Here is a 144,179-nt window from a genome sequence, read left to right as displayed (position 1 = left end):
ATGTGTATATATATGTGTGTGTGTATATATATCTATATCTATATATATATGTATAGAGATATATAGATATAACCTATATCAGATTACCTGTTGTCTAGGGGAGGGGGGAGGGAGGGGTGGGAGGGAGAAAAATCTGAAATTGTAAAGCATGTATAAACAAAAGTTGAGAACTATCTTTACATGTAATGGAAAAAATAAAATACCTCATACATTAAAAAAAAAAGATTGGAAAAAAAAGAAATATAATACCCATTATACATATGGAATCATGCAAAGTATATTTAGGTATTGCCCAAGTTCTATGGAGGATGGTAGCAAGAATAATAAATAAAGGAAAATATATGCTTCAATCTGCACTCTGAGTTCATCAGTTGTCAATTTAGAGATATATAAGAATTTTCTTCATGAGTCTTTTTTACGTGTAGTGGCTCACTGCCTTGATCAAGTACTAAATCTAAAAGGTGTTTTTTTTGTTTGTTTTTTATAAAAAAATTGATAGCATTAATGATGGAGGAAAGAAGCAAGGATGTTGACTGAACTATTTCCAGTTTCCCTAAGGAAAATTTGTTGAATCAAACTTCTAAAAGAATTCTTGAGTGATAGAATCCACAAAAAGATGGAGTGAAACAATATTCCAGCCCAAGATAACTTTGAAAGACTTCAAGAAAGGTCTGTCTCATTTGGGTAAAAGGGGACCACAGTTCAGTTCGTGCAGTGTCCTGGCAAGACAGGGGGAGGCTCTTAGCTAAATCATAGATCAGCAACTGAGGCCCCATAGTCCTGATTCAGCAGCCCAGTGATATGTCAGGCCAGCTATGAGGCCTGCAACCCAGTGTAACAGGAAAACCACTAGTCCAGAACCCAGGCCACAAGAGATGCAATTAGACCTGGCCACAATACTGCAGTGGGTAATCTTCTAGCCTGAAAGGCCATGATGCAGAAAGCCTATGACCAGGCCACTGGTCCCCAGTGCAAGAAGCTTGGGACAGTGGCCCCTGTACCACCAAAACAGAGTTCAACTTTTAAAATATGAGCAAAAAAATGTAAAATACATTTTCCCATAGAAAACTACTTTGGTGACAGGCAAGATTGAAACACAAACTCAGAAGAGGACAATAACGTCAAAATACCCACATGCAAAGACACAAAGCAGAATATGAATTGGTCTCAAGCCCAAAACATCGTCTTAGAAGAGCTCAAACAGGATTAAAAAATCAAGTAAGTGAGGTAGAAGAAAAATTGGGAAAAGAAATGAGAATTATGCTAGCAAATTATGAAAAAAGTCAGGAGCTTTATAAAGGAAGAACAATAATAGACTGAAGGAAAAATTTTTAAAAATAGAATGGTCCAAATTGAAAAAGGAAATTCACTGAAGAAAACAACTGCTTAAAAAGTAGAATTGGCCCAAAGGAAAAGGGGGTAGAAAATCAAACTGAGGAAAATAATTACTTAAAGATTGTAATTGAGCAAATGGAAGTTAATAACTCAGAGATATCAAGAATCAGTCAAATTAAATCAAAAGAAATGAAACATAGATACAGGGGGTGGGGTGGGATTTAAGAATAATTGTACTACCTGAAAGCCATAATAAAAAAAAGCTTAGTTAACATTTTAAAAGAAATTATCAAGGAAAACTGCCCTAATATCCTAGAACCAGGTGGTAAAAGAGTAATTGAAAGAATCCACCAATCATCTCCTGAAAAAGATCCCAAAATGAAAACCCCAAGGAATATTGTAGCTAAATGCCAGAACTCTTATGTCAAAGAGAAAATACAGTAAACACCCAGAAAGAAACCATTCATATATCAAGGAGCCACATTAATAATTACACAGGACTTAGCAGATTCTACATTAAAGTATCAATGGGCTCAGAATATAATATTCCACATGGGAAAAAGGCTTGGAATACAATTAAGAATCAACTACAAAGCAATAGTGACCATTATCTTTCAGGAGGAAAGATGGATATTCAATGAAATAGGAGACTTTCAGACTTTCTTGATGAAAAGACCAGAGCTTAACAGAAAATTTGATCTTCAAACAAAAGACTCAAGTGAGGCAAAAAGATAAACAGGAAGGAAAAAAAAAAGACACATGTTATTCAATAAGGTTGGATTGTGTACATCCATACATGGGAAAATGATACTTGTAAATCTTAAGAACTGTATCTCTATTAGGGCAGTTAAAGGAGTATACTTAGAGGTTGTGGGTATAAGTTGACTTTGATATGTTAATAAAATGAATAATTAAGCCATAAAACATATTATACTTTGAGAAGGCAAATTGGGGAGGCAAAATATATTAAATTCTATCATATGAAGAGGCAAGAAAGACCTATGACAGTAGAAGAAAGAAAAGTTGGGGTGAGCACTGTTTGAACTTATTCTCATTGGATTTAGCTAAAAAGGGAATGCAATACACTCATTTGTGTAAAGAAATTTATATTACCTGATAGGGAAGGGGAAGGAAAAGGGGAAAAGAAAGGGAAGGGAAGTGGTAGAAGGGAGGACAAGTTGAAAGAGGTGTTGGTCAGAGGTAAAAGACTGGTGAGGAGGAATAAGGTAAGAGGAGAGAGAAAAGTATAAACAGGGGGAAATAGGATGGAGGGAAATACATAGTTAATAATCATAATTATGTATATGAATTGGATGGAGTCTCCCATAAAATGGAAACAAATAGCAGAGTGGATCAAAAACCAGGATCCTACAATATGTTATTTACAAGAAACACATCTGAAGCAGAGAGATACGCACAGTGTAAAGGTAAAAGGCTGGAGAAGAATATATTATGCTTCAGTTGAAGTATAACAAACAAACAAACAAAACAGGGTAGTGATCCTCATTTCAGACAAAGCAAAAGCAAAAATAGATCTAATTAAAAGAGATAAGGAAGAAAACTACATCTTACTAAAAGGTATAATGGACAATTAAGAAACATATATGCACCAAGTTGCATAGCATCCAGATTCTTCCAGAAAAGTTAAGTGGGTTACAGAAAGAAATAGATAGAAAATTATAATAGTGGGGGACCTTAATCTCCCCCTCTCAGGGCTTGATAAATTTAATTACAAAATAAACAAAAAAAGAAGTTAAGGAGGTGAATATAAATTTAGAGGTTAGAAATGATAGACCTCTGGAAAAAATTAAATGGGGCTAGAAAGGAATATACCCTTTTCTCTATGGTACAAGGCAAATTGAGCATGTATTAGGAAATAACTCACAGTCAAATGCAGAAAAGTAGAAATAATAATTATGTCCTTTTAAGATCATGATGCAATAAAAATTACATGTAATAAAGGACCATTGAAAAATAGACTAAAGATGGATGACTTTAATTGAAAGATAGACTAAAAATTAATTGGAAACTAAATAATATCATCTTATGATTATTTTTTTTTATTTTTTATTTTTTTTAGTGAGGCAATTGGGGTTAAGTGACTTGCCCAGGGTCACACAGCTAGTAAATGTTAAGTGTCTGAGGCCGGATTTGAACTCAGGTACTCCTGACTCCAGGGCCAGTGCTCTATCCACTGCGCCATCTAGCTGCCCCAATAATATCATCTTAAACAATGATTGGGTCAAACAAACAATCATAGAAACAATCACTAGTTTCATAAAAAAAGAATGACAATTAAGAAACATATAGACAAGTTTAAGGGGATGCAGCCAAAGGAGTTCTTAAGGGAAATTTCATATTTCTAAATGGTTACATGACTAAAAGAGAAAGAGAAGATCAATTAATTGGGCATGTAATTTAAAACAACAGTTATAAAAAGAATAAATTAAATATCTCTAATTAAATACCAAAGTAGAAATTCTGAAAGTCAAAGGAAAATGAATAATTTGAAAGTAAGAGAACTATTGAATTAATAAATATACTAGGAACTTGTTTTATGAAAAAAATAAGCAAAAAATATTGGTAAGGCATCGTTTAATTTTATTTTTTTAAAAGAAGAAAACCAAATTACCAAAATTATAAAAAATTAAAATTCTGAATTAACCACCAATGAAGAGAAAATTAAAGTAATAATGAGGAGTTTGGGTTTTCTTTTTTTCCCCAAACTGTGTGCCAATATATTCAATAAGCTAAGTAAGTGGTTGACTATTTTAAGTAATAGAAATTGTCCAGATTAACAGAAGAAATTAAATACTTAAATAAGCCTATTTTATGAAAAGAAATTGAATAAGCCATTAATGAACTCCCTGAGTAAAAATCTACAGAGCCACAGAGTTTACATGTGAATTCTACCAAATATTTAAAGAACAGTTAATTCCAATGCCATATCAACAATTTTGAAAGATAGCTAGAGTCCTACTAAATTCCTTTTATGACAAAAATATAGTGCTGATACCTAAACCAGGAAGAGTTAAAACACAGAAAGAAATTATAGACCAATTTCCCTAAGGAATATTGATGCAAAAAGTTAAAATAAAATATTATCAAATAGATTATAACAATCTATCACCAAGATGATAGACTATATTAAGAAAACTACCAGCATAACTGACCACATCAAAAGTTAAAATAAAATATTATCAAATAGATTATAACAATCTATCACCAAGATGATAGACTATATTAAGAAAACTGCAAACATAATTGATCGCATCAAAAATAAAAATAACTGAAATCATATGATTATCTAGATGCAGAAAATGCCTTTAACAAAATACAACCAATATCTATTAAAACACTAGAGCATAAGAATAAATGAAGCTTACCTTAAAATAAGGAGCAGTATCTATCTAAAACTATCAGTAAGCATTATCTGTAATGGGAATAAACAAGAAGTCTTTCCAAGAAAATAAGGGGTGAAACAACAATATCCATTATCACCCATATAATTCAACATTGTACTAGAAATTTTATCTTTAGTAATAAGAGAAGAAATTAGAAGAGGAAATGAGAAAACAAAAAAAAACTATCATTTTTTTGTAGATGACATGATGATATACTTAGAGAAAGCTAGAGAATTAATCAAAAAACTATTTGAAACAATGAACAACTCTAGTCAATTTGCAGGACATAAAATAAACCCACATAAATTATCAGCATTTCTATATGTTTCCAATAAAGTTCAGCAGCACAAAAAAAGAAAAATAAATTCCATTTAAAATAATTGTAGACAATATAAAATATTTGGGAATGTACCTGCCAAAACAAACAGAGTAACTATGAACACAATTATAAAACACTTTTCACACAAATAAAGTCAGACCTAGATAACTGGAAAAGTAATAATTGCTCATTGAATGGCTGAAGTAATATATTAAAAATGACAATTCTACCTACGTTAATTTACTACTTCGGTGCCATACCAAACTACCAAAAAATGTAGTATTTTTTCCAATAACATACAAAGATAGTTTTCAACATTTATTTTTGTAAAATTTTGAGTTCCAAATTTTTCTCCCTCCCTCCATTCCTTTCCCTCTCCCCAACATAGCAACCTAGCTGATATAGATTATACATTACAGTCCTCTTAAACCTATTTCCACATTACTCATGTTGTGAGAGGAGAATAAAAATGAAAGGGGAAAACCAAAAGAAAGAAGAAACAATTAAAAAAAAAAACACAAGAAAGTGAATATAATAAGCTTCAATCAGCATTCAAGTGCCCATAGTTCTGGAATAGGAACTTAGTGTTTGAGAAAAATGGTGGGGAAAACTGAAAGATAGTATGGCAGAAACTAGGCAAAGACCAACATCTTACACTTTATACCAAAATAAGGTCAAAATGGGTACAAGATTTAGACATAAATGGTGATTCCATAAAGAAATTAGGAAAGAAAGGAGTAATTTACCTCTCAGATCTATGGAGAGGAAAACAATTTATGTCCAAACAAGAGATAGAGAATATTATGAAATACAAGATGGATGACTTTAATTACATTAAATTAAAAAGGTTTTATACACACAGAAGAAATGCAGCCAAAATTAGAAGGGAGGCAGAAAGATGGGGAATTATTTTTACAGCCAGCATTTCTGATAAAGGCATCCATTCTATAATATATAGGGGACTAAATCAAATTTATCTTTTTGTTTGTTTTGTTTGCTTTTTTTTTGTGAGGCAATTGGGGTTAAGTGACTTGCCCAGGGTCACACAGTTAGTAATTGTTAAGTGTCTGAGGCCGAATTTGAACTCAGGTCCTCCTGAATCCAGGGCCAGTGCTCTATCCACTGTGCTACCTAGCTGCCCCTAAATCAAATTTATAAGAATGTAAGTCATTCTCCAATTAAGAAATGGTCAAATGATATGAACAGGCAGTTTTCAGGTTAAGAAATCAAAGCTATCTATTTGCCATGTGGAAAATGATCTAAATCACTATTAATTAGAGAAATGCAAATTAAAACAACTCTGAGGTACCACCAGACACTTATCAAATTGGCTAATATGACGAAAAAGGAAAATAATAAATGTTGGAGGAGCTGTGGGAAAATTGGAACACTAATGCATTGTTGGTGGAGCTATGAACTGATCCAACCCCTCTGGAGATCAATTTGGAACTATGCCCAAAATGCTATGGGACTGTTCATAGCCTTTGACCCAGTGGTACCACTGCTAGGCCTATATCCCAAAAAGGGAAAAGGATCCACATGTACAAAACATATTTATAGCAGCTCTCTTTGTGGTGGCAAAGAATTGGTGATTGAAGGAATGCTCAGCAATTGGGGAATGTCTAAACAAGCTGTGGTATATGATTGTGTTGCAGTGTTATTATCCTATAAGAAATCATAAGCAGGATGATTTCAGAAAAACCTGGAAAGACTTACACGAACTGATATATAGTGAAGTAAACAGAATCAGGAGAAAATTGTACACAGTGACAACAATATTGTTTGATGAATTACTGTGAATGACTTAGCTATTCTCAGCAATACAATGATTGAAGACAATTCCAAATGACTAATGATGGAGCATACTTTCTGTCTCCAGGGCGGGGGGCAGGGGAGACCTTGTTATCACTTGAATATAGAGTGAAGAGTGCTGTTATTCACTTTCTTTCATTCTTTTTTTCTTTTATTTGAGTATTCTTATAAAATAATGACTAATATAGAAATGTTTTCCTTCATTCTATATATATAACCTATATCCAATTTCTTACCATCTCAGAGAGGGGAAGGTGAGGTAGGGAGGTAGGGATAGAAATTAAAAGGTGGAACATTTTTTAATAAAAATTGTTTTTAACATTACATAAAATATTTTTTAAAATAATACAATTCATTTTCCAATTAATAAATGGTTAAAGAATATGAACAGGAAGTTTTTTGATGAAGAAATTAAAGCTCTATGTATTCATCTGAAAAATGCTCTCAATTACTATTGATTAGAGAAATGCAATTTAACATAACAGAAACCACCTCACACCTATAAGATTGGCTAATTTGACAGTAAAAAAATGATAGATGTTGGAAAAGATGTGGGAAAATTGGAATACGAATGCATTGTTGGGGGATTTGTGAACTGATGCAACAATTCTGGAGAGCAATTTGAAGCTATGCCCAAAGGACAATCAAACAGTGCATACCCTTTGACCCAACAATAACACTACTAGATCTGTATCCCAAAGAGATCATCAAGAAGGGAAAAGGACATACACATATAAAAATATTTAAAACACCTCTTTTTGCAGTGGAAAATAATTGGAAATTGAGGAAATGCCTATCAGTTGGGAAATGGATAACTTGTTAGTTGTGGCATATGAATGTAATGGAATACCAATGTGCTATAAAAAATGATGAGCAGGTGAATTTCAGAAAAACCTGGAAAGACTTATATGAACTGATGCTGAGTGAAGTAAGCAGAGCTAGGAAAACATTGTACATAGTAACAGCAATATTGTGTGATGATCAACTATGATAGACTTAGCTCTTCTCAGCTATACCATGATTCAAGAAAATTCCAAAAGACTCATGATGGAAAATGTTAACCACGTCCAGAGAAAGAACTATCTGAATGCAAATTGAAGCATACAAGTTTCACTTTTTTGGTGGCTTTTCACTTTTGTTCTGTTTATTTTTTCACAGCATGACTAATGTGGAAATATGTTTACATTATTGTACATGTATAACATATATGTTTACATGAAATATGTTTACATTGGAGGGGCCAAATTTTAATTGGGAAATGTTAGTTAGGCAGCTTGCCACAATATTGGGGCAATGAAGGAGATTAACAGCCCCTTTCAACAACAGAACAGGGTTTATTAACAAGAACGAACTTAAAAACACAAGTAAGATTAATAGAATTAAGGGAAAGGAAAAAAAAGAAATGAGGGAAGGAAAACAATACGACATGACTCATACCACTGCCTGGGGATCAGCAGAACACACGGCTGAGTTCTGTCCCTCTCCAGCTCCAATGCCAGAATGGCTAATCTCCTCCATTCACCTCACCAGCAACCCCCTGGGCTCCCAGGAAACAAGGCTGACAGACACACAGCCTGAAGCTAATTGGCTGGCAGCCCTGATTCACAGAATTAACAGACACTTGTAGAATGGCCAGCCTCCCAGCTTCTATATGCCAAAGGTCACCTGAGTGCCCTTACCTGGCTTCCCATCATTATAATTTGGCCAGGCCCATGTAGGCATTGGTGTGAGGTGGGTGGAGCATGCAGCACTTGAGTCCTGGCCAGGGCGCACACTGGGGCTTCTAAATCATGACTATTTCTTTACAACATGATTGTTCGTATAAAACATATATCAGATTGCTTACTGTTTCAGAGAGGGGAGAAAGGAGTAAAGGAGAAAAATTTGGATCTCAAAATTTAAAAAAAAAAATCATATTGAATATCTTTAAATGTAATTGGAAAAAATAAAATACTACTTATAAAAATAATAAATCCTGAGGAACAGAGGTCAAGTGACTTTCAAATTTCATAAAGGGGATGAGTAGCAGAGCTCAAAACTGGAGAATCAATTGGGGAAATAAAAGACAATTTTAAAAAAACAACAACCTTCAGAGGAGCCCATTTAATTATACACATTCCTGAACAAGTATCCAACTGTACTTTGGTATCTCACTAATTGTTAGGAATGTTATCTTATGTACAGGTGAAAATGACTTTGATGTTTACCCAATGTGCATACTATAGTTCTGTACTTTGGGGTCAAGCAGAGCAATTAAATATTTTTCGACATGGCAGCTTTCAAAAATTTCAAGTATTTTCAAATATTTATATATTATTATCTTCTGTCTACTCTTCTTCCATTTTCAAAGTCCAAGTCTGTTTAGTTTGTCCTCATGAGGGATGTTGTCTTGGTGCTTGAGGATTTTAGTAACCTTTCTCAGGATGACCTATAGAAGGTAAAGGTAATACTTTTTTCATAGCACTTCCCACCCTTACCACTGCGCAGCTATGAAGATCAGTCAGGTTTGGGCAACAGAATGGCAGAATAAGAAAGGATGTTTGTACTAAGCAATGTGACTTGAATAATAATAACAATAATAACAACAACATCCACATATCATTTACTATATGTCAGTAACTATGCTAAGTGCTCTAAAAATAATATTTCATTTGATCCTTGTAACAACCCGGGGAAGTAGGTGCTATTATTTTGTTTTAGAGATAAGGAAACTCAGACAAACAGAAGCTAAAAAATGTGCTCAGGGTCAAACAGCCAGAAAATGTATGAGGTCAGATTTAAACTGAGGTCTTCCTTACTCCAGGTACTATACACTTTCTACTGTGCCACCTAGACCTGACAATGATAGAGATACTACAGAAAAGATCACTGAACCCAGAGGGAATGAGATGTGACACAGTTCTCTTCCAATTGAAACAAAAGGTAAAATTATAAAGGTCAGATGGAGATTCAGGTATATGAGAAGTACTATTATTTGTTAAGTTCTACCACTGACTTCATTTTACTTGTTCAGTTATGGGCCAACTATGGAGATTCTTGCCAGCAATAGGAGACTGAAGAGAATGAACTTAGAATTCAGGAGTCTAGGTTCATACAAGATCCTAAACTTTAGCACACTTCACACTCCACAAGACTTCAATAATCTTTAATCCTTCATCAAATAAAGTCAGCTAATGGGAAAAAGTACACCCATCAAGAGAGAATAGTGTAAATGAGACCATCCCAATGGAGCAGCCTTGAGAGTGGCTTATGCCAGTGGAATGACTTGCAAGAAATCATGTTTTGACTAGGGACCATGAGAAATATTGGAGAATACTCATTAGAAGAAATTGTGATAAGTTGATAAACAGTATTATGTGATGTTATTTGAGATTTGACTATTTCAGAATATATTTGCCATTTTTTTTGTTTTCTATTAATGAAACCAGAATTTCTCTCAATGAAAATGTAGTTTCTATTCTTGTTTTCTATTCTTTCTCCATATCTCAGTAGGGAATGGGGAAGAGATATAGGGGAGAGAAAGAAAGGGAAAATGATTTGAATAGACTGTATTGTACATGAAATTCTAGCCCCACTAAAGTAAATATAAAATTATAGGAACATTGTGTAACAGATACTTCTGACCATGGAATCCAGAGAAAGGAGATTAATCAGTTTCTTTCATCCCCTGAGTCTTAAATCCCATAAATGAACAGAAAACATGGCTTCTATATATTGAAAAAGATTGAAGATCTTGAAACTATAGCACTTTTTGTTTGTTTTCAGATACATAAGATTATTCTGATCCTATGATGAAAATGAAGTCAGAAACAACGTTCTTGAAATAAGTGAATAGGACCAGAGCCTTGATTAGAAGAGCCTGGACATTTGTTGTTTTTTTGTTTAGGTTTTTGTTTTGTTTTGTTTTGTTTTGTTTTGTTTTGTTTTGTTTTGTTTTGTTTTGGTGAGGCAATTGGGGTTAAGTGACTTGCCCAGTATCACACAGCTAGTAAGTGTTAAGTGTCTGAGGCTGGATTTGAAATCAGGTCCTCCTGAATCCAGGGCCAGTGTTCTATCCACAGTGGATAGAGCCCTGGAGCCAATGCAAAGTCTCATGTTACCTGTAAGGAGACTGAAGAATATTACTAACAGAGAAGTGGCAATAATTAACTGAAATTTCACACTGAACCCATGAAATTGTCAAAGACAATTTTTAAAAAAGACAATACCATTGTGTTAGCACAGTTATTGAAAAAATGGTACACTTTTGTGTAGCTTTGATTGAATTCAAACTTTTTGGAGAGTACTATGAATTTACACAAAAATCAATTACATATATCTCTGTGTGCACATATATATGTGTGTGTATAAGTATATATATATATATATATATATATAATCCTGCTTTTGTTATTATTGATTCAAAGTGTATGTATGCATGCATGCATGTATATGTGTGTATATATATGTATATGTGTGTATATACACATACCTAATACACTTTGACCCAATAATAACAACAGCAGGATTATATATTAAAGCTATTACTGAAAAGGGAAAATATTAATTTGTAGGGAAATATTCTAAACAGCAATAATTGTAATAGCAGAAAACCAGAAACAAAACAACACATGTCCAGTGATTAAGGAATGGACAAATTATGATGTTTAAAATAACAAAATATTATTTACTATGAAGAAAGACTAAAGTGAAAACTTTAATAAATTATTGTTATAAGATGAAACAGAATGAAGAAAATAAAATTGAAAAAATGTACCTATTGATATCAATCATGTAAACAGAATGGTCCATGATTTAGACAAAAAGGATGATACCACAGGTAAATTTGGAGAAGGAATAGTTTACCTGACAGATATATGCTGAGGAGAAGAATTCATTACCAAACACGATATAGAGAACATTTCATATATAGCATTTTTCCCACCTCATGTACATGAACAGATGTGGCATGGCTACTAGCTGAGTCTTTCTGTTGGGTTGTTTTCCTGAAGGTACCTCCTAAAAAAATCATTCCTTATTCTTTGACATATCAAAACTATACTGGTTATAAAAGGTCACCTGGATTCTGACTCCTAGGTCCCTGTACTGCATGCTTCCAATCTTTGAAACACATTTCACCTAGAATGAAAAAGAACAAATAAAAAGTCAAAGGATAAGGTATTTTACTTAGGGCTTTGTTGCTGTGGTGATACCATGAAGGTTCTCACCAGACATGATCAAGAAAAGAATCCTCAAGTTTTCTCAGATGTAGATACAGAAAAGAGGGAGTTAAAATTGGCAAGTCTTTTTCAGTTGCTCTAATTTCAATTAAAGATTCTTACATGGCTAGCCCACCAGAAACAAACAAAAATATCTATGCATGCTCCAAAGCTTTTCCAATACATTTCCCTTACATAACAACATAATTCTCCTGAAAGAAATCATTCCACATTCCTCTTTGGAAAGTTCACATCAGCCAAGAAAAATACAAGATTCTGCATCTGTGCCAAACTCCCATTATAGAACTATTTTCTGGAAGTGGGAAAAAAAAGATATTTTTAAGCAACACTAACCAACAGAGAGATAGTTCCCCCTGCAAATTTTCTGAGAGGTATGAGAAAATAATGGGTTTGGGGATTTCCAGAGCCCCCCCGCCCCAGCTTAAGGGGATTATATTAAGATTGATTGGATTGACTTTGCTGATTGACTCACTTGGAGTTACTTTGATTGGAACCACACCTACCTGAAGGCCTGTCCCTCAGGAGGTGTGTTCTCTGTACTCTGACCTCAGCACATTCTGCTCATGGATCATCCTCAAATTCAGTAAACCAATAGACTTGAAGGATGCTGGGCAATTAACTTGGAGTGGTGTGTAGGGACCGCCTCTCATCCAGACCTGCAGGAAGCTTTAATAAATGCTTAATGCCCAATACTAATGCTAAACCTTCTAAATTATAAGTAAAAAATATATTAGAAATCCAAGCTAATTTTCCCTAACTTTGGACAGAAATAGTGTGCTATAAGAAATGATGAGCAGGCAGAATTAAGAAACGCTGGAGGGGCAGCTAGATGGCGCAGTGGTTAAAGCACTGGCCCTGGATTCAGGAGTACCTGAGTTCAAATCCGGCCTCGGACACTTGACACTTACTAGCTGTGTGACTCTGGGCAAGTCACTTAACCCCCATTGCCTAAAAAAAATAAAAAAAAAAAATAAGAAACGCTGGAAAGATTTAAATGTATTGATGCTGAGTGAATTGAGCAGAACCAGGAGAATATCATACACATTAAGAGAAATATTATGTGATGATCAACTGTCATAAACTTAGCTCTTCTAAGTAATATAATGGTCTAAGATAATTCCAAAGGACTCATGATGGAAAATGCTCAACTCATCCAGAAAAGAAAATGTGGGATACAAATGAAGATTGAACCATACTTTTTTTTTTTTACTTTGTGTGTTTCTTTTCTTTTTTCAGGTCTTTCACTTTTGTTCTGATTCTTATTTCACAACATGATTAATGTAGAAATGTATTAAATATGACTGTGCATACATAACCTATATCAGAGTGCTTTCTGTCTTGAGGAGGGGAGAAGGAACGGAGGAAGGGAAAAACATTGGAACTCAAAATCTTATAAAAATGAATGCTGAAAACTATCTTTACATGTAACTGGAAAAATAAAATACTACTAAGCCAAAAAATCAAGTTCCAAATTCCCTCCTTCCTCCCTACCCACCCACATCCTCATTGAGAAGACAAGCAATTCAATATAGGCTATACATGTGTAGTCATGCAAACATTTTCTTATTAGTCATGCTATGAAATAAAAGTCAAAAGAATAAAAGAAGGATGTTTTAAAAAATGTTTCAACCTGTATTCAGACACTACGAGTACCACCACCCCCACTTCTGGGAATAGATAGCATTTTTCATCATAAGTCCTTCAGAGTTCTCTTGGATCATTGTATTGCTTGAGAACAGCTGTCATTCACAGCTGATCATCTTACAATATTTCTATTACTTTGTACACAATACATTCCACTTAGCACTAGCTCAGGGAAGTCTTTCCAAGTTTTCCTGAGATCATTCTGCTCATCAATTCATATAATTCTTATATATACACTACTAGTCTATCATAATCACATAATACAATTTGTTCAACCATTCCCCAATGACATCCCTTCAATTTTCAATTCTTTGCCACCAGAAAAGAGCTACTATAAATATTTTTGTACCTATAGGTTATTTCCCTTTTTGTTTTTCATGTGTTTTTGGATACAGACCTAAAAGTTATATTGCTAGTTCAAGATGCATGTGTCCTTTCGGCATAGTTCTAAATTGATCTACAAAATGGTTGCATCAGTTTATAACTCCACCAACTGTGCATTAATGTCTTATTTTCCCCATATCTCTTCCAATATATATCATTTTTCTCTTCTATCCTGTTAGCCAATCTAACAGATATGAGGTAGTAGCCAAGAAATGTTTTGATTTTTATGTCTCTAATCAATAGTGAGTTAGAGCACTTTTATCATATGGCTTTGATTACTTCATCTGAAAACTGTTCATATCTCTTGATCATTTATTATTTGGGGAATGGGTCTTTTTTTATAAATTTGACTCAGTTCTCTATATGTTTGACAAATGAGTTCATCAGAGAAACTTGCTTAATTTTTTTTTCACATTTACTATATTTCCCTCCTTCCTATCCCCTCAATTCTTCTATTTTCTCTCTCCTTTAATCCTATCCTTCCTCAAAAATATTTTGCTTCTGACTACCCCTTTCTCCAATCTGCCCTCCATTATGACATTACCACATTCTTTTATCTCCTGCCCTTCCTAATTTCCTGCAAGGTAAGATAGACATCTATACTCAAATTGAGTTTGTATGTTATTCCCTCTTTGAGCTAATTATGAGGAGAGTAAAGTTTCATCACTTCCCCTCACCTCTCCCATCTTCTCCTACATTGTCATTTTTTGCCTTGCTTCTTTTATTGGAGATAATTTACACCATTCTTCCTTTCCCTTTCCCTTTCTCCAAGTACATTCTCCTCTCACACCTTAATTTTATTGTTGAGATAAAACCCCTTCATATTCAACTTAAACCTGTGCCTCTGTCTACATATACTTCTAAATGTCATAATAATAAGAATGTTCTTAGGAGTTATAAGTATTATAGTCCCATTTAGGAATGTAAACTTTAAACTCCTCATGATTTCCTTTTCCTGTTTATGTTTTTATTTTTCTCTTGAGTCTTGTCTTAAAAAGCAAAATTTTCTATTCAGGTCTGGGTTTTTCATCAAGAATGACTGAAAGTCCTCTCTTTTATTGAATGCCCATTTTTGTCCCCTGAAGGACCATGCCCAGCTTTGTTGGACTGGTGATTCATGGTGGCAATCCCAGTTCCTTTTACCTTCCTGAATATCATTGTGATGGTTAAAAAATCTAACTGTGATGTCTAAAAATCTAATGAATGGTAACCTTAAATTAGATTCTCATAGCACCAACCTTTGGACATTAAGTATTTATTAAAATATATTAGGGGTTAGTATGGAGAACACATGGAGAAAGTAAAGAGCCTAGCTGACTGTACCTCCTGCTCCTACCGTGACCTCCAACTGAAAAGCTGACCCCCGTTTTCTCAAGCGGAAGCCCCCTGCAGGCCTGCCTAGGCACAGTCACTACACACACAGCTCCAAGCTAATTGGCTGGTCCACTGATTGGCAAGACTTACAGGCAGTCTATGCATAGATGTAACTTCCAGATGCCAGGCAGTTTATGTATACTGATCATATGCTTTCTACTCAGGGTGCATCTACCCTGGTTCTCACAATGTCTTTCTTAGCAGGGGGGGTGGCACCCTGATTCTCACATCATATTCCAAGCCCTCCAATGATTTAAGGTAAAGGGTGCTGAATCTTGTGTTATTCTGACTGTGGCTCCATGGATACTTGAATTGTTTCTTTTTGACTGTTTGCAATATCTCCTCTTTGACTAAGGAGTTCTGTAATTTGGCTATAATATTCCTGAAAGTTTTCATTTTGGAATCTCTTTTAGAAGGTAATTGGTGGAATCATTCAATTTCTATTTAAACTGGTTCAGGAATATCAGGCCAGTATTCCTTGATTATTTCTGGAAAAGATGATATCTAGGCTTTTTTTTTTTTTTTTGAACATGGCTTTCAGGTAGTCCAAAAAGTTTTAAATTATCTCTCCTGGATCTTTTTTCCAGGTCAGATATATTTTCCAATGAGATGATATTTCGCATTTTCTTCTAGTTTTTTCATTCTTGATTTTGTTTTATTATGTTTGTATTTCTCATAGTCATTAGCTTCCATTAGCTCAATTCTAATTTTTAAGGAATTATTTTATTCAGTGAACTTTTGTATCTCCTTTTCTATTTAGCCAATTCTACTTTTTAAGCAGTATTTTCTTTTCAATGAATTTTTGTGCCTCTTTGTCTATCTAGTTAATTCTGCTTTCCAAGGCATTCTTCTATCCTTTGGCTTTTTCTCCCTCTTTTACCAGTTACCATAATCTGATTTTTATGGTTTAATTTTCTTAAGTTTTTTTGTGTGTTTTTTTTCTTTTCATAAAATGTTTTATTATTTTCCAATTCATGAAAAGATAGTTTTCTTTTCCTTTCTTTCTTTCTTTCTTTCTTTCTTTCTTTCTTTCTTTCTTTCTTTCTTTCTTTCTTTCTTTCTTTCTTTTTTGTTAGGCAATGAGGGTTAAGTGACTTGCCCAGGATCATACAGTTAATGTCAAGTGTCTGAGGCTGGATTTGATATCAGGTCGTCCTGAATCCAGGGCCAGTGCTTTATCCACTTTGCCACCTAGCTGCCACAAAACGATAGTTTTCAACATTTGTTTTCACAGGAATTTTGGTTCTATAACAATTGGAGTGATGCCACCTGCTGGAGAGTTACTGTAGGAAAGCTCTACCATGAGGAGAAGATGTCTGGGGGCAAGCCATGTGGCTTGGAAGGTCAGTTCCTTGGCGTCAGTAAGTGATGCTTGCTCATGGGTACTGTCTATCAAAGCTATTAGCCAATTAGTTTGGAGCTGTGGTAAAAATTATCAGAATTTAGCTGATTCATTTGGGAGGGGCCACACCTGGGCCACCCTGAAGTTATGTATGCTACTGAGGTCAGAAGGAGAACTCTCCATAGGCAGTTTTTGAAGGACCTCCCCTTTTTGGGGAGGAAGATTGAATACTCCCTCAGGGGAGGCTGAGAAAAAGCCAGTCCACTTTAAAGGGCAACATGTCTGAATATTTTTTCTTCCTCACACTTTTCCTCAGTGTAGCCTTTTGGGACAACTTAACATCCAGATTCAATCAGATGGCTTACTCAGTCTTTTCTCATTGACTTATGGGCTTTTTCCTCATCTATGTAGGATGACAACTTTGGCATAATGGAGTGGGATAGTCTGTTTCCCTCACCGGGCATATGTTTAATGTTACTGAGAGTATTATAGCTAAATTTGAATTTTGCCATGAAAACATAATCGTAGCTCTAATGATTATCCTCTTTATTTGCAATATTGTGATGTGGTATTTTTTCATAATAAAGGGGAAAGAGAAAAAAGGATATGACCATGTTAGACCACACGGTGAGAGAGACACTAGGACAGATCCCTCTCCTGGAGATGACCCGAGTTCAGAAACACATCTTGACCAATCTTTAGAATCAGATCAGCAGAAACTCAGGGCAGTTCAGAGGGGAGGGAGCTTTGAACCTAGTTTCCAATTATTTTTCAGTCTACCTTTCCATGGCTCTTTATTACATGTAACTTTTATTGCATCACAATCTGAGAAGGATGCATTCACTATTTTTGCCTTTCTACATTTGACCATGAGGTTTTTGTGCCCTAATACTTGGTCAATTTTTGAGTATGTGCCATGTACTGACAAAAAGTTATATTCCTTTCTATCCTCCTTCAATTTTCTCCAGATATCTCTCTTATCTAACTTTTCTAATCTAGTCACCTCTATATCTTCTTTCTTATTTATTTTGTGGTTATATTTGTCTAATTCTGAGAAGAGGATGCTCAGATGCCCCACCTATAGTTTTGCTGTCTTTTTCCTCTTGAAACACATTTAACTTCTCTAAAAATTTCGATGCCATACCACTTGGTGCATATATATTTAGTATTGATCTATCATAACTTTTTGCTAAAAGTATTTTCCTTCCTTATCTCTTTTAATTCATTCCATTTTTCCTTTTGCTTTGTCTTAAATAAGGATTACTACCCATGCTTTTTGACATCAGCTGAAGCATAATATATTCTGCTCAAAACACCTTCACTCTGTGTATCTCTGCTTCAAATGTGTTTCTTGGAAATTGTAGGATTATGATTTTTAATGCACTCTGTATTGGCTTACATTTTATTGGAGACTTCATCCATTTACATTCACAGTTAAGATTATTAACTTTTAATTTCCCTCCATCCTCTTTTCCCTATTGTTCACTTTTTTCTTCTTTCACCCTATTCCTTCTCACCTGTATTATGCTTCTGACCACTAACTCCCTTAATCTGCCCTCCCTTTTATCAGTTGCCCTTCCTTTTCTTTCCCTCTTTCCCTCTGCTTCTGCTGTCCATTCTTTTAGTACCACCCTTTCCCCTTACACTTTTACTTCCTTAAAGAGTAAGCTATGTTTCTTTATACAAATGAATGTAATATTTTATTCTCTCCTAGAAACAAATCTGATGAGAGTAAGGTTGAAAAAATGATTAACACTCCCTTCTTTTCTTCTACTGTAAAATACTTTTTTGTGCCTTTTAAGATGATGTAATTAATTCCATTCTACCTCTGCCTCTATTTCCTCCCCCTATTCTTTTATTCTGCCCCTTAATTTCTTTATATCATCACATAAAAGTCAGTTTAATAACAATTCCCTAATAGAGATACAAATCTCAAGAGTTAAAAGTATTATCCTTCCTCATATGGATATAAACAGTTTAATCTCATTGTACAACCTTTTCCTTCCCTGTTTACCTTTAATATTTCTCATGAGTCTTGTATTTGAAAGTCAGATTTTCCCTTCAGTTCTGGTCTTTTCTTCAGGAAATCTTAGAAGTCCCCTATTTTACTGAATATCCATCTTTTCCCCTGAAATGGAATGATCAGTTTTGCTGGGTGGTTGCTCCTTAGCCTTCCTAATATCATACTCCATTCCTTGCAGTCCTTTAATGTTGATGCTGCTAGGTCCTGTGTAATCTTAACTGTGGCTCCATGATATTTTTTTTTTCTTTCTGGCTTCTTGGAATAATTTCTCCTTCACCTGATAATTCTGGAATTTGGCTACAATATTCCTTGCAGTTTCCCTTTTGGAGTCTCTTTCAGGAGGTGATAGATGTATTATTTCTATGATGATTTTATCCTCAGATTCTACAATATCAGCGCAGTTCTCCTTGATAATTTCCTGGAATATGGTGTCTAGACTCTTTTCTTGATTATGGCTTTCAGGTAGTCCAATAATTCTTAAATTTTCTCTCCTGCATCTATTTTCCAGGTCAGTTGTCTTTCCAATGAGGTATTTCACTTTTTCTTATATTTTTTTCAGTCTTTTGATTCTGTTTAACAGATTATTGGTGTCTCGTAGTCATTAGCTTCCATCTGCCCAATTTTAATTTTTTAAGGCATTATTTTCCTCAGAATGCTTTTAGACTTCCTTTTCCATTTGCCCCATCTTTTCTCCCATTTGACTAATTGTATTTTTTAAGGAATTGTTTTCTTCAGTCACTTTTTGTACTACTTTTTCCAGCATAACTCTCATTTCTTTCATTTCTTTTCCATTTTTTCTTCTACCTCTCTCTTTTGATTTTTAAAAGTTTTTTTTGAGCCCTTCCAAAAAGCCTTTTTAGTATTGGGACAATATCATCTTCCCACTTGAGACTTCAGTTGTAGTCATTTTGACAAACTCATCTGAGTTTGTGTTTTGGTCTTCCCTTTCCCCATAGAAGCTTTCAGTGGTAGGGGTCCTTTTTTGTTTCTTCCTCATATTGTAGCCTATTTTTAAACTTATAAAATTGCTGTCTGCTCCTGGGCCACAGGGGTCACTCTTGCAAGCTTCTAATGCTGTTGGATAGTGGCCAGGTCACTGGCTTTCTCTTCTGAGGACTCTGTTTCTTTTGGATTCCTCACCAACCTGGGCTTGTGCCCTGTATTGGTATGGCTTGGCTAAATCACACCTGTCCTTTGGGTGATTCTCTAGCTCACAGTTTGGCCTCCCAGCCAGGGATGGTGGCTCTCACAAATGGCCTGTTGTGCCACCAGCCTTCTGACTCTAGACCAAGAGGCCTCAGTGACTTATTTATGCTGTGTCCAGGAGCCTCCTGCCAACTTGCCTTGACCCCCTCCACAAGGTGCTGCTCTCAGCTGGGCTGAGTTATGCTGTGGTGAGCTATGCTTTGTTGAGCTGTGCTGAGCCACCCTCCCCTTTTGCCTAATTGAGAAAGACCTTTCTTGAAGTCTTCTAAATTTTGTCAAGTAAGAAGATTGTGTCTCTCTGCCTTTTGTAGGTTCTGTAGTTCCAAAATCCATTTAGAGGCCTGATTTAATGTTATTTTTGAGGGAAACTCGGGAGAACGCAGGCAACTTCCTGGCTTCGATCTTTCTCCAGAACCTCCTTTATGTGTGTGTGTGTGTGTGTGTGTGTTTTACCAACCTGTTGACTTTTTCATGATTTTCTTGCATTTTTCGCATTGCTCTTCCCAATTTTTCTCTACCTCTCTTAATTCCAACTTATTTTTGAGATATTCTATAGCCTGAGACCAATTAATATTTTTCTAGGAGGCTTTATAGGAGCTTTGACTTTATTTTCTTCTGCTAAGTTTGGGTTTTGATCTTCCTTTTCATCACAGTTACTTTCTGTGGTGAGAATTGTTTTGTTTTATGCTTGTTTTCTGGCTTATTTCTTGACTTTTAACTCTTCATTAAGTGGGGCTCTGCTACAAGGTGGAGGTTGCACAGTTCCAGGCTTCAGGGGTTTTATGGAGTTGTTTTCAGAGATACTTCTAGTTTCCTGTAAGTTTTCAGTTCTTGCAAAGTGGTATGATCTAATGAGAGGTGTGTTTACTACTCGCCTGACCTGTGCTCTGATCTATGAGCAACCACAAGCAATCTTTTTGCTTTGGAACTGTGAGAAGTGTCCCCAGTCCACTGACTGCTGCAAGCTCTGTTGTTCTAGGGCTCCTCCCTGCCTTGGGATTGCCACCTAGATCTGCAAAGCAACAGAATTCTCCTGCTGTCAGTGAAGAGACCCCTATAATCTCCTTTTGACCAGTTTTTTGACTACCATACAATTTATATGCTGAGAGTTCCAGAAGCAGTCATTGTTGCTGCTGATTCAATGGCTCCCAAGGCCTGATCCTATTTTGCAGGGGCCCAGTCTGTCTAGTACAGCCTACATTGGACTGTATGGATATAACAAACCTTACCTGATGACATTCTAAGTTGTCTTTGGCTGGGAAATTATTTTACCCTGTCCCTTTGTAGGTTCTGTTGCTCTAGGAATTGTCTTATGGTATTGTTTAAATGCATTTGGAGAAATTTTGGGGAGAGTTCAGGTGAGTTACTGCCTTTCCTTAGCCATCTTGGCTCCACCTCTGGAATTTTTTTTTTATTAAAGAAATCAGGCATGAAAAGTTTTAAGGAGAAAACTCAAATATTTCTTCTGTACCAAGCCTTATTACATTCCCTATAATTAGGATCATGATTCTTATTCATTACTATTTCTTCATTCTCTGAGCAATTAATGCTTAGTTGAGGAAGGTAGAAAAGATGGGAAAAGATGGGAAGGAAAAAAAAAGAGAATAAGTCAGAAACAAGGGGAAGAAATATTCTTATTTCTGAAAGGTTTACAAGTATGAATCTACCAAGAGAACAGGAACTGAGCTCATTCCCAATTCAAATATTAGCCTAGGGTCCCTTAAACATTTTGTTTGTCATGAACCCTTTGGTACTCTATTAAAAACTATGGACCTCCAAAATAAATATTTTTAAAAAGCTATGGACCCCTTGTCAAAGTAATGCTTTTTTATTACACAAATAAAATATATAAGATTAGAAAAGAAACCAATTATATCAAAATGCAATTGCCAAAATCAATCTATCTACCATCTATTTATCTATCTAATCTATTAAAAAGATGACAGCCCCAAATTTAAGAACCTCTTGGGAAAAAAAAAACGTCATCTGATACCCTCACAGTTCAACAATGGATGAGATGAGACATGTGCAAACTTTGTGAAATTATTAGAGTAATGATCACAGGGAAAAACCATAAGAAATGAAACTAAAGAAGTGTTAAATAGTCGCATACCCTATACAACATTTCAGTGTACCAGCCTGCAGGCTATTTCAAAAATTAATAAACTTTTGAATTTATATTAAATTAAGAAATGAGAGAATATGACTTTACACAAGACAGATGAGGGTAATGTCTATGAACATAATAGCATTTATTGCAATGTATTTCCCCCTGCACCTTCTCTATATTAAAATATAGATTTACTTTGTCATCAAAATTACTACACACAATAGAAACAATAAAGATTGGTTCAGCTATTAGGAGAATTTCTTCTCATTGCTCTTGTGTTTGAGGTTGATGAAATTTTAGGGAACATGGTGAACAACTTTGTGATTTTTTCTGATGATATAAGGGAACAAAATGGTAAAATTATTAAAGCTTGTCCTACATGCTCCCAGCCTCAATAATTTTTAAACAGGGAAATGATGGTTAAGTGACTTGCTCAGGGTCTAAAGCAGGAATTGAACTCAGGTCTTCCTGAATCCAGGGCCTGTGCTTTATTCACTGTACCACCTAGCTGTCCCCAACCCCCCCAGCCTCAATACTCCAAATGACTTTCTCTCCTTTATGTCCTTCTCTACATTCCTTTTATTCTCTTAGTGTTCTCTACACTATCAGAGTTTCTGTTAGAATATTATTATGGAAGTCACTAATATCTTAGTATGAACTTGAATCTCCATGACTTTTTTTTTTCAGGAGCAACCCACTTTAACTTTTTTTTTTTTTCAGGAGCAACCCACTTTTAATAGTCTCTCTCTCTCTCTCTCTCTCTCTCTCTCTCTCTCTCTCTCTCTCTCTCTCTCTCTCTCTCCTCTTTTTACCTTTCTTTGTTTCTACTTTCTTTTTTCTTTCCTTCTTTTCTTTAGTCTGTATCTTCCTAATATATACATGTTATATTCTCAAATAAATGTAAACTCCTTAAGGACAACAAATGTTTAATTTCTGTGTTTTTTTTTTTAATTTTCAACTCCTAGAATGGAACATAGTAGCTACTTAATAAGCCTTTGTTGATTAATTGATCAAATTTTAGCCCAGTCTCCTACTTTTTTTTTTTTTTGCAATTTATACTTGTACCTTTTGATAGGAAGGCTTATTGGCTAAAAAAAGAAAAAAATAGTTGAAGAAAAAGAGAGAAGATAAGAAAGGAAATTGACACCCAATATACCCATATCTCATTCCCTCCCAAGACAGTGGATGGTTTATTTTAAATTAGATATCATCATAAATCCTACTAATTGTTAACTAATTTACTCTGTATCCATCCCAGATAACAAAATCAAAACTTTCAAAGACATTGGGGTTAGAGAACATAAAAATAAGGAGAAACCATTTTTGTAAAAAAGATCTTTGGGGCCCTCATTGGCAGTTGCCAACACCTTTGTATGATTAAAATGGATTTTAAAAGCCCTGAGGCCTGGGTAAAATATATTTATTCTCCGACACCTCTTTCATGGTTTCTAAGTACATTTTAATAATACAAAGGAGATAGAGGCATGGAAGGTCAACAAACATGATTTTTTTTTTTTTTTTGCGGGGCAATGAGGGTTAAGTGACTTGCCCAGGGTCACACAGCTAGGAAGTGTCAAGTGTCTGAGGACGGTTTTGAACTCAGGTACTCCTGAATCCAGGGCCGGGCCTTTATCCACTGAACCACCTAGCTGCCCCCAACAAACATGATTAAATAACTTTTCCATTTACTCAGAAAATAAATATGAAGTTCAGGTCCAGCAGGGGAAAGAAAGGGAATATGAAGGCCTTGATTGTTCTTCCCTCTGTAGAAACACATCTTGGTGAGATTGTGAGAAGGTAAATTGGGTTGATTGAGGTCTTTTACATAGAGGAATGGCCTATGTTGTAAAGAATAAGAGAACCTACTTTCAAACCTCACCAAATGAGTATTTCTTTGGCAGTTCTGAATCTCTATATCTATTTTTTCATAATTTGTGAAGTTTTTTGGAATATATCAGCAGGTGTACAAAGCCTTAGTAAACCATAGCAATTCATCTCTCACATACTGATTGATCTAATTCAGTGGCCTTGCTTTCTAGCAGGGAGAGGCCCTAAATGACAAAAAGTTATTAGTCATACAAGGTCCTAATGATTTTCTATAATAAGTATACATTTAAATTTCTGTGCCTGAAGGTTTTATATGAGAATTTGGATGATTTGAGGAGGCAGGAGGTGGATAGTAGAAATTTCTTGGCTTTTGAAAGTGATAAAATATATGTTCTAAAAATAAAGCCCCTGGGGATCATTTATTTATTTCAAAACAAAACAAAACAAAAAAACTCTTGTTAACCAGAATTGTTCTGTCTCTTTTTCTATCTCTGTCCCTGTCACTGACTAGGTCTATAAGTCTGTCTATATCTCTCTATGGGGGAGAAGGGGAGTGGTAGATCCAAGATTGTGAAGGAAATGCAGTGACTTGCCTGAGCACTCCCCAAGACCCCTCCAGATACCTTCAAGTTATGCCATAAGACAATTGCTGGTGCAGCAGAACCCATAACAAGACAGGGTGAAATACTTTTCCAGCCAAACTTAGGTGGTCAGCAAGAGAGGTCTGTTGTACCAGGGTGAGAGTGGAGCACAGTCCAGGACAATCCAACTTAGGCTTGGCCAGCTCAGTCCCAGTCTCAACAAACCAAAAACATGTCTCAGGAACCTACAAATCAGCAGCAGCAGCAACTGCTTCTGGAACTCAGACCATAGACAGTAAGGGGATCAGAAGGAGATTATAGGGGTCTCTTTGCTAGTTCCAAGGCAGGACTCTGTTGTTTTTTGCCCATACTCAGATTCAGGTCACAGCCTCGGGTGAAAGTCCAGGCAGGGAAGGAGCACAAGCACACCGGAGCTTGCAGGCACAGTGGAGCAGGACTCTGTTCATAGCTCCAGGGCAGAAAAGTAGGCCTGTGGTTTCCTACAGATCAGAGCAAAGGCCAGGAGAATAGTAAACATACCTCTCGTTAAACCACCTTGGAAGAACTAAAAACTTGCAAATTCCTAAAAGTCTCTCTGAAAACAGTTGCAAAAACCCCTGTGAATCTTGGAACAATGCAACCTCCATTCTGAAAGCAGTGCCCCACTTTTTAATTTTTTTAATTTAAAATTTTATTTTTTCCTAAATTATATGAGCTAAATCTGATGAGAGTAAGATTCACTCACTCCCCACCACCTTCCCATCTTCCCCTCCACTGTATAAGCTTGTTCTTATTTCTTTTATGTGAAGTACTTTACCCCACTTTACCTCTCCCTTTTCCTTTCTCCCAGTTAAATCCTGTTACCCCTTAATTTTATTTTAAGGATGTAATCATGGGACAGCTAGGTGACACAATAAACAAAGCACCCACCCTGGACCCAAGAGGACCTGAACCCAAATCCAACCTCAACACAAAACACTCACCAGCTGCCTGACCCTGGGCACACCACCCCACCCTCACTGCCCCCCCCCAAAAGAAATGCTTTACAGATATCATCCATTCATAATCAATTCCCACCTGTGGCCTCTTTCTAAATTTATTCCTTTCAGCTGCCCTAATATGGAGAAAGTTCTTATGAGTTATAAGTAACATCTTCCCATGTAGGAATGTAAACAGTATAACCTTTTAACCTCCCTCACCATTTCTTTTTTCCTGTTTACCTTTTCATGCTTCTCTAGTGTCTTGGATTTGAAAGTCAAGTTTTCTATTCAGTTCATGTCTTTTCATCACAAATGCCTAAAAGTCTTTTTCATTGAAGTCCCATTTTTCCCCTGAAGGATTAGATTCAATTTTGCTAAGTAGGTGATTTTTGGTTGTAATGCTGATTTCTTTGCCATTTGGAATATCATATTTCATGACCTCCTATCCTTTAATGTAGAAGCTGATAGATCTTGTGTTATCCTGACTGTTGCTCTATAGTACTTGACTTGTTTATTTATGGCTGCTTGCAATATTTTCTCCTTAACTTGGGAGATCTGAAATTTGGCTACAATGTTCCTGGCAGTTTTCCTTTTGGGATCTCTTTCAGGAGGTGATCAATGGATTCTTTCAATTTCTATTTTAACTTCTGCTTTTAGAATATCAGGGAAATTTTCCCTGACAATCTCTTGGATGATGATTTCTAAGCTCTTTTTTTATCATAGTTTTCAGGTAGTCCAAAACTTTTCAAATTATCTCTCCTGAATCTATTTTCCAGGTAAGCTCTTTTTCCAAGAAGATATTTCACATTGCCCTCTATATTTTCATTCATTTTGAATTGCTTTATTGTGTCTTGATTTCTCATAAAGTTATTAGCTTCCATTTGTTCAATCCTAATTTTTAAGCAATTCTTTTATTCAGAGAATTTTTCTATCTGACTTTTCAAGCTTTTGACTTTTTTTTTCATGATTTCCCTACATCATTCTCATTTCTCTTTCCATATTTCCCTCTACTTCTCTTACTTTATCTTCAAAGTCTTTTTGAGTTCTTCTCTGGCCAGAGACCAATTCATATTTTTCTTGGAAGTTTTAAATGTAGGAGCTTTGATTTTGGTATTTTCTTCTTATAGTATATTTTGATCTTCCTTGTCACCAAATAAATTTTCTATTGTCCACATTTGTTTCTGTCTATTGATTTTCCTAGCCTATTTCTTGACTTTTAAGTCCTTCTTAAACGAGGGTACTGCTTCTAGGACACTCTGTTCCAAGCTTCAGGGGGTCCCAGGTAATACCATTTAAGGAGAGGCAGGTTCTCAAGTCGCCTGGCCTGTGTCCTGCTCTGTAAATAACCCCAGGCCAACTTGATCTTTAACCCAGAAACAAAATTCTGTTTCATTATGGCTGCTAGCTCTAGTGAGTCTGCATCCCTACCCGACCTGGGCCAGCCACTCAAGACTGCTTCCTGGTTCTTAACATGGGTAAAACAAATGTGTTCTGCCTCAACTCCAGCAAAGATCCCTGTAATCTACCCTGGCAACCATTTAGCCTTCTCACCAGACTGTGAACTGAATTCCAGAAGAAGTTGCTACTGTGGCCAAGTCAGAGGCTCTGGAGGTCTCTTTCTCTGGCATGGCCTGCCTGGGGCTGCATCTGTGTTAATGCAGCCATGGGGTTGTGTTCCACTGCCACCCCAGTACACCAGACATTTTCTGCTGACTTTCTAAGTCATCTTTGGCTGGAAAAAATCTCACCCTGTCCTTTTGTGGGTTCTGCTGCTTCGGGAATTGTCTTATGGCATTATTTGGAGGTTTTTGATGTGATTGTGTGGGGATTTCCAAGAGATTACTGCCTTTTCTCAGCCATCTTGGCTCTGCCCCTTGAACTTTCTTATTATTAGGGCAGCTGGATGGATTATATTTAGACAGAGGGCACAGGTGTGAGTTCAATATGAAAGGATGATATCTTAAAAAATAAAATTAAGGGGTGAGAGAGGAATGCACTGGAAGAAACTGAAAGGGAGAGGTAGAATGGAGTAAAGTATCTCACATAAAAGTAGCAAGTAAAAGCTTATACAGTGCAGGGGCAGATGGGGAGGTGCTGGTGAGTAAGTGAACCTTATTGACATCTGATTTGGCTCAAAGAGGGAATAATATACATACTCAATTGGTTCTCTCTCTCTCCCTTTCTCTCCATTTATGAAATGAGGAAAGAAAGCATTCCAGGCATTTAAGGAATAGGGTAGAGACAGTAAATATGCCCAGGACCGAACAATTCAGTGCCTTGTATGAGGAATAAGGATTTCAGTATTTCTGGATAGTAGTGTATATGCATGCACGTGTGTGTGTGTGTGTGTGAGTGTGTGTGTGTGTGTGTGTGGTTGTTGAGTGTGTTTGTAAAGTGTAAGAAAACCAGAAATGTAAGAGGGGGACAGGAGACAAAGAGCCTTGAATATCAAATAAATTGTTATATTTTATCCTGGGGGTGACATGGAGCCACTAGAGTATACTGAATAATATGGTCATTTACAGGTAGCATGGTTAGACTTGAGCTTTCAGAAGATCAATTGACAGTGGAGTGAAGAACATGATGGCATAGAGGGGTACTTGAGACAGGGAGAACAGCCAGCAAGCCACTTCAGTAGTATACATCTGAGTTAATAAGGGTTTGCTCCAGAATATTAGCAGTGTCAAATAAGAAAATGGACCTTATAAAAGTGTTTTAAAGATAGAAATGATAAGAGTTGGCAGTGATTGGTTATGTTGGATGAAAAAAAGAGTAAGGAGTTAAGAAAGATATCTAGGTTGTGAGCCCAGGTGCCTGGGAGGATGGTGGTACCTTCCATATTAATAAGGAAGTTGGGAAGAGGGAAGACATTTGGAGGGAAACTGATGAGTTCTGGGATATGGGGATGTTTTGTATATTTACTAAACTTTCAGCACAAGATATCCAAAGGACAGTTAGAGTTTTGACACTGGAGATCAAGAGATCTTAGGGCAAGTTAAGCAAATCTGGAATGATATGCCTAAAAATATAAATTAAGATCATGTTAGCTGAGAAATAGTTAGATTTTGAAGATGGCGGAGGAGAGGCTGTGACTCCCACAAGCTCCAGATAAACCCATCCATGCACGCCCAAATAATGTGGCAAAAATCAAAACCCAGAACAGCCTAATGCACATAAGAACAGAGTGAGACTACTTCTCTGCAAAAGAGGGCAATTCTGATCACCTATTGATCAGGCTGAGCAACGCAGCTCAGTCTGGACCCAGCCAGGGACACTGCTTCCAGCACATGTCAGAGTCTTCAGCACCAGCAGCTTCTGAGGCTTCAATCACGGACTGGTGAGGGGGTTCGGTGCTAGGACAGGGTGAAGTGGAGGCAGTATCTACTGAAGTGGGGGCAAAGCGCCCTGGGTCTGAACCAGTGGGCTGAATCGAGTGGTGGTGGCCCAGTGGGGGAGGGGTAAAAGCACGCCAAGCTTCCGACCATAGAGAATCAGAGTACAATCAGACTTCTGTTTCCGGGTCAAAGAGAAAGCGGCTGTGGTTACTCACAAGCCAGGCAGGCTGAGGAGAAGCCCAATCATCCCCTGGGCCAAGCTGTAGCACAAACAGTGTGTCCTGGAGGCAGCGCTATACTTTAAGAAGGAGTAAAAAGCCAAGAAATAGTAAGCCAGGATGAGTAGGCAGAGAAAGCAGAAGACCATCGAAAACTTCTTTGGGGGAAAGGTAGACCACAATACATCTTCAGAAGAAGAAGATAATAATAGGGTCAAAGCTCCAACATTCAAAGCTTCCAAGAAAAATATGAACTGGTTTTAGGCAATGGAAGCTCTCAAAAGGGACTTTGAAGAGAAAGTAGGAGAGATAGAATGAAGATGTAGAGAAAGAGAGGAAGGAATGGAAAGAGAAATGAGAGCAATGCAGGAGAGTCATGAGAAAAAAGTCAACAGTTTGAAAAGCCAAATGGAAAAGGAGATTAAAAAACTGTCTGATGAAAATAATTGCCTAAGAATTAGGACTGACCAAATGGAAGCTAGTGACCTTATGAGAAACCAAGACACAGTACAGCAAATCCAATTGAATGAAAAAATACAGGGCAATATGAAATATCTCCTTGGAAAAACAGCTGACCTAGAAAATAAATCTAGAAGAGATAATTTGAAAATCATTGGACTACCTGAAAACTATGACCAAAACAAGACCTTAGACACCATCCTCCAAGAGATTGAGGGAAAATTGCCCAGATGTTCTAGAAGCAGAAGCTAAAATAGAAATTGAAAGAATATGCTGATCACCTCCTGAAAGAGATCCCAAATGGAAAACCTCCAGGAATATTATAGCCAAATTCCAGAACTCCCAGATCAAGGAGAAAATATTGCAAGCAGCTAGAAAAAAAGGAATTTAAATACTGTGGAGCTCCAATAAGGATAAAGCAAGATCTAGCAGCTTCTACATTAAAGGACCAGAGGACATAGAATATGATATTCCAGAGGGCAAAGGAACTAGGACTACAGCCAAAAATCACGTACACAGCAAAACTAAGCATCATCTTTCAGAGGCAAACATGGAATTTCAATGAGAAAGAAGACTTTCAAGTATTTGTTATGAAAAGACCTGAACTGAATAGAAAATTTGACTTTCAAATACAAGACGCTGGAGAAGCATAAAAAGATAAACAGGAAAAAGACTTCATGAGGGATATTAAAAGATCAAACTATTTATATTCCTACATGGGAGGATAATACTTCAAACGCATAAGAACTATCTCAGTAAGAAATTAACAGAGGACACAGGTCTGAATTGAATATGAAGGGATGTTATGTTTTGTTCTTTGTGGGGTGTCTTATGTCTGGGGCCGGATTTGGGCTTGGGGTCTCCTGGGTCCAGGACTGGTGCATTGTCCACTGTGCCACCTAACTAACCCATAATGACATCTTTAAAATAGGGTTGAGGTGTACAAGAAATAGACTGGGGAGGGGGCAGGGGAGAGGTTGTTCACATGAAGGAAACAAGAAAAAAAGCTTATGGAAGGGAGGGGAGGAGGGGGAAGGAATTGGGGAATGAGTGAACCTTAATATCATCAGAATTGACTAAAAGAAGGACTAACATACATACTCAAGTGGGTATAGTAATATATTTTTGCCCTGAGGGAGGGGAGGGATATAAGGGGGGGAGGGGAAGGAGGGAAGGGCAGATTGGGGGAGAGAGCAGTAAAAAGCAAAATACTTTTGAGGAAGGTAAAGATGTTCTGCATAACGGCACAAGTATGACATTGAATTGCTTGATTTCATAGGGAGGGTTGAGGAGAGAGGGAGGAAGAAAATTTGGAACATAGAATTAGCTCAAAGACCTTAAACTCATCAGAGTTGGCTCATGGGGGGAATAACATTCACACCCAGTTGGGAGGAGTAATCTATTTAACCCTACAGGAAAGTATGAGGGGAAGAGGATAAGGAAGGAAGGGTGAAAAAAAAAAAAGGAGTGCAGAGTAGAGGAGGGGACAGTCAGAAGTAAAACACTTTTGAGGAGGAATCGTTTAAAAGAGGATAGAAAATAGAGTAAATATCATGGTAAGGGAATAGGATGGAGGGAAATAGTTATGATAATTGAATATAATGGCAAAACATATGGTACCTATTTTGCTGGGATAATATGAAGAAAATTCTTTGTCAAGTTTAAGGTATTTTATTTAGGTTATGATGAACAGGATATTATCAGAAAAATGTGGAAAGACCTACATGAACTGAAGCAGAGTGAAATGTACTGTATGCAAAATAACAGCAATAGTGTAAGATGATCTGCTGGGAAGCATGTGGTTATTTTCAGCAAGGCAATGGTCCAATATAACCCTGAAGGACTTATGAAAATGACAACCCATCTACAGAGAAAGAAGTGATAGTATCTGAAAATAGTTGGAAACACATCTTTTTTCTTTTCTTTCCTTTCTTTCTTTCTTTTTTTTTTTTTTTTTGGTGAGGCAGTTGGGGTTGGGTTGGCTTGCCCAGGGTCACACAGTAGGTGAGTGTTGGGTGTCTGGAGCTGGATATGGGCTCGGGTGCTCCTGGTTCCAGGGCCAGTGCTCTGTCCACTGCGCCACCTAGATGTTCCTGGAAATTAAAAAAACATTTTTTTTTCCTCTTTGACAATTCCTCAGTCTGAAGTTTTGGGAGTTTTTTGACTATTTTCTCTCACAACCTAGCTAATGTGGGAATGTTTTCCATGAATACCCATGTATTACTTATTTTGAAATGCTTGAGTTCTAGTGGGTGGGGGGTGGGAATGGAGGAGGAAGAGAAGTTGGAACACAATTTTTTTTTAAATTGATGTTAAAATTTGTTTTTACATATATTTTGGAAAATAAAATTCTATTAAAAAATAAAAAAAGAAAAAAAATTTTAAAAAGATCATGTTAGCTGATGAAACTGGGAATTGAAATAATATAAAGGGGGGGAAAGGTCTCAAGAATCAACTTTGGGGGAAACCCTTATTTAATAGGCACAACCTAAAGGAAGATACAAGAAAAAATATAGAAAAGGAATGGTCAGACTGGAGGGAAGAAAATTATGAGAGAATACTGTCACCAAAAACTATAGCAAAGTAGCTGATAAACAATATTAAATCACTAAAAAAAAAAAAAAAAACAACAATAAAAACTCATTGGGGGGGCAGCTAGGTGGCTCAGTGGATAGAGCACCGGCCCTGGAGTGAGGAGGACCTGAGTTCAAATCCAGCCTCAGACATTTAACACTTACTAGTTGTGTAATCCTAGGCAAGTCACTTAACCCCAACTGCCTCACCAAAAAAATAAAATAAAATAAAATAAAATAAAATAAAATAATGGGGAAGACAATGTGCAAATACATATATGCATACATATGTTCATACACACATGCACATATTCATGTATGTGTACACACAGAAATAGGCTACATACAGGATAAAAAAAAATAATTAAAATAATTAAGAGGTTCTGAGAAAGGCTTCCTGTAGATGAGATTTTACTTGAAATTTAAAGCAAACAAAACCAGTCAGTAGTCAGAGATGAGCATGGAGAGCATTTCAGGAATGGGACAGAGCCAGAGAACACACTCAGAGTTGAGAGACAGTCTTGTTCTTGGATGAGCAAGGAGACCAGTGTAACTGGATTTAAAGGGATATAGCAGGAAGTACAAAAATAATAAAACTGGAAATAGAGGAGAGTGATAGGTTTCAAATGGTTTAGAAGGGCAAGCACAGGACTTTGTATTTGATCCTGGAGGTGAATAGGCATTGCAATTTATTGAATAAGGGGGTGACACAGTGGGACCTAAACTTTAAGGACATCATCTTGGTGGATGAATGGAGGATGGATTGAAGTGGGAGAGACTTGAAGTAGGCAGACCCATAAGCGGACTATGATTATTATGCAAGTATGAGTTGAAAAAAATCTGCCCCAGACTGGTGGCCATGTAAAAGAAGAGAAAGTAGAATATCTGAAAGATGTTGCAAAGTGATATCAATAGGCCTTCGCAACAAATTGGATATGAAGAGTGAAAGATAGTGAGTAGTTGAGAATGTCTCTTTATTTGTGAGCCTGAGGGGTTAAGAGGATGGCATTGGCTTTGACAGTAACAGAGAAGGTAGGAGATAAAGAGGGTTTAGGGGGAAAGATAATGAGCTTGGTTTAGAGTATGTAGAATTTTAGAGGTTTACCGGACATCCAGTTAGAGAAGTGCATTTGGAGGTCAAAAGAGTTTGAGGATGAATAAATAGGTAGATGTGAGAGTCATCCTCATAGAGATTAAACTCATTGGAACTGATGAGATCACCAAATGAAGTAGTATAGAAAAAGAGGAAAGGACTCAGATCAGACCACTGTGAGACACAAGGCTAGACGCCATAAACTGAAAGAAGATCCAGTAATGGAAAATGAGAAGGATAAGTCAAATAAGAAGGAGATATTCAAGAGAAATTACTACCCCAAAAATCTATTTAGAAGAAAGGATCAAGAAGGACATGGTAATCAAAGTACCAAAGACTATAGAGAGGCAGAAGAGAATGAGAACTGAAAAACAGGCCACTAGACTTGGCATCTAAGAGAAATCATTAGTAAATTAGGAAAGTGCTTTAAGTGGAATGATGAATATATAAACCAGATTGTAAGGGGGAAAGAGGGAGGAAAGAAAAAGATTTAGAAGAGCCACTGTAGAGAGTGGGACAATGAGTTGATAAGACAGGAAGGTATAATAAGATTGTTTAGCAGCAGTTAGGGTCAAAATGAGGTTATGTAACATAAATTTGTATTTCAGCCTGAAATTGTTACTTGATTTTCTCCACCTTCATTCAGTAGCATGTATGTTGGAGCAGAGTTACCTTATGATGAGATTAATCTAAGACTGAAGCTTAAGAGTGAGACAGGCACTGAATTCACTGAGAAAAAGAGAGTGTTCTAGGAGTTATTAGAAAATAGTCCAGGAAGGGCAGCTAGATGGCTCAGTGGATAAAGCACCAGCCCTGGATTCAGGAGGACCTGAATTCAAATCCAGCCTCTGACACTTACTAGCTGTGTGACCCTGGGCAAGTCACTTAACCCTCATTGCCTCACTTCCCCCAAAAAAAACAACAACAAAAAAGAAGATAGCCCAGGAGTATTGATTGGGTGATAAATAAGTGTTGAATAAATCTTCAAGGAGGAGATGTTACTGATTGGTGATGGTGAAGGGAGAACCTTGAAATGACAATTGGGAGAAACTCATAATTCAACTCCCCCATCACTATCAATATGCCAGATATATAAAAAAAGAAAAAAATATATGCCAGGTATGTGAATGAAAATACAAAAGTGCTGGAAAGAGTGGCTAGGGAGACTACACCATCAGAAAGGACCCAGATCCCAGTAAATAAAAGAAGATAGAAGGAGTAAGCAAGGTAGAGGTTTATGATGAATGCTAGTGGACAGGTTTGGTAACTTTAGAGTAGGATGTTGTTAGGGTTAGATTACAGGAGACAGAAATAAAGAAATGAGCAGGGGATGACAGAGTATGAGTTTTAAACAATGACATCACTGAAACAGGGAGGGTATGACCAGGGAAGAGTATGTTAATCATTGAGTCATTAGTTCCAGTAGGTTATAATTTTGGTTCAAAATGGAAGTGATCCAAGAACATCAGGCTACAATATGTAGCTGAAAAGATGGAGGGAGGGAAGGGTACCCAGGCACAGGCTAGTGTACTGCTATGGTGTTTGAGTGGCCAAAACAGATTAAATATTTTTTAAAATTGTACATATTTTTACAATCAGCAAAAATCAGACTTCTCACCCCGCCACACCACCCTCCGAACCTGAGAAGTAAAGAAAAAGAAACCCTGATAAAAACATGTATAATTAAACAAAACATATTTCCACATAGGCCATGTCCAAAAAAAAATCTAATGCACCGCAAGTGCTTCACTGCTCTAACCAGGATGTAGGTATCATCTTTCATTATTCCTCTGAAATCATGGCCAGTTATTATGCATATGAGTCCTTAGTTATTTCAAAGTTGTTGCATTTTCCATATTGTTGTCATTGAATATATTGTTATCCTAATTGACTATTCAAAATCAGATCATACATGTCTTCCCAGGTGTCTCAGGACCTATTCCTTTCATCATTTCTCATAGAATAATCATATTCCTTCACATTCACACTATACATTTTTCATCCATTCTCCAGTTTATAGGAAAGCCTTCAGATTCCTATTCTTTGCCACCTCATAAAAGCTACACATATATTTTTACATCCTTAGAGTTTCCCTCCCTTAACCCCCTCCCTCTAATGCTCCCACCCCTTCTCATTTCCCTCTTATTTCCCTGTTGAGTAAAATATATTTTTGTACCCATCTGTGTTTGTATTTTTCTTTCTTTTCACTAGTTCAGATAAGAAAGAAGTTGGAATACAGGCATCTCCCCATCATCCCCTCATCCTTGTTTGTATAAATGTCTACTTTAACATCCTTAATAAAAGAGATAATTTTCCCTAACCTTCCATCCTTTCCCCAGATCTTCCATTGGTGAGTGTATTTCTCTTCCTTTCCTCTTTTCATTCTTTTCTTAAGATCATCAAGATTAAAAGAACCCATCCCCAGGCCTTACATAATTGTAATCCCTCTATAAACTTTGTTGATGATAGGGCTTAGAGGGGACAGATATATGACCTCCATATATTTGAATGTAAGCAGTTTATCCTTTAGTATTTTATCATTGTTCATTTATTTTGCCTTTTTATTTTCCTTAAAGCACCAGCCCTGGATTCAGGAGTACCTGAGTTCAAATCCAGCCTCACACACTTGACACTCACTAGCTGTGTGACCCTGGGCTACTCACTTAACCCCCATTGTCAAACACACACAAAAATAAAAAGAACAATAAGAGGAAAGCTCAAACTATCAGGGAATACTCCTCAGGATAGACATGTCCTCCATGGCAAAAACAATGTGAGATAGCTAGTAAAGATATAAGTAATGACACTAAAACATTACAAAAGTATTTAGTTGGGGGGCAGCTAGATAGCACAGTGGATAGAGCACCGGCCCTGGAGTCAGGAGTACCTGAGTTCAAATACAGCCTCAGATACTTAACACTTACTAGCTGTGTGACCCTGGGCAAGTCACTTAACCCCAATTGCCTCACTAAAAAAAAAAAGTATTTAGTTAATATGTGCAGTAGAAATCATGAATATGAGAACTAAATACAGAAAAGAACATAAAAATTCTAGGATCTAGAATTTTAAATTGAAATAAAAATTCAAAAGGGTAATGTAATACAACTAACCAAGGCAGAATAATAACAAAATAAATAATTTATGATCAGTCAAAAACTTTACTACATAGGTAAGAAAAATAAAGGAAAAAGAGAAGAGAAAAAATAACTAAAAGAAAATGAGAAAAATAAATTGTCATCTATGTTGGTTATATGTTGTCATTGCTGTTGTTGTTGATGATGATGATGTTTGTTTACTCTTGAAGAGGACCATGACAGTGGGAGGTGATGTCATGACTTGCTGTAAATTGGATTTAAGTGATAGAGGTCTTTGTAAAGTGAAAAACCTCACTCTGTCCTCCAGAGCCATTTGGGTCCAGTGGCAAGATTTACATCAGGGCAACTGGAGATGGCCCAGCATGCAGTGGGAGGCCTTGGACTTTTTAAGCTAATGGTTTTTTTTCCAAGTTTCAATTTGCCCTAGGCAAAACCCATTCAGTAAGTAAGGTTCTTTTAAGAAATGATGCAAAGACTGGCCTCCTTTACCTAGTAAAATTAAGTAGATAGATAGATAGATAGATAGATAGATAGATAGATAGATAGATAGATAGATGATAGATAGATAGATTGATAGACAGATAGATGGAGAGAAAAGAAAGAAAGAAGAAAGGAAGGAAAGAGAAAGAAAAAGAAAGAGAAAGAAATTAAAAGAAAGAAAGAAGGAAAGAAAAGAAAAGAAAAGAAAGAAAGAAAGAAAGAAAGAAAGAAAGAAAGAAAGAAAGAAAGAAAGAAAGAAAGAAAGAAAGAAAGAAAGAAAGAAAGAAAGAAAGAAAGAAAGAAAGAAAGAAAGAAAGAAAAGATAGTCAGGGAGGGGATTAATAGCTCAGAGTGTAAATTGCAATAGGTTATACAATTAAAATTTGAATCACCAAGAATGTGTACCAATGTCAGAACAGTTAAATGAAAGGAAATTAATGAAACTAGTTGTTTTTTTTTAAATAACAACAACAACAAACTAGATTTCATTAAGATCAAGTAAAACCAAAGCATCAGCTCAAATGCTTCACAGTAGCATATGAATTTTAAGCAAAACATTTGTCAGCCTCCTCACAGACACAAGTTTGATTCTACCTTTCTTGAAAATGGCATCACATATTTACAAAAAAGGACAATGCTAATGATATCTTTTAATTAAAAAATATTTACATGATTATGTGAGGGCCAAATTTAATATATGGAGAGTTAATTGAGTGGTTCACTGTAATATTGGAGTCCCCAAAATAATGAGGGACCTCTAGGTACAAAGCTCCCTCCCCTCTGAACTGCCTTTTTAGATATTTCTCCCAGGTCACTAAGAAAGGAGGCTAACAGCCTCTTTTCCACAAATGAATCAGGATTTATTAATGGGAATAAAATAAACCGCAAAGGTGAAATTAATAAAATCAAAGACAAGGGAATAGGGAAAAAGAAATACAGACAATCCTCCTAACTCTAACCTAAGTCTATACAATCCCCAAACTCCCTTACAGTTCAGCTAATTCAAAAGAACAGGACTTTTATGTTAACTCACCATCTGGGGCTCATAGCTTCAATGGAAAATAGGCAGGGCCTGCAGGACAAAAAATTGCTCCTGCTGCTGCTCAAGTCACCAGGAAGAAAAGTGACTCTGGAAGAGATCAAACTCCCCTCAGCAAGTATTTAATCTTCCTCCCCAAAAAGGGGAGGTCCTTCAAAACTGCCTGTGGAGAGTGGTTTCTCTTTCTGACATCAGCAGCATATGTCACTTCAGGGCAGGCCAGGTGTGGCTCATCCAATCTGACAGTCAAATTTCAATAATCTTACCACAATTAAGTACTAGACTTCATTATTATCTAACATTATATATTTTTAAATGTATAGAGTGGGACAGCTAGGTGGTGCAGTGGATAAAGCACTGGCCTTGGATTCAGGAGGACCTGAGTTCAAATCCAACCCCAGACACTTGACACTTACTAGCTGTGTGACCCTGGGCAAGTCACTTAACCCTCATTGCCCTGCCAAAAAAATGTATAGAGTGTATATATATTCATAGCTCATATTATTTTAAAACATCAGTAACACAAAAGCAATCACAAGAAAATATTAATCAAAGTGCAACCAGGATATATCCTCCAATACTAGGTGGATAAAGAATAACTTATCATTGATTCAGTAATTAATTAACATTCTGCTTGAAAACATTCTGCCTTTTTTGATTATCACAAAGTATTGACTCATTCCATACACTGGGCTTATTCATGCATTACAGATGTACAAAATACACCTAAGTATTGGGAATCCTAGAGTACTTGATGTTCACATGAAAAACCAGTTTGTTTTTTATTTAAAACACAATACAATATAATGTGAATTACAGTGTTTTATTTTTCAAGGAGACATTTAAATTTATTAAGGGTTTGCATAGATGTGAATCTATTATGTCTTTTAAATAAAACTCAAGATTTTCAACTTAAAGAAGAAATCAATCCAAAATATCTGATTAATCACTTGACATACATGAATGATATCACACTATGTAGTTCCATTGAAAAATGCATTAAGTAGCTGTTCATTTCATGGAATCTTTCTCCAATAAAATCAAAATGTCACTTTGTCTCAAGTGAAAATTCATTACTGTGTGCCAATGAAAGAAAAGACTGAAAGCTACTTGCTTCATTCTAAAGGAAAAATTAAAACAATGGCTGATGGCAATATTTACAAATAGCTTGGTCTCTTCCAGACCAGACATATGGATCATAGAGCTGTGAAGAAAAATGTTGTGACTAAATACAACAAGAAACTTACTGGAATTTTGAAATCAAAATACTGTGGGGAAAATCATGTTTAATGCAAATAACATTTGTTCAACACAAGCCTTAATTTAACTTTGTGTACCTGTTAAATGAACCACACCATATTTGAAAAATATCCTACAAAAAACTGGATAATATTAAGAAAATATGAAGCCTCTCCTATTACATTAAAAGAACTATTGAATGATTAAAACTTCCTCAAAAAGAGAGAGAGCAGAGCACTGATAAACAGGTCAGGACATGTCAGGAACCTATAGAAATATATCTGGTATAAATAAACATTCCTTCACCAAACAATAACAAAGGTTGGATTTGCTGGTATTTACAAAGTACTTGTCTACAACATATATATATAATTTCATTTGAACCTCTCAACAACACTGAAAAGTAGATTCTATTATTCCTATTTTATAAAAAAGAGATTGGAAAAACTTGCCAAGACCACATATCTAATAAGTGTTGAACTCTGATCCTAATACTTTATCAATTATGCTATAATCTCTTTTTAGACATAAATTTGATTGTTTTTTCAAGATAAAGAAGTGACAAAAATATTTCATTTGTAAGATATTTTGGGGCAGCTAGGTGGCACAGTGGAGGGGCAGCTAGGTAGCACAGTGGAGGGGCAGCTAGATGGCGCAGTGGATAGAGCACCGGCCCTGGAGTCAGGAGTACCTGAGTTCAAATCCGGCCTCAGACACTTAACACATACTAGCTGTGTGACCCCAGGCAAGTCACTTAACCCCAGTTGCCTCACTAAAAAACAAAACAAAACAAAACAAAAAAAGATATTTTGACAACATAATTAAGTAACATGCATGTAACTTTAGAGGAACAACAATTAAAAAAAATTCTCAAAGGAAAATAGTAGGAATAGAGGCCTGCTCTTTAGAAGTAACCAATTAGATTGAGCTGTGTGTTCTATGTAGTTAAACAATGGACATTTTTTTTTTCTTAAATCACTGCTACAGATCATTTTTTTCTTTTGCTGGAGCCCACATAATTCAATTATTACAATAGAAATGTTTGTACCATAGTGATGGCCATAAATAGGACATGTTAAAAATATAACAGCAGGGGTTATTTTAATATTTTGAATTGATTTCACAGGGCGTTGAAATAGCTGAGACGTGTATTTTCAAGGACAGTGTTCTGTTTTTAAGCATTTCATCTACAGTATTTGACAGAGCCTATAAACTTCATTTATGCACTGTGAAGTTAGTTAGGAGAAAGACATAAATATCAATGGGAATAACATAAAGCTTCTATTTGATGAATGGCAGAGTCATGCAAAACTAACCTATTTAAACATATTCTGAGTCCTTTATCTCATTCAATGGAAGAGATATTGAAACTTCTTTTTTCAGAATAATGTTCCTTTGATGGTCTATATAGGAATAAGAGGAACTGAGGTCTGTTATCAAAACAGAAAAGGGGATGAATCAGTGTTCACAAAATGCATTACTGTGAGTCATGTACCATACAGGAAGTGTACATGTTTAACCTTTGCAAAGAGCATTCTGAGCAAAAGCTTCTCTTTCCTATGCTTAATAAACCATTGAAAATGAAGCTTTCCAAAAGGTAATTGATTCCAGTAATATTGCTGAACTAAAGAGTGACAAATTTATAAGATTATACCAAGGGGAACAGTAGATTCCGAGTTAGGCTATGGATTTTTGTCATAACCATATAACTGTGTAAAGTAAGGTTAAAAATCCTTATAGGATATTGGATGAAACTAAATTAATATGAACACATTTACTGTGTTTCAGCTAAGAGACTCAATTTTGAACCCAAAGGGAGTATTTCTAAGAGACAATGATCTGCTGATTAAAAACAATAAACTGTGAGTGTCAAGTAAAGTGTTTGAAGGGCTTCTTGTAGACAGATGGTCTATAAGTGGACTCTCAGCATTTGGGATGATCTGTGTAACTAAAGCTTGTTTTTCAAAAGATCAAATGGATTGAAAAGTGAAAAATGCGATGAATTGCCTTTATGGATCCAAACAGATTTTTTTTTTCATTTTTATTGACTACTTTTTCTTTTCCTTTTTGTATTATACACCAAGAATCTACCAGTATGCAACCATATCAAGAAAAGAAATTAAAGGGAAATGACAGAATATTATTCTGTGTCATATGAATATTATACATCTAAGTGGCACTGTAGAGCACTGGAGCTAGTCAGCATGACCTGATACAATTCAGACACCTGCTAGCTGTGTGACCCTGGGAAAATTATTTAATCTGTGTCTGCCCCAGGTTCCTCAACTGAAAAATGGGAATAATAAAATCTAGCTAACAGGTTTATTATGAGGATCAAATGAGAGAATATTTGTAAAGCACTTTGTAAAACTTAAAGTTTTACATAAACGCTAGGCAGAATTTTTTTGTTATTGTTGGAATTATTCTATCTATGCAGTAACAAATGGTGAATGAGAGGAATATAGAGAAAAAAATCCCTAGAAATGTGTGAATCAATGCAGTACAGAATTAACAAAACTAGCAGAGTAAACAATAACTACAAATATAAAAATTTGAAAAGTGGTTAAAGCAAGTTAATGCTGCATTAAAAGTATATATTTGATTCAAAGAGCAGAAGAAAAAATATATGTCTTCCCCTTTTTGCGGGGGTGTGGGGGGAAGAAAATACTGTATAGATAGCAGATGCTTTCACTGCAATGATAACACATCAACTTCATTTGGCAGCATAAATAATACATGAAATTACCCCAACTCTGCAAAGAAGAGAGGGAAGTGTATTTTTTCAACTCTTTTCCAACTCCAAACTTGACCATTATAATTATTCAAGATTTTACATTTCCAATTAAGGCAGCTAAGTAAGTGTTTTGGACTTGGAGACAGGAAGATCTGAGTTCAAATTCAGGTATATATCAGCAAATTGAGTATAACTAGCCCCTACATCTCAGGATTGCTATGAATATCAAATGAGGTAATATATGTTCAACAATTTCCAAAGCACTTCAAAGTACTATACAAATTGTAGGTATTAATATCATTATAATCATTGTGGATATTGTTTTCCTGTTTTCTTTATGTCATTAATTCACGTATGTCTCTTAATCTTTTCAATAAAAACTATGAAACTGCTTAGGAACTTTATAATTAAGAACTATGAGTTTCAAAATTAATATGGATTTGACATCATTATATTTTTACTTTTTATTTATGATTTTCCCAGTCAGTCTATGAATATATGGTGATTCAATTCTGAAATACAGCACAGATGACTAAATCTTTCAGTCTCATAAATATAGCTGCTTCATAAAAATACTGAAGTGAGTTATGTATTCTGCCTCATACATTATATGTATGATCTCCCTCACCCTTAAAAAAAAAATGTGCTAAAACCTTTGGGGAGGATAATATATCACTAATTGTTCTGCTAAAGAAGAAATAAATGGTAAATGAGTCAAATGAAAATACTACATGGAAAGATTTCTATTTTGTTAGTAAGCAAATTGAGCAATTATTCCTGGATGGGGCCTGGGCTGGGGCCTATTATTTATTTGATTTTTTAACCTTTAAGACTTTTACTAAATTATTGAATTTTTGCTCCATGCTAAAAAAGCTATTTCTGGACCCCAGCTCTTTAAATAGAGGAAGGAAAAAGGGAATGAACAAAGAAATAAAACCAAAGAGACCAAAAAAGCATCTAAAATGGTGAAGGCACTGTCAATGCTTGAATACACAAAAGAATGCATTTTTCCATAATATGCATCTTTTGAATCTATTCCTTCACCATCTCAGATCACAACCCTGGTGAGGCTTAACTGTACAGAGAAATCTCTGGGGTTTGTTAGCAGAACTTAGAGGTAAATTTGTCAGGATTCAAACTTCCAATGAATGTCAGAAGCAAAATTTGAACTTGTGTATTTCTGACTTTAAGCCCAGTACTCTTCTCTAAATGATTTGAAGACTTCTTGGGGGTTCTGTAGGATAGTTCTGCCTTTAGCAGTAATTTCCAATTATGTTACAAATACATTTATTTTTCTGTTACAATAAGCATGTATTGTAAAGAATTAATTGTTATTTGAGGTTTTTATGCCTCAGCATGCACTGCCATGGCAACAGCTACAGCCAGTGGGTGGAGCACCATGCAGTTTGCGGAGCCCCAGGACAGTGCGCAATTAATTCTTTACAGTATACATATTTGAAGTATTATAGATTTGTTTCTACAATGGTCAAAACTGTCATGGTGATGCACACAAGAATTTTGGTGTTCGTACAGAAATTATATCAAACTTTAATCACTTTTGATGGAGAATTGCTACACTATGTGAAACTTCTCTTATTGTTAATATATTTTTTGTTTGTTTTATAGTTTAGTTTTTTAAATTACTAGGTATTCCCTATATCAATGAACTCATTAATCCCAAGCAAAAAAGGTAGGGGGAGGAACTCATTGTTTCTCCCCTACCCAGAAGTCTTTTTTTGGTGGGGCAATGGGGGTTGACTTGCCCAGGGTCACACAGCTAGTGTCAAGTGCCTAAAGCCAGCTTTGAACTCAGGTCTTCCTGAATCCAGTGCTTTATCCACTATGCCACCTAGCTGCCTCCTGCCCAGAGGTCTTTTTGATGAGAGTGGCAGAAAAATATAATTGCATTGGATATATCCAGTGCACCTTTTTTTATTTGTTACAAAATAAGTTTTTATATATAGAAGAGAGGTAAGGGAAGGGTATTGTGTTCAGACAGGTGGTCCAGAATCAGGTGCATGATTAGAGAATATACAGGTTGGGGAGCATACTGCCATGTTGGAACTTGGAGGTATAATGTTATTGGATGCGAGGGCATGGTGAAGATGTAAGTGTACATTCAGCGGATTTTAATTTCCTCTCATCTCCTGCTGACAGAATCATGTATTCAGAGTTTCCAGGTAACTTCATTGCTCATTATCACCTCCAGTAAAATGGAGGGCAAGGGCTGGAGGCTGCGGGTTCTGGGTGGGCAGTGCCCAAAGTGCTTGAGGGCGTGGTGCTGCACCTGGATCTGCACGTGGCATGCCACACAAGGGAGTTCCCCGGGCCTGAGGCATCAGGGAAGTACACCTGCTTGTGGGTGTCTGGGCTCCAGTGCAACTTTTAATCAAAGCTTAAGTCTGAAGCATGGTTAAATGTTTTAGGTAGCCTTTGCATGAAGACTTTAATGGAATTCATGATCAATCAAAATAGTACATTTGATTTTGGGGCATCTCTAATCCCCCCTTTATTTTGAGATGAAAGCTGTTTCCCTGTAACTTTCACCTGTTGGTCCTAATTATGTTCTCTGGAGCTAAGCAGATCTTTATTCAATCCATTTCCTACACAAAAACCTTACCATATTGTTGAAGATTGTCACCATACCTTCATATTCTCCCTAAATCTTCTCTTCTTCAGACAAAACATACCCATTTTATTCAAATGTTCCTTGTATAGCATTAAGGTCTGCTTGCCATCCTCATGAACTTCCTACTCTGTCAGTATTATTATTATTATTATTATTATTATTATTATTATTATTATTTTGGTGGGGCAATGAGAGTTAAGTGACTTGCCCAGGGTCACACAGCTAGTAAGTGTCAAGTGTCTGAAGCAGGATTTGAACTCAGGTCCTCCTGAATCCAGGGCCAGTGATTTATCCACTGTGCCACCTAGCTGCCCCTCTGTCATTATTATTGATATAAATATGTGATCTTTTAAAATGTGGTGACCATATCAAGATATGATTCTCCAAATGTAGTCTGACTAAAGGTGCATTAACTTCATGGTCAAATGGAAATTTGTCCCCACTGCCTTAAAGTTCCATTTGCAATGCATATGTAAATGATAATATACAAATAAGAGGTCAAGAAGTTGTGTCTATAAACTTCCCTTCCCAGTACTTTCCTTTTCTTCCATCCTTAGCTCATCCCTCTAATAACTCAACTAATTCTTAATGCATATGGCTAAGCTCTACCTACTTAAGTGGACTATATATATTTCAAAAGATTATGCTGGTGGGGCTCCCTGTGAGGGACTGTTTCCATGTGATTTCTCTTTTCTAATCAGTTCCTTCTCAACAAGACATACCACCTCTTTTGCTGAGTTTATGATTAGGAGCTGAATCCCTTAAGCAGAAAAGGGAGGGAGTCTTGCTCTGGACAGTTCTTTGCTTTTGTAAAACGAGTAGAATTTTATACTGTTGTTGTATTGCTTCAAATTGTTTAGTAAATTTCCAGGATATTTTAGTTACAGTAATTGACAAAGCAGTTCAACATTACTGATCTTAGATATGTTTATTCACAGAAAAAAAAAAAAAAACATGACACTGTCAATTTGCCTACAGGGTCACTTTAAGCACTAACTATAGGACCTGACAACATCTGATAACCTTATAAAATCCTGAAAGAGTGTTCCTCTAGCTGGAAATTAGAAGTATCAAGGAGAATTTTAGGAGAGTTGAACCTGAAGGAGAAAATAGATAAAAGTAAAGATGTTGAAGATGACCATCACCAGTTGTTAGATGAGTTTAATAATGTCTAAAATTTGTTATGCTAAAAATATCAAACAAACTCAGAAATGACAGCCAAAAGTAGTAATAGCTTATATATAAGCCCATTTGGAAATAAGGAAAGAATCAATGATTGATTGAAGAAATGCTGGCCAAAACATTTCTGGGATACTACCTCATACCTATTGGATTGGATAATATAACAGCAGAGGAAAATGACAAATGCTGTAGGTGATATGAGAACAATGAGAAATTATTGCAATGTTGGTGAAGCTGTACACTGATTCAAAACATTTTGTAGACCAATTTGGAACTATGGCCAAAGGGCTATAAAACCATGCATGCTCTTTGACCTAGTAATGCCACTACTAGTTCAGTATCCAAAAAAAGACAAAAAACAAAAGGTTTAATTCAAAATTTAGGAGATGCCCATCAATTGGAGAATGGCTAAATAAATTGTGGGATGAGAGTATAATGGAACACTATTGTGCTATAAGAAATGGTGAGCAGGATGCTATCAGAAAAACCTGGAAAGACTTACATGAACTGATGCAAAGTGAAATGGACTGTATACAGAGTAACAACCATATTGTAAGATGATCAGCTATAAATGGCTTAGCTATTTTCAGCAATACCACGGTACAAGAAAACTCTGAAGGACTTATGGAAAATGTAATCCATCTCCAAAGAAAGAACTGATGGTGTCTGAATACAGATTGAAGCATATATATATATAGTAGTTCCTTTTTCTTGTTTCCTTTTGTCTGTTTTATTTCAAAACCTGAGTAATGTGGAAAAGTTTTGCATGACTACATATGTATAATTTATATTGAATTGTTTGAGCAGGGAGGGAGGAAGTGTATTTGCAAAATAAAGTGTTAAAAATCAACATTAAAACTTTTTACATGTAATTTGGGGAAATTATATTCTAAATAAATGAAAAAAATATAAAAAAGAAAAAAAGAATCAATGAAGGAAAGTAGGAAAGGGGAAATAAGGAAGAGAGAAAAGAAGAAAGGAGGGAAGAAATGAGGGAAAGAGAAAAGAAAGAAGGAATTAAGGAATCAGAAAGTTATAAGACTGGGTGTGAGTTGTGAGGGACAGGTAGGTAACACAGTGAATAGTGCCAGGTCTAGAGTCATGAAGAATCATCTTCCTGAATTTAAATCTGCTTTCAGACACTTACTAGCTATGTGAACCTGGCCGAGTTATTTGACCCTGTTTGCCTCAGTTTCCTCATCTGTAAAATGAGCTGGAGCAGGAAATGACAAACCACAATGGAATCTTTGCCAAGAAAACCCCAAATGGGATCATGAAGAGTCAGACACAATTGAAATGAACAAATAACAACCAAAAGGTTTAAGAATATTAGAAAGATAAGAGGGTACTTGGGTATGAAGGGCTTTGAATGTCAAATGTATTTGATTCTGGAGCTGATAGGGAGCTCCTAGAATTTATTGAGTAGAGTGATGATTTGGTAATTTTTTTTTCCTTTAGGAAAATCACTTCAGTGGCTTCTGAATGGAGGATGATTGAAAGTGAGAAGACATGAGGCAAGCAGACCCACCAGCAGCAATTGTAATACTCTAGGTGTGACACTTTTGGGTCTTTTTCCCAAAGAGATCATGGAAGGGGGAAAGGGACCCACATGTACAAAAATATTTATAGCTGCTCTTTATGTGGTGGCCAAGAATTGGAAGTTGAAGGGGTGCCCATCAATTGGGGAATGGCTGGACAAGTTGTGGTATATGAATACAATGGAATAATATTGGGCTATGAGAAACAATGAGCAGGAGGAGTTCAGAGAAACCTGGAGGGTCTTGCGTGGGCTGATAATGAGTGAGATGAGCAGAACTAGAAGAACATTGTACACAGTAACATCAACATTGAGTGTTGATCTACTATGATGGACTATTTTCTTCTCACCAATGCAATGGCACAGAAGAGTTCCAGGGAACTCATGATGGAAGAGGATCTCTAAATCCAGGAAAAAAAAAAAAACTGTGGAGTATAGATGCTGAATGAACCATACTATTTCTTTTGTTTTTGATGCTGTTGGTTTTTTTCTATTTTGAGATTTTCCATCATAGCTCTGATTTTTTCTTATAGCATGACTAATGCAGAAATAGGATTAATGTTATTATGTATATATATATATATATATGTATATATATATATATGTATATATATGTATATATATATATATATATATATATATATATATATATATATATATATAAACTATATCAGATTACCTGCTGTCTAGGGGAGGGGGGAGGGAGGGGAGGGAGGGAGAAAAATCTGAAATTGTAAAGCTTGTATAAACAAAGGTTGAGAATTATCTTTACATGTAATGGAAAAAAAAATACTTTATTAATTTAAAAAAGTACTCTAGTTGTGAGATGATGAGGGTCTACACGACAATGGTGGCAATGTCAGAAGAGAGAAGGGGGGTATTTAAGAGATATTGCAAAAGTGAAATCAATAGGCCTTTACAACAGATTGGATATTGGGAATGAGAATAGTTAGGAGTCAATATAAAGCACTATAGCAGATAGATGGCATAGTCTATAGCAGGGCTCCTTAAACTTTTTTCCACTTACAACCCTTTATTGTCCGAGAAATATTTATGCAACACTGGGTATATAGATAAAGTAGGTATCCATAACCTTTCACTGTTGCCAAACTTTTCATGACCCCCACATTCAGTTATACAACTCCATACAGGATTGCGACTTACAGTTTAAGATGCTGGGGTCTATAGAATGGATCTGCGATCAAGAAAACTTGAGTTGTAATTCTGCCTTAGTCACTTCATAGTTATTTGACACCAAACAAGGAAGCCATTAAACCTCTCCAAGCTTCAGTTTCCACATCTATAAAATATGGATAATAATAGAATTGACCTCACAGAGTTGTTGTGAGGATAAAATGATATAGCATATATATAATGATTTATAACCCTTAAAGTGCTATATAAATGTCAACACATAATCATTCTGCTACTAACTTTTACCAACATTATTCCTTTGAAATGAGGTACGTCTTCCTCAGAACTAGATCTCAGTCATGACTCTTAAGTCTCAGTGATTTCCAGAGGTGCAAATTTGCTTCTTTGAATCTAGTTCATCTTACTTTTTATCCAGTATTTTGTATTTCTGTATAGACATTTGGGACTGTGGCTTCCTTGTGAACTTTTTGGTGTCATTACAACTATCATTATTTTTAAATACACTATAGCTACTCTTCATAGTTATTAGCTTTGAGGATGCAAAAATATTTGCATAATTACATATATGCACACATATATATGTATACATAAATACATACTCACACATATTTTTCTATCTCATTTCCTTTTCATTGAATTACCTTTCCATTAGATTTTCAAGATTCTAGACAAATATATATGCTTTATAAACTGTCAGACATACTCTTATCCCTGTCCAGGAACTTGTCATTTTAAACCCCATATGACATTATCTTCCATCATTCTCTTCCATGGTGCTTTGCAAATGAATTTGTATTAAAACATGTTTTTTGGTGGGCAGCTAGGTGGCGCAGTGGATAGAGCACCAGCCCTGGAGTCAGGAGTATCTGAGTTCAAATCCAGCATCAGACACTTGACACTTACCAGCTATGTAACACTGGGCAAGTCACTTAACCCCAATTGCCTCACTTAAAAAAAAACATATTTTTTTTGGCTGTCATATCTAACATCTTTTGGCTTCATAATTGTGGTCATTTTCGTCATTATTCAAACTTATCTAATAACTGGCAAAAATCATTGTTAATTTATTTAATTTATTTCCCCCTTTTGAGAGGCAACTGCTTCTTTAAACAGATGAGTGATGGACCTGTTAGAATATTGACATTTTAAAATAATTATTTTTTTTTCAGAGAAAAGATTTGTGGTCATTAAATTTATCAAATTAAATTGAGTGTCAGCTAACTCTGTAATATTTGTCATAAATATATATCATGATGTGTATACACAGCATGGTATATATGTGAATATGAATATATAATATCTATAGTTATATATACATATATTTGTGTGCATTCTTATATATGTGTGCATATATGTTTGTGGGTATGGCTAGGCATATATGTATGCTTATATATTGATGTATTATTTCAATATACCAATCATGAAACAGCAAATCATATTTCATATGAGTGAACACAGTATAAAAGATATAGTAAAATATATATACTAATAGCTATGTTTATGTCTATCTTTATCCCTATCTCTATCTCTATACTTATGTCTGTTTTAAGCCTATATCAATATCTGTCTATACCTAGATCTAATCTAGATCTATACCAATATTAATATGGATATTTATGCCCATACCAATATCTATATTCTTTTACACTTATATCACTATTTCTCTCTCTATAATATATCTCTATATTTTCATTATGATGTTTAAAATCTAAATGTGTGGTCACCCTAAATTAGAAGCTTTAGCACCAGTCTTTGGGAATTAAGCATTTATTAAAGCATACTAGGTTGTTAAGGGCTAAAATTCTAGCTAAACTGTCTAAAATATCTAATGAGTGGTCGCCAATAAATTATAAGCTTTAGCAAGAGTTAGACTTTTAAGCATTTATTAAGGAGAATAAGAGTTTGGTGAAGAGAGAAGAAAAGGCCTAGATTCCTATCTATTAAAGGGAGAGCACATTTCTAGCTCCCCTCTCCACCAGCATCCTCAGGAAAGGAGCCCCAGAGCGAGCGCCAGTCTCTTCCTTCCTCCTCCAACTAGCCCGCGTCACTTCCTGACGCCAAAGAAAAGACTCCTGGTCTTGCCCTCAAAGACCTTCACTTCATGGGTGGAACTCTTCTACAGTAAGTCCCCAGCAGGTGGCATCATTCCAATCGTTACAGGAATTAAGCATTTATTAAAGCATACTAGGTACATGTGAAGATGAAAAAGTTAAAAAAAAGGCCTATCTAGCCTAGAGTTCCAGCCTTGTCTGGTTCTTCCTCAAGTCTTCCACCAGGAGCCTGATTCAACTATGAACTGCCCAGCAAACTAAATGTGGAAGCTTTTTATAGGTCTGGAGCAGAGGTGGTCCTTTACACACTGCTTCAAGCTGATTGTTTAGCATCACCCAAATCCATTGATTCACTGGACTTAAAGGTGGTCTTGAGATGAGTTCAAAGTCCTTAGCTTCTGAGAACAACACCTTCTTAAGGACTGGCCAGGTGTGGTTACAACCTAATTAACTTTAAATAGGCTAATCAGAAAAGTCAATCACTCTCACTTAATTCAATCAGTTTAGATTAATCTCCAAGTGGGGCCTTTGAGTATCCCATTATTTTCTCATAGCATCTATATCATCTTTTTCTTTATCTGCATCTGTGTCTGATCTGCACCTGTCTACATATGCATTTTATCTCTATCACTATCTATATGATACACTCCATAAATATATGCATATTACATGTCATATAAATATAGATAGCTGTCAATATATGGTAATTTAACACAGAGCAATGAACAATGGAAAATTGATCCTATTTTACCAATTAAAAACAAAAACATAAATTTAAGTCTCTATGTAAAATAAACTAATAGAAAAAATAGTAACAAAGCAGCAAAATACATAAGATTTATTACTTTATATATATATATATATATATATATTTCTATATATGCTTACATATGTGCATATATACCTACATATAAACTCATATAATGTGGTACAGTGGATAGATCACTAGGCTTAGAGTCAAGAAGACTTTAGTTCAAATCCAGCCTCATATATTTACTAGCTATATGACCCTGGATAAATCACTTAACCCTGTTTGCTTCAGTTTCCCCCTCTATAAAATGAGCTGCAGAAGAAAATGGCAAACTTCTTCAGTACCTTTGCCAAGAAAACCCCAAATGAACTCATAAAGAGTTGGAAACTACTGAAATACACAGACACACATACTTTAGCAAAACCACCTATTTGGTCTTTTCTTAGAGTCTACTGTTAGTGAAGAACTGAGGGAAATAGATAGGTGATAGACAAGAAGTATAACTTTTTTTTCTTCCAGGAGGAAGATGGACTTGGATCAGTCAGAACCAGCTACCCAAAAGACAAAAAATTTAATCTAGTTAATACTTCTCATCATAGCCTTACCTGATCATATTAACATCTAACTAAATTTACTAGGCTTTCCCTTTATCATGTTGAAAATATAAATGATTCATAATCACACACGCACACACACACATCCACACCCACCAACCCCACATACACATATATACACACATTTTACTTAATCATTTGCTTGAGAGTCAAAGAAAACTGGATTTTCCTTTAACTCATATTTTCCCATGAATTTATAACAATTTCATACATACATAATCTTGTGTATCTCAACTGGGAAAAGATGTACCCTATAATACAACCAGCTGTCTCACACATGAATTCTCTTGGTTACCAGGGAAATGGATGAATGAGAGTGAATTTATCAATAAAAATATATCACTGCTATGAGTTTATACTCTGTAGATGTCTCATCAGCAGTATCATATTTATATACCAAAAAGATCATGTCCTTTGTTATTTTTATGACCATTTTATAATTAGAGAGCTAAAAAACAACATGAATACATAAACACTCAAGAGAGGTAGTTGGTAAACTAGTTTAATACATAATAGAATTGGCTTCTGGAAAAAATCGAGAATAAATGTTGATTTAGTAATAGTCTACCACCAAGTCAATAGATAGAGCACATATAACATTTAATGTGAGAAACTGAATAGGATGTACTCAGAGCCCTGTGGAAATATTCTGAAGTAATTTGTATTATAAATAGATAAGACAAATAAAAGTACTATTCCACCCTTGCTGTTACTACAGTGGACCCAGTGAACCTCATTCTTCCCACACTGTGTGAGGAACATATGGTTTACAAATCAGTCAATCAGTTAATCAACAGGCACTTATCAAGCATTCAGTCAGTCCCAGGAACTGTGCTAAATGCTTAGAAAATAAATAGAAGCAAAAAAAAAATCCCAAGTCTCCCTCTCTCACACACACACACATATATAAATATATATATATATATACACACACACATATACATATAGATATGCATATATCTGTGTGTCTATGTATGTGTATGTATGTGTGTATATATATATGTGTATGTGTGTATGCATGTGTGTGTATGTGTACATATATATATATATATATTCTCATTTGGGAAAGAAAACATTAAAGGAATTTAGAAAACAAGGGGAAGGGTCTTCACTAATGAAAGTATGGAAGTATACATGAGACAATTTAGCATAGCAGTGTAACAACTGTAATGACACCACCTGCTGGAGACTTAACTGTAGGAAAGCTACACCATGAGAAGGTCTCGGAGGGCAAGACCATGCGTCTTTTCTTTGGCGTCAGGAAGTGACATTTGCTTGTGGGAGGAAGAATGGGGAGGCTGGCGCTCTGACTCGTGCTCTTTCCTGTGGACTCTGGGGGAAAGAAGAGCTAGGAATGCTCTCTGCCTTTAATAGATAGAGGAATCTAGGCCTTTCTCTCTCTCTTCACAAAATTCTTATTCTCCTTAATAAATGCTTAAAAGTTTAACTCTTAGGGGCAGCTAGGCGGTGCAGTGGATAGAGTACCGGCCCTGGAGTCAGGAGTACCTGAGTTCAAATTTGGCCTCAGACACTTAACACTTACTAGCTGTGTGACCCTGGGCAAGTCACTTAACCCCAACTGCCTCACTAAAAACAAAACAAAACAAAAAAGGTCTAACTCTTGCTAAAGCTTATAATTTATTGGCGACCACTCATTAGATATTTTAGACAGACTAGCTAGAATTTTAGCCTTTACAGTAGATAGAGCACTGGGATTTGAATAAAAGACACCTGAATAAGAATTGTACCTTAGATGCATACTGGTTGTACAACCCTGGGCAAATCATTTATCTTCTCTTGGCCCTAGATTTTCATCTATAATGATAGGCAAAAGAATGGGATAGGAATAAGGATAGGAATATGCACTGGTCCTGTTATTTCACTGGTATCACAAACTCTCAAAGGAGAGTTAGCAAAATAGGTCTGGTCATTTTCTATAACCTATAGTCAAAATAGGTGTCTCATAAAGTTAAAATAATAACAACTACTATGTGGTAAGGTAATGATAATTAACTGTAAACCTTACAGGATTTCACAAATATTATCTATGTTATTATTCTATCCCATTATGAAAGGGATGAGATTATTATTTAGAGAAAACCTAATCATAAATAGGTGGACCCTTCCCACAGAGAGGGGCAGCTAAGTGACACAATGGGTAGAGTGCTAGGTCTGGGGTCAGGAAGACTCATCTTCATGAGTTCAAATCCAAGCTTTTACTATCTGTGTGACCCTGGGCACATCACTTAACACTGTTTGCCTCAGTTTTCTCATCTGTAAAATTAATTGGAGAAGAAAATGACAAACCACTCTAGTATATTTGCAAACAAACAAAAAACAACAACAGCAACAACAAAAATAAAACAGCAAATGGTATCAGGAAGAGTAAGACACGACTGAAAAACAACCTCCACAGAGACAAGGAAGATGATATTTCATTGGGACCAGTTTAGTAAAAGGAAATTCTCCTTTTCCAATCCTACATGTTGTAGGGACCAATTTTTAAATGGGGAGTGTTAGCTATGTGGCTCGCCACAATATTGGAGCAAAGAAGGAGATCAACAGCCTCCCTCAAAAACAGAACAGGATTTATTAACAAGAACGAACTTAAAAACACAAGCAAGATCAGTAGAATTAAGGGAAAGGAAATAAAATGGGGGAAGGGAAATGATACAACCTGAATAATACCACCGCCCAGGAATCAGCTGAGAACACACAGCTTCGTCCTGTCGCCTTCCAGCTTCAAGCTAGAATGGTGAATCTCCTCCCTTCTTCTTCCCAGCAGACCCCAGGCTGACCACACATAGCTCCAAGCCAATTGGCTGGCAGCCCTGACTGATAGTCACGTGACTGCCCTCACTGGGCTTCTAGTCATTATAATTTTGCCAGGCCCATGTAGGCGTTGGAGAGTAGTGACGACATGAGGTGCCAACACCATGGTGATGGCTACAACCAGTAGGTGGAGCACCATGCTGTTTCTGGAGGCGCTGTGCCTGAACCCCAGGCCAGTGCATGCACTGGTTTTTTTAAAATTCTAGCCAAAAGATGGGGTCATAAATACCTCAAATAACAATTCTTTACACTGTTGTGAATGATATCCCATAGGCAACATCTATAGGTGAATGTTGAAATTATACTGGTATCTATACCGCAGGGCTTTTCTATTGCCTAAAATTTTGCATCTGGAGAGATTGTAATGTTCCAATAGTTGCATTACTGAGAACACATTGTTATTAAAATGTCACTTATTTTTGCTCAAAGCAGGTCAAGGTTATTGGAAACATTGTACAATTTTTCCAATGTGATTCAGCATGATTCTTCTAAATTTAGCTCCCTGTCCTTTTGAAGAACCAGTCTCAGATAAATATAGGGATGTATTTCTTCAGTGCATTTAATCTAAGCACATGTAATAATTAGGATAATTAGATAAACTGCCCATATTAAGAGAAGTAAAAATAGAATACTTAACCTTATCATAGAAAAAGAAATAGAACAAGGCATAAATGTTCTAAGAAAAAATATACAAGAACAAATGGATTCTACCAAACACTGAAGGAACAATTAATCCCAATACTATCTAAACTATTTGAAAAATAGGTAAAGAGAGTCCTACTAAATTCCTTTTGTGACATAAAAATGGTTTTGATACATAAACCAGGAAGAGAAAAAGCAGAGTAAGGAAACTATAGAACAAATTACTTAATGAATAATGGTATAATATTTAAAGAAAAATACTAGCAAGGGGATTATAGCAATATATAACAAAGATTATACACTGTGACTAGGTAAGTATTATATAAGAAATGCTGGGATGGTTCGATATTAGGAAAGCTATCAGCAAAATTGACTTTATCAATAAAAAAACAACATAAATTATAGGATTATATGAATAGATACTGAAAAAGCTTTTGATAATATACAACACTCATTCCTATTAAAAATACTAGAAAGCACAAGAAACAATGTGGTCATTCTTAAATGATAAATAGTATTTTTCTAAAACCAAGAGCAAGAATTTTATCTAACACAAATAAACTTGATACTTTCTCAATAAGATCAGGAGTGAGGCAAAGATCTCATTATCACCACTATCATTCAATATTGTACTAAAATGCTACCTAAACCAATAAAAGTAGAAAAAGAAATAAAAGGAATTAGGAAATGAGGAAGTACACCCATTACTTTTTGCACATGATATGATGATATACTTAGAAAACCCTAGAAAATCAACCAAAAACTACTTGCAACATTTAGCAATGTGAACAAAATGGCAGACTTTAAAACACACACACACACACATCATCAGTATTTTTAGATCCTACTAATCCCAACAGGAACAGATCAATCCCATTTAAAGTATTCACAAACATCATAAAATACTGGGGAACCTAACTGCTCAGACAAACTCAGAATCTATAGGAAAAAGGGTAAACAACACTTTTCACACAAAAGATATATCTAAACACTAAAGAAATAATAGTTGCTTATGGTAGATTGAGCCAAAATAATAAAATGATAAATCTACTTAATTTAGTTAATTTATTTAGTGCCATACCAATCAAACTACCAAACAACTGCTTTATGGAGATAGAAAAATAATAACAAAATTCATTTGGAAGGAAAAAAATTTAAAATATCAAGGAAATCAATTTTTTAAAAGGGAAGAAAGGCCTAGCCACTAACAGATCTCAAACTGTACTACAAAGTGGTAATCATCAGAACAATCTGGTACTGTGTAAGAAATATAGTGATAGATCAGGGAATACATAATAATAAATGAAAATAGCAATTGAATGCTTGATAACACAAATATCCAAGCTTTTGGGGGGTAAGAACAAACTATTTGACAGAAATTACTAGGAAAAGTAAAAGGTGGTTTGACAGAAACTAGACATAAATCAATATGTCACACTATAAATCAAAATATAGTATAAATGGATAAATGATTCAGACATTAAATGTGATATCATAAGTAAATGAGAGAAGCATGGAAAAATGGACCTATTAAATCTTTGGAAAGGAGAAGAGTTTATGATCAAACACAATATAAAAAGAATTGGGGGACAGGGAAAGTGGATAATTTTGGATACATGAAATTGAAAGGCTTTTGCACGAACATAATGCCTCCAAAATTGGAAGGGAAACAGGAAACCAGAGGAAAAATTTAAAGCATTTTTCTGAAAATACATTTTTTCTAAAATAGCTATTTTTGGAGTTTTCTTTTTTGCAATAAGGCTAATAGGGAAATATGTTTTGTATAATGACATAAAATCAATGTCAAATTACTTTTTCAAGGAGGGGGAAGGTGCAGAGAGAGGGAAAGATTTGGAACTAGGAATTTTTAAAATTTAAGTAATTCATTTAGAATTTTCCCCGTTATATATAAAAAAACCCCAAATTTTTCCCATTCATTTTTAAGCTTTGTGTTCCAAATTTTCTTACTCCTTCTCTCTTCACCCCTCCCTAAGAAATCAAGCAATTCAATAAAAGTCATACATTTGCAGTCATGCAAAACATCTTCAAATTAGTCAGGTTGTGAAATAAAACAGACAAAATAACTATAGAAAGAGGAACTAGCAAATACAATTATACTTCAATCTGTATTCAGCTACCATCAGTTCTTTCTCTGTTGATGGTTTGCACTTTTCATACATGCTACTGAGCATCCTGCTCATCATTTCTTTCACAATTACTATTGCTGTCTTACCCTCCATCCTATTCCCTCCCCTTGATATTTACTCTATTCTCTACCTTCTTTCACCCTATCCTTCCTCAAAAGTGATTTGTTTTTACTGCCCCCTCACCCAATCTGCCATCTCTTCCTTCACCTATTCCTCCTTATTCTCTTCCCCTCCCACTTTCCCACAGGGCAAAATATATTACTATACCCACTTGAGTGTGTATGTTATTACAACTTTGAGCCAATTTTGATGAGAGTAAAGCTTACTCACTCCCCCAGCTTCCCCATTGTCCCTCCACTCAATAAGCTTTTTCTCATTTCTTTCATATAAGCTACTTTACCACATTCCAACTCTCCTTTTGACTTTTGGTCAGTGAATTCCTTTTACCCCTTAACTTTATTTTAAAGATGTCATCATGGGTTAGCTAGGTGACACAGTGGACAAAGGACCAACGCTGGACCCAGGAGGCCCTGAGCCCAAATACAACCCCAGACATAAGCCATTCCACCCTGTCTGCCCCACAAAAACCAAGGATCAACAAAAAGTAAGTGCTTTACAGGTATCACTTTATATTCAATTTATACCTATGCCCTTGGTCTAAGTAAATTCCTTTCAGCTGCCCTAATACTGAGAAAATTCTTATGAGTTGGAAGTATTATATTCTCATGTAGGAATGTAAACAGTTTAACCTTTTAATATCCCTCATAATTTATTTTTCCTGTTTACCTTTTCTATTCAGTTCAGGTCATTTCATCACAAATTCCTAAAAGTCCTCTTTTTATTGAAGTCCCATTTTCCCCTCTAGTCTTTTAATGTAGAAGCTGATAGATCTTGTGTTATCATGACTGTAGTTCCACAGTATTTGAATTCCTTTTTTTTCTAGCTGCTTGCAATATTTTCTCCTTGACCTGGGATCTCTGTAATTTGGCTATAATATCCCTGGAGGTTTCCCTTTTGGGATCTCTTTCAGGAGGTGATCATTAGATTCTTTCAATTTCTATTTTACCTTCTGCTTCTAGAATATCAGGGCAATTTTTCCTGACAATTTCTTGGAAGATGATTTCTAAACTCTTATTTTGGTTGTGGTTTTCAGGTAGTCTAATGATTTTCAGATTATCTCTCTTGGAGCTATTTTCCAGGTCAGCTGTTTTTCCAGGGATATATTACACATTGCCCTGTATATTTTTATGCATTCAGATTTGCTTTATTGTGTCTTGATTTCTCATAAAGTCATTAGCTTCCATTTGGCCTATCCTAATTCTTAAGTAATGATTTTCTTCAGGGAGTTTATGTACCTCCTTTTTCATTTGGCCTATTTGACTTTTCAAGCTGTTGACTTTTTTTCATGACCCCCCTATACGATTCTTATTTCTCTTTCCATTTTTTCCCTACCACTTTTATGTTTCCCATTACTTCTCTCACTTTATCTTCAGTCATTTTTGAGCACTTCCATGGCCTGAGACCAATTTATATTTTTCTTGGAAGCTTTGGATATAGGAGCTTTGACTTTGATATTATCTTCTTCTGACAGGGTATTTTGATCTACCTTGCCACCAAAGAAACATTCAATGGTCTGCTGCTTTCTCTGGCTGGTCATCTTGGCTGCATATTTCTTGGCTTTTAACTTCTCCTTAATGTGGAGCACTGCTTCCAGGATGCACTGCTCCAAGCTACAGGGATTCCCAGGTGGAATGAGTAGGCTCATTCTTAGCCTGCCTGGCCTGTAAGTAACCACAGTCCCACTTTCTCTTTAACATGGAAGCAGAAATCAGATTGAAATCTGATTCTTTATGATCAAAAGCTTGGTTTGCCTGTGCCCCTCCCCCACTGGGGCTCTGCCACTCAAGTCTGATATCTGTGCAATGTACTCTGCTTCTGCTTCTGCTCCCTCAGAGACCCCTACTATTTCCCCCAGGTAACTGCTGGACAACCTCACTGGTCCATGAGCCGAGTTTCAGAAGAAGCGAATGACACTATAGATTACAAGGCTCTAGAGGTTCATTGTGCCTGGGGCTGGTTCTGTGCCAGCCACATGCTTAGCTCCTCTCTCACCCTGTATAGCAGATGATCCCTGTTACCTATTTAGGCCATCCTTGGCTGAAAAATAGTCTGACTCTATTCTTTTGTGGGTTTTGCTACCCCAGGAGTTGTCTTTTTTTTTGGAGGTATGTGCACTAATTTGTCAGGAGCATGGAAAGTCACAGCCTTTCTTCCACTATCTTGGCCCCACTCCCTCCTCTGCCTTTTTTAGGACCTAGGAATTTGTACAAAATAATGTTTAAATTGTGTACATGTAATTGAGAAATATTTAACAAAATAAAAATATATCCAATGAAATTTATAAAAGAACATTTTTTTCTTTGTAAAATATTTAACTGATAACTTTGGAGCAATCATGGACTTCATTGAGGCAGTTTATAGCTATACTGGGGCTTTGTCAACTCAAGAGTCAATACAACACAACATGATTAGAAGAAAAATGTTGAGTTAGATAATAGTGAAATATATGAGACAACATAATACAATTAAGCAATATAAAAATAGATGTTGTAGTCATTATGGCAATGCTTATGTATGGATATAGTTGGTATTATGAATCAAAGATAGGTAATATCACTCTCAGACTAGAGTGGTAAAGGGAAACTTTACAAGAGAGGCAGGATTTGAGCTGGATTTTGAATTATGGGAAAAAGTTGCATAAACAAAAAGAAGTGATGATCACTTTACAAATCAGTACAAAAGAGTGAGCATAAGCCTAGATAAAGGGATAGTCTTTGTAACTTTTCATGGCTATAAGCCTCTTTGGGTAGTCCAGAAGTTGCATGTAGAGTTAAAACTAGTATGTCTGTTATCTAGAGCTGCAAAGGCTAGAGATACCATATAGTCCAATCTCTTCATCATCTAGATGACAAAACTAAAGTTCAGAAAGATTAAGACCCTATCTCAAGGTCATATGGGTAATATGCAGCAGGTAGACCTAAATATAATGGGAATTAAGAGGAAAGGGAGATCACTTTGGTTGGGAGAATTCATGGAATGATTAATGAAAGAAGCAAGACTTCACCAGGCAAGAGCGCTAGGCTTTGAGTTTGGAAAAAGTAAAAAAGAGAAGAGAGAATATTCTAGATGTGGAGAGCATGAGCTAATCAGACATTGAGTTTAAATTGAGAGTAGTGTATGCCTGAAAGAGAGAGAAACTAGTCTGTCACAACTAATGGAAAAGTGGGAAATATGGTCTCATGAATATTATGTTGTCAGATTGAAAACAGACAGGAGCCACAATTTGATGCAATGAGTGACAGGGGCCTATTTTAAGTTCTTGAGGAAAAAAAAAACAAATTACATGATAGTGTTAGTATTTTAAGATGTTTAGTCTGACTGATGCACTGTTTGTGGAGTTGTGAACTTATCCAACCACTCTGGAGAGCAATTTGGAACTGTACATAAAGGGCTATAAAATTGGGTTTGTCCTTTGATCCACGCCCTCCCCACCCCAAAAAAAGGAAAATGACCTATTGGTACAAAAATATTTATAGAAGCTCTTTTTTGTTGGCTAAGAATTGGAAATTGGCAGGATACCCATCAATTGGGGAATGGCTAAAGTTGTGGTATATGATAGTCATGTTATATTGTGCTATGATAAATGACAAGATAGATGATTTCAGAAAAACCTGGAATGGCTTACATGAACTGATAAAAAGTGAAGGGAGGAGAACCAAGAGAATATTGTATACTGTAACAGCAATATTGTAAGATGAAGAACTGTGAATGACTTAGCTATTCTTAGCAATACAATGACCCAAGACAATTCCAAAGGACTAGTGATGAAACATACTATCCACATTCAGAAAAGAAGTGATACTGTCTAGATACAGACCAAAACATTCTTTCTTTCATTCCTTTTTGTTATTTGAGTCCTTTTGTACAAAACAACTACCATGGAAATGTTTTACATGATTGCACATGTATAAACTACATCAGATTGTACACTTTCTCAGGGAGGGGAAAAGGGAGGAAGGAATAGAAGGATGATGTTTGGATCTCAAACCTTTAAGGGAAATGATTAATAAATTGTTGTGACATTTAACTGGGGAAAATAAAATATTGTTTTTGAAAGGATATTTAGTCTGGCTTGAATGAAAAATGGATCATAGGCTAAAAAATGATGAAGGGGATGACTGGGGTGGTGGCTAGGGGAATAAAAAAGATTTAAATTTGAGAAGCACTGTAGAGAAATGGCAGGCCCTGGTGATTGATTGAGTACAAGAGATAAAGGTGAAGAAAGAACCAAAGGTGACATCAAAATGTTTAATCTAAAGACTGATGAAATAGCGAAAATGAGAGATCTCAGGAGAGGAAAATGATTATAAAGAGTAAATGATGAATTTGGTTTCAGAAATGTTGACTTTCAGAAGTTGTAACTAAATAGAATGGTAACACAGTATAACGGGTGTTATCTAGGGAAATCCTGGTCTTCTGGGCTAAGATATGTCTTGCAAAAAACTCTGGACTGTGTTTTGACTCAAACCTAATGGTCATACATTTTGGGATGATAAAACAATCCCTTATTGGTTCCCATTCCTTCGGAGCCTGCTTTGGAAGAGAGAAAGAAGCAGGGTCTTTCTTCTCTATTTTGATGGTCTGCTGAGTGGTTTCAGTGACCACAATTCCCTATAATAGACTAACAAGCACAGAGACCAATAAGAATTCAATTTATTATCCCAAAAAGAAGTCATTCAATGTGCCAGAGCACATGTGCATGCCTTCTAACACAGATTTTGATTCTTCAGCTCCATAGGAAGTACCACAGTTTAGTATAAAAGAAAATTCTCCTGATCAGTCTTGTTATGTATAGTAAAGAGAAGAAAGAAAGGAAAACTTTCATTGAAATTCTGGAGCCCTTGAATTTAGTATGAGGAGATTAAATGTCCTCCAGTTCTGTCTCTGTTTCTGCCCTAACCCCAGACATATGTAGCATCATCAGTATTAGTAGCATCTAAGTAAATACAATACATAGTATTGTGAATATATTTATTACATAAAATGTATTTTCTTGAAAAGAACTTTTACCCCAATTTTTGGGCCAGAAATGAGAAAGGATATCTATAGACAAGAAAGAGGTATGATGCTTCTCATGTGGCATCATACAGAGTTTGCTTTCTAATTGGAGACCAAAAAATGTTTCTATTGCTATGAATCCTAGAGACTTCCTTCTATTATCTGAGTAGTGATAAAGTGATTTAGTTTTCAATATTTATAGTCTTGTATAGCATTTACATCTTTACTTTTCACCTTATATTTCAGAACTAAAGTTAAAGTGGAAATGACAGCAAGAGTAATTGCAGATTTATTAATTATCCTAAATCATATAAACATTAATGACATTGGATTTTATTTAACAAAGACAAACAAGAGATCTTGAGGAGCAAACAAATTCATTAATATACTTTAAATTAATCAAATCTTACATTTTTATCAGTTTTGTTCCTCCCACAAACAAGAAAACAGATCTTACAACAAGACAAACAAAAAAATCTCTTTCCCAGTATAGTTATGTGAAATGGGTCAAACATTTTTTATCATTCTGCAGTCTTCTTGTCTTTATTATTGTAGTGACTCACTTTGCCAGCACATTTCAGGCCCTCATCACACCATGCCTGGACTATTATTCTAGCCTCCTAATTGGTCTCCTTGCCTCCACTCTTTCTCCTCTTAAATCCATTAGCCACATAACTGCCACAATTCAGTCTAACTAAAGCTCTCAAGATGACTAAAGCAGTCTTATTTCTGTCACACCAGGTATTTGAATAGCTCTCTGTTCCACTAGGATAAAATATAAATTCAACTGTTTGACCCTTAACACCCATGATGAGCTGGTTCCAAATTACCTCTCTATGCTTATTACCCATCATTTTTTCCCCTTTCATGAAATCTCTATTTCAGCCAAATTGGCCTACTTGCCATTACTCAATATAGCATTCCATTTCCTATTTCTGTGTCCATATGTAGCTGTGTCCCCAAACCATGGAGTTCATTTCCTCCTCCCCACCCCCGTTTTAGAATTTCATTCCCTCTAAAGCCCAGTTCAAGTGTTACCTCCTACATGAAGCCTTTCCTGATTACCCGCCTTCCCACCCAGAGGTATTAAAGTCTCCTCCCATCTACTTTGTATTCAATTTGTAAATTTTTGTATTTACTTATATGTATAAATGGTGCTCTCCTTGATAGAATGTAAGCTAATTAAATGCAGGGACTATTTCATTTTTGCTTTTATACTAGTGTATAGTACACATTACACTAATGCCTGAAAAACATTAAATGCCTAATAAGTACTTTTTTAATTGATTATGATTGGCTATTAGATTGTAAGAGGTTCAAGATACAGAAGATCAATCTCACATCTGTTGTATAAGGGAGCTGAAGTTTTTGTTTGCAGGCCCAAAACTTAGCCTTAGACTACTTTTTTAAAAAGTATTTTCAGAAGAAGACTGGGAAGCATTGTGGATAGCAAGGTGAAAACCAATTTGGAATGAAACCTTTCATTGAGCTTGTTTGGGGTGTTGATTTAGGACTTGCAAAATGCTCCAGCACTGTCATTTTTAGAACATTACTTCCATTTAATTTCTGTCTCTACTCCCAGAGTAAGTTTTTAATGTGATACTCCTAAGATCCTGAAGGGGAGAAAATGCCCAGTTTGTATTATGATATGCTAGAGGAGGGTAACATAGAAACATAGATAATTTGAAACCATGTCATATTAGAGAAAGAGAATACTAAAGGACTATATCATTGTTGGTTCCAAAAGGTTTCTCATGCTGGGGTGGGAGTGGGGATAAGCTCCCACTCTCTATAAAATGCTGTAATTGCGTGCGTCTCAAATAGCCTCTGACAACCAAAGCCCAACTCCTTGCCTTCTCTTGGTGGAACTGTTTCCACTAACAGAAGGGGGAAGGTGAGTCACTGGTGCCTTAAAACCAGTCACTTCCAGTAGGTGGGGCTCGTTAGCCTTGGCAGGCAACCCGCCTAGGGGAAAGAAACCTGATTTTAAATCTCCGCTGCCTTGTGGCTATACTCATACATGGGAAAGGCTTTGGGAGTTAACCCTGAGGAAAAATCAGTAGTCAGAGTCCCTTAGGCAGTTGGATGTTGGACATCACATCCTTCTGGCAACTCCTGCAGTGGCACTGGTGCCAAACCGTATTGGCTCTGCCTCTCCTTTGGATCCACCAGTGTCGCAGGGAGGGAAAACCTGCTGCATGGGCAACAGCTTGTTTTCCATATTGATCATCCCAGGCCAGCGCCCTGGAGAGGACACTCCAGCTACTCTTCATGGGGTAGATACAACAGAGGATGTGGCAGTTACCAGCTATAAGTCACTCTGGAGCTGCAGCTCCCGTATTGGACTGCACAGCCACACTGTGGCCTGTGGCTCTTCAAGGCGCTGATCTATGGTCATCTGTGACTGGTGGAGGCCTACTATACTATATCATTGTTGTTGTTCAATCATTTCACTCGAATCCAACTCTTCATGATTTCTTTTGAAGTTTTTGTGGCAAAAATAGTGAAGTGGTTTGCTATTTCCTTCTCCAGCTCATTTTACAGATAAGGAAAGAGGCCAGCAGAGTTAAATGACTTGCCCAGGATCTCTCAGCTACTAACTGTCTGAGACCAGATTTGAAGTCAGGAAGAATTTTCTTCAGGCTCAGCACTCAATCCATTGTACCACCTAGTTGTGTGCATATATTTTTAATGTAATGTCTTAAAAGAGTTGTTATGAGAAAACTGTTTTGGATTTATGTTACATGGTTCTGGAAATGAGAACTAAAAACAATAGGTGAAAGTGATAAGCAATCATATTTAGGCTAAATATAATGAAGAACTTAAAAAAAAAAAGATGTATCCAGAAATAACACCATTGTACTTGGGAGAAAGTGTTGGATTTAGAGTCAGAGAAGCTAATTGTTGCACTTACCCTTTATTACCTGTGTGACCTTGGGAAAATCATTTCACCTTAGGACCTAAATTTCTTCATCAGTAAAATGAGGAGTTTGGGCTGGATGAATTTTAACATGCCCACAAGTTCTACATCCATGACCTCATGAATGATTTTCTTCCCCAGCATTTGCTATCATGAATTATTCTAGGCAGGCAATATAATGGAGTGGATATAGTGCTGGGTATAGAAGTAGGAGAATCTCAGTATGAATGCCACCTCAGACACTAACTAACTGTGGGACCCTGGGCAATAGTGAACCTCAGTTTCCTCATCCAAAAAATGGGTACAATAACATAGCACCTACCTAATAGGTATAAAACAAAATTTTGTTTGTTTTGTTTTTGGTGAGGCAATTGGGGTTAAGTGACTTTCCCAGGATCACACAGATAGTAAATGTCAAGTGTCTGAGGTCAGTTTTGAACTTAGGTCCTCCTGACTCCAGGACCAGTGCCCTATCCACTGCACCACCCGGCTGCCCCATAAAGTAAATTTTCAAATGTGACAAAATTGGTAAATTATGTTGGAGGCTTTATAACAGTTGATGAATATATGAGTTGTTGCTAGATTTCTAGGCTTTCCATTTATTTTAAGGAAATGTGCCAATCCTTGAGTTACTCCCTTCTCTGCTTTAGAATCCATCCTGGAGGCTTAGCTCTTGCAGAAGTGTGTTTTGTACTACTGTATTATTCCAGGAGAAGATTGAGTGCTATTCATTATTCTTGACCCCTTGAGTCTCATACTTTCCCAAGATTGGCTCCATGAAAAGGAATTATAGCACAATGGTTCACCTTTGAGAAAACCTTTCCTAACTTCTTTTTGATCTCACTGGCTTAATTTTTATTTGATTTGCACAACGTACATCAATGTCGACATTCCATATGACAAAGTAGTCAATGCTACAGGGCAGCTGTTTTATTAGAAAGATATATGAGAGTTCCTTTTCAGCTGCAATGCATGTTTGCTCAAAAGCATCATGAGTGAGAAATGATGAAATTATTCTTGATTTGCAGGAGAGTACCAAATACCCAGTCAGTTGTAAGAGACAGTTGGTCCACAGTGTTCAGATATTAGTCCATTCAGTAATTTTGATTTTAATTCCACGGGCAGGATATGAATAGCTAAGTTGCAAGAGGAGATTTTTCTGAACCAGGTTGCAAAGCTTTATTTGATGCCTATTCATAAATTATACTGTTACATTAGAGAATCTCATTATCATTCATTAGGAAAAGCACACTAAATAGAAGTTAGTATTATAAGTCACATACGGCCAATAAAATAAAATGGCAATGCTACTGGGGTTTTCAAGTACAAAGGCTCAAAAAGTCATAGTCTAATCATCTCATCTTTTACTTTTTGTGGTTTGCAGGGAGAGTAAGCTTCTTTTGATAGTTTCTTATTTTGACTAATCATTCATGGTACCTAGAGCTAAGTTGAGGTATTTCTATATTGCTAAAGCTATTGCTTAAAAGCATTCTTAGCAACTTCCAAATTTGGGCATCCCTTCCCTCCTTCCCCTCTTCTCCCCACCCCTCCCCCATCTCCTCCCACTTTCCCTCAGGGCAAAAATATATTACTATATCCTCTTGAGTATGTTTGTTATTCCCTCTTAATCTAATTCAGATGATAGTGAAGTTCACTCCCCCTCTTCCTCTCCCCTCCATAGTATTTTTTCTTGTTTCTTTCCTATGAGCTACTTCTTCCCATTATACCTCTCCCCTTCTCCCTCCCCCAGTCCATTCCTCCCACCCCTCACCCATATTTTGAAGATGTCAGCATGGGTCAGATAGATGGCACAGTGCACAAAGCACCAACCCTGGGCCAAGAAGGCCCAGAGTCCAAATCTGGCCCCAGACACCAGAAAACCCACCTTTGTTTGCTCCACAAGGATCAAGGATATACAAAAAATAAATGCTTTACAAATACCCTCCCTTCATATAAATTTCAGACATGTGTCCTCTGTATATTCCTTGCTGAAAAAGTCCTTATGAGTTGGGAGTATTATTTTCTCATGTATGACTGTAAACAGTTTAATCTTTTAATGTCCCTCATGATTTCTTTTTCCTGTTTACCTTTTTATTATTCTCCAGGGTCTTGTATTTGAAAGTCAAATTTTCTGTTCAATTTAAGTCTTTTCATCACAAATGGCTGAAAGTCCTCTTTTTCATTGAAGTTCCATTTTTTCCTCTGAAAAATTATGTTCAATTTTGCTGGGTACATGATTTTTGACCATAGTCCCAATTCCTTTGCCCTCTGGCATATCATATCTCATGCCCTCTGGTCCATTAATGTAGAAGCTGCTAGATCTTGTTTTATCCTTATTGGAGCTCCACAGTATTTGAATTGCTTTTTTCTAGCTCCTTGCAATATTTTCTCCTTGACACAGGAGTTCTGGAATTTGGCTATAATATCCCTGGAGGTTTTCCTTTTGGGATCACTTTCAGGAGGTGATCAGTGGATTCTTTCAATTTCTATTTTAGCTTCTGCTTCTAGAATATCAGGGCAATTTTCCCTCACAATCTCTTGGAGCATGGTGTCTAAGTTTTTGTTTTGGTGATGGTTTTCAGGTAGTCCAATAATTTTAAAACTATCTCTCCTGGCTTTATTTTCCAGGTCAGCTGTTTTTCCAAGGAGATATTTCACATTGCCCTGTATTTTTTCATTCAACTGGATTTGCTTTACTGTCTTGGTTTCTCATAAGGTCACTAGCTTCCATTTGTTCAATCCTAATTCTTTGGCAATTATTTTCATCAGACAGTTTTTTAATCTCCTTTTCCATTTGGTTTTTCAAACTGTTGAATTTTTTCTCATGACTCTCCTGCATTGCTCTCATTTCTTATTCCATTCTTTCTTCATCTTCTTCTTCTTCTTCTTCTTCTTCTTCTTCTTCTTCTTCTTCTTCTTCTTCTTCTTCTTCTTCTTCTCTCTCTCTCTCTCTCTCTCTCTCTCTCTCTATATATATATATATATATATATATATATATATATATATATACACACACACACACACACACATATTTTCCTTTTACCTCTCCTATTTTCTCTTAAAAATCCCTTCTGAAAGCTTCCATGGCCTGTGACCAGTTCATATTTTTCATGGAAGTAGGAAGGGAAGAGGATGAGGAGGTGAATGAAGGAAGGGCAGAGTGGGGGAGGGGAAATTCAGTAGCAAAACACTTAGGAGGATTAGGGCAAAATAAGGTGGTAGACAATGGAATAAATATCATTGAAAGGGAATGAGTTGGAGGGAAATAGTTATATTGATTGACTACAATATCAAAATATATGGTGCCTACTCTGCTGGGCTATTGTGAAGAAAATTCTCTGTCAAGTTCAAGGTAATATATAGAAATTGTGATGAACAGTATGCTATCAGAAAAACCTGGAAAGACACACATGAACTGAAGCAGAGAGAAATATACTGTATACAAAATAACAGCATTAGTGTAGGATGATCTGCTGGGAAGCATGTGGTTGTTTTCAGCAAGGCAATGATCCATTATAACTCTGAAGAACATAGGAAAATTGCAGTACATCTACAGAGAAAGAACTGATGGTATCTGAAAATAGACTGAAACACATTTTTGACAATTCCTTAATCTGAAGTTTTGTTTTCATCTGTTTCCACTTACAACCTAGATAAGGTAGAATTGTTTGCCATGACTGCTCATGTGTTCTTGGGGTGGGGGTGGTAGGGGAGGGAGGAAGAGAAGTTGTAACACAAAGTTTTAAAAAAATTGATGTCAAAATTTGCTTTTACATGTAATTGGGAAAAATAAAAGTCTAAAATAGAAAAAAGAGAGGGAAAGGAAACTTGAAGTAGCTATTTGATTATACCTTTTTTTTCTTTTTTTTTTTGCGGGGCAATTAGTTTTAAGTGACTTGCCTAGGGTCACACAGCTAGTAAGTGTTAAGTGTCTGAGGCTGGATTTGAACTCAGGTACTCCTGAATCCAGGGCCGGTGCTCTATCCACTGTGCCATCTAGCTGCCCCATACCTTTTTTTAACTCTTAAAAAAAACAAAAAATAAAATAAATTGGGGCATCCTAGGTCAAAGCCCCACTCACCTTGCTCTGGTAATCTATTTATAAATTATTGGTTTCCACAAGAAAGCCACAAAAAATCTGTATAAATACAATGATATCACAAATTCCCAAAATAAATAAGAAAAAAATGAAAATAATTATAGATTTATGTAGATGTACATTTATATGCATCTATAATGGCTGAGATATCAGGAAAGCACTATTCCATACATACATTAAAAGCAGACATTAAACAAAGTGGTGTTTTTTTTGGGGGGGTTGTGTGTTGTTTTTTTAGAAATTAATGTGAGTCAAATAGACATTAGAAATAGGTTAAAAATAAGTTACTTAGAAATGTAGTCACAAATGGTCCAAATTTTATAGCATAAATTGCTCACAATGCCACCATCAACATTACTAGGAAAAGCAAAAGGGTGTACACCACCAGATGTGCAGGATGAGTACGTGAAGATGGGGTCCAAGAAAGCAGTTATGGTATATGCAAAATGAATTTCAAATCCAGGCTATATGGGAGTTATAGTCCCAAACACAGTGAGGGAGGAAAAGAGGAATTAGTTGCTTAAAGGAATGACTACAGGGCATATTTGTTAATTCTATTCATAGTGTTTTTTTCAGGGATATTTCCTTAAAGAGTGAATGTTTCTGTTTGGATTAGATGGCATCTGGTAAGGGATATTTTGGATGGGTAAAATGAGTCTAGTTCACAATATAATATAAGCTACTGCTGGTAAGGGAACACAATCTGATTGTTGTTTATAGCACCTGGGTCACTATGGGAACAGGAAGAATATTAAACAATCCATTCAATTCACATAGAGATCAAAAATAGATCTGTAGTCACATTTCTAAACTGTAGGAATGAAACTTAAATTGTGAACATTTTAAAAGGGGTTGCTGCTTTTATTAATTTGTTTTGATTCTTTTTTTTTTTTTTTTTTTTTTTTAGTGAGGCAATTGGGGTTAAGTGACTTGCCCAGGGTCACACAGCTAGTAAGTGTTAAGTGTCTGAGGCCAGATTTGAACTCAGGTACTCCTGACTTCAGGGCTGGTACTCTATCCACTGTGCGACCTAGCTGCCCCTTTGATTCTTTTTTTTTCCAAATTAGTAACTTAATCAGATAGCAGTTAAACCCTAGATAAGAAATTCTGTCTCTAGAATTAAGAGGGCTTTGGAAAGGCTTCCTGTAAAAGATATGGTTTTAAATTGAAAAGAGGAAATTTATTTTGTCTTTCTATCCCCAGAGCTTAGTAGAATGCCTGACACATAGTAGGTATCTGATAAATGTATATTGACTGACATATAGAACTGCATCTTGACACTAGAGGATAATCTGGTATAGCAGCAACATCTGCAGTTGCAGTCAGAAAGAAGGCCTCTAGTAGTGTTTCCTCAAGGTGAAATATGTAGTCAAACTTAACAACTTTAGCTTTCTCATCATCTATATATGTTGCTTGACCTTAACCATGGGGTTTGGTATGAAATTTGATAACATTTTCTTTTCTTTCTTTCTTTCTTTCTTTAGTGTGTGTGTGTGTGTGTGTGTGTGTGTGTGTGTGTGTGTGTGTGTGTGTGTGTGTGAGGCAACTGGGGTCAAGTGACTTGTCCAGAGTCACACAGCTAGCAAGTGTCAAGTGTCTGAGGCCAGACTCAAACACAGGTCCTTTTTTTTTGCGGGGGGGGGGGGGGCTATGGGGTTAAGTGACTTGCCCAGGGTCACACAGCTAGTAAGTGTCAAGTGTCTGAAGTGGATTTGAACTCAGGTACTCCTGAATCCAGGGCCGGTGCTTTATCCACTGTGCTACCTAGCTGCCTCCCCCCCACCCCAGGTCCTTTTGACTCCAGGGCCAGTGCTCCATCCACTGCATCACCCAGCTGCCCCATCATTTTCTTTTTATTTATGTATTCATTTGTTCAACCATTAAATTACTTTTATGGTGTGACTTTTTAATTCGGGTCACATATCCAATTTTAATTTACTGTAGCTTATTGCTTGTTAATCTAAACCTAATTTCAACTATTCTGCTTACTATTTTCACCAGAATCACTTATAAAACAAGGAGTTATTCTCCAGGAAATTTATTGTTTTATTAAATATTACATTTAATTATGACTAATTCTTCCTTACCTACTGTTTCACTGATCTAATTTTCTATTTTTTTTAACCAATACCAGGTTGATTTTATGATTAATCCTTTATAACATAATGTACTGTTCTCTCTTCATCACTACTTTTATTCTTAGTTTTCTTTGACACTGTAATCTAAACATTTCGTTCTTTGTACAGGACTTTAAATTCTAGTTTGAGGAGCTAATAGAGAGTCACTGTAGATTTTGATTAGAGGTTGACAGGATCAAACCTGTGCTTTAGGAATATTACTATAGTAGTTAGGTAAAGAATTATAAAGAAAAGCATTTGCATTTATATCATTGTAGCACCCCATCCTCTTTGGTCTCCTTTCCCAAATCATATTTACATTAGAATCTGGGGGCCTCAAAGATTATTTGACTATTTCTTCCATAAGGGTTCTATCACTTAGTAACCCTCAGAGTCACTTAGAAGATCCCATCTGGTATGTCCTCCAATATCAATAAATAGTTTACATCAATTGGTTTTATAAGAAGATATTTATTGAAAAAGTATAGCAAGGACAGAGGTTAAAAATAATCACCCAAAGATTAAGCCTCCAGAGGGGAAGAATTTATTTTCTCATTCTAGATATTTGGTCCCTGGGAAGAATAAGATTAAATTTAAATCACAAAAGGAATATGGCATATATGTAAATAAGGCATTAAAGGATATCTCATGACTTCTCACTGTAGTAGTCATTTTATCCTTTCAAAGAGCTACCACCAAATTCCTTTTAAAGTATGATTTATAGTGGATAAATTACTTTTTGTTTAGCTGCACCAGCTCCTTCTAAGACATAGTGTCTTGAGTGGTAGGTCAATCCACTGTTAAGCTCAGTTAAGCATGTTACTAGAGTTCTGTGTTGGCTCCTGATCAGATTCATCTATTGCTGATACTGACTCTGGGCCTCTGACTGTCAGTGGGAACCTGATGTCTTTGAGGAATCTCCTGGTCTCAGTAGTTACATAGTTACTTTAAGAATATTCGTGTAACTAAGATCAGAAATGAAGAAATGTAATAGAAACAGAGAGGACATGCATTCACAGACAGGTGAGTGACTAAATGGGAAATGTAGCAGTTTTTTGACTAATATACACCACCTCACAGAAGTATTCCTTATTTGAAAGTTATAAGGAAAACCATGGATAAATTGTCTAATCAAAACTTTCATGTGAATACTCAGATCCAGCTCAATTTATCTTGTATCATAAGCTCCTCAACTTGCTCATTTAACCAGAAGATTTTTTACCATTACTTTGTACTAATCTTAGATCATTACGGCTAAAACTGACTTCTGAAATTCTATGTGTTGAATTTGTCATCAGGGGAAAAACAAAAACAGAAATAAAACAAACCAACAACAAAAAATAATACAAAAAATACCACATGCAGTGGTTAACCCACTAGAAAGGGAAATATCTATACATGCTGTAAGAACTAAGGTTTCACTCACCAGCCGCACCATTGCATATCATAAAGTATATTCCCAACTTAAGTCCCAGAAAATTGAACATCATATGGCAACATGAATATATTGAAATGCAAATATATAGTCAGGCATTGACCAGCAGCTTTTCCCACTTACTCTTTCCTTCTGATATTAGATTCTTGCTTCTTTGCACTTGCTTATTAAGTTCCATTTTCTCATTTCAAATGGAATCACTTAAACATTTCCATTTTCAATTTCAGCAGCCCAAATAAATGCTTTATAACTTTTAAGCCAATCACCCTATGTTGCCTTAGAGCATATAGTTTTGCCATTCTTGGCATCAACATGCATTACCTGCAGTCATATGTAATGATTCTAAGGCAAGCAAGCAACCTAGAATAGCTGGAGCTCATGTGCCATAACAGAATCTCAATACATTTTATAATGTCTGCAAATTGGTTGTCCATCAACCCCTGGCTCTGTGTCTAAAATTTAATGTTAAAGTCAAAAATGGCCACAGAGAAAATAGTAGTAGAGAGCATTATGGAGATAGCACCCTTGGTGGCCCTTGCTCCTAAGGCTGGCTTTAAATATGCATAGAGATTGAAATGTGCTCACCAAATGAGATTTTGTTGAGGCCATGGATATATTTCCTTAAAGAAAATCTATTGACCTCATCAGTACTTTATTCAGTAGAAAAACTGTAAAGCTTCATTTTAGACTTGGGGAAAACCAACCCTTTACATGGTTAAAGAAGAAATACTCATCTTAATAAAACAGAACAATTAAACATAATATCTTGGTCACTGAAACAATAGTTGTACCCAGCCTGTAAGGTAAAACTTAATGAAGCCTTCACAGTTCTGCTTCACTACCATGGACAGATGTTTGCTTTCTATTTTATCTAGGTGTGAGCTTTGATTAAGGAAAACACCTCCCATTAATGGAGCCAGCTGAAGACTGGTTCAATGAATTTTTATAATATTTTGTGTAAAACCTGACACTCTTGCTCACTGTAAATTGGTGGGTAGCATGGATCAGTGAGACCTTAATTGGACTCCCCACACTTAAATCCTTATATCTAGCCTGCTGTATGTCTCAGCTTTCAACTAACTAGGTTCCCCAAAGAGCATTTGGAAACAATGCTTATATTTCAAGTTCGTGACTGGGAATGGAGAAAACATCTAATATCAGATTAAGATATGTTAAATTTGTTAGCCCTAAAGGAAATCTGTAATTAGTTGCTTTATCATTTCTTAGCAGAATTGGTGACCATCAGTGTTGTCAACAACTTGTTCAGCTACCTGGGGCTGTGCAATTTGTCCCTGCACTTTGAATGACTTGATGGTAAATAAAAGGAAAAAGTCCCTGCTTATATTCTGAGGATAACAAGATGATTTATAATTTTTTTGAAGGGCAATGAGGGTTAAGTGACTTGCCCAGGGTCACACAGGTAGTAAGTGTCAAGTGTCTCAGGCCAGATTTGAACTCAGGACCTCCTGAATCCAGGGCCAGTGCTCTATCCACTGCAGCACAAGATGATTTATTCTTAATGTGCTATGGAATTTACTACTAAATAATCATTTAATCTTTGCACTTCAATGAATTCAACCAAAACTTTGTGGCTGTTCAGGCAAGTCTAATTCTTTGTGACTCCATTATTAGCTTTTCTTGGAAAAGATACTAGAATGTTAGCTGTACCAGATCTGGAGCTCTCTTATAAAGCAGCAGTCATCAAATCTATCTGGTACTGCCTAAGAAATAGAGTGGAGCACCAATGGAATAGGCTAGGCACAGGAGACACAGTAATAAATGTAATGTAATGTTTGATAAAACCAAAGATCCCAGCTTCTGGGATAGGCATTCAGTATTTGACAAAAACTGCTGGGAAAATTGGAAGATAGTATGGCAGAAATTAGACATAGACCAACATCTGACACCTTATACTAAAATAAGGTCAAAATTGGTACATGATTTAGACATAAGAGGTGATACCGAGGTACATTAAGAGAAGAAAGAATAGTCTACCTTTCAGATCTTTGGAAAGGAGAGCAGTTTATGACCAAACAAGAGATAGAGAATATTATGAAATGCAAAATAGATGACTGATTACATTAAATTAAAAAGTTTTTGTACAAATAAAAGCAATACATCCAAAATTAGAAGGGATGCAGAAAGCTGGGAAACTATTTTTATGGCCAGTACTTCTAATAAAGGCCTCATTTCGAAAATTTGTAGGGAACTAAATTAAATTTATATGAATCCAAGTCATTCCCCAATTAAGAAATGGTCAAAGGGGGCAGCTAGATGGCGCAGTGGATAGAGCACCGGCCCTGGATTCAGGAGTACCTGAGTTCAAATCCGGCCTCAGACACTTAACACTTACTAGCTGTGTGACCCTGGGCAAGTCACTTAACCCCAATTGCCTCACTAAAAAAAAAAAAAAATTAAAAAAAAAAGAAATGGTCAAAGGATATAAACAGGAAGTTTTCTGAAGAAGAAATCAAAGCCATCTATTGCCATATGAAAAAATGCTCTAAATGACTATTGATTAGAGAGATGCAAATTAAAACAACTCCTGGAAGGACTTGCATGACCTGATGATGAGTGAGTTGAGCAGAACCAGAAGAATATTATACACAGTATCAACAATATCATGTGTTGATCAACTGTGATAGACTAGATTCTTCTCACCAATCAAATGGTACAAGAAAATTTCAAAGGACTCATGATGGAAAAGCCTCTCCAAATCCATAAAAAAAAGAACTGTCAAATATGGGTGCTGAGTGGACAAAACTATTTCTTTTGTTTTTGATGATGTTGTTCTGTTTTGATCTTTTTCCTCTTTGCTCTGATTCTTCTTGTATAACATGACTAATGAAGAAATATTTTTAAGGTTATTATGTTTATATAACCTATATCAGATTGCCTGCTATCTAGGGGAGGGGGCGAGTGAGGGGAGGGAGGGAGAAAAATTTGAAATTTGAAAACTTACATAAACAAATGTTGAAAACTATTTCTACATATACCTGGGAAATAATAAAAATACTTCTATTTTAAAAAAAAGAGGGCTGCTAGGTAGCACAGTGTATAGCACACTGGCCCTGGAGTCAGTAGGACCTGAGTTTAAATCCAGCCTCAGATACTTCCTACCTTTGTGACCCTGGGCAAGTTACTTAACCCTGATTGCCTCAAAACAAACAAACAAAAAAATGATGATGGAATGGTTTGTCTTTTCCTTCTTTAGTGGATTAAGGCAAACAACTCCTGTGCCCAGGGTCACAACAGCTAAGGTCTAAAGCCAGATTTGAATTCAGGTTTTCCTAACTCCAGGGCTATTCCTTGGAGCCACCTAGCTGCCTAACCTACATGTTTCTGTTCTCATAATAAATAACCTTTCAGTAGTCATTAAATAAATGGGATATTAGTAAGTACAATCAAGGCGGCTTTTCAAATGATACACTTTTCTCTTTGCTATAATCTTGGTGTAAGAAGGCAGAACTACTATTGGTGGGTGTTAGTTACAGAAATTGAGGTTTCATTTTAATTCAAGGAAAAGCTTTTCTAAGAGTGATCTAAAAATAGAATAGATTCCATTTGGAGATAGATATCCCCATTACTGAAAGTCTTCAAGCAAATATGAAATTATCATTTTTTGTGTTTGTTTAGTTGTATTCAGTACTGTCTGACATTTTGTAATCCCCTTTATGGTTTTCTTGTCAAAGATACTAGAGTTATTTGTGATTTTCTTCTCCAGCTTATTTGACAGGTGAGGAAACTAAGGAAAACAGGGTTAGGTCACTTTCCCACGGTTGCACAGCTGGAAAGTGTCTGAAACAGGATGTGAATTTAGGTCTTCCTGATCCAGACCCCAAATTTTATTTAATCAAGCACCTTGCTGACCCCTTGTTGTGTTTAGCAGTAATCTATTATTTTAAAGTACATGTATCCTTTCTATGCCAACTGTAAATAGGTAACAGTGTTGTCAAAGGAAAGGTGCTTTTTTTTTGACACATTCCAAAAGTTTGATGAACTTGGTATCTTTAGTTTTGGAAATAGCACATCTGGGCACATTGATGAAGTTGAATGTTTCTTGATTAAAATGTTTTACCCAACAATATGAAGTGTTAGAAGACATTCCTTTAAAACAAGAAGGTAATTTTTTTTAAGTGTGTAGAATTGAACTGTATATTGAAATATTGGGACGTTTAACTGAAAGAAAAAAATGCAAAGCTTATCAGAAAGAGAGAACTAACTTAGCCAAAGACTTCTTATGAAAATCTTAATTTAAATTATATCTGACTATATTTCACATACCACATCAGGAAGAGAAAACTTACATGAAGGGCTGATGAATATGGCTAATGTTCCTGAGAAGAAGAGGATGTGGATTCACAGGTAGAAAACTGGGGGTGAACATATATGCAATAGTGTTGAGGAAAAACACCTTGACAATGCTTTTGCAAATCTTGAAGCACATCATAAATATCTACAATTATCTAGGAGCCTAATTTTGCTTTCATATCTGTTCCCAGTTGCTCTTGCAAAAGCATATTCATTTTTACACAAATAACTTAGATTGCTACACAGAAGATCTTTATAAAGCATTGTCTCTCAGAGTCTACCGCTAAAAAAAAAAAAAAAGGCTCGGTATATTAGGTCATCTTATGGATTATGTGCCCTGCCATATTCTGTTGTAAGAATAACAGAAAGGGCAGCTAGGTGGCACAGTGGATAGAGCACTGGCCCTGGATTCAGAAGGACCTGAGTTCAAATCCCACCTCAGACACTTGACATTTACTAGCTGTGTGACCCTGGGCAAGTCACTTAACCCTCATTGCCCTGCCAAAAAAAAAAAAAAAAGAATTACAGACAGACCTTCCACAGTTTGACTAGATCTAACTAATTTTAGTCTTATTTTGGTCTTGGGTAGAGTTGTTTTCTAGAATAATAAATTCATATATTAACTATTTTCGTAATAACCATGCTATTTTAAGGCCTACAGAGTCTATTAGGTTTGGGGCTACTCTCTCAAGAGAAGAAAGCTATTGCATCTTTAGCAAAATCCTGCCAGAATATAAGTTCCTGAAAAGCCAACCCTGTTTTGGTTATTTTATTACATTCTTAGAACTTCCCAAAGCTTTTGGCAAGCAGCAAGCCCTTGTGAAATACTTGTTGATTGATTGAATGAAGGGCTAGCTATATAATTGACAGCTACGATATGCCCTTTTTTATTGTATCTTCCTCTGCACCTAGCATGCTTCTCAGACCATAGCAAGTAAGTAATAAAACGTTTCATGAAAGAATGAATAATAAATGTCAAATCTTGCAGCGAATTATACAAAACTCACAGGCAGGTTATCCTTAACTGAGATCTATGAATCTGAGAAAGGGGATTATTGAAAGCAGGGGCATTAAGTTTTCTACTTTTGCTTATCCTTATCATAAAAATCATAGCAAGTTGTCTTTTTGCCAGCATAACCACTCTGCTCACACCAAATCCTGAGCTCAGAGAAGCTTTACCCTGACTAACTGGCTACCCAGAAGTGAGACATTTCCAGACAAAAAATGCAGGAAGCTACACTTTGTACAAATGATAGTGCATATCCATATAAAGATACCTAAAATTCTCTTTCTGACTCACTTGAACTTAAAATATAACTGTAGGCCTGATGCTGTAGGATTCCTTTTATAATACATAAAGACTAACTTTGAGCAAACACAGTCAATACTTTCAAAGTCCTATTGATCCAATAAAAGCAATGGTTGTAAAATTTAAGTGACTCCAGAGCCAGGTTAAGGGCCATATATTAATTATAAATATGTACAAATACTGAAGAAATCAATTGATTTGCATGTGTATTCCTTACTTCTTCACTGCCCTCCTTCCCTTTCTATCTTCATTCCCTCAGTCTCTTTCCCTTCCTCCCTCCTTCCTTGCATCCCTTAATCTGTCCCTCTCTCCTTCCTGCTTTCTCTTTCCTTCATTCCTCCCTCCCTTCTTTCCTTCATTTATTCCTTCCTTTGTTCCTTCCTTCCTTTGTTCCTTCCTTCTTTCCTTCCTTCCTTCCTTCCTTCCTTCCTTCCTTCCTTCCTTCCTTCCTTCCTTCCCTCCTTTGTTCCTTTTGTCTTTCCTCATTTCATTTGCTTCCTTTTAGAGGCAGCTGGTGACATGGTGGATAGTGCACTGGGCATGGAGTCAGGAAGGCGTGAAATACTATCTGGATTCTCTCACTAGCTGTGTGACCCTGGGCAAATCATTTCATTTCTGTTTGCCTCAATTTCCTCAACTGTAAAAAAGAGATAATAATACCACCTACCCTGCTGGTAGGCTCAAATAAGATAATATTTATTTTTAAAAATCTTTAAAAGTATGTGACATACTTTTTTTTTTGTTCTTTTTCTTGTGTGAAAGCACTGATAATCTGAGGGGATTGGGACAGAATATGTAGACTGTGGTGTTTGAGAGGACTTTTAAAAGACCCAAAAGATACTAAGAGGCAGAAGTGAGAGGAAAAAAATACATTCTAGGCATGATGAGAAACTGATAAAAAGGAAAAAGATGGGAAATAGCATTGCATGTGTGAGGAACAGTAAGGTTTATTTGGCTAAACTACACAGTACCATATGTGAAAGGGGAAAAGTACAGCATCCTTTGCTCTTTATTTTCTTCAAAAATATTTCATTTCCCTAAGTGTATGTAAAAAATAATAAACAAGCACTATTGTATGATTGTCAACTGTGATAACTTAGCTATTCTCAGCAATACAGTGATCCAGTTCTGAAAGACTTATGATGAAGAATGCTATCTACCACCACAAAAGGAACTGGAGTCTGAATGAAGATCCACACATACATTTTTTTCACACATACATTTTTTCAAATTTTTCTTTATTTTCCTTGTTTATTATTTTTTTGTTCTGTGTTTTTTCCTCACAACGTGACTAATATGGAAATATATTTTAGACTGAACATGTACAACTTTATATCAAATTGTTTCCCTTCTCAATGCAGAGGGAAGGGAAGGAGGGCGAGAATTTGGAACTCAAAACTTTTTTTAAAAAGCAAAGAAAACAAATGTTAAAATTTGTTTTTACATATACTTACTTCAACCTTATCCTCATTAAAAGTATTCTGTTTCTGACCACTGCTTCTCTTAATCTATTTTTCCTTCTCTAAATACCCCCTTTTTCTTATCTCCTTCTCACTCATGATTCTCTATAGATTTTTGTACTCAATTGACTGTGTATATTATTCCATCTTTGAGTCAATTCTGATGAGAATAAGGTTGAAGCATTGTCCACCACCACTCCACCTTCCTCCTTACTGTAAAAGGTCTTTTGAAATAATTTATCCCATTCTACCTCTCCCTTCCCTTTTTGCCCAGTGCATCTCTCTTTATCATTCCTAATTATTTTTATATCATACCATCATATCAACTTATAGCCATATCTTTTGTCCATGTATACTTCTTCAAATTTCCCTAATAATAAGAAAGTTCTCAGGAGTTACAAGTATCCCTCTTCCATGTAAGAATGCAAAGAGTATGACCTTATTGAGTCCCTTATATTTTATCTTATCTGTTTACTTTTTAATGCTTCTATGGAATCTTATATTTAAAAATCAAATTTTCTATTCATCTCTGGTCTTTCTATCAAGAATGTTTGAAAGTCCTCAGTTTCATTAAGTATACATTTATTTTTATGCTGAAATATACTCACTTTTGCTGGGTATTTGATTGTTGATTGTTATCCTAGCTCCTTTGCTCTACAGAATATCATATTCTAAGCACTCCAATCCTTTCATGTAGAAGCTACTATATCTTGTGTTATCTTGACTGTGGCTCCAAGGTATTTGAAATATTTCTTTCTTACTAGGAAATAGTTGTTTCACCCTGTCCTTTTGGGGGTTCTGCCATTTCAGAATTCATTTTGAGGTATTATTTCAAAGTTGTGTTGAGAGGAATTTGGGAGAGATCAGCAGAGCCTCTGCCTTTACTCTGCCATCTTGACATTTCCCATTCAACTTTTCATAGCTTTGACTTTTAATGTGCTCTTATCCAGTTGGGGCAAACAACACACAAGACAGAACCAGCTTCAGGATGGTGTGATCCTAAGGGTTCAAATACAGGAAAGATGACAAGGCCCAAACATTCTTGGGTTGCATTATTATCTTGTTAATCCTTTAATCAAAAATTATTTATGTCACTATGTTGCCTAACAAATGACTTCTGAACCTTAGCATTCAATGTTCTCAATAATCTGCCTTTGTCTTACTTGTCTAGCCTTCTTTTTACTACTCAACTTTATATGTCACATGCTTCATCCTTTATTCTAAAATTTATATTTCCCATTTCAGTGCTTTTATATTTTTGGGTTGTATTGACATGAATTTGTGAAGATTTTGTGCAATGGAGTGACAAGAATATCTTTATGCCTTGTAAATATTAATCTGACATCTAAGAGGAGGCAGATTAGAGTGGGAAGAGAAGGGAAATGATGAGATTAGTTAGGAAGCTATTGTGATTTCTAGGAGAGAGGATGAGGGCCTAAAATAAAGTAGTGGATATTGGAATGAAATGGAAGAGACATGGTAGAATCATTTTGTTTTACAAATTATTGGAAATACAGGAAAATAAGGAAAGAGAGGCATCAAAGGTGATTCAATTTTCAGATATGGATGATGAATGCATGTTGGCACCATTAAGAGCCATAGGGAAGTGTAAGGGTAAGATGATAGTGAAAAGTGAATATGTTTGGTTTCAGAGATGGCTATCTACTCTAGTCCAGGTCAGGTATCTAATTTTAAATTTAAAGTAGACAGTAGGGAAAGGGCAACTGGAACTCAGAACTCCACACCAAAGCCTTCAACATAAGTTTATGTTCTTATTATGAGCTCATACATACCATTATTATATAGTTAAGAGTTAGTATGATTCTATTTTTATTTTCTTAAATTTCTCAAGACTGGTGCTGGAAATTACACCATAAGAGCAATAGTTCTGGAAGTTTTCAGAGTGAAGACAAAGACACAATACCTAGGTATTAAAGGTGTTTCATTTGTTATAAGAATTATTCTTATTTATTATTTCACCATAAAATAGAGTCTGGGGGCAGCTAGGTGGCGCAGTGGATGGAGCACCGGCCCTGGAGTCAGGAATACCTGAGTTCAAATCCGGCCTCAGACACTTGACACTTACTGGCTGTGTGACCCTGGGCAAGTCACTTGACCCCAATTGCCTCACTAAAAAAAAAAAAATAGAGTCTGTGATCTATCAGTAGAAACTTCAGAGATATCAATTACACGTGAACATAGGGAATAAATTTTCTAATGAATACTATTATCCATCACTGGGAGAGTTCAAACAGATGTTGGATGACCATCTTCCAAGGGTATTTCAAAAGGACTTGTACTAGGAGGAGGGGATGATTTCTCTTAGAATTTTAAGATTTAATGTTTTTATACCAATGGATTTTATTCCTGGAGTTAACACTGCTGCACTTTTAGCACTAGGGTTATGAGTAGATTGAGAAGATTTTTTAAAAACAGTTTTCCTATAGTTGTTTTCCCTTTTCCTGAGTCTCCAGGGTTTCAAGGAGATCCTTAATGATAATGGTAGTAACCATATCACTGGATTTAGAGGATTCATTACATATTTTTTTAAATGGTAACTCATCTTCTAATATACCATTTTAAAGGTTTTGGGGTTTTTATAGAAATGTTTAACATTTCTAAGCCACATCATAGCTGTAAAATACTTCCTAATAAGATTATCTGGGATTAATTTTTCTACTAAAATAATTGGAAATATTCTCTATGGGATACAGTATCTTCCAAAATAGTTAATGTTAATAAAAGCTACTTAAATAAACCACATTGATTAATGAAAAGTTATTTCTATTTTAAAAAGTAAAAACTTGAAACAATATTATGAACTTAGCATGACTAAGACTGGCACTTCTTTGGGGGCAGGGTCAGAAAGAACACAGTGGATTATTGGTGTGGAACACTACTTATATTTTTGGACTCATTTAATTTCCTGGTTAGTTTTACTACTCTGAATTCCCCCCTCCTCTATTTTATCCTCTGTTATAAGAAATAACTCTATGGGATGGGAGTTTGGGAGAGATATAAAATGGGAGTGGTATATTGGGAAATAAAGTATTTATAAAAACAAAAGATATCTCAATATTTTAAGCAAAGAAAAATCATCATTTTTTGTGAGATTTATCAAAACAGTGCAGTTATTTATGTCTATTCTCTATTTTCAATTTATCTTATTCACTTCTAATAGTTTATTTTCCCCTCTGTTTCAGATGCAAGCATTCATGTACATACTTATTTTTTTGGAATTTCACTCCTATAATTTATTCTTTATAAATTTAGTTAAAATTTAATGATATTGGTAATTAATAATAATGTTCAACTTATCCTAAGAAAGAACAAAGCATAGCCAATAATTTAGACATGTGGATATACAATTTCACCCAGTAAGACTCATAGAATCATAGAATCATAGATTTAAAGCTTAAAGATAGAAAGAACCTCAGATGACATCAAGTCCAATCACTCTCATTTTATAGATGAGCAAAATGAGAGTAGTTTAAGAATTTGCTCAGTTAGACTCATAGCAAATGGCATAGGTAAGACATTAATCAAGGTTCTTAGATTCCATCATATTTACACTACTATTATAGCATTCTCTGTATTTTGGTGTAACAGAAATCTAATTTGCCAAATTTGTTTATAATATCTTACTCTCCTGCCTTAAAAGTTAAACTCCTTCTTCTATGACTTTCAGCTCTTATTAGTGAGTTTCCCCCTAATCTTACACAGTCCTAGGCCCACCAAGTTATTTCCTGGCCATTCTCCTACTATATGCATGCACTCCATTTACTTCCAATTCTCACTCCCCCATGTATTTTTTTAATTAGTTTCTATTGTTTTATCAGTTTGGGTTAGGTATAGTTTAATTTATTAATATTATATACCAGGAAAAGATTGACCACAAGTCACCCTAACTTCTCATGGTCTCAGGCCACATGGTAAAGAAAGTGGGAAAAGAGCTTTAGAATGGCAGTTAGTGCAAGCAGGAGAAAAGTCCCAGAATACCCATGCTGTCTCCCAGAGAAACAGCATGTGGTCTCAAGGAGACCTAAGAGAACTCACAAGACCTACAAAACCTACGCTGACTTAGAGAGTCAAGCCAAGAATGCTCCTGGCCTCTTCCCAAAATTTTTATCTTCTTTTGATAGAAGCAGGTCATTATGCATGATCAAAGCTAATTGGTTAGCACCCTTAAATTCCATTGCCTGATACGATTTTAAGGTGGTATAAATTAAAATGAACTTTACAGATGACATCAGGGAAAAGACCCTCAAATTGCTGAAGACAAAGTCCATTATGTAGATGTAGCTTGATCCCATCAGTCCTTAGCTAGACAAAAGGGTCTTGCTCCACTTTTTATTTGTTCCCTTGGGTTTGCCCCAAATAAGATTTTCTGAAGTTTCTAAAGAACTAAACTTTCTGGAGTTGTGTGGGGGGGTGAGGATAGAAAGCACTGAGAACCTGATCCCTGGGCACCCCAAGAAATCTATTATTAATAATTATTTTCCCATACCTATATGAATTATTTTCCAATTAGAATGTAAGATCTTTGTGGGCAGGAAATGTTTTGCTTGACAGTTCTTGACACTGCAGTTATACATTGTCTAGCACAGAGTAAACCTTTAATAAATGTGTTTTAATTATTTTTAATCATGAGGATTGATAGAATAAGAAATCATAGATTGAGAGGCAATGGTGACATCAGGGATATATGCTCATGTGACAGAGGGAAAATTATGTCTCAAAAAAGGTCACAAAATTTGAGAAAAGTCACAGGTTAAATAATAGAACTAGTACATAAATCTAGTTTTTATTTCAAACTCAATATTCTTGCCATCACATTATTCTGTTCATAATGCCTGCCTCATTTGGACAAATAATGATTCATTTCTCTCACTATTTGGGAGAACTATTTGTCAAATTCTCTAAAAGATTAACTCTATGTTGCTTATAAGGCACTAAGAAAAATACTGGGGGGCGGGGGTGGATAATCAAGCCATGTTCAGGCACCATGCAGCAAACAGGTATAAAAATGGAAATTGTAACCTGCAAAAAGTGAAATTGTAACATGCATTAATCATACATATCAGTTTAACATGGCATTCTCTATCAAGTCCATTCATCTATTCTAAACAAGTGAGGTCACTAAAATAAAATCATAAGTAGGAACCGGTAGTTTAACTAGGGCAAGGTGGTTGAGGCAGTGACCATTAGCCAAGAATGGAAAGGAGCACAGGATGTATCCCTTGACCTGGAAACAGTTCTCTCCCACTCCAACTGCTTCACCTCACAAGAATCACACATGAATGACTCCAAATGTTCCTAGTTCACATGGACCCTTTTTCCTTCTGACTAATGTATCTGCCCTACCAATGATCTTGGAAGTGCACGTTAGGAAGACTAGAGTGTAAACTAGGTGAAGGGACTTTAAATGTAATAAAAGTAGAAATGTTGGAAGAAAAAAATGTAAAAAAAATGAAATCAAACGGAGCAATTTTTTTTTATTTTGGAATTAACACAATTACATTTTTATTTATTGAGGAGGGAAGTGATAAAGTCAGATCTGTGTTTTATGAAAATCATTTTGGGAAGATGGGTTATAATGTATAGAGATTTGAGGGAGGGGGCCAACCAGAAGGCTATTATAATATTCCAGGAGTGAGGAGATTAGAACATGCAATTAGATCTGTAAATAGATAGGAGGGAACACAAATGAGAGATGTAATGAAGGCAGGAATGAGACCTAACAAAAGACTGGATTATTGGAATCATTGTGAGTGAGAAGTCAAGGATGACATGAAGTTTATTAAGCAGGGTGATTGAGGCAATTGTGGTGTCCTTAAGAGAAATAGGAACATTTGTAAATGAAAACATGGAGTGAGCATAAAAAATGAGTTCTTTTCTGGAAATGTTATGTACAATATATCCATAGGATATCAAGTCTGAGATATTCAAAAGGCAGTTGTTCATTTGGGACAAGAATTCACAAGAGGAAAGAGGGCTGGATGTAAAGATCTGGGAATCATCAACTTAGAGATGATGACTGAATCCATGGTAAAAGTTGAGATATATAAAGCAGTATAAAGAAGTATAGACATTTTGTGTGAATGGATCTCTTCTCAGAGTATTTTACATGCATAAAATATAATACATAGGATTACAAAGGAAATGCATTATACTAATTTTATCAGATTTATAGAAATAGATGTATATAGATAAATGTATGTGCATCTGTCTATCTGTCATCTATCTATCTATCTATCTATCTATCTATCTATCTATCTATCTAATTCACAAAGCCTTCTTTATAGGCCCTTGCTATATAAGGAGAAGAGGAAAGGGCCCAAGACAGACTTTATGGGACACTATTAGTTATTATCCAATCTTTCTTAGTTTACTTCAGTTGTTCATGTGATATACTTCAAACTGGTAAATCCTTAAGCTTCAAGGCTCATCTCTTTGAATACCATTTTCAAACTGTGTAACAACAGCTTTTGCTAAGAGGAAAGAAATGTATATGCCATCTCCTTACACACACAATTTCCCTACCACTAAGCAGCCTTTGTAATGTATAATAGAGTACACATACTTACAGACAACTCTGATGACCTTAGGAATGAAAGATTGAACCTGGCAATTATAAACTTAATCAAATACTAGATAGGTTCCAGCTGCTCCATGTTTCTAATTATATTTACACACTGAATTTAATAAAATATTTTTGGTATAGGTCTGCATCTTCCCAATTATTTTATTCCATATATGTTATAGTTACAAAGAGGAGATATGTGTGGGATCAATTTATGTGTATAGGGATAGGGGGAGAGACAAAACAGAACAAATAATCAAAACTTTCTAACAATTAGAGCTGTGCAAAAGTAGAATGGCCGTAGAGGGAGTGGTGAATTCCCCTAGTTGAAAATCTTAAAGAAGAGGCTAGACATCTCTTATCTAATATGCTATAGGGCAGATTATGAAGGGCTTTTAATAACACAGAGGATTGTTTTTTGGCTAGGGCAATGAGGATTAAGTGACTTGCCCAGGGTCACATGGCTAGTAAGTGTCAAGTGTCTGAGTTCGGATTTGAACTCAGGTCCTCTTGAATCCAGGGCCTGTGCTTTATCCACTGTGCCACCTAGCTGCCCCCTAACACAAAGGATTTTATATTTTATCCTGGAGGTGATATGGAGGCACTGTATTTTATTGAGTAAGAGTGTGACATGGTCTGACCTGAATTTTAAGATCACCTTGGCAGGGGGCATCTAGGTGGCACAGTGGATAAAGCACTGGCCCTGGATTCAGGAGGACCTGAGTTCAAAGCCAGCCTCAGACACTTGACCCTTACTAGCTGTGTGACCCTGGGCAAGTCACTTAACCCTCATTGCCCTGCAAAAAAAGAAAAAAAAAGGAAAACAAAACAAAACAAAAATAAAACAAGATCATGTTGGCAGCTTAGTGAAGGATGGGCTAGAGTGGGGAAAGACTTATGACAGTCAGACCAATAAGGATGCTGTTTTGATAGTCTAGAGTTAGGTGATAAAGAACTACACTTGGATGGTGGTAGTATCATAGGAGAAGAGGGGCATGAGAAAAAATTTATGATAGTGAAATTGTCACACCTTGGCAACATATTGGATATGGAATTTGAGAGAGAGTAAGGAGTCCAGAATGATATCTTGGTTGTGGTGTGATCCTGGGGGAAAGGAAGGATGGTAATACACTAGAGAATAATAAAGAAGTTAAGAAAGGGGGGAAGAGTTTTGGAGAAAAATGATGAGATCAGTTTTAGACATTTAAAGAATTATAGATTCAAGATACAAACAATGCAGGAAGAAAGTGATCTCAGAGGGGAAGAAACTAGCAACTGAGGAAACCAGAAATATCTCCCACTGAAAGTAGGACTTGAGATGTCTTGTAAGAAGTAAATCCTTATACAGTCCTTCTGGGTTACCTGATATGACCGGTAAAACTAAATGTATGTGGTTACCTTATCTGTCCCCTTGTGGGGAAAGCTAACTAGGACAACAGTTTAACCCTTTAGGTATTAAACATTTATTAAAATATGTTAGAGGTTAAAAAAGAGAGAACAAGTGTCTCTGAAAGAATAAGAAAACTACCTCTACCACTCCTGTTTCAGTTGACAACTCCAGGAGGTTGCAACCACCAACTGACAAAACAAACTGCCTCACACACTGCTTCAAGATGATTGGTGGAGAGTGGTCTCTTGATGATGTGAGGTAACTTTCAGGACACTGAACCTTAGAAAGGGCAACCCATGCTCTCACAGCAGGGGGCCTCTGGTAATATTCTCATACTGGACAAATGGGGGAGCTTAAGCAAATCAGGGTAGCTGACATATTCATTTTCACAAGAGTAATTTACGAAGTATTTTCAAAAGGCACATAGATTTTAAGTCTCATTCTGGAGGTAACACAGAATCCAAAAAGCTCATTGATATGGGTGAAGGGAAGAGAAGGTATTACTTCCAGAGAGGCACTTTAGAATAAATCACCCTATCAGATGAATGACAGATAGATTGGAAAAAGAAGAGACTTGAGGCAGGAAAACCAATCAGAAGGCTATTACAGAGTCCAGAAACAATTGGATAGGGCCTGTATTGAAAAGAGGGATAACCCATTTATTTATATGTACCCTTCAGAAAAATCACCTATCACCTAAAGTAGGGAGGATATACTAGGGGTTGATAGATAAAAGCCTCAATAATCTGGTTTGGAAATCTTTTTATTGTACTAAACTTCTTTGAGGAATCTATGATCAGGGGCAGAGCCAAGTTGGTAGAGAAAATTCAGGGATCACCTCAGCTCTTCCCCAAACCCCTCCAAAGCCCCTTAAATAATACATTAAAACAAATCCTGGAGTGGGAGAATATTGAAAAGAATGGCATGAAATATTTTTCCAGCTCCAGCCAACTTAGAAGGTTGGCAGGAAATGTCTATCACACTGGGGTGAGAGTGGTACTCGGTCCAATTGCTGGCCCAGCCTGTGTAGACCTGACCCCAGCAAACCAGGAACTTGGGAGTCACTAAATAGGTACCTATTGCTTTGGAGCTCTCACTCTACAGATGGTATGGCAGTAGAACAACTTGCTCAACAACTCACTTTCTAACGTGAGATTATAGGAGTCTCTCCCAGCACTGGGGACAGGAGCCTGTTGCTTTGCCCATACTTAGATCCAGGTCACAGTCCTCAGTGGCAGTACCATGGCAAGAAGCAGTAATAACACACCAGAGCTTGTGATAGAAGTGGAGGAGCAACTCTTATCTCTGTTCCAGATCAGAAAAGAGTGTTTGTGGTCACTCATAGACTAGAGCACAGGCCAGGAAAATAGTAAACACCCTTCTCAGATTATACCACCTTGGAAGAAGTGAATGTGTGTAGGTCCCTATAAATATCATTGAAAACAACTATACAAAATCCTTGAAGTGTACCCTCCATCACAGAAGCAGAACCCAATTTAGCACAGAGCTAACAGCCAATAAATAGCCTAGAAAATTAGCAAGTAACAGAAAGAACTCCCAACTATAGGCAGTTTCTATGGTGACAAGGAAGATCAAAAGACAATCAACAAAAGTCAAAATTTCTACATCCAAAACCTCAAAGAAAATATTGGATTGATCTCAGATCATGGAAGAACCCAAAAAGGATTTTAAAAATCAAGTAAGAGAGGAAGATGAATAATTAGGATGAGAAATGAGTGAGATTCAAGAAAGTCATGGAAAAAAAGTCAAGAACTTGATAATGGAAGCACACAAAAAAATCCTGAAGAAAATAACAACTTAAAAAACAGAATAGGCCAAATGTAAAAGAGGTACAAAAATTAAATGAGAAGAAGAGTGCTTTGAAAAGCAGAATTAGCCCAATGGAAAAAGAGGCATCAAAATTCACCAAAGAAAACAATTTTTTAGAAAGTAGAATTGGTCACATGGAAAAGAAGGTATGAAAGCTAACTGAAGAAAATAATTCCTTAAAAAGTAGAATTGAGGGGCAGGTAGGTCATGCAGTGGATAGAGCACTGGCCCTGGAGTCAGGAGTACCTGAGTTCAAATCCAGCCTCACTTAACACTTAGTAGCTGTGTAACCCTGGGCAAGTCACTTAATCCCAATTGCCTCAGAAACAAAAAATGGAAAATTGAGAAAATTTACCTGAACACCATGAACATACACAAGTATCATTCTTTACAGATGATATGATGGCATATGTAGGGAATCGATTAAAAAAACTAGTCAAAATAATTATCAACTTTGGCAAAGTTGCAAGATATAAAATAAACCCTCAGAAATCATCAGCATTTTTATATATTACTAAAAGTATCCAATAGGAAGAGTAGAAAGAGAAATTTCATTTAAAATAACTTCTGACAATAAAATACATCAAAGTCTACCTGCTAAAAGACAAATCTACAAAATATGTGAACACAATTACAAAACATTATAAAAATAAATACAGGTTTAAACATTTGGGAAAATGATTTCCCATGGGTAGGCCAAGCCAATATAATGAAAAAAGGTAATTTTACTTAACTTAATTAACTTATCCAATAGCATACCAATCAAATCTCTCCCTTACCTGCAAAAAATGAAGAACTAAAAAAAAAATGTAAGACAATTCATCTGGAAAAAACAAATAGCAAAAATAGCAAATGAATCAAAATGAAAAAAAAATGAATGTAGCATAATAGTACCAGATCACAAAGAACATTACAAAACAGTAATCATCAAAACAATCTGCAACTGGCTAAGAAATTGAGTGGTGAATCAATGGACCAGATTAATTATATAATGTATGGGATTAAATATCCTTAGTAATATAATATTTGACAAATGTAAAGAAACAAGCTTTTGGGACAAAAACTCACTATTTAAGAAAAACTGCTGGAAAACTGTAAAATTGCTTGGCATAAACTAGGTATAGATCATCATACCACACCATATACCAAGATAATTTTCCTTTTTCAAAATGTGTACATAATTTTTACATAAAGGGTTATATGAGCAAATTAGAGGAACACAGAAAAATTGTATCTGTTTAATCTATGGATAAATGAAGAATTTATGATGAAACAAAAGATAGAGAGGATGTCAGGAAATAAAATTAAAAATTATAAAATTAAATTAATAAGGCTTTCCACAAACAAAACTAATGCAGCCACAATTAGAAAAAAAAGTAGGAAAATGGGAGGTGGGATTTATAGCAGGCCTTATTTCTTTTTTTTTTTTTGATTAATTAATTAATTATTTTGGTAAGGCTAATGAGGTTAAGTGACTTGCCCAGGGTCACACAGCTAGTAAGTATCAAGTGTCTGAGGTCAGATTTTAACTTAGGTCCTCCTGAATCCAGGGCCAGTGCTATATCCATTGTACCACCTAGCTGCCCCAGTAGGCCTCATTTCTTAAATCTATAGAGAATTGAGTCACAATTATAAGAATAAGAGTCATTCCCCAATTGATAAATAAATGGTCAAAGAATATAAACACCAATTTTCCAAAGAAGAAATCAAAGCTATCTATAGTCATATACAATGTTCTAAATCACTACTGATTAGAGAAATACAAATTAAAACAATTCAGAGGTATGGTTAACATGAAAGAAAAGAAAAAAGAACAGATGTTGGAGAAGAGCTGAAACCAAACGGGACACTAATGCATAGTAGGTGAAGTTGTGAACTGACCCTCAATTTGAAAGTATCCCTAAAGTATAATAAAATTGTGCATACCCTTTGAACCAGCAATACCATTACTAGATTTGCATCCCAAAGAGACACAAGAAAAGGGAAAATGAACTATTTGTTTAAAAATATGTATAGCAGGTCTATTTGTGGTGGCAAGGAATTGGAAAATGAGAGGATGTCCATCAATTAGGAAATGGTTGAACAAAGATAGATAGATAGATACAAAGACAGATGATAAATGTGTGTATATATATGTATATAGACACATACACACATATTGTATATCTATATATAATATAAGTATGCATGTGAATATATATGAATATAATTGTGTAGTATATTATATATGTGCATATATATGAATATTATTGAGCTGTAACACATGATAAACACGTTTGTTTAAAAAGAACTAGGAAGACTTATATGAATTCATGCAAAGTGAAGTAAGCAGAATAAGAAGAATATTGTACATGGTAACAGCAATATTGTTTGATGATCAATTGAGAATGATTTAGCTATTGTGATCAATACAGTGATTTAAAAGAATTCTGAAGGACTTATGATAAAACTTATCTACTTTCGAAGAAAGTACTAATAGAGTCTAAGTTAAACTTGAAGCAATTTTTTTCCTTTTTTTTCTTTTGTTTGTTTTTAGCAATATGGCTCATATGGAGATGTGCTTTTCATTATTTTACATGCGTAATTGATATCACATTTATTGCCTTCTCAATGGATGATGGAAGAGTGTCAGGAAGGGACATTTTTCACAACTTAAATTTTTTTAATGTTAAAAATAAATCATTACTGAATTTTATAGATATAAAATATTTTCAAATAATAAATGCCACATCTTTTCAATAGGATTTTCATTTTAAATAGTGAGAGGCAAGTTCTAAAAGGTACCACTTGAAAAATTCCCTATTTCTAAATCCTTATTATGTCTCATTAATTTAACTGTCTTCTAGGGAGTCCCCACTCCTCTTGCGATCCTTCCTCTCCCAAGTTATATCTTCAAAAACTAGAGGGGAAAATAAGCATGTGAGAATTCACCTTGAAGGAACTTTTATTTTTATGGATTTATTTGATTTATGTGATTATTGGTTTATCTGTTTGCAGGAGGTGGTAAACCAGTAAACCATCCTTTATACACACACACACACACACACACACAAGCACATATACAGACTTTTCCAAATTTTCTACCCCATTCTATACCTTTAACTTCCCTTTTGTTTCAAAAACAAAAACAAAACACCAAAAAATTTTTTAAAATGGGTTTTGGAAACATTAGAAATAGGGAACATTCCTTTCTGGATCCATTTTTGAACAGTGCAGCAGTGTATATGTATGTGTGTGTGTGTGTGTGTGTGTGTGTATCTATTTGTCTTTCTGTGCCTCGGTGTGTGTGTCTTTAGTGTGTACATCTGTGAGAAAGAGACAGAGAAAATAAAAACAACGAGAGAGAACGGATTGACAGAAAATGCAGAGGGACAGAGAGACAAAGGAACACAAAAAGACAGAACAAGATAGATAAAGAGAAAGGACAGAAGGAGAAAAAGGGACAAACACAAAGTCAGACATCTAGAGAAAGAAATAGCAGTGGTTAATCTTAGGGGGAAATGAGAAAGAGAAAGAGACTCAGAGAGAAACCCAGGATATAGAAAAGACAGAAAGATAGAAAAAAAAAAAGTGCATATGTGATTTTTATCATTGAAAATATAATTTTACATTTACCTGGGGTAAGAGTAAAGGGATCTATACTGAAAAGTAGGTAAAGATTTGCTTTCTATAACCAAATATATTGGAACCCTAAACTCAGAATGAAGAACATGTAGGTTCAGATCTCACAATTAGTAAATGTCTGAGGTGAAATTTGAAACACTCTTCTTTACTCTGTCTTTAGTACTTTATTCTTTTGGTCTGTCTCTCAACTAACTTAAAAGGGTGACTTATTTTACTCGTGTGTGGAATTTTTAGGGATTAACTATAAATAAGGTCAGATGTGGCAAACTTGTTAGTAGGCATAGATTACACATGATTCTTTTAGCTTTCCTATCTGAAGCCTCCATTGTGCAGATTGAAATAATAATGTGAAGTACTCTAATAATTTCACCTTTTGTTAATACGTATCAGAAGCAATGAATAATTTTACTTTAAAACAAGTAAGTATATCTGAAAGTTAGAAACAGGGTTGGGATTCTGAGAAAATAATAGGGTTCTATGATACCCAGAGGCCCCCACTCAAGGGCCTAAACCAGAGAGTCTTACCTGAACTTTTAAAACCGGCCTACAGTCAGTCAAGTTGGACCTTGGACACTGTGAATACAGACAATAGAGGTTAAAACCACACCTACCTGAAAAGCCTTGCTTCTCTGTGGCATGTACTGCGCTGTACAACCCTCAAATCCAGTAAACCAATAGATTTGAATGATGCTAGCCAATTAGCTTTGAGCAGTGTGGAAGGGCTGCGTCTCCTCCTGACCTCAGCGAGGTTACACTCGCTGATTTTGCTCTTTACCCTGGGACATGGAAGGGACAGCCACGGGGGCTCTTGGCTTTTAACACTCAAGGAGGCAGGACTTAGATTTTTCTCTCTCTCCCCTCTATCCTAGGAATGTAAGGCTTCTGATCTTTCTGAGCAATGTGCTATCTTTTTAGTAATATTTAATATCATTTAATAAATGCTTAATGCCCCAGACTGGTGCAGTAGCCTCTCATTTCTAAGTACCTAGATATTAGAACCCCATCTAAGTTTCCCTAAACTTGGGGCATTATATAGGGCAACTCCCTATCATTTTAAATGCCACAGCACTAAAAGTTACTCAGAATATATAGTCAGTGATTTTAAAAAAATAACAAAACTCTGTATTATAGATAATTTTCAGGGAAGATGGGTGAGTAAGAGATCAACCTCTCTGTCATCTCTTTTTACATTTCCCTGGAAAATAGTTTATTTTCTTGTATGTTTGGGGGCTATGTAACTTTTTGGATTTATGTTAATGCATGCTGAACTAATGATCTATGCATGATATTTTTTCCCTTTTAACCCATGCATATATTTGGGCTTAAACAAAACAAAACAAACAAAAAGCAACAATAGACAGTACGATATTTTTCCACACCACAAAATATTTAAATGCAGTTTCCAAATGTCTACCTAATTTTTGTGGGGAACACTGCAACAAATAAGGTTATTTTCTAGTTTGAGGTAAGAAGAATGCCATATTTATTCCTCTAAATTTCATTTTGTCTCTTTTTCTCACAGTATAATGTTGCAATAAAGAAAGTAACTCATTTCCTTTGTTTAAAATAATGAACCTCTAGTTCATTATAACATGATATATAATATCAGTATCTTTCATTGCCTTGGGGTGGGTACAATTCTGAATAAAAACCATGATTTTCTTTCCTCATAGGAAAGGTTTCTATATTATCCAAACTGCAGAGCCCCAACACTCCTCTCTAACACAGGTTTCTGAGTCTTAGATGTTTTGCATGCTTTGGCAAAGGGACAACACTGTTGGGAGAGAATGCTGACCAACCCTGCAAGACTTGCACTGTGGTGGAAATGATGAGAGAGTTTTGGAGTTCTCTCAATAAAATAGGGGGAAATATGCTTTCCTGCTTCAAGAAAGGATGCACATAATTGCAAATTCTCTTGAGGAGCCACTCAAGAACATGGAGAGAAAAAATGACAAGACTGTCAAACATAAATGTAGGGAAAGTTGACTCTTCAATATGCCCCTGATTTTTATCTTATCTCCCTAGAGACTTCTTTGGTTTCCCCTTCAGTGAGATATGGACATCCCTCTTGGTTGAACCAAGATGTTTTTTTTTCTCAAAAAGAGGGAGATCATTTTTAAAGGGAGACAAATGTATTCACAAGTGTATAATATGGACTTCTTAGAAGCCCAGAGTGCATTGAGCTCCTGTGCTTGCTTGCCCTTTCTAGAAGTCATTGGGTTGGCATCTTTTGCATGGAGCCATTAAACCAGGACATTACCTCACTTGATAAGCAAGAAAATACTTAAGAATATTAACCACATAATTCCATTTTTGTCATTTGTTAGAGCACCAACCAAGCTGAAACTAGGAGTCTTCAAACTTCATTGATTCTCATATGAAGTCAAGTTTAAAAAACCACCAACCCAGCTCCAGAGTCAATCCTGGCCTCATGGGGACCTTTGGCTAGGCAATAAAACTCTGAAATGTTCTGGTGAGGTCTTCAATCTTCTTCCTTGTTTGGCATATCTTTGAGTAAACTTTAAAATTCCATAATGCTTTGCATCATCATATTTCTCCAAACCAAGACATGCTGCTATTTCTCCCAAAGGAATCACATGAAGGCAGGGATCTCCAATGGAAAGGCTTGGGGAAAATTTTTGTTTTTTTTTTAAAGAAATATTATGTAGTGAAAGACTCCAAGTGTAGAGAGGGGTGCACCCATGGAGACAGCTGTCATTGTGTGAAAAGGGAGGTATAATAGATATTTTACTCTATTCCCCCCCCCCACACACACACCCCTTCTCCAAGACAGTCTTTCATTCCTTCCAGGAAGGGAAGCAGAGGGTTGGGACCAGAGGACACTGTTCTCCTCAGAGAGAGGAAATAGTAGGATAAAAGCATATCTCTCTGCTACCTTAAATTTTATTAGTCTAGAGAAAATTATCTTGGTCCATATAGTTTTTTTTTTCCATTTCTGGGCAGAAAGTAGACCCTAAGCTCTATATCCAAGCTTTCAAACTTTTCCCACCAAATAAATACAAGTTCCGCAATGAACATAGGTAGGAAATAACAAAGAAGCCCATTTATGAAAATCATAGCAAAACAGAAATCAGAAAAGTGTGGGGGGGTGCTTTACACAGAGGAATTTAAAACAGACAATACATAGTGAAAGACCTATTATACTAGGAGCACTGTAATTCAGCTCAATGAAAAGATAGTGTCTTTGTCTCACTCAAAGGAAAACTCCCTGCAGTCTCTATTGTAGCAAACTGGAGATAGGGACATGATGGAGACCTGCAGTTTCTGTCATTTCCTTCAGCAACCTGAAGGATTGAGATTGAGATTGCCCATTACTATCTTCCCTCTCAAAACCTGAAGTCAGAAGTGTTTGCAGAGAGTCCTGAAAGGATGATTTCTCCTTGAGGAATCCTTAAAGGGGATTGGTCCTAAGAGTCATGAAGGGGTCTGGCCAAGGCTGGAGCTCTCTTGTTTCTCACCAACTCCACTCTGGCCCTCATGCAAGTTAAAGCATTCATGTCTACCAATAAGGAGAGAGTTCCATCCTAATGGACTTTGAGAAAAGGGTTGCAACTCATGACAAAAATAACAGTTATGGGAATGCTAGACATACATAATTACACATGAGATTTTTTTCCTTCACAAAGGTCCACAACATATGTGTCAAAAAGAACTACTAAAAAATACACACAAGGTTGATGTGAATAGCATTTCCCCAAATCAGAACTTAGTTCTGTGCTATCCTGAGACAAACAGTCTATTTTCTTTTCTTTTTAAGTTTTTTTTTCTTGTTTAGAATTTTATTTTCCAATATATATGTAAAAACAAATTTTGACATCAATTTTTTATAACTTTGTGTTCCAACTTCTCAACATCCCTTCCATCCCCTACCCGCAAGAACTCAAGCAATTCAATACAAATTATACATGAGTAGTCATGTAAAACATTCTCACATTAGCTAGGTTGTGAGAGAAAACAGTTAAAAAACAAAACTTCAGATTAAGGAATTGTCAAAGAAAAAAATTAAAAATGTGTTTCCATCTCTTTTCAGATACCATCAGTTCTTTCTCTGTAGATGGGTTGCGATTTTCATAAGTCCTTCAGGGTTATAATGGATTGGATCATTGCCTTGCTGAAAATAACCACCTGTTTCCCAGCAGATCATCTTACACTATTACTGTTATTTTGCATACAGTACATTTCACTCTGCTTCAGTTCATGTAGGTCTTTCCAGGCTTTTCTGATAGCATCCTGTTCATCATAACTTTTATATAGTATTAGACAAAGAGTTTTCTTCACAATAGCCCAGCAAAATATGTACCATACATTTGACCATTATAGTCGATCATAACTATTTCCCTCCATCCTATTCCTTTCCTATGATATTTACTATATTTTCTATTTTCTTTTACCATATTCCTCATCAAAAGTGTTTAGCTTCTGACTGTCCACTCCCCTGCTCTGCCCTCCCTTCTTTCATCCTTCCCTCCTTATCCTCATCCCCTCCTACTTTCCTATAGGGATAAATTGATTACTCCTCTTAATTGGGTGTGAATATTATTCCCTCCTTGAGCTCACTCTGATGAGATTAAGGTTTTTGAGCTAATCCTGTGTTATAAATTTTTCTTCCTACCTCCCTCCTCAACCCTCCCTATGAAATCAAGCAATTCAATATGTCATACTTTTGTTATGCAGAACATCTTCACCTTCCTGGAAAGAGTTTCACTTTTTATTGCTCTCTCCTCCAATCTGCCCTTCCCTCCTTTGCCTCTACTCCCCCCCATCTTTATCGTCCTCCCTTCCCACTTTCCCTCAGGGGAAAAATATATTACTATGCCCACTTGAGCATATATGTTAATCCCTCTTTGAGCCACTTCTGATGATAGTAAGATTAACTCACTCCCCCACTCCTTTACCCTCTTCCCCTCCTCCCATAAGCTTTTTTCTTGTTTCCTTCATGTGAACTACCTCTCCCCATTCCATCTCTCCCCTTCCCCCTCTCCCAGTCTATTCCTCCTACCCCTCAATCCTATTTTAAAGATATCATCATGGGTTAGCTAGTTGGCATAGTGGACAAAGCACCAACACTGGAGCCAGGAAGCCCCAAGTCCAAATCCAGCCCCAGACATAAGACACCCCACCTGACAGTGTATTCTGTTTGTTTGTTTGTTTGCCGGGCTATGGGGGTTAAGTGACTTGCCCAAAGTCACACAGTTAGTAAGTGTCCAGTGTCTGAGGCCAGATTTGAACTCAGGTACTCCTGAATCCAAGGCCGTTGCTTTATCCACTGCACCACCTAGCTGCCTGTGACAGTATATTTTCAATGCTTTTCATAGGATACATGGATTGAGTTAGAAATTAAAGTCTTAAAAAAATTATTTAAGAACAGGTAAAAGATGAAAAGCAAAAGTTTAGGAGATTTGAATACATTTTCTTTCAAAAACCAACTATTAAATACATTTTGAGGGGCAGGATGAGCTTATTTCTTGCCCCTTGGATGGTAACTTGCTCTCTTAATCCATTTAAAAATGGTGACAAAATATATTTTTTTTAAATCTTAAATTTCATTGTAGTCTTTTTTTCTCCAAGTGTTTCTGCAATTTGGGGGTTGAGTTTGCACCATTTGGTAAGAGGGAAGAGTGCATATCTGTGGATTGTGCCCTTCATCTCCCCCCTGGGTCACAAGGGACAATATAAAGGGTAGTGGGGCATGATGGTTTCTTTTGAATGAGCCATGGGTAGGCATGGGCCTTGAGCAGAAATCTTAATTCACTCTCAACTAAAGAGTTCATTCACAGACATGCTTAAATAATCATATATTGTGCTACAGATACAAAATTAGTTAAGTGAATATTCAAAGGAAATTAACTAGCATTTGAACCATTGAAGAAAGCTTCCTAGAAAGGTGGAATTGAACTGAGGATTGAGAACTGCATAACATTGGGAAAAGGAGGGGTAGAGGGCATCCTAGGTGAATAGAAATAATGCAAGAACATTTTAAGAGGTAAAATATCATAGCTGAAATATTTAACACTTGCCTTGAAACAAAAGTAGCCCGTAAACTTGAGAAATAAACCTATTCTACCCCAGGCAATAGACTGTTTAACTTTCCCATGAATCTCTTTAAATTTTTAGTTCAATAAATTTCTGAAGGCAGTCAAGGTGATATTAGAAGTTTATTCATTTGTTTCCTTAAGCCTTGATTAAAAAATTAAAGTTTTAAATAATATTCTTCATTTCATGATGGTGACACAAATTAAAGGTGCCTGACAACCCAATTTCTTGAAGGAATGGAGATAGGAAATTATGAAAGGGGTCAACCCAGAAAAGACTTTCCAGAAAATTATATGATGTTCTTTGACTTAGGATGCTTATTTTTCTTTCAAAATGGCACTTCCTTCAAGTGTCATGTTCAACATGAAGCCTTTCCTAATCTTCCCAGGCTACTAGTGTCTTCCCTCACCTAATTACTTTGTGTTGTTTTTGTATATGTTTTGGATATAATTAGTTATGCTGATGTTATCTATCTTGATGGAATGTAAGCTCATTGAAGGCAAAAGATATTTCATTTTTACCTTTGTATCTCCAGTAAATAGTAAAATAAATAGCAAAAACAAAAAAGCAGTTTAATAAAAGCTTAATTAATAATTAATTGATTCCACTTAAATAGTCATGGTACCTCTCTAGACTTCTGATGCTCACTGTCAATAGGAGTTTCAGGATTTAGTGTCAAGAGAGACACAAGTAAGGAGAGGCTGGAGTCATTTTAACTCAAAGAAATAATGGGAAACTATCTCCTTATTTGACTAGAATCAATCAATTAGTTTAGAAATGTCTAAATCACATTTATAGCAATAGGTTCATTCACAAATTTATTGAGTGCCTACTGTATGCATTGCACTGATCTCCCCACCATACCAACAAACATACACACACACACACACACACACACACACACGCGCACACACACACACACACAGAGATACACAAGTAGCAAAATATTTCAACTGGGAATCATTTTCTTATTCAGCTTACTTGGGAGCAATTTCTTGGTGTAAACTTTTCCCATTCTTTTATATGTGATTATCTTTGATAATATATGTTAGCAACCTTATCACACCATAGTGTTTTGGGGGAGAAAGGAGGAATCTCTTAATGCCTGACCACCACTCAAACTTGATGGGTCCTAAACTGAAACTTCATTAATTCCAGGATCTTCTTCAAATCCTCCTTACTATTTCCCTACTTCTGAAAATGTGCCAATTCCCTAGTATAGATGTATTTTTCTCATTGACCAAGTGGACATAGTAATATAATGTGAAAGATAACAATTTTTAATTAATTTAGATCATTTTAATCTAAGCATTTCTGCTGAGATAGAGAGAGAAAGGAGGAGAGAGAGGTGTAAATATGACAAAAGTGTTCTCATTGCTAAGAAGTTCTCTCTGAGAGAAGCCATTTCAGAGACACAATTTATAGTATTTTTGGAAAACACTCAAAATTCTAGTCATGAAAGAGTAAGGGTTGACACTTCAAGTAAAACTTTAGGTAATAGTTTGGGTCATCAAATAGAAGAACAGTAACTTCACTTGAGATCCATAGTTGTAGAATCATTTGCTTAAAATCATTCAGTCCCTCTTGGAACACTCCTTTTAAAGATTCTCATTTCTGGATGCTCAAAGGAGCACTTTGAAGATGTTTCCATTAACAGGAGTAATCAAAGACTTCTTTTCTTCTTCAAATCTTTATTTTAATCTATTCAGGGAATGGGGATAGCCAATGACCTTAACTAGATTGTACTATTTCCATTTTTAAATCCCTTTACAAACCTGAATTGATTTTTCTTCTGAGACCATAACTTTCTTCTTAACCTTTTACATAAATTCTTAACAGGAAGAGGTTAGGAGTGGGGAAAAAGGGATATCAGACAAAGCATTGTTTCAGAATTGATAAGAAAGAGTGAAACTTTCTACTTCACTTTAGAACAAAGGCTTTGGGCTAGGATATTTTTTTTTGAATAAAAGTATTTTATTATTTCCAGTTATGTGTAGAGATAGTTTTCAACATGTTTTTATAAGATTTCCAATTTCCAATTTTTCTCCCTCTCTCCCCTCTCCCCCTCCCCTAGACAGCAGACAGCAGGTAATCATATATACATATATGTATATATATGTATACATATATATATGTATATGTATATATATGTATAAGTATATATATATATATATAAACATTAAACATATTTCTGCATTAGTCATGTTATAGGAGAAGAATCAGAGCAAAAAGGAAAAACCTCAAAAAAGAAAAACAACAGCACCAAAAACAAAAGAAATTGTATGGTTCAATCAGCATCCGTATTCCACAGTTCTTTTTATTTTTTTTTTCTGGATTTGGAGAGCCTTTTCCATCATGAGTCCTTTGGAACTTTCTTGTACCATTGGATTGGTGAGAAAAATCTAGTCTATGACGATTGATCAATACATAATGTTGATGATACTGTGTACAATGTTGTTCTGTTTCTGCTCATCCCACTCATCATCAGTTCATGCAAGTCCTTCCAGGTTTCTCTGAACTCCTCCTGCTCATCATTTCTTATAGCACAATAAAATGCCATTACATTCATATACCACAACTTGTTCAGCCATTCCCCTCAATTTCCAATTCCTTGGCACCACAAAAAGAGCAGCTATAAATATTTTTGCACATATGGGTCCTTTCCCCGTTTTTATGATCTCTTTGAGAAAAAGACCCAAAAGTTACATTGCAGGGTCAAAGGGTATGCACATCTTTATAGCTGGGCTAGGATATTTTATAAAGACATCTTGATATTAATTTTAAGAGATGAGGAAGGGAGGTCTTGTTTTATTTTTGTAGTAGGAATTGAAACATATCAATTTTATTTTTTTAGGTTTACCTTTCTTTTTGTGCTATTTATTTTGTCATTTTCTATTTTAGTGCTTTCTGCGATGATAACATAACTAGTGAATGTCAGAGACAGGATTTAAACTCAGGTTTTCTTGATTTCACATTCAACATCATTCACTATGCAGTGCTATTTCTCATGCTGAGGTTGGTATGCTACAGTCAGGGTATATTAACTACTTCCCTTCTGCTCCTATGTCCTCCCTTCACATGGGAGTTCACTCTGATGAGATCTCATATTCCTAAAAAAAATCTTTTCCGAAATTTAATTCTTGAAGAATCTATTTTTTCTGTGATGTATCTTCATTTTTTATTATTCTTTTTCCAAACAGTAAATAAAAAGTGAAAAAAGATAATAATGAAAATATATTTCAAATTATTCACTACATTAATTACCTCTAAGAGAATAGCAAAATATTGTATCTATTTACATACTATGTTATATCTTTATATCTTTTTTCTTCTAGGTATTTTAAAATTTTTTCATTTTTCTATTAATATTGTTTGTATGTATTTATGGTCAGTATATATATTGTTCTTATTCTGCCTTATTCATTTTACATTACACTTCATATGCCTTGACATATTTTGCATTATTCATTGTTGCTGTTTTTTAGAGTATAATAACAACCCATTACATTGATATAATAAAACATTAGACATATATATTATTGCTCTTTTTTACTATTATGACCTTAGCTACTATATTTTATATAGTTCCCTCCTTCCCCCGTTTTTTACTTCTAGTTGCAGTATCACAGTTTTAGAGTATAAGAAATCATTTGTTACTTCCTAGATATTGCTTCATGTTCTGATATGTATATATCACTGAAAGAAAATTTCTGCTATCAAGTTTCTTACAGTTATTACCCGAGTTCAAGTTTTCATAGTCTTTCTTTGGGACTATCACAACTTCCTAAATAGTCTTTCTGCCACTGGTCCCTCTTTACCTACCACTGTAACATTGCACTCCCTAGACCATAGTTCTGTTCATTTCATTGCCTTTCTCAAAAACATTCCAAGAAAACATTTCAAAAAGGATAATAATTTCATTGGAAATAACTGATATTTATATCATGCTAAGAACAATACATATGTAGGGTGGTTCACCATGTATGCATAATAAAGACAGGAATTAGGAACAAAGAATTAAGAAAGAGGGAGGCAGCTAGGTGGCACAGTGGATAGAGCACTGGCCCTGAAGTCAGGAGTACCTGAGTTCAAATCCAGCCTCAGACACTTAACACTTATTAGCTGTGTGACCCTGGGCAAGTCACTTAACCCCAATTGCCTCACTAAAAAAAAAAAAGAAAGAAAGAAAGAAAAGAAAAAAGAAAGAGGCCAGGCTCTATGTGGCCATTATTCTTATAATTTTATCCTTCCCCTCACTTTCATTTGCATGGAAGCTTTAGTGGTACTTGGAGGAGTAAGACAAATAGCAGTACTACAAACCAAGACAGTCTTTTGCAATTTGGAGAAAGGTAAGTTCTGAAAATATTTTTCCCCCAGTAGGATGTAAATTAGCAATAATGATGATGGTGGTGGTGGTGGTGGTGATGATGATAAACAACAATAAGAAACAGAAATTAAAAGCACCTAGCTGATACTTAATGAATGTTTATTAACTAACTAATTAACTTTATATTTTTAAGTGATATAGAAGCATAGAAATAGATGTAGATGAATATAGGTCCAAAATTATTAATAGATTCTTCTTAGTTCTGAAAGAACTTGCCTTGTGGGGTAGGAGGAGTGCTCAACTCTTTTTGGAAATAAAGGCTCCACACATTTAAAGATTGGGAATACATAGATCCACTGTTTTATGAAGAGAAATTATCTGAGAATTTTTCTTGTCTGATGATTGAGTGTATGTACAGACTGCTTTATATAACCAAAGGAGGTAGAATTAAGCCTCTAGAGTCTAAACTAAAGAAGAGGAAGATGTCAAAGGGCAGTCTTTTTTTTTTTTTAATGGGAAAGAGACCACACCTTAGGGGAAACTTCAGTAAAATCTGAATATGTGGTAGCACAGAAGCTCCATAAAACCAGAAAGAATATCAACCTGAAGAAGAGATCATAAGACCTCTGGGGGGAAATGTTCATCAAAGATCATATGCCCAGCATAAGCTACACAAGTGGCAGTAGGGAACAAGCCCATGTGACAAAGGAAAAACCCTGAGAGACAGAGTTTTGGGGTGATTAATAACCTATTTATTAATTGGGCTAACCTGCAATCAGTAAATTGATGGTCAATGGTTTCTCTATATAACCAAAAATGCCAAAGGAGACCTTGAAATGCCTTAAATACGTTCTGAAAGGGAATTGCCTTGACAAGTGAAAATGAACCTTAATTGTTGGACATTTAATGAGGAGATGGACTAAAAGTCATCAGTTCCTCCTTCTAAGAAAGTGGCTTAATCATGAGACACAGAAGCCTCCAGCAGTCTGGGTAGGGGAAGGCTACCTCTATCTGGACCTCTGTAGTTGATTTTCTCCTTTATGCTCTGTCTCTTATTTATACTATAAACAGAAACTAGGTCTCTTAGTTGTGTGGAATTAAAATTACTTTGCTTCAAACATTATATGTCCATTACTTAACAAAAATGAAATAAAAACATTTCTAGAGGCTCATGAATATTTTGTTTGGAGTGGATGCATAATTACCTACAGAGTATCTTGAATGTATCGTAACCATAGTGAGAGAGGGGCCTATGGGTGAGCATCCCTAAGTGCTCACATAATCTACCTAATAAAATGAACACATATATTCATCCACACACATATATTTATTTATGTTTGTATATATATGAGGAACACACACATATATAAATAGCCCTGTAGGGTGGGCAACTCAGGTGTCTGAATTCCTGTTTTACAGATGAAGAAACTGAGATTGAGGAAAATGGAGTGATTTGCCCATGATAACATAAGTAGTAAGTGGCAGTGTCAGTATTTAAATCTGCTCCTTCCCTTTCAAATCCAATATCATGTACTATGAAATGTTACTTCTATTGTGGTAGTTATACAGGGTGGGTCAAAAATCATTTATTTTTAATAACTTTTATTTTTTTTGTTTGTGATTTGCAATAACAGCATCCCATACAGTCTATGTAGTAAATGATTTTACATTATGTGCAAAAAATCAAATCTGATAAATGGTGAAAAATAAAGAAAAAATAATTCTCAAAAAATTATTAAAACATCAGACCCCTTCATGACTTTGGCCCACCCTATAGTACAGTCAAGGTATGTCCAGTATGTCTCTCCTTTCACTTTCCCTCTCTAATCAATGCAATGTGAGTTCACTGAGTGATAGGCCTTTTATCTTTATAATCCCAGTATCTAATATCTTGCTTTACACATAGTGAGTCATTAATAAATATTTAGAATTAAATCATTCTGTAGTGAATATAAGCTTCATAGTTTTTTAATAGTGGTAACATCTAATTGAACCCTTCTGACTTTCTTAGTGACTTTAGGGAAATAAAGATAACACAATTGATTTCTAGCTATTGATTCTTAAGTCAGCCAAGCTTTAGCTTAAAAAACACACAAGGTAGACTTATTCTTATCATTTTCAAAATAGTTCCATTCATTTGTTGATAAACTGATATTTTACATTTTAATTGAGAATACGGAGGTTTAAAGTGCAATAGCACTCAAAAAAAAGAACACATAGTTTCTATGCCTTTTCAAAATGTACTAAATTTGCGATTAATTGCCTTTTTGCTTTTCTAATGAAAGGCTTTTTAAAATGAAGAATTTTATGGTCAAATAAGGTCAGAATCCATAGATTAAAAAAAACCCTAAACCTAGATTTAATTGATGTAGGAAGCTCTCAATGAGGAAACTGTCAATGTAGATGGATTCTAGATTTGTAGTTCATAATTTTTTCATGATTTTTTTTCTGAGTCACACATATAATATGTACTAGTGGTGAGAATTGAACTTATCTCTGCTTTATTATAACTATGATCATTTCTTTCTAGACATTTTTTATCATACCTCTCATCCATGAAATTCAAATCATAAACAGAAATTTAAGTACTAAGGCAATACCTTTAACAAATTCCACAGTTGAGATAATGATGCAAACATTTATGTATTATCACTTCAAATATCCAATCAAAAGAAAACAGTAATTACTTCAAAGCTTCAGCGAGTATAGCTATTTTTGTGGGAACTTATTCTGTTTAACTGTTATTTTGCCAAACGAATAACTTTCTCTAGATAGGATAGATAATCTAGAAAGAGAAAATGATCTTAACTATACAATATATAAGTCTTATACCAGTCATTTTCTTCAACAGTGAATCTCTACTATAGTGCCTAGAACTACATTCCAGTCTTTAAAAGTATCCTTATGGGCAGCTAAGTGGCTCAGTGCTAGCCGGAGGATATTTTTGCTCTAAATTTATAAAATATACTGATCTGAAAAAAAAAAAAGAGGGGAAATGGACAAAGAATAGAAGGGGCCAGCTAGGTGGTGCAGTGGATAAAGCACCGGCTCTGGATTCAGGAGGACCTGAGTTGAAATCCAGCCTCAGACACTTGACACACATTATCTATGTGACACTAGATAAGTCACTTAACCCTCATTGCCCCACCACCCCACTCCTGAAAAAGCCATCCTTTTGTTTGTTTTTATTTTTTTTTAGATATGTGACAAAAGAAGTAAATGAATTGAATAACAACTTCAATGTGTTTTTATAGAGGTCCAGAAGTTGATGGGAGATCCTGGGAGCTGAAAATGGTACGCTACAATAGTGAGTTATTTATTTTGGGTGACAGGATTGTGTGATTCATGCTTAAATAATAACAGTTCAAGTTATTTCTTTTCACACTCCATAGGTGATGAGATAGAAACATATTCACAGATGTCTGGAAGGCATATTATCAGAATATGCCTGGAAATTATTCTTTAATTCAGGGATTAATATATGGACAATTTGGAATGGCCTGCTAGACATGGTTCTTAAAGCAGATACAGGATAGTTTTTCAAGATGCAATTACTTGGTGTCCTCAGAGAAGATATTAACCAGGACAAGTCTCAATAGGCTGAAATATCTTATCAAATCCCAGATGTTTCTAGTATATTTTTATTTGTTATAGCAACCAAAGCATTTACATGAAAACCTAGAGGTATAAAATTATACTAGGTGGTGGAAGGCTAGTTGCCATCAATTTAGTGAGATACATGCAGATCAAACAACTTTTGAGAAGATGAATTAGAGAATGTTGACAATTCACCTTGTATCTTCTGAACTGGAAAGAAGCACAATCACTGATCACTGCTAGATTGTTCTGGAGACACCAGCAAATCAAATTCTAACTATGTGGCAGCCAATGGTCAGGTACTCAGGTTCCTATGATGATATATGGGAGCTTATTCTAAATTATCATAGAGTGCAATTGAAAAAGTAGTCATCACCAACAAGATTAAGGTACTTGATGGGGATCATGAGCTCTAAACTCCCCCTTTTTTTTCATTTTTCATACTGCACTGTGTTAAGATAATGGATTTAGCAGATACTTGGGGACCCACCTGGAGATTTAAACTGATTGAATTGGATAAGGCTGCTGACTGGATTATTGACTCCTAGTTAACTAGATTGTAAGCACATCTGGCTGGTAACTAAGAAAGCATGGTTCTCAGAAGCTAAGAATTTCGAACTTTGACCACCTTCCAGCTCAGTCAACCAATCAGCTTGAAGAACCTCCCATTTCTGGGAGGGGACAGGAAAGAGGAAGCTGAGCCTGCCCAGGAAGCTTGCTCTCTTATGGTTCCTGACATTCCAGTGGCGGCAGAGGACTTCACAGAGGAGTTGAGGAAAGATGGATTTGCCAGGTTGTAGGAATTCTGTTCTCAATCTTTCTCTTTCTTTTACTATCTTTCAATAAACGCTTAAAAACCTAAACTCATTTATCAGTGATTTTAGTCAGTTTCCCCAAAAACTGGAGGGACAGATTAGAACCTACATTTAGAAATTTAAATTCCACAGCACAATTTAGTATCTTAAAAATCATAAGATCATAGTTTTAGGGCTAGAAAGAACCTTAGAAATCATCTATTACAAACCTCTTGTTTTATAGATAAGGAAAATGAGGCCCAGAGAGATGGAGTGACTTGTTCAATATGCAAGAAGTAGTATGGGCCAGGCTCTGAACCAATGGCCTCTGATGCCAAATTCAATTCTCTTTCTACTGGCTTAATACATGGTAGCTGAATATTGGGATGGAAGTAGCTATGAAGAACAGGAAGTTTGCCAACCCTTATTGTTATAATGTTATACATAGATTTTAATCAATTAATGTATTCATTGGTACGTTGAAACAAAGGAGGCATCATGGGTAGCATGGATAAAGACCTTATCATAGAGTCAAGATGAACTAGGCTAAAGAATTCGCTTTGTTACTAGCTGTTACCCTGATTTAGCCCTGTCATTTAACCTTTATAAGCCTTGGTTTCCTCATCTGTACAATAAGATTAGACCTAATGACCTCTAAGGCATCTTTCACTGGGGTCCATGAACACATACATGCATAAATGCATGCACACATGCTTACACATATTCATACCCGTATTTCAAAATAATTGTTTTCCCTATGCATTTTATTGTATGCATTTAAAAACATCATTCTGAGAGAAGGGCCAGATACTTCATCAGAGAACCAGAGGTCCATGACACAAAATGATTAAGTACTTCTGTCCTGATGTCCCCTTTAGCTCAAAATCTTCAATACAATGACCTTTATGGGTCCCAGGAACCTCTATAAGATTATTAGTAATGGGGGCAGCTAGGTGGCGCAGTGGATAGAGTACCAGCCCTGGAGTCAGGAGTACCTGAGTTCAAATTTGGCCTCAGACACTTAACACTTACTAGCTGTGTGACCCTGGGCAAGTCACTTAACCCTAATTGCCTCACTTAAAAAAATCTGTGGACAGAATTCATCATATTATGGAAATCATAGGTTTGGACAAAAATAAAAACAAAAAATTTCTATAAACAAGTGTTAGAAAAACACTATAGCAATCCTAGAGGGGGTAGTTTCAGTTGTCTGAATTAGTCAATTTGCATTTAAAAGTACTTGATTGACTTCCTATGCCAAGATGGCCTAGTGAGGAAGCAATCATGGAAACTCTTCCAGATTTCCCCTTATAACTGACATAAAACTGCCTCTGAATCATCCCAGTAGCAGGGAAACAGCTCCCCAGCCAGGCAGGCCAGGTCTGTCTTACATAGGTGGGAGGCAGGTAAGATCCTGGAGCAGCAGCAGCAGCTTCTGTGCTCACAGCAGAGGACCTGAAATAGGGCTCTGAGGCTGGGGCAATCCAACAGCAAGGCTCCACCCACCTGCAAACCAGCAGCTCCCTAGGCAGGTGAGCAGTCTGGGAAGCATAGCAGGGACCCTCTCCAGGTACCCTAAAGCAAGCACAGACTACCAGGGAGGCTTTGACCCCACTGCTGACCAATAGTGAAGCCCCTCCCAGGCAGGTCAACAGCAAGTTCTCACCCTGTGACCTCCCAGCAGAGAGATTATTTCCAGAGCAAACCAGACCCAGGGACTCAGCAGATTGGAACAAAATAACCCTTCCAAGGCCTGCTAGCAGAGTGACTGGTTACCATAGCAACTCAGCAGCCAGCCCCACCCCCACCCTACCCCCAGGCAGATTGGAAATAAAATTTCTTCTCCAGGGCCTGCTAACTGAGAGCCCATGCTAACAGAGTAACCCAGCAGCAAAGCACCACCCCTGGGGTAGACAAACAACAAGATCACTCCTCCATGGCCAACCACCAGAAAGACTAACTTTAGCAACCCAGCAAAAGCAAATAACTAAGCTCTAAAGCCCAGTGAAAACCACCAATAAGACTCACAATGTCAGCACAAATCTTGGAACAGTTTAGGAAGAGAGGCCAAATCAAACAAAAGTACCAAGGCACAAAAATGAGCAAAAAAACAATAAAAAAAGCTTTGATTATTGACACTATGGTGACAGGGAATATTGAGGCATTAACATAGAGGAAGACAGTAGCAAAATGGCTACAGATGAACTTTCAAGGAAAAATGCAAATTGGTCTAAGGCACAAAAAGGATTCCTGGAGGAGCTTAGGACTTTAAAAATCAAATTAGAGAAATAGAAGAAAAATTGGTGAAAGAAATAAAAATAATGCAAGAGAACCATGAAGAAGAAATACAAAAATTTACTGAGGAAAATAACTCCCTAAAAAACTGAGTTGGACAAATGGAAAAGGAAGTACAAAAGGTCATTGAAGAAAATAATGCTTTAAAAATTAAAATTGAACAAATGGAAGTCAAGGACTCTATGAGATACCATGATACAATAAAACAAAAATTTTTAAAAGTAAAATAAAAAAATAGAAGAAAATGTGAAATTTCTCATAGGAAAAACAACTGACCTAGAAAATAAATCCAGGAGAGATAATATAAGAATTATTGGACTACCTGAAAACCATGACCAAACAAAAAAGCCTGGACAACATCGTTCAAGATATCATCAAAGAAAACTGCCCTGAGATATTAGAAACAGAAGGTAAAGAAAAAAAAAAATTGAAAGAATCCACCAATCACCACCTGAAAAAGATCCCAAAATGAAAACTCCCCAGAATATCACAGCCAAATTTTAAAGCTCACAGATCAAAGAAAAAGTATTGCAAGCAGCCAAAAAAATAAACAATTCAAATACTATGGTGCTACAATCAGAATTACATAGGATTTGGCAGCTTCCACATTAAAGAATCACAGGGCTTGGCATATAATAATCTGGAAGGCACAGGATTTAGGCTTACAATCAAGAATTACCTACCCATCAAAATTGAATATATTTTTTCACGGTAAAAATAGACATTTAACAAAATAGAGGACTTTCAAGCAATTCTGATTAAAAGTCCAGAGTTGAATTAAAAAAATGACCTCCAAATACAAGACTCAAGAGAAATATAAAAAGATAAAAAAAGAAAGAAAGAAAAACTGTAAGAAATTTAAAAAGGTTTAAGTGTTTCTATATCTTTATGATAAGATAAAATGTGTAAGTCTTAATAACGTTATTAGAAGAGCAATTATTAGAGCAATTAGGAGTATATGCAAAGAAGATGTGGTCATAAGGTAATATTGAAGGGATGATAATATTTCTAAGTCTTAACTTTGTTATAAGAATAATTAGGAGTATATATAGTCAGAAGGTATGGTCTTAAGGTGACATTAATGGAACAATATCCCAAAAAACAAAATAATGTGTTAAAAAGAAATTGCATGGAAGGGGGAGGGAAATTGAATGGGGCGAATTGTACACCCCACCACACACACACACACAGAGGCATAAAATAACTATCATAATGGAGGGGAAGATGGGGGCATGGGCAAAGATTAAATCTTACTCTCATCAAAGTTTTCTCAAAGATGGAATAACAAACACTCAGTTGGATGTAGAAAACTATTTTAACCTATAAGGAAGTTTAAAAAGGGACAGTAATAACAGAAGGGGGAGGAGGGACTGATACAAGAGAGGGGATATTGGAGAAGGCAGTTATAAGTAAAACACTTGTGAGAAGGGAGAAGTGGGGGTCAAAGTGGGGAGGACAAACATGAAAATAGAATTGAGAGAAATAAAAAGTCATAATAACTATAAATGTGAATGGGACTCACCGTTTAAACCGAAGTGGATAGCAGAATGGATTAAAACCAAAATCCTACAATATGTTGTTTGCAAGAAACACATTTAAATCAGAGAGGTATACACAGGGTATATGTAAGAGGCTGGAACAGAATCTATTATGCTTCAACTGAAGTAAAGAAAGAAGGGGGAGGGGGGGGAGAGACAAGATGACGGAGAGGAATCAGCAAGCTGCCTGAGCTTTCCTTCTGTTCCCTCAAAAAGAACATTAAATCAAGCCTCTGGACAGATTCTGAGACTGCAGAACCTACAAAGAGACAGAGAGACACAGTCTTCCAAACAGAGATAAATTAGAAGACTTCAGGAAAGGTTGGTCTGACGCGGGCAAAAGGGAGACCCAGCACAGGGCAGCAGCCCAGCGACAAGGGGGTTGAGGCAAGTCAGCAGGAAGCTGTGAGGCACAGCTGAACAACTGAGGCCCCTGGATCCTGGCTCAAAAATCTGGTGGCCCAGCAGGACAGTGGAAAAACCTACCTGCACCAGACAAGAGGGTAAGTTGCCAGCTAGAGGGCCATGAACAGCATAGGAGCAACCAGGCACAATGACCAAGTGTGCTCAGACAGGAAGTGCAGGGGGGCAAAATGCACACACTATAAAGGCCTCAGAGTAAAAAGCCGGTCACACAACACATATACCCCTGCACAAGAAGCCCAAAACAGGAACCCTGGTACCACCAGAGCAGACCTCAACTTAAAAAATAAATAAATAAGCTGCAATAATGAGTAAGAAGCAAAAAAGGACCCTCTCCATTGAGAGCTTCTGTATCAATAGGGAAGAAGCCAACACAAACTCAGATGAGAACAATACCCTCAAATTACCTACATGTGAAGCCTCATGAGGGAAGGTGAATTGGTCTCAAGAACAAAAGACCTTCCTGGAAGAGCTCAAAAAGGATTTAAAAAATCAATTGAGAGAGGTAGAAGAAAAAATGGGGAGAGAAATGAAAGAAAAACAAGAAAACAGTAAAAAAAAAAAAAAGAATCAGCAGCTTGGAAAAGGAAGCACAAAGACTGACTGCAGAAAACAATTCCTTAAAAAATTCATCTGGCCAAAATGGAAAAAAAGGTGCATAATTTCACTGAAGAAAACAATGCCTTAAAAAATTCATTTGGCCAAATGGAAAAAAAAAGTGCATAATCTCATTGAAGAAAACAATGCCTTAAAAATTAAAATTGGACAGTTGGAAGATAAGGAATCCATGAGAAACCAGGAATCAGTCAAGCAGAATCAAAAATGAAAAAAAGAGAAGAAAATGTGAAATACCTCATTCAGAAGACAACTGATTTGGAAAACAGTTCCAGGAGAGACAATTTCAGAATCATTGGAGTGCCTGAAAGCCATGACCAGAAAAAGAATCTAGACACCATACTCCAGGAAATTATTAAGGAGAACTGCCCTGATATTATAGAATCAGAGGATAAAATCATCATTGAAAGAATCTACTGATCACCTCCTGAAAAAGACCCCAAAAGGAAAACTATAAGTAATACAGTAGCCAAATTCCAGAATTATCAAGTGAAGGAGAAAATATTCCAAGCAGCCAGAAAGAAGCAATTTAAATATCATGGAGCCACAGTCAGGATTGCTCAGGACCTGGCAGCTTTAACATTAAAGGACCACAAGCCTTAGAATATGATATTCTGGAAGGCAAAGGAGCGTGGATTGCAGCCAAGAATCGATTACCCAGCAAAACTTACATTCTTTTTCAGGGGAAAAGATGGACATTCACTTAAATTGGGGACAATCAATGATTCCTGATGAAAAGACCAGAATTGAATAGAAAATTCGATTTTAACATACAAGACTCAAGAGAAGTTTAAAAAGGTAAACAGAGGGGGGAAAAAAGTTACTCAATTAGATTAAATTGTTTATATCCCTACACGGGAAGATAATACTCATAACTCTTAAGAATTGTAAATGTATTTGGGCAGAGAGAAGGAATTTACACAGAGGGTATAAATATAAATTGTCTTTGATGTGATGATATAAAGAAAATTAAGGGGTTAAAAAGGGAGTCTATGGGAAGGAGAGGAAAGCTGAGGTAGAATGGGGTGAATTATATCATATGAAGAGGTGAAAAAAAAACTATTAAAAGAGAGGGAAAGAAAGGAGGGGTGAACATCTCATTAGATTTGATTCAAAGAGGGAATGACATGTACATTCATTGGGATAAAGAAACTTTTCTCATTCTTTATGGAAGTAAAAGGGGAAGGGAAATGGGGGGACTGATAGAAGGGAGAACAAAAGCAAGGGAAAAAAGGGTAAAGAAAAGGGAGGGGTGATAAAAAGGGAGGGCAGATTGGGGGAGGCAGAGGTAAGAAGCAAAATGTCGGTGAGGAGGAATAGGATGAAAGAAGGGGGGAAAATACAAAGGGCATAAATAGAATGGAGGGGAATAGACAGTCTGTAATAATAACTGTGAATGTGAATGGGATGAACTCTGCTATAAAACAGAAGCGAATTGCAGAGTGGATTAAAAACCAGAATCCTGGGCGGAGCCAAGATGGCGGAGGAGAGGCTGTGACTCCCACAAGCTCCAGATAAACCCATCCATTCACGCCCAAATAATGCGGTAAAAATCAAAACCCAGAACAGCCTAATGCACATAAGAACAGAGTGAGACTGTTTCTCCGCAAAAGAGGGCAATTCTGATCACCTACTCATCAGGCTGAACAGCTCAGCGCGCGGTCCGGACCCAGCCAGGGACAGTGCCTCCAACACGTCAGAGTCTTCAGCACCAGCAGCTTCTGAGGCTCCGATCACAGACTGGTGAGGGGGTTCGGAGGTAGGCCGGGGTGAAGTGGAGGCAGTATCTGCTGGAGTTGGGGCAAAGCGCCCTGGGTCTGAACCAGTGGGCTGAATCAAGTGGTGGTGGCCCAGTGGGGGAGGGGTAAAAGCACGCCAAGCTTCCGAACATAGAGAATCAGAGTTCAATCAGACTTCTGTTTCCGGGTCAAAGAGAAAGCAGCTGTGATTACTCACAAGCCAGGCAGGCTGAGGAGAAGCCCAATCATCCCCTGGGCCACGCTGTAGCACGAACAGTGTGTCCGGGAAGCAGCGCTACACTTTAAGGAGTAAAAAGCCAAGAAACAGTAAGCCAGGATGAGTAGGCAGAGAAAGCAGAAGACCATCGAAAACTTCTTTGGGGGAAAGGTAGACCACAATACATCCTCAGAAGAAGAAGATAATAATAGGGTCAAAGCTCCAACATCCAAAGCTTCCAAGAAAAATATGAACTGGTCTCAGGCCATGGAAGCTCTCAAAAGGGACTTTGAAGAGAAAGTAGGAGAGATAGAATGAAGATGTAGAGAAAGAGAGGAAGGAATGGAAAGAGAAATGAGAGCAATGCAGGAGAGTCATGAGAAAAAAAGTCAACAGTTTGAAAAGCCAAATGGAAAAGGAGATTAAAAAACTGTCTGCTGAAAATAATTGCCTAAGAATTAGGATTGAACAAATGGAAGCTAGTGAGCTTATGAGAAACCAAGACACAGTAAAGCAAATCCAATTGAATGAAAAAATAGAAGGCAATGTGAAATATCTCCTTGGAAAAACAGCTGACCTAGAAAATAAATCTAGGAGAGATAATTTGAAAATCATTGGAATACCTGAAAACCATGACCAAAACAAGAGTTTAGACACCATCCTCCAAGAGATTGTGAGGGAAAATTGCCCTGATATTCTAGAAGCAGAAGCTAAAATAGAAATTGAAAGAATCCACCAATCACCTCCTGAAAGAGATCCCAAAAGGAAAACCTCCAGGAATATTATAGCCAAATTCCAGAACTCCCAGGTCAAGGAGAAAATATTGCAAGCAGCTAGAAAAAAGGAATTTAAATACTGTGGAGCTCCAATAAGGATAAAGCAAGATCTAGCAGCTTCTACATTAAAGGACCGGAGGGCATGGAATATGATATTCCAGAGGGCAAAGGAACTGGGACTACAGCCAAAAATCACATACCCAGCAAAACTAAGCATCATCTTTCAGAGGCAAACATGGAACTTCAAGGAGAAAGAAGACTTTCAGGCATTTGTTATGAAAAGACCTGAATTGAATAGAAAATTTGACTTTCAAATACAACACCCTGGAGAAGCATAAAAAGATAAACAGGAAAAAGACTTCATGAGGGATATTAAAAGATCAAACTGTTAACATTCCTATATGGGAAGATAATACAGAGGACACAGGTCTGAACTGAATACGAAGGGAAGTTATGTTTTGTTCTTTGTGGGGTGTCTTATGTATGGGGCCAGATTTGGGCTTGGGGCCTCCTGGGTCCAGGGCTGGTGCATTGTCCACTGTGCCACCTAACTAACCCATAATGACATCCTTAAAATAGGGTTGAGGTGTAGGAGAAATAGACTGGGGGAGGGGGAAGGGGAACGATTGTCTGGGGAGAGGTTGTTCATATGAAGGAAACAAGAAAAAAGCTTATGGAGGGGAGGGGAAGAGGGGGAAGGAATTGGGGAGTGTTTGAACCTTAATATCATCAGAATTGACTCAAAGAAGGACTAACATACATACTCAAGTGGGTATAGTAATATATTTTGCCCTGAGGGAGGGGAGGGAGATAAGGGGGTGGGGAGAGGGGAAGGAGGGAAGGGCAGATTCTGGGAGAGAGTAGTAAAAAGCAAAATACTTTCAAGGAAGGTGAAGATGTTCTGCATAACGGCACAAGTATGAAATATTGAATTGCTTGATTTCATAGGGAGGGTTGAGGAGAGAGGGAGGAAGAAAATTTGGAACATAGAATTAGCTCAAAGACCTTAAACTCATCAGAGTTGGCTCATGGAGGGAATAACATTCACACCCAGTTGGGAGGAGTAATCTATTTAACCTTAGAGGAAAGTATGAGGGGAAGAGGATAAGGAAGGAAGGGTGAAAAAAAAGGGAGTGCAGAGTAGGGGAGGGGACAGTCAGAAGTAAAATACTTTTGAGGAAGAATAGTTTAAAAGAAGATGGAAAATAGAGTAAATATCATGGGAAGGGAATAGGATGGAGGGAAATAGTTATGATGACTTTGCTGGGCTAATACGAAGAAAATTCTTTGTCAAGTTTAAGGTACATTATTTAGGGTATGATGAACAGGATACTATTAGAAAAACCTGGAAAGACCTACATGAACTGAAGCAGAGTGAAATGCACTGTATACAAAATAACAGCAATAGTGTAAAATGATCTGCTGGGAAGCATGTCATTATTTTCAGCAAGGCAATGGTCCAGTATAACCGTGAAGGACTATGAAAATGGCAACCCATCTACAGAGAATGAAGTGATAGTATCTGAAATAGATGGAAACACATTATTTTTTCTTTTCTTTTTTTTTCTTTTTTGGTGAGGCAACTGGGGGTGGGTGGCTTGCCCGGGATCATGTGGCTGGTGGGTGTTGGGTGTGTGGGGCCGGATTTTGGCTCGGTGCTCCTGGTTCCAGAGCCGGTGCTCTGTCTGCTGCACCACCTAGCTGCCCCTGGAAACACATTTTTTAAAAAAAATGTTTTTTCTCTTTGACAATTCCTTAGTCTGAAGTTTTGGGAGTTTTTTGACTGTTTTTTTCTCACAACCTAGCTAATGTGGGAATGTTTTCCATGACTACTCGTGTATAATTTATTTTGAAATGCTTGAGTTCTAGTGGGTGGGGGTGGGAATAGAGGAGGAAGAGAAGTTGGAACAATTTTTTTTTTAAATTGATGTTAAAATAAATCTGTTTTTACATATATTTTGGAAAATAAAATTCTATTCTAAGAGTGAAAAAAAAATAAAAAACAAATAAATAAAAACCAGAATCCTACAATATGCTGTTTACAAGAAACACATTTGAAGCAGAGAGATACACACAGAGTAAAGGTAAAAGGCTAGATCAGAATATATTATGCTTCAGCTAAAATAAAAAAAAGCAGGGGTAGCAATCCTTATCTCAGACAAAGCACAGGCAAAAATAGATCTCAATAAAAGAGATAAGGAAGGAAACTACATCTTGATAAAAGGTACTATAGATAATGAAGTAATATCAATATTAAATATGTATGCCCCAAGTGGTATAGCATCCAAATTCTTATAGGAGAAGTTTAATGAGTTACAAGAGGAATTAGACAGTAATACTATACTAGTGGAGGATCTGAACCTTCCCCGCTCAGAATTAGATAAATCTAGCCACAAAATAAATAAGAAAGAAATGAAAGAGGTGAATAGATTACTAGAATAGTTAGACCTGATGTCTCGAGAAAGTTGAATGGGGATAGAAAGGAATATACCTTTTTCTCAGCATTACATGGCACATTTTCAAAAAATGACCAAGTATTAGGGCACAAAAACATCATAGTCAAATGTAGAAAGGCAGAAATAGTAAATACATCCTTCTCAGATCAGGATGCAATAAAAAATTACATGTAAGAAAGAGCCAGGGAAACGTAGAATGAAAATCAATTGGAAACTAAATAATTTCATTCTAAAGAATGAATGGGCCAAACAAGAAATCATAGAAACAATCAATAACTTTATCCAAGAGAATAACAATAATGAGACAACATACCAAAATCTATGGGATGCAGTCACATCAGTGCTCAGGGGAAAATTTATAGCTCTAAATGCTTACATAAATAAAAAAAGAGAACGGGGAGATTAATGAATTGGGAATGCAACTTAAAAAGCTAGAAAAAGAACAAATTAGAAATCCCCAATTAGATACTAAACTAGAGATCCTGAAAATTAAAGGAGAAAATAATAAAATTGAAAGCAAGAAACCTATAGAATTAATCAATAAAACTAAGAGCTTGTTTTATGAAAAAAAAACACAATAAAATAGATAAAATATTGGTTAATTTGATTAAAAAAAAAGACGAAAACCAAATTACCACTATCAAAAATGAAAAGGGTGATGTTACCACCAATAAAGTAGAAATTAAATCAATAATTAGGAATTATTTTGCCCAACTGTATGCTAATAAATTTGACAATCTAAATGAAATGGTTCAATATTTACAAAAAATACAAACTGCCCAGGTTAACTGAAGAGGAAATAAAATCTTTAAATAAACCCATATTAGAAAAAGAAATTGAACAAGCCATTAATGAACTCTCTAAGAAAAGATCCCCAGGATCAGATGGGTTTATGGGTGAATTTTACCAAACATTTAAAGAACAATTAATTCCAATATTATACAAATTATTTGGAAAAAATAGGTGAAGAAGGACTTCTACAAAATTCATTTTATGACACAAATATGGTGGTGATACCAAAACCAGGCAGAGCAAAAACAGAGAAAGAAAATTATAGACCAATTTCCCTAATGAATATTGAAGCTAAAATCTTAAATAAGATATTAGCAAGGAGATTACAGCAAGTGATCACCGGGATAATACACTATGACCAGGTGGGATTTATACCAGGAATGCAGGGCTGGTTCAACATTAGGAAAACTATTAACATAATCAACCACATCGATAAGAAAACTAACCAAAATCATATGATTATCTCAATAGATGCAGAGAAAGCTTTTGAAAAAATACAGCACACATTCCTAATAAAAACACTGGAGAGTTTAGGAATAGGTGGAGCTTTCCTTAAAATAATAAACAGTATCTACCTAAAGCCATCAGCAAGTATTATATGCAATGGAGATAAATTAGAGGCCTTCCCAATAAGATCAGTGGTGAAACAGGGATGTTCATTATCACCCCTATTATTTAATATTGTAGTAGAAATGTTAGCTTTAGCAATCAGAGAAGAAAAAGGAATTAAAGGAATTAGAATAGGAAAGTAGGAACAAAACTATCACTCTTTGCAGAAGATATGATGGTATACTTAAAGGAACAATTAACAACTTTAGCAAAGTAGCAGGATATAAAATAAATCCACATAAATCATCAGCATTTCTATACATGACCAACAAAGTCCAGCAGCAAGAGATAGAAAGAGAAATTCTATTTAAAGTAACGGTAGATAATATAAAATACTTGGCAATCTACTTGCCAAGACAAACCCAGGAACTCTATGAACACAACTACCAAACACTCTTCACACAAATCAAATCAGATCTAAATAATTGGAAAGATATCAATTGCTCATGGATACACAGAGCTAATATAGTAAAAACGACAATTCTGCCTAAATTAATTTGCTTATTCAGTGTCATACAAATCAGACTGCCTAAAAATTATTTTATAGAGCTAGAAAAAAAATAATAACAAAAATCATCTGGAAAAACAAAAAATCAAGAATATCCAGGGAAATGATGAAAAAAAATGAACAGGGAGGTGGGTTAGTGGTACCAAACCTGGAGCTTTATTATAAAGTGGCAGTCATCAAAACTATCTGGTACCGGCTAAGAAACAGAGTGGAGCATCAATGGAATAGGCTAGGCACAGGAAACACAGTAGTAAATGACACTAGTAATGTAGTGTTTGATAAACCCAAGGACTCCAGCTTCTGGGATAGTAACTCAGTATTTGACAAAAACTGCTGGGAAAAATGGAAGACAGTATGGCAGAAATTAGGCATAGACCAACATCTTACACCTTATACTAAAATAAGGTCAAAATGGATACATGATTTAGACATAAGAGGTGATACCATAGGTAAATTAGGAGAGAAAGGAATAGTCTACCTTTCAGATCTTTGGAAACAAAAACAGTTTATGACCAAACAAGAGATAGAGAGTATTATAAAATGCAAAATGGAACATTGTACACAGTATCATCAACATTGTGTGTTGATCTACTGTGATGGACTATATTCTTCTCACCAATGCAATGGTACAGAAGAGTTCCAGGGAATTCAATATAGAAGAGTATCTCCAAATCCAGGGAAAAAAAAGAACTGTGTAGTATAGATGCTATATGAACCATACTATTTCTTTTGTTTTTGGTGCTGTTGTTTTTCTACTTAGAGGTTTTTCCTCATAGCTCTGATTTTTCTCTTTTATAACATGACTAATGTAGAAATATGTTTAATGTTATTATATATATATATATATATGTATATGTATAACATATATCAGATGATCTGCTGTCTAGGGGAGGGGTATGGGAGGGGAGTGAGGGAGAAAATATCTGAAATTGCAAAGCTTGCATAAACAAAAGTTGAGAACTATCTTTACGTGTAATGGGGGAAAATTTAAAAATACTTTATTTTTTAAAAAATGAAAGCAGGGGTAATCATGATTTTAGACAAAGCAAAAGCAAAATTCAATCTAGTTAAAAGAGATAAAAAGGAAACTATATCTTACTGAAAGGTACCATAGACAAAGAAGTCACTTTAATACTTAACATATGTGTACCAAGTGGTATAGCATCTAAATTTTTGAAGAAGTTGAATGAGTTACAGGATGAAATAGATAATAAAACTATCTTAGTGGAGTGGGGTGGGCTTAAATTTCCCCTCTCAGAACTGAATAAATCTAACCAAAAAATCAACAAAAAAAAAGAAGTTAAGGAAATGAACAAAATTCTTGCATCAAATTTATAAAAAATACAAGTCATTCCCCAATTGATAAATGGTCAAAGGATATGAACAGCCAGTTTTCAGACAAAGAAATAAAAGCTATCTATAATCATAAAAAAATGCTCTAGATCATTATTGATCAGAGATTTGCAAATTAACACAACTCTGAGGTATTACCTCATACCTATCAGAATGGCAAATATAATAAAAATGGGAAATATTGGATGTTGGAGGGGATGTGGGAAAGATAGGACACTAATCCACTGCTGTTGGAGTTGTGAGAAGATCCAACTATTCTGGAGAGTAATTTGGAACTATGCCCAAAGGGTTATAGAACTGTGCATGTCCTTTGATCCAGCAATACCACTGCTAGGTTTATATCCCAAAGCCATTGCCAAAAATTGAACAAGACATATTTGTACAAAAATATTTATAGCTGCTCTTTTTGTGGTGGCTAAGAATTGGAATTCAAAGGAATGCCCATCAATTGGGGAATGGCTAAACAAACTCTGGTATATGATGGTGATGGAATATTATGCTATAAGAAATGAGAAGCAGGATGACTTCATAAAGGCTGGAAAGACATGTGTGAAATGTTGTATTGTGAAATGAGCAGAACCAAGAGAATATTGTACACAGAGACAGAAATATAGCTTGATAAAGAATTGTGAAGGACTTGAATATTCTCAACAATACAATGATTCAAAACAATCCCAAATAACTATTGATGAAACATACCATCCACTTCCAAAGAAAGAACTGATATTGATGGAACAGATTGAACCATGCTATTTTTCACTTTCAATTTTTTTCCCTTTTAAACAAGTTTGCTAGTAAAAAATGACAAATATGGTAGTATTTTACATATTCATAAATGTATAACCCATATCTGATTGTTTGCTGCCTCAGGGTGGGGGGGTCGGGAGGGAAGGAAGGAGAGATAAAATTTGGAACACAAAAATATAAATAAAAATGTTTATTAAAAGAAGTACTTTATTAATAGAAGGTTAGAGTTAAAAGAAACCTTTGAGATTCAGCCCAGGTCCCTCAATTTATATACTATGTAGATTATTATAGAATCAACTATTTTATACATGTGTACATAGATATGTATATATATATATATATATGTGTGTGTATGTACATATACACACATACATATTATACAGATAATCAAAGACACACACACAGCCACACATGCCCACAGACCTGGGACCCTGAAAAATCATATATCTATATATTCCTAATTCCTCATTTGACCATGACCCAATTTATTGAGGCAAAATAGAAGGACATGGCTTACGAGTGCTATGAAAATAAAACACTTTCCATTTATTATGGCTTAATACATGTGTGACAGTGACTGAATTGTTCCAAGGCTTGAGCTGTCATTTTCCCCACTCTGCCTCTGGTCTTCTGAACTTTGCTGCCATGTTTCACTACTTTCTTACCCTGGAAGTTCGTTAAGTCCTTGTGGCCTTCTCACCTTGGAACAATCATCTGCTCCTGTGGCCCTCGTTTCCCATTTTTAAAAATTCCTCTGAGAATCTCCATTTTGAGGAAGAGCTCAGGGCAACCAAACAGGCTCTGCTTCTGACTCTCCACATTTTACCACTGTGTTTTCTTGCCATACATTTCCTTCACCTTCCCCTCTAGTTTCCCAGGTCACTGTAGATATTGGCTTCCCCTATTACAATGTAAGCTCCTTGAGGATAGGGTCTTTCTTTGTTTCTTTGTTTCTTTCTTTGTTTCCTTCCTTCCTTCCTTCCTTCCTTCCTTCCTTCCTTCCTTCCTTCCTTCCTTCCTTCCTTCCTTCCTTCCTTCCTTCCTTCCTTCCTTTGTTTCCTTCTTCCCTTCTTTCTTTCTGCTTATATTACAATTCACAGAATTCAGAGGAATTCCAGGTACACAGTAAATGCTTAATACATACTCTTTGATTTAACTTTTATTTTGACAGGTGTCAGTGGAAGTGGAGAGGGAGGGTAAGGGGCCTAGAAGGCCATGCATATTTATCTTGCTTAGTAACTGTTGATTTATATAAATAACACAATTCACTCAGGAGATCCACCTTAAAATGCCAAGCTGAATTTTTAAAGCACATGATACTTTAAGAATTAACTTCACTCAGGGCAGAAAATCATCTTGGGATAATATAGGTAGATTTAATCTAATTTTATACTCTGATATGCTTTGTAAGCTCCTCATTTGCATTCTTGGACATACAGATGCCATCAAAGATATTAGTAAGACTAATAAAAGATTACAATGCCAGAAGGCATTCCTTACTGCAAAGAGACAGAACTTACAGCCTAGCATAACTGAAAATCTAGAATGAAATGTGTCATTCTGCTGCTATATGAATAATAACACTACTCCTTATGTAACCCATTTTAGTGAAATCAGAACTCATTCAGGAGAAATAAAGACAAACCTAATGCCATTTGAGGCTAGCTGTAAATAGTAAGTAAGTCTTTGGGATTTAAAAATCAATTTAATGTGTCTTTAGCTAATGCAAAACAAGTAGCATATCTACTTGATTTTCATGATCTTTTTACAATGAATCTGCCAAAGGAACTTTAAAATTTCAGGGCCAAAAATTTCTGGAACCATATTTTCCTACACAATTTTATAGCAAAAGAACAATATCAACTTGATTCAATTCAAGGATTGTTTATCAAGGGCACTTTGCTAGGCCCTGAGGATACAATTGCTCCTACCCCTTCCCCCAAATGTTCCTCCCTCAAGCATCTGACATTCTACTGGAGACCGCAAAAGATTCTAATACTTTAATGTGTCAGATGAAGATTATGAACTTCATATCAGAAATCAGAATCTACCGATGCATTTAACCCAGATTTATGGCATATTGGATTCAAGTTAATTTCTCCGTATTGACATTCATTTCTTCTTCCTAGGTTGAGTAAATAGCTTGCCAATAGGTAGAAGAAACAGAGGAAGGCTTAAGGAGGCTGACCAAAGAAAACTATACATAAACTAGGGTTCTCATCCTGGGTTATAACACTGTGACTCAGTTTATCTGTATTGCTCACCAACTGTATTTTACAGGCAGCTCTTTTGTTTTATGTAATATTCCTTCATTCTCTCCAGCCCAATACCTGGGTCTTGTCCCTTTATTCCAGTTCTCAACTTGTCTCTAGCTCTATAAACCAATTAAGCGAGAGGGGAGAGAAATGATTGAAAGAAATCCAGGGGGCAGCTAGGTGGCGCAGTGTATAGAGCACCAGCCCTGGACTCAGGAGTACCTGAGTTCAAATCTGGCCTCAAACACTTAACACTTACTAGCTGTGTGACCCTGGGCAAGTCACTTAACCCCAATCGCCTCACTAAAAAAAAAAAAAAAAAAAAAAAGGAATCCAGGAAGAACAGAATGAAGAACAGAATGTGGAAAGGCCAGCGCAGTGAAGAACAATAGAAAAAATGATGGATTTGGAAACAAAGGAATGTGGGCTTTCTTCCTGTTATATATTACCTATGTAACCTTGGGAAAGTCACAGAGCTTCTAGACTTCAGTTGTTTTGTTTCTAATATAAAATGAGAGCAATGGACTAGATTTTTTGTCTTCATATCCACAGCATTTAGTAGTGCACATGGGGCATAGTACATGCTTAAATAATGCTTGTTGAACCAGGTAGAATTCATTTTTCACTGTTAACCTTCATGCTCATTTTAGTCATATTTCTCTTATATTAGAATGTCAGGAATTTGCAGAATGCTTTATTCCTTATCAAATGTTAGTCTCTCAAGGATTGGTACAATCTGAATTTTTTCATTATCCCCCATGGCCCAAGGCTCCACAAAAACCTGGTTCATATGCAGAAAGGTAGATTATAGTCATGAATAGAATACTAGTCTTGAAGTCATTTAAAATTTGGTACAAATCCCACATTAGAAAGTTTATAAATGTGTGAATGTAAGAAATTCATTTTAACTGATTTCTCCCTCCATTTTCCTCATCTGTAAAATGTGTAGAATGTTGTATAGAATAGATTTAAAAGTCCCCTGAAACTATAAATCTATAATCCTATGCATTTTAGGGTCCTGACACAAATGGCCAACTTCTTTTTTTTCTGTCATGTCCCTTCCACATATATTCTGAGGAAATCTTCCAAATAAAGTTAGATATGGCACATGTATTCATTTTTCCAAAACATACTTAACAGGCTTCCCAGTTCTTGAGCAGATACTCAATGTACAATGCCATCATTAAAAATGCATAAGAAGCAAAAAACTTAGAGGAGTTACTGAGCAAAGAGGGTGGTGGATACTGGACAGAAGATAAAGACCATTTCGGGCATCTAAGCAAGAGCTCCTCACTCGTTTTCTATAACATTGTCCTAGTTCTGTTCACTTCACTTTCTATAAATTCATATCATTAAATATGTCTTCCAAGGTTTTTTTCTGAAACCATTCTGATTGTCATTTCTTATAGCACAATAGTATTCCATTACAATTATATGACATAACTTGTTCAGCAAATCCCCAATTGAAGGGCCTCTCCTCAATTTTCAATTATTTGCCACCATAAAAAGAGCTGTTGTACATATTTTTTGTTGTTGTAAAAAATAGGTCTGTTTCTCTTATATTTGACGTCTTTGTAATTTGTAAGTCTTAGTAATGCTATTGCTTGATCAAAGGCTATGTACCCTTTTATAGTCCTTTGGGTATAGCTCCAAATTGTTCTCCAGAATGGTTGGACTAATTAACAACTCTTCCAAGAGTGCCATATTGTCCATTTTTTCCCATATCCTCTTCAGCATTTCTCATTTTACTTTACTTTCTTTCTTTCTTTGTTTTGGTGGGGCAATGAGGGTTAAGTGACTTGCCCAGGGTCACACAGCTAGTAAGTGTCAAGTGGCTGAGGCTGGATTCAAACTCTGGACTCCTGAATCCAGGGCTGGTGCTTTATCCACTGTGCAACCTAGCTGCCCCCTCGTTTTCCTTTTCTGTCATCTTAGCCAATCTGATAGGTATAAGGTGGCATCCCAGGGTTGTTTTATTTTGCATTTCTCTAATGAATAAAGATTTAGAATATTATTTTATGAGACTATTAATACCTTCATACCTCCAATTTCTTCTTGCCAAAACTGCCTATTCATATATTTTGACCTTTTATAGCCTAGGGAATGATTTTTATTTTTATAATTTTAGCTCAGTTCCCTATGTGTTTGAAAAATGAAGTCTTGACCCAGAGAAACTTGTTGCAAAATTTATTTTCCCAGTGTTTTTCCCCTAATTTTGGCTGTACCAGTTTTCTTTGTGCAAAAACTTTTAAATTTTATGTAATCCACTTTACTTTCCATAGTCCCATCTATCTTTTCTTTGGTCATAAATTCTTCTGCTATCTATAGATATGACAGTTACATTTCCCCATACTGCCCTAATTTATTTACGTTTTTACTCTTTATTTCTGAATTATTTATCCATTTGACCTTATCTCAGTATATGATGTGAAATGTTGGAGTATGCCTAGTTTCTAACAAACTTATTTTCAGTTTTCTCAAGCAATTTTTTTCCTCAAATGTTGAGTTCTTACTCCTAAAGTTTCACTCTTTAGGTTTATCAAACACTAGATTACTATGGTCATTTAATATTGTTTGTTGGTAACATAATCTATTCCACTAATCTACCACTCTATTTCTTAGGAACTACCTGATTCTTTGAATGATAACTCCAATGTAATATAGTCCAAAATATGGAACTGCTGGGCTGCCTTCACATTATAAAATGATCCCCTTGATATTCTTGACCTTTTGTTCTTCCAAATGAATTTTGTTACTATTTTTTCTAGCTCTATAAAATAATTTTGATGGTTTGATTGGTATAGCACTGAGTAAGTAAATTAACTTGGGCAGAATTGTTATTTTTATTATATTCACAGACTACTGATGAGCAATTAATATTTTTTCAAGTGTTTTGATCTGACTGTGTATGAAAATTGTGTTCATATAAATCCTGGATTTGTTTTGGCAGGTTGACTCCCATGTATTTTATATTGTCCTAAGTTATTTTCTTTTTTCTCTTTCTTTATTTAGAATTTTCCTAAAGTTACATGTATAAACAAATTTTCACGTTGATTTTTGAACCTTTATGTTCCAAATTCTCTTCTTCTCTTCCTCCCCACATCCCTTAAGAACTCAAGCAATTCAAGTTATACATGTGCAGTTGTGCAAAACATTTTCACATTAGTCAGGTTGTAAAAGAAAACAGACAAAAAAACTTCACAAAGGGGAACTAACAAAAATTATACTTCAATCTGTATTGAGATACCATTAGTTCTTTCTCCATAGATGAATTGCATTTTTCATAAGTCCTTCTGATAGTATTCTGCTCATCATTTATTATAGGACAATAGTGTTCCATCCTAATCTCACCCCACAATTTGTTTAGCCACTCCCCAATTGATGGACATCACCACAATTTCAAATTCAACTGTTTTTTAATCTCTTATAGGATACCAACCTAATAGTGGTATTGCTAGGTTGAAGAGTATGCATGGTTTTATAGCCCTATGGTCATAGTTCCAAATTGCTCTACAGAATGTTTGAATCAGTTTACAATTTTACCAAGAGTATATTAATGTCTCATTTTCCCCATTTCCCCAAAATATTTGTTACTTTCCTTTGCTATCCTATTATCCAATCCAATGTATAAGAGGTACCACCCAGAATTGATTGACCTGAATCTCTCCAATCAATAGTGAGTTATAGCATTTTTATATGGCTATAGGTGGTTGTGATTATTTCATCTGAAAACTTCATGTCCTTTTATCATCTATCAATTAGGGAATGGCTCTCACTTTAACAAATTTAATTCAGTTCTCTATGTGTTTGAGAACTGAGGCTTATCAGTTACTATTGCTAACTGTATTACCCTTCATCTTATTCCTTCCCCTTGATATTTATTCTATTTTCTATCTTCTTTTACCCTATCCCTCCTCAAAAGTGTTTTGCTTCTGACTGCCCCATACCTCAATCTGCCCTCCCTTCCTTCACACTTCCCCTGCTTTTTCCCTTCCCTTCCCACTTTCATGCATGGCAAGATATATTACTATACCCAATTGAGTGTGTGTTACTCCCTCTTTGAACCAATTCTGATGAGAATAAAGCTCACTCACTCCTCTGCACCTCTCCCATTTTTCCCTCTGCTCCTTAAACTTTTTCTTGCTTCTTTTATGTGAAATACTTTACCTCATTCCTTCTCTCCCTTTCACTTTCTTCCAGTGAATTCCTCCCACCCCTTAATTTTATTATTTTTTAAAGATATTAACATAGGGGAGTTAGGTGGCACAGTGGACAAAACACCAGCCCTAGACCCAGGAGGACCTAATCCCAAATCCAGCCTCAGACATAAGACACTCACCATATACATGACCCTGGACAAGCTACATAACACTTACTGCTCCACAAAAAAAAATAAATAAAAACAACATAAAAATACATGCTTTAAAGATATCATGCCTTCATATTCTACTCATACCTGTGCCCTCTGTCCAGGTATACTCCATTTAGCTGCAGTAATAATGAGAAATTTCTTATGAGTTAAATGTGTCATCTTCTCATGTAGGAATATAAATACTTTAACCTTTTTAACATCCCTTATGATTTCTTTTTCCTGTTTACCTTTTTATGCTTCTTTAGGGTCTAGTATTTGAAAGTGAAATTTTCTATTCAGTTCATGTCTTTTCATCATGAATGCCTGGAAATCTTCTCCTTCATTGAAATCCAATTTTCCCCTGAAAGATTATACTCAGTTTAGCTGAGTAGGTGATGCTTGGTTGTAATCCCAGTTCCTTTGCCCTCCAGAATATCATATTCCAAGACCTCCAATACTTTAATGTAGAAGCTGTTAAACATTCTGTTATCTTTACTATGGCTCCACAGGACTTGAATTGTTTCTTTTTGGCTGCTTGCAATATTTTCTCCTTGTCCTAGGAGCTCTGAAATTTGGCTATAATATTCCTGGGAGGTTTCCTTTTGGGATCTGTTTCAGGAGGAGATTGGTGGATTCTTTCAATTTCTATTTTACTTTCTGCTTCTAGACTATCAGCACAATTTTCCCTGACAATTTCCTGGAAGATGATATCTTAGCTCTTTCCTTGATCATGGTTTTCAGGTAGTCCAATAATTTTGAAATTATCTCTCCTGAATCTATTTTCCAAGTCAACTGTTTTTCCAAGGAAATATTTCACATTGCCCTCAATTTTTTTTATTCATTTGGAATTAGTTTATTGTGTCTTGATTTCTCATAAAGTCATTAGCTTCTATTTGCTCAATCCTAATTTTTAAGCAATTATTTTCTTCAGAGAGCTTTTCCATTTGACTTTTCAAGCTGTTGACTTTTTTCATGATTTTCCTGCATCACTCTCATTTCTTTTTCCATATTTTCCTCTACATCTCTTACTTTATCTTCAAAGTCCTTTTCAAGCACTTCTAGGGCCTGAGAACAATTCATATTTTTCTTGGAAGTTTTTGATGTAGGAGCTTTGACTTTGTTATCTTCTTCTTAGGGTGCATTTTGATCTTCCTTGTCACCAAAGAAATTATCTAAGGTCAGCATTTTTTTCTGTCTACTCATTTTCCTAACCTATTTCTTGATTTTATACTCCTTCTTAAACTGGGGCACTGCTTCCAGGACACACTGTCCCAAGCTTCATAGGGTCCCAGGTGGTACAATTTAAGGAGAAATAGGTTCTACCCTCTCCTGATCTGTGACCTGGTCTTTACGTAACCACAGACCTGCTTGCTCTTTAACCTGAGAACAGAATCCTCTTTCACTGGGATTGAAAGCTATGGCATGCCTGTACCCCTTCCCCAGCTGGTCCAACACTCGAGAATGCTTCTTAGTTCTGAGCACAGGCAATACAACAGTGTTCTGCCTCAGCACCAGCAGAGATCTCTGCAATCTCCCCCTGGGCAACCACTTGAACCCCTCAATTGTCCATGAGCTGAGTTTTGGAATTAGCCTCTACTGCTGCTGATTCTAAGGCTCTGGAGGCCTGTTTTTCTGATGTGGTCTGCCTGGGGCTAGATCTTTGGTGGTGGAGTCTGGTGCTGGACTCCACTCTCACCCCAGTACAACAGACTTTTCTTGCCGACCTTCTAAGCTGTCTTTGGATGGAAAATGATCTCACCCCATCCTTTTATGGGTTCTGCTGCTTCAGGAATTGTCTTATGGCATTATTTGAAGGTATTTGGAGGAATCATGGGAAGAATTACAGGAAATGACTGCCTTTCCTCTGCCATTTTGGCTCTGTCCCCTGTCAGGTAATCAGTTACTTTTTATGGAATGTCTCTTTCCATCTCTTCCTATTGGCAAATAGACATTAAGTGACTTTGCCAGTGTTATATAGCTAGTAAAGGGCTGAGGCCAAATTTAAACTCAAAATCTTTCTGAATAGGCCCATTGCTCTATCCACTGCACAACAAAGGAAAAAATGATTGAAAGATAAAACAAAGAAAGAAAATAAAGAATTCTCTTTGTGATTCTCTTTGACTAGTTTCTCTAATTTTCTAATTATTCTTTAAAAAATCCTAAGAAATGATTCTTCATATACATTTTTTTGTCTTGGGACATCCATTGAAAAATTTAGGTACCATTATCTATTCTCAGTGGGGAAAAGATTCAAATAGACAATATAAAAGGCAATAAAATCAATGACATGTAAGAAGAAAGCATTCCTAATCTGAGCATGTAAAGTTCAATTTGTCAATGATTCAAAAGGTGAAAAAATGTTTAGTGGGTTTGAATATTAATGGAACTGCAGGGCAATTTATGAAGAATGATAGTGGAATCACCAAAAGAAAAGATTTCCTTAAAATATTTTAAAAACCTGAGACACAAACAAGAGAAGTATCTTCACTAATAGCTATACACAGTGGTAATTTTACTAACTGTATAAGTTTCAAATTCAAAGGAGATATGGCTATAGATCTTGCCTCTAACACTTTTGAATTGTGGGAACATGGTCAAATTGCTCAATGTCTCAGTTTCAGTTACATTATCTATAAATTCACTCAATTAATATCTACTTTCTCTCCCCTGGTTGTTATGAGAGATAGAAAATCTATGAAAAATGCTTTGTAAGCCCTAACGTGCTTCATATATAACTACTATTATTAGTTTCACTCCTTTTTACAGATAAGAAAACTGTGGCCCTTAAATGAAAAGCATCTTGTCCAGTAAGTCTACAAATAAAAAAGAATCACAATTCACTTTGTGCCTCTATGAGAATCTGCTCTTAAAGGACTAGATGTAACAGGTAAGACCCCAGAAATCCACAAGCTCACCCAACAAAGAGGAAGCAGTGATGTGTAAACCACTTTACAAAACTACAATTTATAGAATTCAAAATCTGTTCATCGGACTTCAGTCAGGGAATACATATGATCCTAAGAAAGGAGGAACACAGCTTTCTGGCTCCTGTCTTTTCCTTTTTTTTAATAATAGAGGAAACATTATTGAAAAACATACCAGGACATACAGTATCCTCCCAGGCAATTTCAAGGAGAAAAAAAAAACAGCAATAAAGGTGGAGGGTACAACTTTAAATAGCCTGTATCAAATTTTTGATCTGTTAAGTATTTGCATTTCCTTTAAATGCCACCAAATAGTAAATACTGAGAGAGAATGCCAGAAAAGAAAAGGCATTTGAAAATTTCCTTTATTGCTCATGCTTTAGATATTTTTATAGACCCCCTTCCAGCTTTTCACACTTGAACTGATAGGCTAGCTCTCTTGAGCATTGCAAAGATCAATGGCAACATGAGTAGTTAATAGCTCACATAGGCATAACCACAAAGGGAAGAAAAAAAAATATCACAACAAAACAGCAATATCCTCCTATGTGTTTGTTTGTTTGTTTGTTTTTAAACTTCACTCAGGCCCAACTTAGGCAGCCTAAGTTCCATCAGCTTTTTACGCCTAGCATGTGAATTCTTCAATGAACCCAACCAAATCAGGAGATAACAACAGATATTAAGTCTTGCTTTTTATTCTTCTAAAATTTCAATACAACTCAAGCTTTACATGCTGGAGCTTTTTAGGAGTAAGGTGTATTGAAAAAGATGAGACACAGAACCCTGGATGGAGCTTCCTAACATTTGTCTCCTGGAGCCAGGGAATCCCAGAATCATCTAAGATCAGTGTCCCCAGGAACTTAAGGGTCATGCAGACTAATCTTCATATTTTCAGTAATATACTTCTTTGTCTGTTTCAAGACAAGACCACACATGGAAAAGAAATGGAAAAAACCCTCTTGATTATCTATTTTTCAATTATTTTAGAAAAGAGAACTTCACAATAAAGAGAATCATCATTATTCATAAATAAATTATACTATATGTCCACATACACAAAATACAGTAGGAATTTTTCACTATATGTCTATATTATATAAAATCTGCCTCTGTATCTCTGTTTCTGTCTCTGTCTCTCTCTGTATCTGCCTTTCTCTGTCTCTGTCTCACTGTAACTATCATTCTGTCTCCCTCTCTCTGTCTCTGTCTCGCTGTCTCTCTCTGTCTCTGTCTCATTGTATCTCTCATTCTTGCTGTCTCTTTGTCTTTCTGTCTCTGTCTATCTCTGCACCTCTCTCTCTCTCTCTCTCTCATGATTTCTTTAAGGACTCAGCATCACAGAATTTCAGAACTGAAGGAAACTTCAGGTGCTATTTAATCCATCATATACCTCTCTTAAGTCAGCCTAACATGACATTAGCTTTTTGTTGGCAGTTAAGTTTGGTATCTACTATGATCCCCATATCTTCTTCACCCAAATTTCTAACTAACGATACCTTCTACATTTTTCAATTAAGTCAAGAAGTATTTATAAAGCACCTACAATGTGTCAAGCACTACATTAAAAAAAACCTAATGATATCCAATGAAGGAAGAAAAATGGATAAATAGCTTACTTGTCAAATATTAAAACCTGCCGGGACAAATATAACAAAGGGTTATAAAAACTGTGCAAGCCCTTTGATCAAGCAATACGATTGCTAGGTTTATATTTCAGAGACATTTCAATAAAGAAGAGAAAAAAGACCCATTTGTACAAAAATAGTTTAGCAGCTCTTCTTGTGGTGACTAAGAACTGGAAATCAATTGAATGTCCATCAATTGGGGAATGGCTAACTAAACAAGCTGTGGAATATGATTGTAGTGGAATATTATTGTGCTATGAGAAATGATAAGCAAGATGATTCCAGAAAGGCCTGGAAAGACTTGTATGAAAAGAAGTATAGTGAAGTGAGCAGAACCAATAGAACATTGTGCACAGCAATATTGTTTGATGAAGAATTGTGAATGATTTGACTATTCTCAGACATACAGTGATCCAAGACAATTTTAAAAGACTAATGATGAAGCATACTAAACACCTAAAAAGAAAAACCTTAATATTGATCAAACATAGACTAAAGCATGCTATTTTTCACTTTATTTTCATTTTTTTGTTTTCTTATAAAAATGACTGATATGGTAATGTTTTACATAATTGCACATGTATAACCTATATCTGATTGCTTACTGCCTCATGAATTAGGGGAAAGAGAAAGGCAGGGATAGAATTTGGAACTCAAAAGTTTAAACAAAAATGTTTATTTATAAAAAAAAATACCAGCCAGGAAACTGAGGTGTCACAGGAATTAGTTTCCTCAAGTTAATACAGAGTCAATGGCAGAGTAAAACTAAGATCCTGGGTCTCTTGACTCAAGGGAAAAAAAAAAAGCAAAATTAGAACTTTTTATTTTTACACATGGCTTTCCATATCTGTCCGCCTTTGAGTATCACAAAACTCTACACTAGGACAGTGAGTATTTATATTTGTGTGTGTGTGTGTGTGTGTGTGTGTGTGTGTTTAGAAGGAACCCAGAAGATATAACAAAATTTTTCCCAAATGATATGTTATTGATTCCTAGAAATTTTCCATTGCTAATATCATACATTAGAGTAAAAGAGAATTTCATATGTATAAAGTATTTTAATGTTTATTTACAAACTGATTCCTTTAAAACATAACCCGATGATGTAGGAAGTATGACAATTAATACCATCATTTTTCAGATGAATGAACTGAGGTGAAGTGAATTATTCAGGGTCATATCACTAGACTGTCTCATTTACAATATTAACTGAGGCTGCCTGACTCCCAATTCTGTACTCTTTTCTTCTGAATTTCACTGAATCATCTTTCCTCTGAAAACATCTCTGAATCTGCCCCAAAACATGGTTAGTATTTAGTTTATTTGTTGTTGGGTTTTGTTTTTTTCTGGGGAAGGGGGCAGTTTATATGAACCATCTGCTTAAACCTTATATGTACTACTAAGCTTGTACCTTTAGGGCTGGAATGGATCTTAGAAGTCATCTGATCCTATTCTCCCATTGTACAGGTGAGAAAACTTAGGAACCTTAAGAGCATTATCCTTGTTCACACAGGTAGAAAGTGGTTTTGTATAATGATGATAAATTTTTTGATATGTGAACTTGGGTCTTGTGATGACTAATTTAGTAATCCTTGACTAAACCACCTCGCCTAAGTTCTCTGTACAGAGCTTTTTCCTATTACATAATGCCAGTCATTCAGTATGAAAAGATTTATAAAGGGTTTACTATGTGCCATGATATTAAATTTACAGTGGTTCTTCTTGCTTTTTTCTTCTGTGTGACAATCTTCTATCCTCTAATCTCCTTTCTTTCTCCTGGGAACATTCTTCTTTGTTTTCACAGTGAAGCCCTCTTCCTCTATACCTGTTTATGTGTCAGTCAGTCAAAAAACATATACCAAGATCTTGAGGCGGAGCCAAGATGGCAGAGAGGAATCAGCAAGCTTTCTGAGCTCTTCTTCTGTTCTCTCAAAAAGAACATTAAATCAAGCCTCTGGACAGATTCTGAAACTACAGAACCTACAAAGAGACAGAGAGAGACACAGTCTTCCAACCAGAGATAATCTAGAAGACTTCACAAAAAGGTCGGTCTGACATGGGCAAAACGGAGACCCAGCACAGGTCAGCAGCCCAGCGACAAGCGGGGGGGGGGGGGGGTTCAGGGCAAGTCAGCAGGAAGCTGTGAGCCACAGCTGAACAACTGAGGACCCTGGAACATGGCTCAAAAATCTGGTGGCCAAGAAGGACAATGGAAAAACCTACCTTCACCAGACAAGAGGGTAAGTTGCCAGCTAGAGGGCCATGAACAGCATAGGAGCGACCAGGCACAATGACCAAGTGTGCTCAGACAGGAAGTGCAGGGGGGCAAAATGCACACACTATAAAGGCCTCAGAGTAAAAAGCCGGTAACACAGCACTATACCCCTGCACAAGAAGCCCAAAACAGGGACCCTGGCACCCCCAGAGCAGACCTCAACTTAAAAAATAAATAAATAAGCTGCAATAATGAGTAAGAAGCAAAAAAGGGGCCTCTCCATTGAGAGCTTCTGTATCAATAGGGAAGAAGCCAACACAAACTCAGATGAGGACAATTCCCTCAAATTGCCTACATGTGAAGCCTCATGAGGGAAGGTGAATTGGTCTCAACAACAAAAAGCCTTCCTGGAACAGCTCAAAAAGGATTTAAAAAATCAATTGAGAGAGGTAGAAGAAAAAATGGGGAGAGAAATGAAAGCAAAACAAGAAAACTATGAAAAAAGAATCAGCAGCTTGGAAAAGGAAGCACAAAGATTGACTGCAGAAAACAATTCTTTTTTTAATTCATCTGGCCAAATGGAAAAAAAAAAGTGCACAAGTTCACTGAAGAAAACAATGCCTTAAAAAATTCACTTGGCCAAATGGAAAAAAAAAGGTGAATAATCTCATTGAAGAAAAGAATGCCTTAAAAAATTCATTTGGCCAAATGGGGAAAAAGGTGCATAATCTTACTGAAGAAAACAATGCCTTAAAATTAAAATGGGACAGTTGGATGATAAGGAATCCATGAGACACCAGGAATCAGTCAAGCAGAATAAAAAAAATGAAAAAATAGAAGAAAATGTGAAATACCTCATTGGAAAGACAACTGATCTGGAAAACAGATCGAGGCGAGACAATTTGAGAATCATTGGACTGCCTGAAAGCCATGACCAGAAAAAGAATCTAGACACCATATTCCAGGAAATTATTAAGGAGAACTGCCCTGATATCCTAGAATGAGAGGATAAAATCATCATTGAAAGAATCCACTGATCACCTACCGAAAGAGACCCCAAAATGAAAACTCCAGGAAATATTGTAGCCAAATTCCAGAATTATCAGGTGAAATAGAAAATATTCCAAGCGGCCAGAAAGAAGCAATTTAAATATCATGGAGCCACAGTCAGGATTGCTCAGGACCAGGCAGCTTTAACATTAAAGGACTGCAAGGCTTGGAATATGATATCCCGGAAGGCAAAGGAGCTTGGATTGCAGCCAAGAATCGATTACCCAGCAAAAATTTGCATTCTCTTTCAGGGGAAAAGATAGACATTTAATGACATTGGGGACTTTCAGTCTTTCCTGATGAAAAGACCAGAACTGAATAGAAAATTCGATCTTAACATACAATACTCAAGAGAAGTTTAAAAAGGTAAACAGAGTGGGAAAAAAAGTTACTCAATTAGGTTAAACTGTTTATATCCCTACATGGGAAGATAAAACTCACAACTCTTAAGAACTGTAAATGTATTTGGGCAGAGAGAAGGACTTTATCCAGAGAGTATAAATATAAATTGTCTTTGATGTGATGATACAAAGAAAATTAAGGGGTTAAAAAGGGAGTCTATGGGGAGGAGAGGAAAGCAGAGGTGGAATGGGGTGAATTACATCATATGAAGAGGTGAAAAAAAACCTTATTACAATAGAGGGAAAGAAAGGAGGGGTGAACATTGTTTCAACCCTACTCTTATTAAATTTGATTCAAAGAGCGATTAACATATATGTTCATTGGGATAAAGAAACTTAGCTCATTCATTAGGGAAGCAAAAGGGGAAGTGAAAGGTGGGGGACTGGTAGAAGGGAGGACAAAAGCAAGGAAGAAAAGGATAAAGAAAAGAGAGGGGGGTGATAAAAAGTGAGGGCAGATGGGGGGAGGCAGAGGTAAGAAGTAAAATGTCAGTGAGGAGGAATAGGGTGAAAGAAAGGGGGAAAAGTACAAAGGGGGTAAATAGAATGGAGGAGAATAGACAGTCAGTAATAATAACTGTGAATGTGAATGAGATGAACTCTGTTATAAAATGGATGTGAATTGCAGAGTGGATTAAAAACCAGAATCCTACAATATGCTGTTTACAAGAAACACTTTTGAAGCAGAGAGATACACACAGAGTAAAGGTAAAAGGCTAGATCAGAATATATTATGCTTCAGCTAAAGTAATAAAAGCAGGGGCAGGGCAGCTAGGTGGCACAGTGGATAGAGCACCGCCCCTGGAGTCAGGAGTACCTGAATTCAAATCTGGCCTCAGTCATTAAACACTTACTAGCTGTGTGACTCTGGGAAAGTCACTTTACCCCAATTGCCTCACTAAAAAAAATTAAAATTAAAAAAAAAAAGCATGTGTAGCAATCCTTATCTCAGACAAAGCACAGAAAAAAATAGATCTCATTAGAAGAAATAAGGAAGGAAATTACATCTTGCTAAAAAGGTAGTATAGATAATGAAATAATATCAATATTAAATATGTGTGTGTCAAGTGTTATAGCATCTGAATTCTTAGAGGAGAAGTTTAATGAGTTACAAGAGGAATTAGACAGTAATACTATAATAGTGGGGGATCTCAATCTCCCCCTCTCAGAATTAGATAAATCTAGCTGAAAAATAAAAAGAAAGAAGTGAAAGAGGTGAATAGATTACTAGAAAAGTTAGACATGATAGATGTCTCGAGAAAGTTGAATGGGGATAGAAAGGAATATACCTTTTTCTCAGCAGTACATGGCACATTTTCAAAAATTGACCATGTATTAGGGGACAAAAACATCATAGTCAAATGTAGAAAAGCAGAAATGGTTAATGCATCCTTCTCAGATCATGATGCAATAAAAATTATAAGAAAGAGCCAGGGTAAAGTAGAATGAAAATCAATTGGAAACTAAATAATTTCATTCTAAAGAATGAATGGGCCAAACGACAAATCATAGAAACAATCAATAACTATATCAAGAGAATGACAATAATGAGACAACATACCAAAATCTATGGGATGCAGCCAAAGCAGTGCTTAGGGGAAAAATATAAATCTAAAGACTTACATGAATAAAAAAGAGGAGATCAATGAACTGGGCATGCAACTTAAAAAGCTAGAAAAAGAACAAATTAGAAATCCCCAATTAGATAGTAAACTAGACATCCTGAAAATTAAAGGAGAAATTAGTAAGATTGAAAGCAAAAAAAAAAAAACTATAGAATTAATCAATAAAACTAAGAGCTGGTTTTATGAAAAAAACAATAAAATAGATAAAATACTGGTTAATTTGATTAAAAAAAAGAAAGAAGAAAACCAAATTACCAGTATCAAAAATGAAAAGGGTGATGTTACCACCAATGAAGTGGAAATTAAAGCAATAATTAGGAAATATTTTGCCCAACTGTATGCCAATAAATTTGACAATCTAAATGAAATGGATGAATATTTACAAAAATACAAACTGCCCAGGTTAACTTAAGAGGAAATAAAATCCTTAAATAAACCCATATTAGAAAAAGAAATTGAACAAGCTATTAATGAACTCCCTAAGAAAAAATCCCCAGGGCCAGATGGGTTTACGGGTGAATTTTACCAAACATTTAAAGAACAATTAATTCCAATATCATACAAATTATTTGGATAAATAGGTGAAGAAGGAGTTCTACCAAATTTGTTTTATGACACAAATATGGTGGCGATACCAAAACCAGGCAAAGCAAAAACAGAGAAAGAAAATTATAGATCAAGTTCCCTAATTAATATTGATGCTAAAATCTTATGTAAGATATTAGCAAGGAGATTACAGCAAATGATCACCAGGATAATACACTATGACCAGGTGGGATTTATACCAGGAATGCAGGGCTGGTTCAACATTAGGAAAACTATTAACATAATCAACCACATCAATAAGAAAACCAACCAAAATCATATGATTATCTCAATAGATGCAGAGAAAGCTTTTGACAAAATACAACACCCATTCCTAATAAAAACACTAGAGAGTTTAGGAATAGGTGAAGCTTTCCTTAATATAATAAACAGTATCTACCTAAAGCCATCAGCAAGTATTATATGCAATGGAGATAAATTAGAGGCCTTCCCAATAAGATCAGTGGTGAAACAGGGATGTCCATTATCAACCCTATTATTTAATATTGTAGTAGAAATGTTAGCTTTAGCAATCAGAGAAGAAAAAGGAATTAAAGGATTTAGAATAGGCAAGTAGGAACAAAACTATCACTCTTTGCAGAAGATATGATCGTATACTTAAAGAATCCTAGAGAATCAACTCAAAAATTACTTGAAACAATTAACAACTTTAGCAAAGTAGCAGGATAGAAAATAAATCCACGTAAATCATCAGCATTTCTATACATGACCAACAAAGTCCAGCAGCAAGAGATAGAAAGAGAAATTCTATTTAAAGTAACGATAGATAATATAAAATACTAGGCAGTCTACTTGCCAAGCAAACCCAGGAACTATATGAACACAACTACCAAACACTCTTCACACAAATCAAATCAGATCTAAATAATTGGAAAGATATCAGTTGCTCATGGGTAAGCAGAACTAATATAGTAAAAATGACAATTCTGCCTAAATTAATTAACTTATTCAGTGCCATACCAATCAGACCACCTAAAAATTATTTTATAGAGCTAGAAAAAAGAATAACAAAAATCATCTGGAAAAACAAAAAATCAAGAATATCCAGGGAAATAATGAAAAAAAAAAATTCAGAGGAAGGTGGGTTAGTGATACCAAACCTGGAGCTTTATTATGAAGCAGGAGTCATCAAAACTATCTGGTACTGGCTAAGAAATAGAGTGGAGCATCAATGGAATAGGCTAGGCACAAGAAATGCAGTAGTAAATGACACTAGTAATGTAGTGTTTGATAAACCCAAAGACTCCAGCTTCTGGGATAGGAACTCTGTATTTGACAAAAACTGCTGGGAAAAATCGAAGATAGTATGGCAGAAATTAGGCATAGACCAATATCTTACACCTTAACTAAAATAAGGTCAAAATGGATACATGATTTAGACATTAGAGGTGATACCATAGGTAAATTAGGAGAGAAAGGAATAGTCTACCTATCAGATCTTTGGAAAGGAAAACAGTTTATGACCAAAAAAGAGCTAGAGTATATTATGAAATGCACAATGGATGATTTTTATTACATTAAATTAAAATATTTTTGTACAAACAGAAGCAATGCATCCAAAATTAGAAGGGAGGCAGAAAGCTCCAAAACAATTTTAATGTCCAGTACTTCTGATAAAGGCCTCATTTCTAAAATATATCGGGAACTAAATAAATTTATAAGAATCCAAGTCATTCCCCCACTGAGAAATGGTCAAAGGATATGAACAGGCAGTTTTCTGAAGAAGAAACCAAAGCTATCTATTCCCATATGAAAAAATGCTCTAAATCTCTAATGATTAGAGAGATGCAAATTAAAAGAACTCTGAGGTACCACCCGGCACCTATCAGATTGGCTAAAATTACAAAAAAATAAAAACAATAAATGTTGTTGAAGCTGTGGAAAAATTGGAACACTAATGCATTGTTGGTGGAGCTGTGAACTGATCCAACCATTCTGGAGAGCAATTTGTAATTATGCCCAAAGGTCTATAAAGCTGTGCATACCCTTTGACCCAGCAATACCACTTTTGGATCTTTTTCCCAAAGAAATCACGGAAAGGGGAAAGGGACCCACATGTACAAAAATATTAATAGCTGCTCTTTATGTGGTGGCAAGTAATTAGAAGGTGAGCTGATGCCCATAAATAGGGGAATGGCTGGACAAGTTGTGGTATATGAATACAGTGGAATACTATTGTTCTGTAAGAAACAATGAGCAGGAGGAGTTCAGAGAAACCTGGAGGGTCTTGCTTGGGCTGATGATGAGGGAGATGAGCAGAACCAGAACATTGTACAAAGTATCATCAACATTGAGTATTGATCTACTGTGATGAACTATATTCTTCTCACCAATGCAATGGATACGGAAGAGTTCCAGAGAACTCATGATAGAAGAGGATCTCCAAATCCAGGAAAAAAAAAGAATTGTCAAGTATAGATGCTGAATGAACCATACTATTTCTTTTGTTTTTGGTGCTGATGTTTTTCTATTTTGAGGTTTTTCGTCATTGCTCTGATTTTTCTCTTATAACATGACTAATGCAGAAATATGTTTAATGTTATTATTTGTATATATACATGTATATATGTATATGTGTGTGTGTATATATATATGTGTGTGTGTATATATATATATATATATATATATATATATATATATATATATATATGTGTGTGTGTGTGTGTGTGTGTGTATGTGTGTATATATATATATATATATATCCTAAATCAGATTACCTGCCATCTAGGGGAGGGGGGAGGGAGGAGAGGGTGGGAGAAAAATCTGAAATTGGAAAGCTTGTATAAACAAAAGTTGAGAACTATCTTTACATGTAATGGGAAAAAAATAAAATACTTTATTAATTAAAAAATAACCATTTATTATGTGCCTACTATGTACCAGATACTGTGTTGCGAATAATAAAAAAGTAGTAAAAGGATCTTCCCTGCCCTCAAGTAATTCACAGTTTAACAGGGATGACAATATACAAACTAGCTACATACATTGTAGGTGTGTATGTGTGTTTGTTTAAAGAACAACTCATTTTCCCAGATAAATTGGAGTATATAGAGATATTCCCTTAACTCCTATAACTTCTTTTCTAGGAGGACAAGCAGGCCACATTTTAAACAGATAAAAGTCAATTGGCTGTGGCAGAGATGTAAATGACTGCATGGGTACTACCTATTTCTCCTTGCTGAAAAGTATGGACTCACGTGTTGGAACTGAGATCCCAGGTCTTATTTTCTTCTTTGTTTTCCTTCTATCTCATAGCGATCATGGATAACTATTGTGGCAAAATACTTGTGGCACTCTTTGACTACAAAGTTGTCAATTTCTTTTCAAGTTAGCAAATTATCATCTTATTAGCAAATTGACAGAGAGGTCAAACTTTCTAAAAGTTGCTGGTATTAATAACTCATTAAATTACCTTACCCAATTTTCTAACATCATTATAGTACCATCTTCATTCTCATCTTGAAATCCTGTTGAAATTCAAGTCATCTTGACCTATGTCTTTCCACTGGACTCCAATGACTCTGGAGGACAGAGTGAGGCTGATGACTTTGCACAGCCAATCCTCACTTAAATATAATTCACTTGCAAGACAGGACATCATCCACCTGATATCATGGCTCCTCTTCAAGAATGAAGGATGAACAACAAACAAAAAACAACTCAATTAATTACTTTACCATTTTTTTGTAGCATCATTTATGATCACCTTTTTTCTGACCTTGAAGTCCTGATGGAATTCCAGTCCTTCTCCTCTTGCTTCTCTTCCTTCTAATCCTTTAGTCCACCTCTATCTTCTGTTTTTTTTTCTTCTTGTCCTCAGGTTCTCCTTCACCTCTAGATCTTTGTCCTCTATCACTTTCTTCTTGAGTCCTTCTATATTTCCCTTCCTAAATTCAAACTCTGGTCTTTCTCACAATTATAAGAACCCATAAATCACCTTCCCTATTATTTATTCTTCTCCAGGCCAAGTCTTCATTCTCTTCTATCTCCCACATGAAATGCTATGAGAGTCACTCTATCTGTAATGTTGTGATCATGGTCATTTTACTTACATTTAGAGATTCTCATTGACAGCTAAGTTCTAACTGATATAAAGTTGGTAAGTGACTTTTTTTTCATTTATGATTGTTTAAATCCAATTATTATAGACATACAGTCCTAGGTTTCCTACTAATGCCCTGCCCATTATAGGGCATATATAATCCTAGAACCCCTCATGCCATGCTAATGAAGCATCAGGAGGTCCTATAAAACTAAGAAGGCTTCAAGTATTGACCCCCAAATAGAGTGTCCTCTAGGAACCAGCCTTACTCAGTTCAGAAAAATCTAATCAAGAGAACACTGGCCAAGAGACTTATTTTGTTGTTATTGTTGCCACTAGTAACTCCTCAAACTGTCTAGATGAGTTATTGGTTATAGTCCATAGGGGTATATGATTTCACTGAGATTATTTTGAGAAGAAGCTGAAGTGCTAGCAATTAACACAAGTACAGAAGACCTAGAACTGTGCAGCAAGAAATAGTATATAATGCTGTGGTATTAAGTGATATTCTTGGTTTCTTTTCCATTGTTTATTATAAACACATGATTTGACAGTTTTCTTAAACATTGGTATAGAAAAAAAAATGTCTCCTTCTTAGCTGAATTAGAGGCTGCTATTATAAATTGAACTCTGACCTTAAAAATCCATTTTTGTTACATCCTATTGGGTAGATTCTGAATTAT

Source organism: Dromiciops gliroides, chromosome 3 (assembly GCF_019393635.1).
Source record: "Dromiciops gliroides isolate mDroGli1 chromosome 3, mDroGli1.pri, whole genome shotgun sequence".
In the NCBI taxonomy this organism is placed as follows: Eukaryota; Metazoa; Chordata; class Mammalia; order Microbiotheria; family Microbiotheriidae; genus Dromiciops; species Dromiciops gliroides.
Note: the sequence above shows the minus strand (reverse complement) of the source record.